This window comes from Lycium barbarum, chromosome 10 (genome assembly GCF_019175385.1).
Source record: "Lycium barbarum isolate Lr01 chromosome 10, ASM1917538v2, whole genome shotgun sequence".
Lineage (NCBI taxonomy): Eukaryota > Viridiplantae > Streptophyta > Magnoliopsida > Solanales > Solanaceae > Lycium > Lycium barbarum.
The window spans coordinates 9,484,193-9,628,371 of NC_083346.1; the positions used below are offsets into that span (position 1 = coordinate 9,484,193).

The following is a 144,179-nucleotide window of genomic DNA, read 5'->3' on the forward strand; positions in this document are numbered from 1 at the left end:
TGTCGTGTTTACATTGTTAGTGCACATAATATTCTTTACATTTGAATAGTATTTCATGCCGCACTTAATGTCTTTTTCTCATCATATTTCATCGAAGAAATTGAGGCGAAATAATATACTATGATCTATTCGATTTCTCCCAAGAATGACGACCTTGTCCCTTAGTTTCTGCCGACTACAACTAGCAGACAAAATCGCATAATAAATAGTTAATCGATGATTTCCATGCGTTAAACCAAAACCTTATTTATTTACATTCGACATTTGCTGAAACTAGCACGTATACAAGGCCAGCCCAACCATTGTTAGCCTTAGATATATTTTTCCTAAAAATGTCAGGTGAAGAAGGATGGATAATATCCACGGGCGAAGATGAGCAATCAACAAATCATCGGCCATCGTTCGATCGAAAAAATGGCTACGATCCTGAGACACGGATTTACCACTCAGTCCTCCAACTTAGTGAAAAACACAAAATGACTAGTGATTATTCTCATCTTGACACAGCTAAATTTGTGTTGTCACAATTTCCATCTCCTGCACAAGCAGAGTCACAAATTGCACTAATTGACTCTGCCACTAACCAAAAACTCACCTATGCTCAACTCCATAGGTCTATTTTCTCACTCGCCACGGGATTGTACCACGCGTTAGGTGTGCGAAAAGGCGATGTGGTTTTCATCCTTTCACCAAATTCACTTTTGTACCCAACTATAGGTCTAGCTGTGCTTTCAATAGGTGCAATTTTATCCCCGGCCAACCCTCTAAACATGGAATCCGAAATTTCTAAACAAGTACGTCTTTCAGGTGCAAAATTAGCCATTGCTGCACCCGAGGAGGTTCATAAATTAGTCCCCACGGGTGTGCCTACGCTTCTCACAACGCGCCACAAGAACGACAAAAATTCAGTTTCAGTAGAAGAGCTGATAGAAAATTGTGACCCTTTAGATCTACCTAAAGATAGGCCAATCTTTTCGGATACAGCAGCAATACTATACTCTTCAGGAACTACTGGTGTTAGCAAAGGCGTCGTGTTAACTCACTCGAATTTCTTAGCGATTATGAAGCTGCTCAAGTACTACGTGGATGCAACGTCGTCTCAAGACGACATTTTCCTCTGTTTCATACCGATGTTTCATGTATACGGTCTAGCCTTTTTTGGGCTGGGATTATTCTGTTCAGGTGTCACAACTGTGTTGATGCCAAAATTTGATTTCCAAGCTATGCTGGAAGCAATTCAGACACACAAGATTAATCACATTCCAGCAGTTCCACCTGTGATTCTTGGGCTAGTTAAGTATAACGAAGGTGGTTATGATTTATCGTCATTGCGAAAAGTTTCCTCAGGGGCTGCTCCGCTAAGCAAAGAGGTATTGTTGACTTGTATGAGCATATCTTTAGACAGTGAGGGAGAATAGACTTTTTATTACTTAATTATAGTATTATATATCAACACAACCCTTGACGTGTGATCCTGATCCTTTTACATAAGTCAAAGACGTGAAAACGGTTTTGCTTTTTGGAAGATGGTGAGAGTTGAACCCTGAAGTTTTTGCCTGTTCTGATACTATGTTGAATTGTGTGACTATCTCATCTAAAAGTGTAAGGTGTTAGAGAAAACATATTTTTTATCGCTTACTCCCTCCGTGAAAACCTATTTTCTATCACTTACTCCCTCCGTTTCAATTGAAGTGTCTTAATTTGAGTTTGTTTCAAAAAGAATGTCTCTTTCTACTTTTTGTAACACTCTAATTCGAGCATTCTCAATGGCGTATTTAAAATCACAAGATTCAAAGGATAGTTTGAATCTTGTCTCTTTCTATTTTTTGTAACTCTCTAATTTCAGCATTCTACATGGTTTATTTAAAACCACAAGATTCAAAAGTCTCCCTTATTTTCTTAAACCATGTGCCGAAACTAAAACACTTACGTTAAAATGGAAAAAATAATTATATTATGTCTCAACAGGTCGCTGATGTGTTTCGAGAGAAGTTCCCTTGGGTGGAGCTCAAGCAAGGCTATGGCTTAACCGAGACCACTGGTGCAGCAACATATTTTGTTACTAATGAAGAGGCAAAGGCCCGTCCATCCTCGGTGGGAGTGTTGTTTCCAGGCTTCTCTGCGAAGGTGGTTAATCATGAAACAGGGGAGGCATTGCCACCATTTAAAGGAGGGGAATTGTGGCTAAAAGGTCCAGGGTTGATGAAAGAGTATTTTGCGAATGAAGAAGCAACTGCTGCAACAATCACTAAAGATGGCTGGCTCAGAACTGGTGATCTTTGTTACTTTGATGACGAGGGGTATTTATACATTGTTGATCGAATAAAGGAACTCATCAAGCATAATGGTTATCAGGTACAGAAGCTTTTAAAATCGATTTTATAAATAATCAGTTATGTATTTGGATAAAAATCTAAAACTGATAATAAGTAGTCGGTATATTTGTTTAAAAACATCTCTATTAAAACAGCTAAAAGTACCAGTTTAAAGTATCTTTACACAGAAAAAGACCAATGATGGGAAAGGAACGATGGGATTTAGTGATTTCAGTTAATTTTACCTTATAAGTTGAAAAGTTATAAGTTGAGGGTGATCATCTTATGACTTTTTGCTGATTTTGGTTTGAAGGTATTTTTGGTGTTTACTAAACGCGTAGATAAAGCATAAAATGTTATTAACCTAATAAGCTTACCTAAATACCCTATCTTGTTTCACTTTCTATAGTTTATAGATAAAACTCTTCAAGTTGGGTTACATGCAAACATAGTTAGTGGTGAAGCTAAAAAATTTACTAAGCGTGTTCAACACTTAATATATACTTAGTATATTTTTTATAAACACGACATAATTTTCCAACGAAGGGTTCAACTAATCACACTTCACTGTATGCGGATACAGGTAGCTCCAGCAGAGCTTGAAGCAATACTATTGAGTCACCATCAAATACTTGATGCAGCAGTTGTCCCGTGCGTTTATCTCTGCTCCTCTCTCACTTATTTCATGTTTGTTACATGCAACTTTTGTATCTAACAAGATAATAATTTTATTATGCAGACTGGAAGACGAGGAAGCAGGACAAATACCACTGGCATATGTAGTAAGAGCAGCCGGTTCTGGTCTCACACAAGACCAAGTCATTCAATTTGTTTCTAGCCAGGTTAGTTGATATTGCTTACCAAGTCATTCAATTTGTTTCTAGCCAGGTTAGTTGATATTGCTTCTTTCTCCTTTAAAATCATTTGTCCTAATTCCAGGCCGGCCAAGTATTAAGATGTTACGTAAGCAGATTTGAATTATATGAGTTGGATTTGAAACTCTACACACAGCAACCCATTTAATTTATTGGATTTGAAATCTATTAGAGTATTTTGTACTCCCTCCGTCCTAATTTAAGTATCTTACTTTCCTTTTTGTTTTGTCTCAAAAAGAGTTTCTCTTTCTATATTTAGTAAGTTGACAAGTCCAACATTCTACATGGCAAGTTTGAGATCACAAGATTTAAAGGTCTTTAATTTAAAACTACAAGATTCAAAAGTCCCTCTTTGTTTCTTAAACTCCATGTTCAATCAAACTAAGACACTTAAATTAGGACGGAAGAGCAGTATTTATTTAGAGAATTTTCGAACACATATATAGGTTCTGAGCCATAACTACTCTGATGAAGTCATAACTTTGAAAATATATCCGCCCCTGGATGTAGCATGATCATTTGATTCAACTGAATCCAACTTTTTCAGCATTGAGCATAAATAGATGTAAAAAAAAAAAATCAACAAATAAATTGAATTTGAATTCAATATAAAGCTTTAAACGAAACTCATCTTGTTTAAATTTTTAATTGAACTTTTTCAACACGCTATGCAGGTAGCCCCGTACAAGAAAGTAAGAAGGGTAAATTTCATCAGTGCAATACCAAGATCAACTGCAGGGAAGATTTTGAGGAAGGAGTTGGTGCTTCAAAGCAAACTGTTAATTCTGTCAAAATTATAAGATGGCTCACTTCCTAATTTGTCCTTAGGAATACATATACTTGTTAGCATCAACAAAATGGACACACCGACAGTGTGGAAGATCTTTATGTTATTCGTGTAATTTTCCCCGTTGTAACAGAACATTCGCCATGTTTTAAAGGCCATATTATGAAACATCACTTATTGATCGAATAATAGTGGTGACCGAGTAGTGCAGTGTATATTAGTTAAACTCACAGCTCAAACTTGCATTCGTAAAACTACACCATCTTATTCGATTTAAACAACAAAAAAAGCAACTTTCACAGGAAAAAAGGGAAAGAAAAAGAGTAAGTCGAGACTGGTATTTCCATAATGAAAATGAAATGAAGTATAAAATTTACTTGCAATATTATTTCTTACAAGTATTATAAGGAGGTCCTACATAGAAGTGCATAGCACCATTACTTAGCAACTTTATATAGCATGATAAGAACAAATTATTTGAATCAAGAAGAATGAAGCCCTCGAGCACCAAGACAAGCAGTGATTAATATTTAAATTTCAATGGAGTCCACAAGTAGGGCAATAATGTGAGGTTTTAGAACTTTCTCGGGATGTGTGTATCCATCTTGATTGTGCTTATATGTGACATCAATTATGCGAGCAAGATTGAGAATTCGGGTTAAAATTTCGGCAGAGACGGGAGCCGGCCTAAGAATTCCTTCATTAACATCCTTCCACGCTGTCTCAGCCATTTCATGAAATTTAACCATTGCCTCTTCCGTTGATACACCATAATCTCTCATGTAGCATTCAATTCCTGTAGCAATTTGTCCCCTACTTTTCTCAACCTGGAAAGGCAGATAGGTTAGGGGTTAGTCTTTATATTGCTTCAATTGTCTTTGTAACATGTTGTTTGTTCAAATCTCATTTAATAATATAATTTTGTGATACAACTCATACCTCGTATGTGGCTATGTCATCAATAACTCGGCATAGTGTCACATTAGCTTCAAGAATTTTAGGATTCTTTGCCAACCACTCAAAGTCCTGCTCTGTAGCAGACTTCATGCCCAAATACGATGTTGTCGTGAGCAAGTAATAGGTGCTAGTTGCTAAAGCATTACTTAGGTATTCAGAAACAGGTGGCATATATCCTTCAATAAACCATTTTGCCTCGACATTATAGTTCCTCACTATTTCTTTCATCTGTGAACACCAAAAATATAAATTCAATTGTTAGAAAATTGTAACTTGATGGCTTCAAGTTTATGATCACTAAAATGCAAGGTGAAACAAAGTTAGAAATGGATTAAGGAAATAAGTAATTCGATAGTTAGGTAACTCAGACATACTCTTTCTTTTGCATGATAGACAACATGAGATCTTCCATCACCAGACAATTCCTTTTCGTAATCCTCATAAAGATCTAGAAGAGCTTTATAACTGATTTTCATGTAATCAGGGAGACGATCAATTTCGCTAATATCCCACCTATATAGTGACAAAGCAAATGTGAGTTAATTATGCATTTTAAAAGAGCATAAAATATAAGGAACAAGAGTTGTCTTATGTAGTTCATACCTTTGTATGGCATCTGTATATGTTTCAAGTTCTTTAACTATACCATAAGCGTCAAAGGTATCATCAACGATTGAAATCATAGCTATGGTCTTAGCAAGCATGACACGGGCTTGAGAATATTGAGGCTCAAAATATACTCCAACAGTCCAAAAATAACATTCAACTGCTCTATCTCTTGCATATGGAAGTGTTGTCACGAAATCCAAATCTTTCCACCACCTTGATACTTCAGCAAGTTCTTGTTTGTGCAACATCTGAAGCAAGTTGAAATCCAATTTGGCAAATCTAAGCAACACATCATTCTTCGATTTCTCCTTCTCATAGATTGATGAGATGAAGAATCGGGTCTCAACTCGAGGAATGCCTTTGTGCAAAGATTGCTCAAGGGCATGTTCCACTTGCTCTTTCAGAGGAGATTTCAAGTGTGGAGCTGCGGACTCAAGATGAGTAGTGGAAAATGTGAGTGCATCTTCTAAGATATCTTCACCATGAGTCCTCACATGTGAAGCTTCATACAAGCTCAATAATCCAAGGACATCACTAGCAAGAGACTCCTCGAATTTTCCATTTCCACCTTGGAATTTGCTGAAAATTTCTGGTATTTCAAGGAATAATAAACAAGATTAGGCTTCGATCAAACGGACAACAATTATAAAAACATCAAACCCGTACTTTATGAAGGACTTACTAGGAGAGATGTTATAACCGTGTTGCCTAAGTAACCGAAATTGAAGAGCAAAAGTGCATAAATCATTATATTCATCACCCTCAAAGCTTGTATTCTCACTGTAAATCTGTCCCAGGATCTCATCAATTTCTTTCTCAAAATGGTAGGCTATACCAAGACGTTCAATAGTGTCAATCAAATTCAATGTCTCAGCCGAATTTTGTCCAGTAGCTAACAACATACTCCTTGTTTGTTCCTTCAATGCTTCAATCTCTTGAGCATACTTTTGTGCAACCTATATATAATGTATCGGTTAAAACAAAAAAACAAAAAAAATAAGCAAACTCCAAATAAACATAAAGAAACTATATGTATAAAGATGATGAATATTTAGTTACCTCATTGTCAATGGAGAAAGAATGGAAACGATCACCCCATAGACTAGGAGAGAAATTGGCAACAGGGCGAACAATCTCTTCTTCATGGTTCACAACTGCAGTTGAGCCCATTGCTAATTAGAAATGAGGGTATTTTTTTTGTTCGTTAAAGGAAGAAAGAAACTCTCAAGTTGAGAAGTGATGAGTGTGATGACCTAAATGGAAGAGAAGGCATAAGTATATATAGTGGTGATAAACACAAACCAATTTTCTAATTTATCATTAAAGCATGTTGAATATTCAGAGCAGAGCCATCTTTTATGAAGTTTATTTTACTATTTTATTCCCCCTCATTTCAAATTCCGCTGCCTTAATTTACCCCCTGTTAAAATTATAAGTATTCTATTTCATTCAAAATTAATTTCAACCGATCACTGTAGTCTGGCCAGTTGCCGTACTTGACTATAGACAAGCTTAGAGTCACCAGGCAGCCATTTGATTTCTTTAATTAATTTACTCCTTATTGACGTCTTTCTTTCTGTTGGTCCATTTTTTTTCTTTTAACATTCTTACTTTCATTATTTATTTATTTAAAGATAATTGTGGGACAGCTAGCCTCAAAAGAATGTTACGACCAACGGTCCACAGAGGCGGATTGCTAGAGTTTTAGCTAAACGCTCGGCACAATTCAATTGCTTAATTTAGTAAAAAAATTGTATTTATTTTAAGAAATTCACTGAGTATGTATAAACAATTTTCTTTAATTCAGTATGCTGCTTCTTCTAAAATTTGTATTCAATAAATTCAAAATTTTGAATGCTTCTAACTGATCATGAGCATGTATGCATGTATGTATGGGATGAAGTGCTCTTTAATTTTATAAATAAATAATGTGATGGAGTCAAAAATTTATATAAAAGGATTTAAAAATAATAGAATGTCATATTTGATATATGTTCAAAAGATTAAAAACATGGAAAATCTGGGTATGTGGTTGAAAATCTTTACTCGAAAGAAACTGCATGTGGAATTTAGTTTTTAAGAAACATCATTAAAATGTGACCTTCTATATTTTAAAATATTTTGTTGGTACACTTTGCACCATCGATTGCTTTTCAAATATGGCGCTGGTATATCGTGGAACACTAACGAATAAATAAACATTACAAATTCACAAATTATGCATGACAAATTGACAATTGACTTCAAAAATAAAAGTTGATGCATGTTGATATAATATTGAACTAAAAAAACCCTTTCAGTAAAGGGAATTAGTTAAGACACAATTAAATAAATAATAGTACATTTTTAACAGTTTAAACCTTTAGATAATATAGCTGCTTATTTTAGATGATAATATTAATATTATTATATAAAAAATATGGTTAGCAATAATTCTTTAGTGGGTTATCTATAGATGTAAATATGTAATATAATAATGTGTGTGTGTATATATATATTATTTTAAAAGCATGATTTGACCATAATATCTTTTAACTATTGAACGACTTTTATACCTTTTTGATTTAATTCTACAATATTCTCTTTTTGGGTAATTTGGTAATAAAAAAATATCAAATTGCGTACTTAATAACGTTTCGGTTAACCAGCCGTGAATTTGATTCCGATGCAAATTATATATAGTAAGACTTCTATTAAGAAAACAAGAGTATTGTTAAGTTTACTACAATAATAAATTTAACAGAGGACTGCACATGGCTCCTGGAGAACTAAGAAATCCGGCCTTTCTATCGAATTTATCTAAGGTAAGGTTTGTTTAATTACTTGATTTTTTCTATTTTACCTTACTTTTATAATCAACTTAATTTTTTATAAATAAATAGCTAAATGTTCTTGAAAGTGAATGATATTGTTATAATGTAATTTTGTTTAATAACGATTTTCAACACTTTTGTATCTTTAAATGACACTAAATGAATATATGACCACTTAATCTCTAATTTTGAATTGTTTGTCATAACATGTTTTATATACGAGGAAAAGGGAAAAAGAATAAATACCGAAAACATCAATTTCAAATAAGTATTAACTAGATACAATCTTATACTATGTTGTAACTCATAAAATAAATATATATAATTACAAATATATTATCTAAATTTTCTTACTATAATTGAGATTGCTTGGAAATAACGTGCAACTGCACGTTTGTAGAGACTAGTATATATAAAAACGTGAATGTAGCAACTGTTTGAACTACATCAGTGTTGCTGTATGTTATGATTTATCTTTACCTTGCTTTAGTTTATTGCACCTATCCACAAGATGAGGACCGTGCCAGGTTTGCAACAGTTTTGAGGAAACAAACAATGGAAAACTCCATTTGAATAACTACTGAGCCTCGCTTGATTATTAAACCCGCACAAACTCGGGTTTCGCAAACTTCTTTCACTATTTGTAGTAATACAATATTAATCATGCATTTTAAATGTTAAATTACAAACAATTTCATTCCTTCTACTCAGAGGCGGAGCTAGAATTTGAGGTTTGTGAGTTCCGAATTCAAACCTGTAGTTTTTAGAAGTAGAAGAAGGATCAATGATCCTGATCACAATGCACACGAAGAAGAAGAGGTAAAAACCAGAAGATCAACTGAATTCTCATTATTGTGATGATGTATACATGTCTGTATATCTGGTGTATATATAGGTGTGTAAACCATGGAGCCTAATCATGTAACTAACTTATGAATTAATAACTAACTCATACTTTGATATTGATACTTAGGTCCCTGAACTCTATAACAGATTTCACACTAATCCTTCTAACTAACTTTAACTAACGGTTACTCCTCTAACTAACTTAACCACCATTAGGATCACTTGCCTCAACACTCCCCCTCAAGCTAGGGATTGAAAAAATGTTTTGAACTCCTAGCTCGGAACATAGATAGTGAAGCTGAAATTTGCATAGCCTTTTTGTTAGTAAATCTATAGGTTGTTCTTGAGTAGGAACATATTTAGTAGCCACCAATCCAAGTGTAATCTTTTCCCTTATGAAGTGGCAATCAATCTCGATATGCTTAGTTCTTTCATGATATACAGGATTTACAGCCAACTGTATTGCTGCTTTACTATCAGTGAATATTTCAACTGGTTTTTGAACTTTAATCCTTAGCTCCTCCATCAAGCCTAGTAACCAGATTATCTCAGTGACCACTGTAGCAAGGCTTTTACATTCTGATTCTGCTGAACTTCTTGAGACTGTAGATTGCTTTTTTGATTTCCATGATATAAGAGAATTCCCAAATTTTACCAAATATCCTGATACAGACTTCCTAGTATGTGGACAAGAAGCCTAGTCTGCATCACAGAAGGCAGAAATTGTGTTATCTTGAGTACTTGACAGTAGAACTCCTTGTCTTGGATGGCCTTTTATGTATCTCACTATTCTTAGAGCTGCCTCCATATGGGATTCTTTTGGTTGTTGAAGAAATTGACTTAATGTTTGTACTCCAAATGATATATCAGGCCTGGTCATGGTTAGATATAGCTACTTCCCTATTAGTCTCTGATAAGCTCCCTGATCAGCCAATGGATCATGTATAGTCTTGGTCTTTGAGTTGATTTCCTGAGATTCTGAATTTTCTTTGTTGACTAGATCATCATACTCCTTTGTAGTAAGCTTGATATTTGTATCAATAGGTGTTACTGCTGGTTTTGAACCACTTAGTCCAGTCTCAACAATAAGCTCAAGTGCATACTTCCTTTGATGCATGAGTATGCCACATTTTGATCTTGCAAACTCAATGCCTAAGAAATATTTGAGTTCACCCAGATCCTTCATCTTGAAGGATTGTTTCAGTTGATTCTTAGTTTCTTCAATAACTTGTAGGCTGCTTCCAGTTATGAGCATATCATCCACATATATAAGCACAAATACTGAGTTTGTTGCTGTTTTCCTGATGAATAAAGAATGATCATGCTCACTTTGCTTGAACTGATAACTTAATAGGGCCTCAGATAGCTTAGCATTCCATTGTCTAGGTGCCTGTTTCAACCCATACAGGGATTTAATGAGTCTACACACTGGATTCTTCTCCCCCTGGCTCTTAAATCCCTGAGGTAACTCCATATAGATCTCATCATTCAAATCACCCTGTAGAAATGCATTAAAGACATCCATTTGATGGATGTGCCATTTGTTTTGAGCTGCAATTGTCAAAACTGTCCTTACGGTCTTCATCTTTACTACAGGACTGAAGGTTTCTTGGTAATTTATACCCTCCTTTTGACTATATCCCTTAGCTACTAGCCTTGCCTTATACCTTTCAACTTCACCCGTGGACTTGTATTTTACTTTATAAATCCACTTACACCCTATGGGTGACTTTCCTGCAGGGAGGCTGACATATTCCCATGTATGATTGTCTTGTAATGCTGAGATTTCTACCTTCATGGCTTCTATCCATTTTGGATCAGTTGCTGCTTCTTTGTAGGTCTTTGGTTCTGTTATGTTTATCATCTTTGACAAGTAGGCTTGGTATTTAGGAGCTAGTTTGTCATATGACAGGTATTTGGCTAGAGCATAAGGTTCGTCATGTATATTTAGTGAGATAAAATCTTTCATCCACACAGGTGGTGTTTTGTTCCTTCTTGATGTTCTTGTATTTAGTTGAGTCTGTGCAGTAGGTATGGGATTTGGTTGTGTAGGAATATTACTTGGTATCTGTGGTGGTGGTTGTTGATTTACTTCAGATGTTTCAGCCTCTAGAGGTGCAAGTTGTTGTGTGCTTAGTTACTCCCCCTCATTTAGTACTGAACCTTGATCATTCATGTCAAATTGTCCACTGATAGCAGTGTTTCTGTGAGGAACTGGTGTCATGTCTGATTCATTTGTGCCATTGAACTTGAAAGGTGGAGTAGAAGTTTCCTGTTGCTTAAAAGGAAATATATTCTCCTTGAATATAACATCTCTGTTGACAAACAAAACATGACTAGTTAGATCATAGAGTATGTAGCCTTTTTGTGTTTCTGCATATCCAAGGTGGACTGCAGTTCTTGCTCTTGTATTGAGTTTATCAGAATCATGTACAACTTTTGCAAAGCATAAACAACCAAGTATTCTTAGGTATGCTAGAGATAGTTTTCTGTGATACAACTGCTCATATGGTGATTTGTCTTTAATGAAAAAACTTGGTAGCCTGTTTATAATGTATACTGCAGCTTTAACACAGAGTCCCCAAAATTTTATTGGAATATAAGCTTGGAATCTAATTGCTCTTGTTATTTCTAGTATATGTCTGTGTTTCCTCTCAACAATTCCATTTTGCTGAGGGGTGTAGGTACATGAAGTTTGATGAATTATACCTAGTTTTTTAAATAAGTCACTGCACAATGTGTTTACAAACTCAGTCCCATTGTCACTTCTTACAACTTTTACCATTTTGTTAAACTGAGTATTCACATAAGTAAGGAACTGTTGCAAGACTGTATAGACATCAGACTTTACTTTTAACAATAACATCCATGTAAATCTAGAATAGTCATCCACAACAGTAAGAAAGTATTTATTTCCTTCAAGAGTAGCAGTTTTGTAACGTCCCCACAAATCCATACGAATCAAGTCAAAACTACTAGAACTATGAGTGACACTAACAGGAAAAGGCAACCTAGTCTGTTTGCCACATGGACACACTGTGCATTTATTGACTGTCTTAGTAATATGATCTAGGCTAATAGGAAGTAGTTTTTTCAAGACTTTTATTGATACATGTCCAAATCTCCTATGCCAGACATCTACATCTATTTTGCAATTTTGATCAAGTATAACAGAAGCAGCATTTCTAGGATTGATGGCAGCTAAAATGACTTCTTTTTTGTCAGTGTTTTCTGAGAGTATGTATAAGCCTCCATCTTCTCTACCAATCATCTTCACGTTCCCATTGAAGAGATCCGAAAAAAATACATAAGTCCCGGAAAAATGAAGCTGAACATTTCAACTCTTTTGTTAGTTTTGAGACAGATAACAAATTGAATTTGAACTGAGGAATATAAAACACATCAGTGACTGTATTATTATTGAAGAGAGTACTTGATCCTATATGAGTAACCAAAGAAATGTCTCCATTTGGTAGGTATAACCTTTTAGGATTTCCAGTATTTGACACAGTTAGAGTGTCTAGTAACTTCAGGTCTGCTACCATATGATTGGTAGCACCTGTATCTACTATCCACTCTTGTTTCTGGTCCTGGACTGTCAATGCAGTACTCATCATACCTGTCATATTCACTGAGTGAATAGGATCAGCAGGTTTGTTTAGTAACTTCAATATGTGTTGGTATTGATCTTGAGTCAGTAGTGGACAAGACTCTTGCTGGTTCATCTGGCTTGTTGAGGTAGATGGCCCTGCTGCATATCCATATCCTTGACCCTCTGCACTCATGAAATGCATTTTTCCAGCTTGACTAGGCTTGCCACCACCAAGACAACTGTTAGTTTGTTCATTACCACAGTTGTAACTATCACCCTCAACCATCACATTGTGTGCAGAACTATTTCCATGATAAGAAGAGTTGTTTCCACCCTTTCTTTTGAACTGGAAATCTTTAGGATATCTATGTATCTTATAGAAATTTTCTTTAGTATGACCTTTGATCTTGCAAAAATCACAAAATAGTGAGTTATAGTTTTTCTTGAATTTCTGATTTCCTCCATTTCTAAAATATAATGCAGACTCAAACGACCCTTGTGGAACAGGATTTGACCCTAACCCCCCAGCATTAGCAACTACAGACTTTTGCCCCTCATCACTCATGATCATTAATTATGCCTGATTAACAGATGGCATAGGATTCATAAGCAGGATTTGGCTTCTAGCTGCCTTGTAGGTATCATTTAGTCCCATCAAGAACTAGAACAACTTCATTTTCTGTAGATGCACCACATATTCCCTTGATTTATCACAATTGCAAGATGGTGTAGGGACTAAAGATTCAAAATCTACCCACAGTTCTTTCATCCTAGAGTAGTAACTAGACACTAAACTTGTGCCTTGGGTAAGAGTGGCTATTTCTTTATGAATGTTGAAGGTTCTTGATCCATCTATCTTGTGTAATCTTTCAATCAGATCCTCCTATACTAGTTGAGCAATAGAAGCATACATGATACCCCCAAGTAATTCTTTTGATACAGAATTAATTACCCATGATAACACAATAGCATTAACCCTCTCCCACAGATTTTCTAAACCAGGAAACTTGTCTTTTGAATCTGTTCCATCAACTATTCCAAGTTTGTTTCTGCCCAACAGTACCAACCTCATTGATCTATACCAAGCAGAGAAATTTTCAGAACCACTAAGTTGGAAAGCAATCACCTGGATTCCACTAACATCAGAAGACTGCAGGAACAGTGGATGTGTATAATCAATTCCATTTTGATTTCCTGTTCTGTGAGAGTTGAAGCTATCAACATTTTCTTGTCTTTGATTGTTTTGTTGAGTACCACCATTAGTCACATTTGTAACTTCATCAATTGCCATCTTGAATTTTCAAGATTTCAAGCAGTAACAACAGTTATAACAACTTGTATATTTGCGGAAGATTTGAACAGAATGTTTTGATCGATCAAGCTGAATTACAGGCTTGATTGGTCTGATACCATGTAGTTTTTAGAAGTAGAAGAAGGATCAGTGATCCTGATCACAATGCACATGAAGAAGAAGAAGAAGATCAACTGAATTCTCATTATTGTGATGATGTATACAGGTCTGTATATCTGGTATATATAGGTGTGTAAACCATGGAGCCTAATCATGTAACTAACTTATGAATTAATAACTAACTCATACTTTGATATTGATACTTAGGTCCCTGAACTCTATAACAAATTTCACACTAATCCTTCTAACTAACTTTAACTAACGGTTACTCCTCTAACTAACTTAACCGCCATTGGGATCACTCGCCTCAACAAAACCCTTTAAGTTATTGGGTTCTAAACTACTAATTTATACATATTACAAAAATTTCTTAAGGCAAATATAAGGTTTGAACAAAATTTCTTAAGGCAAATATAAGATTTGAACAAAAGCTTGTGGGTTCGGCCGAACCCATCTACGACACTGCTGCTTCTACTCAAAGATATAAAATTGTTTTCTAAATAGCATTTGCTTATGAAAAATTAACTATCATGTTTTTTAAGCATAGGATTGTTTTTTCCCACTTTTTGTGAGAAAGTGCTAGAGCTAACAAGAAAAAATGGTTATATATGATAGAATAATTTTTATATGCATGCCACGAAAAAATAATATCGATAAAAATTTATCAAAACATTAGTTCATTAGTATTTTTTTCATAATCGCGCGAAGCGCGGGTAAATTTACTAGCCATTTGATCTAATTCCAGGCCGGCAAAGTATTAAGATGTCACATAAGCGGATTTGAATCATATATATGAGTTTTATTTGAAATTCTACAGCAACCCATTTAATTTATTGGATTTAAAATCTTTAAGAGATTTATTAGTACTCTCTCTGTTCTAATTTAAGTGTCTTATTTTTCTATTTGGTTTGTCCAAAAAAAGAGTGTTTCTATTTATATTTAGTAAGTTTTCCAATTCCAACATTCTACCTGGCAAGTTTAAGATTACAAGATTTAAAGGATTACACACATCTTTAATTTAAGACCACAAGATTCAAAAGTCTCTATTTGTTTCTTAAATTCCGTGTCCAGTCAAACTAAGACACTTAAATTTTTACGGGGGGAGCAATATTTATTTAGGGCCTGTTTGGAAAGCCACCAGGTAATTGGAATTGGGTATAATTACACAGTTCGGCCTGGTTGTTTGACCAAGTAATTACTTGGTTAGGTGGGAATAATTGAGAGGGTGTAATTACACTCTCCAATTCTCCGGGGTGGGGGGTGGGGGCGGGGGGGGGGGGGGGGGGGAGGGGGGCGCTGAGAATTGGGTGTAATTATAGGGTTCCTCTTTATTTTTTTAATATTAATTTCTTTTATTTTTTAATTCATTTTAATTTCTTTTTTATTTTAACTTTTTAATTATTTTTATTGTTTAAAATATATTTTTCTTTTTATATTATTTATCTTTCATTTCCTTTCTTCTCATTTCAAACCTTTACTTCTTGTGGTTCCATGTAATTGCTCGTATTTTTATTTTATTTTTATATTATTTTATTCTCTTAGCATAACTGTGTTATTATTCTAATTTTTAACACTACACCTCTTAATATTAGAAAGAATGAATCATTAACAAACTTGGCATATAATGAGAGATATTATTAAAGTATAATTTATTTGTGAACGAGGTTATAGACTTATATTGTTACATCCCGTAGTTTTGCATGTTGAGATTCGAGCTACCTTTCTGGAAGCATATGAGATTATACGCGTTTATCTTATGATTATGAGGGTTTAAGTTAATATAATAAGCTATGGAAGGATCGAAAGGGCAAGTGAACCAAGGAAATTAAGTTTGTTGAAACCTTAGAGAAAATGTGAAGGGCAATTTTGGCCCAACTTGGATGAAGAATATCTTTCAGTATTCGAGGATTTTTTAGTCAAAGCAAAAGCCTAAAGTGAAATTCACGAAGTCTAGTTTCCAACGCAACAAATCGCTCATCGATACAGTATCAGAGCAAGGAGATATGGACGTTACAAGCTGGGCTGGCAGGCCAGGAAAATGCTTTGCGCGAACGCGCCAGGAGGTGGCGCGAACGCGCAAAAGATATGACAGACAACCCAGCACCAACGCTGATACAATGTTCCATACGAAAATGAAGAAAAAGGACAAGAAACATAAAGGATAGATAATTTGACACAACTAAAGACCCAAATTAGCAACCAAAGTTCTTGAATTAACTTGACCTCTAATTTAGGAACTAAAGAGCACCAAACTCTTAGGATGACCAATAGGGATTTGATACCCTAATAACCAATCCTCTCACAAGATTCACAATCTATAGCTTAGCAAGCTCTTAACACTCAAAAGAGTTCACAATTTCAAAACATCAATATTCAACATAGACTAAGTCTTCCAAATGAAGTAGACTACTACTTATACTAAGGTTCAAAAGAAGACAACTACACTATTACACTTTTACCCTTAATGAAGTAAGGGCCTTGTTTGGGTGTCTTCTTTTGGGAACAAAACTTGAATTTGCAAATCTTCAAGTAATAGTCACATTGAAAGTATGACCATCTTCCAACCTCTTCTCCAAACCATCCTCCCATGCTATCATGAACACTTGCAATCCCCGGGAAGGTGTTAGAGTGTATTCAAGTATGTCCCTTCTCATGAACAATGCTTGCATAGCTTGAAGTTCCCTCGTTTGGCTCCTTGTAAAAGGTCTTGATGCCATTCGAGTTGTATCATTCTCCCCTTCTTGAAGAGAATTTGTCCTCAAATTTAAGGGAACAACATCTTGCACCACCATAGGAGAGAGATCACACACATTGAAGGTGTTATGAACTTGGTATTCGGGTGGAAGATCAATTTTGTATGCATTATCATTGAGTCGTTCAAGTACTTCAAATGGACCATCTCCTCTAGGCATCAACTTGGTCTTTCTTTTGTTGGGAAACCTCTCCTTTCGGAAATGTACCCAAACCCAATCACCCGGTTCAAGCACAACTCGTTTGTGGCCCTTGTTTGCTCTCTTGGCCGTTTCTTGATTCTTTTTCTCAAGGTGAAGCCTCACCTTCTCATGCAACTTCTTCATGGCCTCGGCTCGTTTGTTTCCATCTAAACTCAACACAACATCTTGAGATAAAGGGGTTAGATCTAAAGGGGTTAGGGGGTTAAAACCATAAACGACTTCAAAAGGTGACATGCCAATAGTGCTATGAATGACTCTATTGTAAGCAAATTCAACCAAAGGCAATTGATCTTCCCAAGATGTTAATTTTCCTTTAACCATGGCCCTAAGCATAGAACCCAAGGTCCTATTGACAACTTCGGTTTGGCCATCGGTTTGTGGGTGACAAGAGGTAGAAAACAACAATTTAGTACCAAGTCGTCCCCACAATTCTTTCCAAAAGTGGCTAAGGAATTTTGGATCCCTATCGCTCACAATGGTTTTGGGAATACCATGCAACTTTACCACATGTTCAACAAACAAAGAGGCAACATGAGGAGCATCATCAACTTTATGACAAGCAATGAAATGAGCCATTTTAGAAAATCGATCAACCACAACAAAGATGCTATCTTTACCCCTTTTGGTTCTAGGCAAACCCAACACAAAATCCATCGAAATATCAACCCAAGGTTGTTGAGGGGTGGGGAGAGGGGTATACAAACCATGGGGAAGGAGTCTAGACTTGGCGCCGCGACATTCAATGCATTGGCCACAAATCTTAGCCACATCCCTCCGCATATGAGGCCAATAAAATTGTTCCTCAAGAATCCCCAAAGTCTTATCAATCCCAAAATGTCCCATCAATCCCCCATTATGTGCCTCTCTCACAAATAACTCCCTCCAAGAGCTCATGGGCACACATAGTCGCTTGTTCTTGAACAAGAAACCATCAAACTTGGAATATGGAGTAGAAGACCTATCCCTAATCCACCTCTCCCTTTCCCATTCTTCGCAATCTAGAAAGATTTTGGCAAAGACGGGGTCCTCGGGATACAATGTCTTCAAGCTTTCAAAACCCATCAATTTGGAAGACAAGGTATTAATCAAAACATGTTTCCTTGATAGGGCATCCGCCACTACATTCTCCTTTCCCTTTTTGTATTGGATTACATAAGGGAAGGTTTCAAGGAATTCAACCCATTTGGCATGCCTTTTGTTCAACTTGCCTTGGGCCTTAAGATGCTTTAAGGACTCATGGTCGGTCCGAATTACAAACTCTTTAGGCCACAAGTAGTGTTGCCAATTTCCCAAAGCACGAATCAAGGCATACAACTCAAGATCATAGGTAGTGTAATTCAAAGTCGCTCCCTTGAGTGTTTCACTAAAATAGGCTATGGGCTTTTGGTCTTGCATTAAAACGGCTCCAATACCCACTTTGCTTGCATCACATTCAATCTCAAATATTTTGTCAAAGTCGGGTAATTGCAACAATGGTGCGGAGCTAAGCATTTGTTTCAAAGTTTCAAAGGCATTAGCTTGCTCCACACCCCAAGAAAAAGGTTTGTCCTTTCGGATTACCTCGGTCAAAGGAGCGGCTATGGTACTAAATCCTTTAACAAAACGCCTATAGAAACTAGCCAAGCCATGAAAGCTTCTTACATCTCCAATGGATTTTGGAGTGGGCCAATTTCTTATGGCTTCTACTTTGGATTCATCAACCTCAACCCCCCTTGAGCTCACGACAAATCCCAAGAAAACAACTTCATCCACACAAAAGGAACATTTATCAACATTGGCATAAAGTTGTTCTTGTCTAAGCACTTCAAACACACATTTCAAATGACTAACATGCTCATCCATGGTTTTGCTATACACCAAAATATCATCAAAATAAACAACCACGAATTTGCCAATAAAAGGTTTCATCACATGATTCATCAATCGCATGAAAGTACTAGGAGCGTTAGTGAGACCAAAAGGCATCACCAACCATTCATATAGACCAAACTTGGTCTTGAATGCAGTTTTCCACTCATCTCCGGGTTTCATCCGGATTTGATGATACCCACTCCTAAGATCTACCTTAGAGAATATGCATGAACCATTCAACTCATCAAGCATGTCATCAAGACGGGGTATGGGATGGCGATACTTTACCGTTATCTTGTTGATGGCCCGACAATCAACACACATGCGCCATGATCCATCTTTCTTTGGCACCAAGATCACGGGCACGGCACAAGGACTCATGCTTTCTCTCACAACTCCCTTTTCAAGGAGCTCATCCACTTGCCTTTGAAGCTCCTTAGTGTCATCCGAGTTAGCTCTATAAGCTGGCTTGTTTGGCAATTGAGACCCCGGAACAAAGTCAATTTGGTGTTCAATTCCCCTCAAGGGTGGTAACCCCTTTGGGAGTTCCGTTGGGAACACATCATCAAATTCCTGCAAAAGAGAAGAAATAGAGCTAGGAAAAGAATGGGTTAGTTCATTAGTGTGCAATGCATAGTCCCTATGCATGAGGAGAATCACCGGTTGACGCTCCCCCAATTCCTCCCCAATTTCCCCACAATTCGCCAAAAGCGACACCTTAGTTTTTCCTCTAAGCTCTCCTTTCTTTCCACTCAACTCTTGAGAACTACTCTCCTCTACTCGCTCGTCCCCCACATTCTTCTTTTGCAATGCACCATGTCCCTTCTCCTTTAACTCCCTCATTTTGTTATAGATCTCACCCAGTTGGGAGGGGGTCATGGGATTCAAGACATGTTTGGCATCATTGTGGCCAAGGGTGTATTGGTTAGTTCGCCCATTATGGTTGACGGACCTATCATATTGCCATGGTCTGCCAAGTAGAAGATGACACGCTTGCATGGGAACGACATCACACAACACCTCATCATGATACTTCCCAACCGCGAATTTGATGATAGCTCGTCTAGTCACCTTCAATTCACCACATTCATTGAGCCATTGAAGTTTGTAAGGGTTTTCATGGCGGGTGGTGGGAAGTTTCAAGAAATCAACAAGGGTGGTACTAGCAACATTGGCACAACTCCCACTATCAATGATCATGATGCTAGTGTTTTGGTTAATGATGCACTTGGAATGGAAGAGATTTTCCCGTTGACTTGGGTCATCCATTGCTTTACTTATCATGGTTCGTCGCACCACATATAGAGGTACAATAGGCTCATCATCACCTTCAACACCATCCCCTTCACTATCATGATGTTCATCCTCATGATTGCCCTCGTCATCCCCTTCCTCACATTCTTCCTCATCCTCACTATAAGTATCTTTCAAAATAAACGCTCTACGATTAGGGCACTCACTTGCTCTATGACCGAAGCCATGACATTTAAAGCATTGAATAGGAGTTTTCGTACCTCCTTCTTTTGGAGCAAACTTCGGAGGTTGCTTGTCAACTTGCTTCTCAACTTGAGAATTCTTCACAAATGGTTTCTTGGCTTCTTGCATGGGGCCCTTATTCTTTTGCCAATTGGAGGAGAAAGCTTCTCGTTCTTTGTTATGGTTCCATGAACTCACATAGCCCCTTGATTTATTGATTTTGTCCTCCTTGAGACCCTCCTCTATTTCAATAGCCGCTTGAAGGGTTTCTTCAATGCTCCCATAGTTGTGGAGTCTCATTTGGGAGACAATGTCACCATTTAACCCGGCTCGGAACCGAGTCATAGCATTTAACTCATCCTCGTCAAAGTCAATTCTCATCTTGACAATTTGAAACTCATCATAGTATTCTTCCACACTCTTTTTGTTTTGCCTTAAGGTATACACCTTCTTGAGTTGTTCTTGTTTGTAGCGCTCGGTGACATACTTACGCCGCATGGCCTCCTTCAATTCATCCCAAGTAGGTGTGGGCGGGAGTCCAATAATTCTTCTTGCTTTCACTTGAGTTTCCCACCATGTGGAGGCATACCCCTCGAAATGAGCAATGGCGTAAGAAGCCTTTTTCACCTCGGACATGTCATTCGTCAAGAAGATTCTATCACAATGCATCACCCAATCAAGAAATGTATCGGGATCACTACTTCCTTTGAAGGTTGGGAGAGTAACCTTGATGGAATTGAGACTCGTGTCTCGCCCTCCGCCATAACCGTGATTCCTATTAAAATCTCCATCGTCGTCATAACCTTGATGGTCACGACCTTGGTACCCTTCACGAGCTTGGTACCCTCTTGGCCTACCCATGTGAGGGTTAGGACCATGCCTTCCACCCCTTCCTCGATAACCTCCTTGTGCTTGCCCTCGTGGCCTCCAACCTTGGTCACCATAATGTTCGTGCTCAAGTATAGCTTCCTCTATCTCTTCCTCATTTGGTTGTTGGATGTTTGGACGGTTTTGGGGTGGCATTGGTGCATTTGGGTGGGGGTCATTTAGGGGTGGGTCATTTGGATGTGGGTCATTTGGAGCTTGATCTTGTTGGAGTGGGTTGTTCCGTTGGCCTATGGGAATGTTGTTTGGTGGGGTGAGAGTCGTGTTTTGAGGAGTGTTTTGGGGAGTGGGGTTATATAGATGATGGAAGGTGCCGGGTGACACTGTAGGTGAAGTGCTTCGAGTAGCTCCACTTGTGCCACCTTGGTATTGCACTTGAGGCGAATATGAGACCTCCCTACTACCTCCTTCAATTGCTTCCACCCTACTTCCCAAGTTTTCCATTCGACCACCCATACTATCCACTTTATCGTTCAAGGCTTGTAAGGCTCTCATTACATCAACTAGTGTGAGTTCCCCGGTGGGAACTCGAGTTTCATCCTCCGTAGCCATGGTACCTATTAAGACACTCAGCAAAGCAAGCAAACACGTTAGATTAGTAAAATCAACTCACAATCGCTCAAGTATGCGCACCTTTGATTGCCTCACAAATTGCTTCCGCCAAAGATTGTGTGCTTGTTAATGTTGACTAGTCACAAGGGTTCAAATTCTACTCGTGGTCGGAATAGATTCTTGTTAGACTAAGAAGGACGGACGACTCAATTCAATCTAACGGACTTGAACCAAGAAATTAACAACGAAGAAAAACGAAGAAACGCACGAAAGAATTGGCACGAAAGAAAGGCGGACACAAGAACTAGTAAACACAAGTAGGAACAACTACTAAATGGCTACTAGTTGAGAGACACAAGAAATTGGAATGCTAAAATTCGGAAAATAAATCGAATTTCGGCCCCGGGTAGGTGATAACTTGAAAACGTGGTCTCGAGGTCCCAAATGATCCAAGGTATCAATTTTTTTTTTCTTCCTACCAAAGGATTAGGGACACAAGATCATCAACTAAGGATCAAGAAATTTTGAGAATTGGAAGAGGGATTAAAATGAAATTTGGACTTGAAAAGGGTACGTGGAGTTTACGATTGGAGCTGGACAAAATACGGTCCGTATTGTGGTTTACGGTCCTTCGTGACCGTATTTAGTGATGACAAAAAAAACAGAATGTACCTTGCACTTTACGACCCACGAGAGACGGGTCGTATTGTGGTTTACGGACCGTATTTTGGGTTTACGGTCCGTATTTAGTGATGTCCAGATTCCAGTGGCCTACTATTTCAAGATCCAAGTTTACGACCCAATTTACGGTCCGTAAATTGATTTACGGTCCGTCTTTAATGATGTTGGCAATTTCCAGTGAGCTACTGTTTCAAGATCCAAGTTTACGACTTCAAATTACGGTCCGTAAATTGATTTACGGTCCGTAATTTGCAATATTCCCAGCTTCAGCGATTTTCGTGTTGAACTCGAACTTCTCGAATTTTGGACCAAATTTCTTGGATCTGATGACGTTCCTGGGCCCACTCAACCTAGTATTTTCTTCTTTTGGGGAAGAAAACACTTTTTCCAAATCTTGACTTGAAAACTTTGGATTAAATGCCCTTTTGGAGAGTCTTCTTCCCTATGAAGATTTGAAGATCTTCAAGAACACCAACTATTTCAAATTTTCAACTACCTTCAAATCAACTTGTTTTTCCTTCAAATTTCAGATTTAGACTCCCCAAGACTTGTAGAACAAAGCCCAATAAATTTCAAGTACCAATTTCACCCAAATCAACAAGACCCGTTTCAAGTTCTTCAAGTTCTTCAACTCAACAATGGTGAAAATCTCAAAACAACTTGAAATGACTTGAAACTTCGGATTTGAAACCCTAAAACTCTAAGGAACTTAAACCTAACACCAGATTCAACAAAAATCAACAAGAGAAAATTCGATTTTTTTTTTGTTTTTTGTTTTTTGTTTTTTTTTTTGAATTTCGGATTTTTTTTTTTTTTTTTTTTGTTGAATCTAAACCCAAGATTAGATTTGGTAGAACAAACCTAAACTAAGCTCTGATACCAATTGATACAATGTTCCATACGAAAATGAAGAAAAAGGACAAGAAACATAAAGGATAGATAATTTGACACAACTAAAGAACCAAATTAGCAACCAAAGTTCTTGAATTAACTTGACCTCTAATTTAGGAACTAAAGAGCACCAAACTCTTAGGATGACCAATAGGGATTTGATACCCTAATAACCAATCCTCTCACAAGATTCACAATCTATAGCTTAGCAAGCTCTCAACACTCAAAAGAGTTCACAATTTCAAAACATCAATATTCAACATAGACTAAGTCTTCCAAATGAAGTAGACTACTACTTATACTAAGGTTCAAAAGAAGACAACTACACTATTACACTTTTACCCTTAATGAAGTAAGGGCCTTGTTTGGGTGTCTTCTTTTGGGAACAAAACTTGAATTTGCAAATCTTCAAGTAATAGTCACATTGAAAGTATGACCATCTTCCAACCTCTTCTCCAAACCATCCTCCCATGCTATCATGAACACTTGCAATCCCCGGGAAGGTGTTAGAGTGTATTCAAGTATGTCCCTTCTCATGAACAATGCTTGCATAGCTTGAAGTTCCCTCACTTGGCTCCTTGTAAAAGGTCTTGATGCCATTCGAGTTGTATCATGCTGAGCAATTTTTAGGTCGGGGCAAGCCGAGCCTAAAATGTTATAAAAAGGGGCTACCCCCGTATTTTCTCTTCCAAACATCCTCCAAACCTCTCCAAACATCTGGAACCCTCCACCAATTTCCACACACCAAAATTTTAACGCAAATCGAGTATAATACCTAGATTCTGGTCCAGACAGCATATAGTTGCGATTATAAAATCGTATAGCGACGAGTTCTGGCTCAAATTCAAGGTGGAAAGTGAAGATATTGCAATACTAGAGGGAGTAAGGTATGGATCTCTCCTTATTAATATTAGTTTCGGTTTATTTACGGAGGTAAAACTGTTAAACAGTCTTATAATGAGTTGGTTAGTTGAAGAAATTGGAAAACATTGGGTGAGATGTTTTATGACGTATATTGGTGTTGATGATGTTGTTGTTGATATTGGTATGGTTGTTGAATTGTGATTTTGGGCTAGGCATATAAACATGGGAGATGCTGCCCGAATTTCGACAGACTTTAAATGGAATTAAATCCAAGACTTAGGATGAGTATATGACATTGAGCCTATCCATAGTATGAATGGTTTATATGTAGATTACGAGCTTGGAAGGATAAACGTTGAATCGCTAAGGAGACCAAAAGGTATGTTAAGGCTAGTCCCTTTCTTTCAGAAGGCATGATTCCTATGGTATGATTCCATATATGTTTCCATAACCTTCTTACTTCCAAAAGTTAGAAGTTCATGATTCTTAAAAGCTTCTTATGATACTAAAAATGAGATGTATTCTATGATGAACATGATGATGATGATGATGATTTTAATTCTAGAAATTCCAAAGCTTATGATTTTAATGCTATTATGAGATTATCGAGCTTACTTCATGATTTCCTTGATTTTATTCATTATTGTTGATCTCACCTTATGACAATTGTTCCTTCAAGTTGAAATCCAATTTGGCAAATCTAAGCAACACATCATTTTTCAGCATTGAGCATAAATAGCTGTAAAAAAAGTAAAAAAAAAAAAAATCAACAAATAAATTGAATTTGAATTCAATATAAAGCTTTAAACGAAACTCATCTTGTTTAAATTTTTAATTGAACTTTTTCAACACGCTATGCAGGTAGCCCCATACAAGAAAGTAAGAAGGGTAAATTTCATCAGTGCAATACCAAGATCAACTGCAGGGAAGATTTTGAGGAAGGAGTTGGTGCTTCAAAGCAAACTGTTAATTCTGTCAAAATTATAAGATGGCTCACTTCCTAATTTGTCCTTAGGAATACATATACTTGTTAGCATCAACAAAATGGACACACCGACAGTGTGGAAGATCTTTATGTTATTCGTGTAATTTTCCCCGCTGTAACAGAACATTCGCCATGTTTTAAAGGCCATATTATGAAACATCACTTATTGATCGAATAATAGTGGTGACCGAGTAGTGCAGTGTATATTAGTTAAACTCACAGCTCAAACTTGCATTCGTAAAACTACACCATCTTATTCGATTTAAACAACAAAAAAAGCAACTTTCACAGGAAAAAAGGGAAAGAAAAAGAGTAAGTCGAGACTGGTATTTCCATAATGAAAATGAAATGAAGTATAAAAATTACTTGCAATATTATTTCTTACAAGTATTATAAGGAGGTCCTACATAGAAGTGCATAGCACCATTACTTAGCAACTTTATATAGCATGATAAGAACAAATTATTTGAATCAAGAAGAATGAAGCCCTCGAGCACCAAGACAAGCAGTGATTAATATTTAAATTTCAATGGAGTCCACAAGTAGGGCAATAATGTGAGGTTTTAGAACTTTCTCGGGATGTGTGTATCCATCTTGATTGTGCTTATATGTGACATCAATGATGCGAGCAAGATTGAGAATTCGGGTTAAAATTTCGACAGAGACGGGAGCCGGCCTAAGAATTCCTTCATAAACATCCTTCCACGCTGTCTCAGCCATTTCATGAAATTTAACCATTGCCTCTTCCGTTGATACACCATAATCTCTCATGTAGCATTCAATTCCTGTAGCAATTTGTCCCCTACTTTTCTCAACCTGGAAAGGCAGATAGGTTAGGGGTTAGTCTTTATATTGCTTCAATTGTCTTTGTAACATGTTGTTTGTTCAAATCTCATTTAATAATATAATTTTGTGATACAACTCATACCTCGTATGTGGCTATGTCATCAATAACTCGGCATAGTGTCACATTAGCTTCAAGAATTTTAGGATTCTTTGCCAACCACTCAAAGTCCTGCTCTGTAGCAGACTTCAAGCCCAAATACGATGTTGTCGTGAGCAAGTAATAGGTGCTAGTTGCTAAAGCATTACTTAGGTATTCAGAAACAGGTGGCATATATCCTTCAATAAACCATTTTGCCTCGACATTATAGTTCCTCACTATTTCTTTCATCTGTGAACACCAAAAATATAAATTCAATTGTTAGAAAATTGTAACTTGATGGCTTCAAGTTTATGATCACTAAAATGCAAGGTGAAACAAAGTTAGAAATGGATTAAGGAAATAAGTAATTCGATAGTTAGGTAACTCAGACATACTCTTTCTTTTGCATGATAGACAACATGAGATCTTCCATCACCAGACAATTCCTTTTCGTAATCCTCATAAAGATCTAGAAGAGCTTTATAACTGATTTTCATGTAATCAGGGAGACGATCAATTTCGCTAATATCCCACCTATATAGTGACAAAGCAAATGTGAGTTAATTATGCATTTTAAAAGAGCATAAAATATAAGGAACAAGAGTTGTCTTATGTAGTTCATACCTTTGTATGGCATCTGTATATGTTTCAAGTTCTTTAACTATACCATAAGCGTCAAAGGTATCATCAACGATTGAAATCATAGCTATGGTCTTAGCAAGCATGACACGGGCTTGAGAATATTGAGGCTCAAAATATACTCCAACAGTCCAAAAATAACATTCAACTGCTCTATCTCTTGCATATGGAAGTGTTGTCACGAAATCCAAATCTTTCCACCACCTTGATACTTCAGCAAGTTCTTGTTTGTGCAACATCTGAAGCAAGTTGAAATCCAATTTGGCAAATCTAAGCAACACATCATTCTTCGATTTCTCCTTCTCATAGATTGATGAGATGAAGAATCGGGTCTCAACTCGAGGAATGCCTTTGTGCAAAGATTGCTCAAGGGCATGTTCCACTTGCTCTTTCAGAGGAGATTTCAAGTGTGGAGCTGCGGACTCAAGATGAGTAGTGGAAAATGTGAGTGCATCTTCTAAGATATCTTCACCATGAGTCCTCACATGTGAAGCTTCATACAAGCTCAATAATCCAAGGACATCACTAGCAAGAGACTCCTCGAATTTTCCATTTCCACCTTGGAATTTGCTGAAAATTTCTGGTATTTCAAGGAATAATAAACAAGATTAGGCTTCGATCAAACGGACAACAATTATAAAAACATCAAACCCGTACTTTATGAAGGACTTACTAGGAGAGATGTTATAACCGTGTTGCCTAAGTAACCGAAATTGAAGAGCAAAAGTGCATAAATCATTATATTCATCACCCTCAAAGCTTGTATTCTCACTGTAAATCTGTCCCAGGATCTCATCAATTTCTTTCTCAAAATGGTAGGCTATACCAAGACGTTCAATAGTGTCAATCAAATTCAATGTCTCAGCCGAATTTTGTCCAGTAGCTAACAACATACTCCTTGTTTGTTCCTTCAATGCTTCAATCTCTTGAGCATACTTTTGTGCAACCTATATATAATGTATCGGTTAAAACAAAAAAACAAAAAAAATAAGCAAACTCCAAATAAACATAAAGAAACTATATGTATAAAGATGATGAATATTTAGTTACCTCATTGTCAATGGAGAAAGAATGGAAACGATCACCCCATAGACTAGGAGAGAAATTGGCAACAGGGCGAACAATCTCTTCTTCATGGTTCACAACTGCAGTTGAGCCCATTGCTAATTAGAAATGAGGGTATTTTTTTTGTTCGTTAAAGGAAGAAAGAAACTCTCAAGTTGAGAAGTGATGAGTGTGATGACCTAAATGGAAGAGAAGGCATAAGTATATATAGTGGTGATAAACACAAACCAATTTTCTAATTTATCATTAAAGCATGTTGAATATTCAGAGCAGAGCCATCTTTTATGAAGTTTATTTTACTATTTTATTCCCCCTCATTTCAAATTCCGCTGCCTTAATTTACCCCCTGTTAAAATTATAAGTATTCTATTTCATTCAAAATTAATTTCAACCGATCACTGTAGTCTGGCCAGTTGCCGTACTTGACTATAGACAAGCTTAGAGTCACCAGGCAGCCATTTGATTTCTTTAATTAATTTACTCCTTATTGACGTCTTTCTTTCTGTTGGTCCATTTTTTTTCTTTTAACATTCTTACTTTCATTATTTATTTATTTAAAGATAATTGTGGGACAGCTAGCCTCAAAAGAATGTTACGACCAACGGTCCACAGAGGCGGATTGCTAGAGTTTTAGCTAAACGCTCGGCACAATTCAATTGCTTAATTTAGTAAAAAAATTGTATTTATTTTAAGAAATTCACTGAGTATGTATAAACAATTTTCTTTAATTCAGTATGCTGCTTCTTCTAAAATTTGTATTCAATAAATTCAAAATTTTGAATGCTTCTAACTGATCATGAGCATGTATGCATGTATGTATGGGATGAAGTGCTCTTTAATTTTATAAATAAATAATGTGATGGAGTCAAAAATTTATATAAAAGGATTTAAAAATAATAGAATGTCATATTTGATATATGTTCAAAAGATTAAAAACATGGAAAATCTGGGTATGTGGTTGAAAATCTTTACTCGAAAGAAACTGCATGTGGAATTTAGTTTTTAAGAAACATCATTAAAATGTGACCTTCTATATTTTAAAATATTTTGTTGGTACACTTTGCACCATCGATTGCTTTTCAAATATGGCGCTGGTATATCGTGGAACACTAACGAATAAATAAACATTACAAATTCACAAATTATGCATGACAAATTGACAATTGACTTCAAAAATAAAAGTTGATGCATGTTGATATAATATTGAACTAAAAAAACCCTTTCAGTAAAGGGAATTAGTTAAGACACAATTAAATAAATAATAGTACATTTTTAACAGTTTAAACCTTTAGATAATATAGCTGCTTATTTTAGATGATAATATTAATATTATTATATAAAAAATATGAATGCCGGTTGACCATAATATCCTTCAACTATTGAACGACTTTTACCTTTTTGATTTACTTCTACAATATTCTCTTTTTGGGTATTTTGGTAATAAAAAAATATCAAATTGCGTACTTAATAACGTTTCGGTTACCAGCCGTGAATTTGATTCCGATGCAAATTATATATAGTAAGACTTCTATTAAGAAAACAAGAGTATTGTTAAGTTTACTACAATAATAAATTTAACAAAGGACTGCACATGGCTCCTGGAGAACTAAGAAATCCGGCCTTTCTATCGAATTTATCTAAGGTAAGGTTTGTTTAATTACTTGATTTTTTCTATTTTACCTTACTTTTATAATCAACTTAATTTTTTATAAATAAATAGCTAAATGTTCTTGAAAGTGAATGATATTGTTATAACGTAATTTTGTTTAATAACGATTTTCAACACTTTTGTATCTTTAAATGACACTAAATGAATATATGACCACTTAATCTCTAATTTTGAATTGTTTGTCATAACATGTTTTATATACGAGGAAAAGGGAAAAAGAATAAATACCGAAAACATCAATTTCAAATAAGTATTAACTAGATACAATCTTATACTATGTTGTAACTCATAAAATAAATATATATAATTACAAATATATTATCTAAATTTTCTTACTATAATTGAGATTGCTTGGAAATAACGTGCAACTGCACGTTTATAGAGACTAATATATATAAAAACGTGAATGTAGCAACTGTTTGAACTACATAAGTGTTGCTCTATGTTATGATTTATCTTTACCTTGCTTTAGTTTATTGCACCTATCCACAAGATGAGGACCGTGACAGGTTTGCAATAGTTTTGAGGAAACAAACAATGGAAAACTCCATTTGAATAACTACTGAGCCTCGCTTGATTATTAAACCCGCACAAACTCGGGTTTCGCAAACTTCTTTCACTATTTGTAGTAATACAATATTAATCATGCATTTTAAATGTTAAATTACAAACAATTTCATTCCTTCTACTCAGAGGCGGTGCTAGAATTTGAGGTTTGTGAGTTCCGAATTCAAACCTGTAGTTTTTAGAAGTAGAAGAAGGATCAATGATCCTGATCACAATGCACACGAAGAAGAAGAGGTAAAAACCAGAAGATCAACTGAATTCTCATTATTGTGATGATGTATACATGTCTGTATATCTGGTGTATATATAGGTGTGTAAACCATGGAGCCTAATCATGTAACTAACTTATGAATTAATAACTAACTCATACTTTGATATTGATACTTAGGTCCCTGAACTCTATAACAGATTTCACACTAATCCTTCTAACTAACTTTAACTAACGGTTACTCCTGTAACTAACTTAACCACCATTATGATCACTTGCCTCAACACTCCCCCTCAAGCTAGGGACTGAAAAAATGTTTTGAACTCCTAGCTTGGAACATAGATAGTGATGCTGAAATTTGCATAGCCTTTCTGTTAGTAAATCTGTAGGTTGTTCTTGAGTAGGAACATATTTAGTAGCCACTAATCCAAGTGTAATCTTTTCCCTTACGAAGTGGCAATCAATCTCGATATGCTTAGTTCTTTCATGATATACAGGATTTGCAGCCAACTGTATTCCTGCTTTACTATCAGTGAATATTTCAACTGGTTTTTGAACTTTAATCCTTAGCTCCTCCATCAAGCCTAGTAACCAGATTATCTCAGTGACCACTGTAGCAAGGCTTCTATATTCTGATTCTGCTGAACTTCTTGAGACTGTAGATTGCTTTTTTGATTTCCATGATATAAGAGAATTCCCAAATTTTACCAAATATCCTGATACAGACTTCCTAGTATGTGGGCAAGAAGCTCAGTCTGCATCACAGAAGGCAGAAATTGTGTTATCTTGAGTACTTGACAGTAGAACTCCTTGTCTTGGCTGGCCTATTATGTATCTCACTATTCTTAGAGCTGCCTCCATATGGGATTCTTTTGGTTGTTGAAGAAATTGACTTAATGTTTGTACTCCAAATGATATATCAGGCCTGGTCATGGTCAGATATAGCTACTTCCCTATTATTCTCTGATAAGCTCCCTGATCAGCCAATGGATCATGTATAGTCTTGGTCTTTAAGTTGATTTCCTGAGATTCTGAATTTTCTTTGTTGACTAGATCATCATACTCCTTTGTAGTAATCTTGATATTTGTATCAATAGGTGTTACTGCTGGTTTTGAACCACTTAGTCCAGTCTCAGCAATAAGCTCAAGTGCGTATTTCCTTTGATGCATGAGTATGCCGCATTTTGATCTTGCAAACTCAATGCCTAAGAAATATTTGAGTTCACCCAGATCCTTCATCTTGAAGGATTGTTTCAGTTGATTCTTAGTTTCTTCAATAACTTGTAGGCTGCTTCCAGTTATGAGCATATCATCCACATATATAAGCACAAATACTGAGTCTGTTGCTGTTTTCCTGATGAATAAAGAATGACCATGCTCACTTTGCTTGAACTAATAACTTAATAGGGCCTTGGATAGCTTAGCATTCCATTGTCTAGGTGTCTGTTTCAACCCATACAGGGATTTAATGAGTCTACACACTGGATTCTTCTCCCCCTGGCTCTTAAATCCCTGAGGTAACTCCATATGGATCTCATCATTCAAATCACCCTGTAGAAATGCATTAAAGACATCCATTTGATGGATGTGCCATTTGTTTTGAGCTGCAATTCTCAAAATTGTCCTTACAGTCTTCATCTTTACTACAGGACTGAAGGTTTCTTGGTAATCTATACCCTCCTTTTGACTATATCCCTTAGCTACTAGCCTTGCCTTATACCTTTCAACTTCACCTGTGGACTTGTATTTTACTTTATAAATCCACTTACACCCTATAGGTGACTTTCCTGCAGGGAGGCTGACAATATCCCATGTATGATTGTATGGTAATGCTGAGATTTCAACCTTCATGGCTTCTATCCATTTTGGATCAGTTGCTGCTTCTTTGTAGGTCTTTGGTTTTGTTATGTTTGTCATCTTGGACAAGTAGGCTTGGTATTTAGGAGCTAGTTTGTCATATGACAAGTATTTGGCTAGAGCATAAGGTTCATCATGTATATTTAGTGAGATAAAATCTTTCATCCACACTGGTGGTGTTTTGTTCCTTCTTGATGTTCTTGTATTTAGTTGAGTCTGTGCAGTAGGTATGGGATTTAGTTATGCAGGAATATTACTTGGTATCTGTGGTGGTGGTGGTTGTTGATTTACTTCAGATGTTTCAGCCTCTAGAGGTGCAAGTTGTTGTGTGCTTAGTTGCTCCCCCTCATTTAGTACGGAACCTTGATTATTCATGTCAAATTGTCCACTGATAGCAGTGTTTCTATGAGGAACTGGTGCCATGTCTGATTCATTTGTGCCATTGAACTTGAAAGGTGGAGTAGGAGTTTCCTGTTACTTAAAAGGAAATATATTCTCCTTGAATAAACATCTCTGTTGACAAACAAAACATGACTAGTTAGATCATAGAGTATGTAGCCTTTTTGTGTTTCTACATATCCAAAGTGGACTGCAGTTCTTGCTCTTGTATTGAGTTTATCAGAATCATGTACAACTTTTGCAAAGCATAAACAACCAAGTATTCTTAGGTATGCTAGAGATGTTTTTCTGTGATGCAACTGCTCATATGGTGATTTGTCTTTAATGAAAAAACTTGGTAGCCTGTTTATAATGTATACTGCAGCTTTAACACAGAGTCCCCAAAATTTTATAGGAATATAAGCTTGGAATCTAATTGCTCTTGTTATTTCTAGTATATGTCTGTGTTTCCTCTTAGCAATTCCATTTTGCTGAGGGGTGTAGGTACATGAAGTTTGATGAATTATACCTAGTTTTTTAAATAAGTCACTGCACAATGTGTTTACAAACTCAGTCCCATTGTCACTTCTTACAACTTTTATCATTTTGTTAAACTGAGTATTCACATAAGTAAGGAACTGTTGCAAGACTTTATAGACATCAGACTTTACTTTTAACAAGAACACCCATGTAAATCTAGAATATTCATCCACAATAGTAAGAAAGTATTTATTTCCTTCAAGAGTAGCAGTTTTGTAATGTCCCCACAAATCCATATGAATCAAGTCAAAACTACTAGAACTATGAGTGACACTAACAGGAAAAGGAAACCTAGTCTGTTTGGCACATGGACACACTGTGCATTTATTGACTATCTTAGTAATATGATCTAGGCTAATAGGAAGTAGTTTTTTGAAGACTTTTATTGATACATGTCCAAATTTCCTATGCCAGACATCTACATCTATTTTGCAATTTTGATCAAGTATAACAGAAGCAGCATTTCTAGGATTGATAGCAGCTAAAATGACTTCTTTTTTGTCAGTATTTTCTGAGAGTATGTATAAGCCTCCATCTTCTCTACCAATCATATTCACCTTCCCATTGAAGAGATCCTGAAAAATACAAAAGTCTCGGAAAAATGAAGCTGAACATTTCAACTCTTTAGTTAGTTTTGAGACAGATAACAAATTGAATTTGAACTGAGGAATATAAAACACATCAGTGACTATATTATTATTATTAAAGAGAGTACTTCATCCTATATGAGTAACCAAAGAAATGTCTCCATTTGGTAGGTATAACCTTTTAGGATTTCCAGTATTTAACACAGTTAGAGTATCTAGTAACTTCAGGTCTGCTACCATATGATTGGTAGCACCTGTATCTACTATCCGCTCTTGTTTCTGGTCCTGGACTGTCAATGCAGTACTCATCATACTTGTCATATTCACTGAGTGAATAGGATCAGCAGGTTTGTTTAGTAACTTCAATATGTGTTGGTATTGATCTTGAGTCAGTAGTGGACAAGACTCTTGCTGGTTCATCTGGCTTGTTGAGGTAGATGGCCCTGCTGCATATCCATGTCCTTGACCCTCTGCACTCTTGAAATGCATTTTTCCAGCTTGACTAGGCTTGCCACCACCAAGACAACTGTTAGTTTGTTCATTACCACATTTGTAACTATCACCCTCAACCATCACATTGTGTGCAACACTATTTCCATGATAAGAAGAGTTGTTTCCACCCTTTCTTTTGAACTGGAAATCTTTAGGATATCCATGTATCTTATAGAAATTTTCTTTAGTATGACCTTTGATCTTGCAAAAATCACAAAATAGTGAGTTATAGTTTTTCTTGAATTTCTGATTTCCTCCATTTCTAAAATATAATGCAGACTCAAATGACCCTTTTGGACCAGGATTTGACCCTAACCCCCCAGGATTAGGAACTACAGACTTTTGCCCTTCATCACTCATGATCATTGAATATGCCTGATTAACAGATGGCATAGGATTCATAAGCAGGATTTGGCTTCTAGCTGCCTTGTAGGTATCATTTAGTCCCATCAAGAACTAGAACAACTTCATTTTCTGTAGATGCAACACATATTCCCTTGATTTATCACAATTGCAAGATGGTGTAGGGACTAAAGATTCAAACTCTACCCACAGTTCTTTCATCTTAGAGTAGTAACTAGACACTGAACTTGTGCCTTGGGTAAGAGTGGCTATTTCTTTATGAATGTTGAAGGTTCTTGATCCATCTATTGTTATATCCCGTGTTTTCGTACAATTGGAAAATTGGAAATAATTTCAATTTGTAAGAAATAAGTTCATATGTTGATTTGAATTTATATATGTGTGTTCTTCATGAAAAATATTGGTGTGGGAATACGGAATGAGGCCAAGGGCGAAAATGGGAATTTTGAAAATTAGTTTCGGGAATTACAAAATAAGAATTTTGACCAATTGGGCTTGGAAAAAAATTTAACTAAATTGAGGCCCAAAGCCAAGGGTGGCCGACCATATAGGGGGTCCAAGCCCATGGGAATTAATTTAATTCCCATGTGATTAATTGGCTTTTATAGTAGAAGATTCAAGAAAAATAAAGATAAAGAATAGAAGGAGAAAAATAAGAAAACAAGAGAGAGCAAGAAGAGAGGGGTTCGGCCAACCCTCCAAAATTTTACCCTAAAAAATATTATCCCAATAATTATTTTCTTGTGGTATTTATACTAATTCAAGGTCCCTCTACAACGTGGCGTAGTTATTTCGGAAGATAGACCGCCGGTTTCGTCGTTTTAACCACTTGGGCAAGTAAAGAAGATAGGAGGAAAAGGTAAGATTTGATTCTCTTTTATATGTTGTAAAGCCTTTGTTTATGTTGTAGTATGTAGAAATTAGTAGAAACTATGGAAATATGGAAGTTTACCAAGTGGGTATATATATATATGCATGTAGCCGTGTGTATATGTATGTGTATACCTATAGTGTGTTGAATTTTATGTTGTATTTTAGTTGTGGTTATGGTGGAATTCATATTGGAGATGAAAGTTGAATAAATTTGGTTGAAGTCGAAATATAGGTGTTTGGCCGTGTGGTATAGTGTTGGTAGGATGGCAATGAATTAAGTTTGTTCAGTATGTTAGTTGTGTTGTTGTGATCCCTGCCATGTAAATGAAAGTAAAATGATGTAAGTTTGCATTGAAACGGAATGTAGAAGCTTATGTCGTTTTAGTATGATTTTATGTCATTATGAAAATTAAGTTGCTAAGATACAAATTATGGTGATTGTTAATGAACTTGGAAGATGGAAACATGTTATGAATAAACATTCTAAAGATTAGAAGCTTCGGATGAAATGTGGCTTTGGTAGAAAGTTTGTATATTTGGTATATCTTATGAATATCTTATGGAAATGATATGAAATGCTCCCGAATTGTGTTGTAATGATCCTGATTAGTAATGAATACAAGAATGTCAATGTTGAATTGAAAATACGAAGTCGGAATGAAGGTTATGACATTATGTTGGAAGGATGCCTAGTTATGTTATATTGTGTTTTATGGTGATTGTTGTTGTTGGGTTGTTGTTGATTGTTTTGGCCGAGTTGAATTCTCGGGGGTGCTTTATGTATAGAGGAGGTGCTGCCGAAATTTCGGTAGACAAATATGAACTTAAGTTGAATTCGTAGAATCTATAACTCACAATTGGTAAATGTGACCATTTGCAGATTTTGGACGAAACGGGAAGTGAACTTGGAAAGGTGTAAAGAGCATAAAAGGTATGTAAAACTATCCCGATTCTTCTTTTGGCATGTCCTAGATGTACTAGGATCGTACTCACGCCTCGGAGGATATTCTGCTCATCGGAATTCGCGTATGAAATTGTCACTTTTTCATTCAATAGAATTGAACCCTTTAAGTATGCTTTGTTATAAAATTTATGCAAACTTCCCCAACTGATTAGAAAGCTATGGAATGTCCCCATAACCTTGGTAGGTGACCCCATAAACCTAAAATGCGTAATCCGAGCCCACCGCCTTGTTGTCCCGAGGTGGGCCCCCTATTTCCGATTTTACCCTTTTTGTGGTTATGACTTGTCTTCGAGCGTTTTTTTTAAAGAAATGTTTTAACTACTCTTTTAACTACTAAATAAAACTTGTTTTAAATAGTTCATTAAAAGTCTTGTAAACTGTTTTGGAACTTGGAGACGAACTTAGAAAGATTATGCTTCTGTAATCCATTATGACATTCGAAATACACTTATTATGATTCCGTCCGGTTCTATTGATTTGATTCGTCATTTGATATGCCTCATTGAGTCTCTGGAAAGATATAAGGTATTTTTACTGCATTTAGTTTCTCACTACTCCACTCGTGGATGCCTCAATGTTTCCCACACTGAGCCCGGGCCAGGATATGTTGTCAAGCGTAATTTCTCTCCATTGTTCGTCGTGCCTCGATGTGAGGGGGCAGGTATACATGTACATGGGTTGTGGAGTATGCTGTGCCATGTACACTATTATGATATGATCTGCTATGGCCATCTAATACGATATGTTATGTTACGGGGTTATATCCCTATTCTGATCCTTCTGTGTTGTGGCACCAGCGTCGGGAGGGTGGCCACGTTTTGTCTGTCGAGCCCTTGGCAGGGCCGGATATGATATGGCATATGTGTTCTGTACGCACGTTGTATGTTTTGAAAAATATGCATTTGATACTTTGGATTTGTCACTCACTTTTTCTGTACGTTCTGTACCGGTTATGATTTTTTTTCTGTGATTCAGTCTTTACATATTCAGTACATATTTCGTACTGACCCCCTTTCTTCGGGGGCTGTGTTTTCATGCCGCGCAGGTACAGACGACAGGTTTGCTGATCCGCCTGCTTAGGATCTTATTCTGCTATTTTGGAGCGCTCTTTTTATCCAGAGCCTATATTTTGGTACAGTCTTCTGCTATTGTATATATGTATATCATTCAGGGGTACGACGGGGCCCTGTCCCGTCTTATGATTCTGTTTTGTTCAGTAGAGGTCTGTAGACATGCATATGGGTTCTGTACATGTTTTTGGGATTGTTATGATCTGTGATGGCCTTATTGGCTTCCACGTGCTACATCTGTGCATATGCGATATCTAGTAGCGCCAATCTACTTTTATATTGATATATTCTGTTAATATGCTGGTTTGGGCTATTGGGTACGTTTGGGTGTCCAGCACGGACACTAGTCACGGCCTACGGGGTTGGGTCGTGACAAAAGTGGTATCAGAGCGGTCCGTCCTCGGAGTGTCTACAAGCCGTGTCTAGTAGAGTCTTGTTTATCGGTGTGTTGTGCACCACACCTATAAACAGGAGGCTACAGGGCATTTAGGATACTACCCTTCTTTCTGTCTTAGATCGTGCGATAGAGCTGTGTTATCAGGATGACTCCTCCCTAACGAATTATTATATTTGCAGTTATGCCTCCAAAAAAGGCGACAGCGGCCCAAAAGGCCAAGTCAGCGGCCGTGGGAGAGACTAGCCGGGCCCAGAGGACTACCAGGGCCCATGCACATATTGCTCCTGATATTTTTCCCCCGGCAGAGGGCTCTTCTACACCGCCACACTTAAAGGAGATTGGAGCAGCAGCAGCTGCAGATCGGGGGGCGGCTCCACCGCCAGCTCCCGGGATTCCAGTACCTGAGCCTCCAGCTCCACGGCCAGGGACTGAGGATCAGGCTATGAGAGAGGCGGTCCAGCTATTGACCAGACTTGTGGCGGGACAGGTTCAGGGGCACAGATTGAGAGGCGATCGGGCAGATAGACGTGATTGTTCGAGAGCTCGTGAGTTCTTGACTTTTGGCCCTCCAGAGTTCTTCGGGACAAAGCCCGTTGAGGATCCCGAGCAGTTTATCAGGAAGATGCGGCGCACTTTACATTTGATTAAGGCTTCCGCGACAGAGTCAGTCGAGTTGGCTTCGTACCGGTTGTATGATGTAACGGCTAATTGGTACGAGTCTTGGGAGCTATCCAGAGGCGACGGTGCTCCCCCAGCAGTTTGGGATGATTTTTCTGAGGCTTTTCTTAGCCATTTTCTGCCTCCGGAGTTACGGCGGGCCAGGGCTGACAAATTTTTATTGCTGAGACAGAGAGGCCGCAGTGTCCGAGATTACAGCCTGGAGTTTGACTCATTGGCCCGATATGCACCCGCTGTGGTAGCTACTATGGCAGATAGGATGCACAGTTATATTATGGGGCTGGACCGGTATTTGGTCGACAGTTGTTTGGTATTGGCCGCTCAGCCCAGTATGGACATTGCCCGTATTCAAGCACACGCCCAGGGCATGGAGGACCGGCAAGGGGGCATCAGCCCGACAGGAGCCAGGATCGGAGACAGCCCAAGAGAGCCAGATCAGCCGGGTATTCTGGAGATTTTCGGGGCAAACAGCCTCAGCAGCCGCAGCAGCCTAGCAGACATTCGTCCCAGCCGGCACAGAGCACACCTCCAGAGTTTACAGGCCGGAGTTTCGACAGCCCAGGGTATTCAGGAGCAGGTCAGAGCTCCAGGGCTTCAGGTTCGCGGACAGATAGGGGTTCTGGTCAGATGAGGCCACCTAGGCCTCAGTGTTCTTATTGTGGCAGATATCATACTGGAGAGTGTTACAGAGCCACCGATGTATGCTTTTCTTGTGGCCGTCAAGGCCATTCTGTGAGAGATTTCCCGTATAAGGGTAGTTCGGGTGGTGCAGCGCAGCCTACCGGATCAGCCGCTGGGTCGTCATCTTCGTCAGTGGCTATGCGCCCTACAGGGCCGGCTACATCAGCACCAGCAAGTCGCGGCAGGGGCCGTGGTGGAGCTTCTGGTACTAGCGGTCCTTCGAACCGCATTTATGCCTTGGCCAGCCGTCAGGACCAGGAGGCATCGCCCAATGTCGTTACAGGTACATTATTGGTTTTCTCTCGGTCTGTGTATGCATTGATTGATCCCGGTTTGACTTTGTCATATATTTCGCCTCTTGTTGCTAGTAAAATTGGTATAACGCCCGAACCTATAGAGCCATTTGAGGTAGCCACACCGATTGGGGACTTTATTGTAGCGAAACAGGTATATAAAGACTGTTCTGTGATTGTGTGTGGTCGAGACACTAAGGCAGATCTGGTGGAGCTAGATACGATCGAATTTGATGTTATTAAGGGTATGGACTGGCTAGCTTCCTGGGTCGTCATCTTCGTCAGTGGCTATGCGCCCTACAGGGCCGGGTACATCAGCACCAGCAGGTCGCGGCAGGGGCCGTGGTGGAGCTTCTGGTACTAGCGGTCCTTCGAACCGCATTTATGCCTTGGCCAGCCGTCAGGACCAGGAGGCATCGCCCAATGTCGTTACAGGTACATTATTGGTTTTCTCTCGGTCTGTGTATGCATTGATTGATCCCGGTTCGACTTTGTCATATATTTCGCCTCTTGTTGCTAGTAAAATTGGTATAACGTCCGAACCTATAGAGCCATTTGAGGTAGCCACACCGATTGGGGACTTTATTGTAGCGAAACAGGTATATAAAGACTGTTCTGTGATTGTGTGTGGTCGAGACACTAAGGCAGATCTGGTGGAGCTAGATACGATCGAGTTTGATGTTATTAAGGGTATGGACTGGCTAGCTTCCTGTTATGCTAATGTTGACTGCCAAAATAAGGTAGTTCATTTCCAGTTTCCTGGGGAGCCAGTTATAGAGTGGGCAGGTAATACTGCATCACCGAAAGGTAAGTTTATTTCATACCTTAAGGCGAAGAAGATGATCAGAAAAGGTTACATTTATCATCTGGTTCGGGTACAAGACTTGAAAGCAGAAACGCCGACTCTTCAGTCAGTTCCAGTGGTTAATGAATTTCCAGATGTATTTCCAGACGAGCTTCCAGGTCTTCCTCCGGAGCGAGAAATATATTTTACCATTGATTTGCTGCCAGACACTCAGCCTATATCTATTCCCCCGTACAGAATGGCACCTGCAGAATTAAAAGAATTGAAAGAGCAGCTGAAGGATCTGTTAGAAAAAGGCTTCATCAGACCCAGTAATTCGCCTTGGGGAGCCCCGGTATTATTTGTACGGAAGAAAGATGGGTCGCTGCGTATGTGTATTAATTATCGGCAGCTGAATAAGGTAACCATAAAGAATAAACACCCCCTCCCCAGAATTGATGATTTGTTTGATCAGTTGCAGGGCGCTAAATGTTTTTCGAAGATAGATCTTCGATCAGGCTATCACCAGGTACGGGTACGAGAGGCTGATATTCCTAAGACAGCATTCCGGACCCGGTACGGGCATTATGAATTCAGAGTTATGTCTTTTGGGCTGACTAATGCTCCAGCGGTATTCATGGATTTGATGAACCGGGTATTCAGGCCGTTCTTGGATATGTTCGTGATTGTATTTATCGATGATATCCAAGTTTATTCTCGGTCAGAGGAGGAACACGCAGATCATCTGAGAGCGGTACTTGGAGTACTTCGGCATCAGAAATTATATGCAAAATTTTCTAAATGTGAATTCTGGCTGGCTTCAGTGGCATTCTTGGGACATATTATTGCAGCTGATGGTGTCCGGGTAGACACACAGAAGATTGAGGCCGTGAAGAATTGTCCTAGGCCTACGACGCCCACGGAGGTACGTAGTTTTCTGGGATTAGCAGGTTATTACAAAAAATTTGTGGAAAAGTTTGCTTCGATTTCAGCGCCTTTGACAAGGCTAACTCAGAAGGGAGCCAAGTTCCAGTGGACTGATGCTTGTGAACGAAGCTTCCAGTTGCTGAAAGAGAAGTTGACCACAGCTCCAGTTCTGACTCTTCCAGAGGGACCAGACGGGTACGTTATTTATTGTGATGCTTCTGGTGTGGGGTTAGGCTGTGTATTGATGCAGCACGGCAGAGTTATAGCTTATGCTTCCCGGCAGCTCAAAAAGCATGAAAGGAATTATCCTACACACGATCTGGAATTAGCAGCGGTAATCCATGCTCTGAAGATATGGAGACACTATTTATATGGCGTTCATGTTGATATTTATACAGATCATTAGAGTCTCCAGTTTATTTTTAAACAGAAAGAGCTTAATTTGCGGCAGCGGCGGTGGCTGGAGCTACTAAAAGACTATGATATGGATATTCTGTACCATCCGGGCAAGGCTAATGTTGTTGCAGATGCGCTCAACCGGAAATCTATGGACAGTTTAGCAGATTTACAGCCAGACAGGAAAGCGATAGTACGTGATATTCATCAGCTGGCTAATCTTGGAGTTCGTCTGGCCGATTCTGGAGGTACGCGGATTTCTGTCCGAGGGGTTTCTGAATCATCTATTAAGGAAGATATTAAGCGGCACCAGTATGAAGATCCTGTTTTAGCTCGGTACAGAGACACGGCTCATGAAAAGGAAAAAACTCCGTTCGAGTTTACACCAGACGGAACATTACTATACAGAGGCAGGTTGTGTGTACCTGATATTGCAGGGCTACGGCAGCAGGTTATGAGCGAAGCACACTATGCTCGCTATTATGTTCATCCTGGGTCTACGAAGATGTACCATGATCTCAGATGCCTATACTGGTGGGATGGCATGAAACGGGATATCGCAGAGTTCGTCGCCCAGTGTCCAAATTTTCAGCAGGTCAAAATTGAGCATCAGAAGCCAGGTGGACTGTTGCAGGAAATGGAAATTCCGACATGGAAGTGGGAGATAATTAACATGGACTTCATTACAAGTTTTCCTCGCACTCCACGGAAGTATGATTCCATCTGGGTTATTGTTGATAGGTTGACAAAATCAGCCCATTTTCTCCCCGCCAGAACTACTTATTCCGCCGAGGATTATGCCAGGCTTTATATTAAAGAAATAGTGAAGCTTCATGGAGTTCCTATATCTATTATCACGGACAGAGGCGCCCAGTTTACGACGAACTTCTGGAGATCTTTTCAGGAGGGATTAGGGACTCAGGCGAGTCTGAGCACAGCATTTCATCCTCAGAGCGACGGACAGGCCGAGCGCACTATACAGACACTGGAAGATATGTTACGGGCCTGTGTTATTGATTTAAAAGGTAGCTGGGATAATCACTTGCCATTAATTGAATTTGCTTATAATAACAGTTACCATTCCAGCATCCAGATGGCTCCGTACGAGGCTTTGTATGGCAGGAAATGCAGGTCACCTATCGGTTGGTTTGATATTGGCGAGACAGATTTAATCGGCCCAGATATGATCCAGCAGGTCGTTGATAAGGTGAAACTTATCCGAGAGCGACTATTAGCAGCCTAGAGTCGTCAGAAGTCATATGCAGATAAACGGCGTCGACCTTTGGAATTCCAGGTTGGTGAATGGGTATTCCTGAAGGTGTCGCCTATGAAAGGCGTGATGCGATTCGGTAAAAAGGGTAAGCTTAGTTCGCGCTACATTGGGCCTTATCAGATTATTCGAAGAATTGGGAATGTCGCCTATAAACTAGACCTGCCATCTGATTTGGAAGTGGTACATCCGGTATTTCATGTATCCATGCTCCGGAAATGTATTGGTGATCCCTCCAGAATATTTCCTGCAGATGATATTCAGGTGACGAAGCAGTTATCTTACGAGGAGCAGCCGGTAGCCATTTTGGACCGCCAGGTAAGGAGATTACGGAATAAAGATGTAGCTTCCGTTAAGGTGCTGTGGCGGAACAATAACAGGGATGAGATGACCTGGGAAGCTGAAGAGGAAATGAAGAAGAAATATCCTCAGTTGTTCGCTATCCTTCCAGGTAATTTAAAAGCTTTACTTAGTTATATTCATTAATGAATGTGTATTATGTGTGTTGACCATAAATAGAAACTCCCCCGAAGTACTTACAGACCCTATAAGCCTAATCTAACATTCGAGGACGAATGTTCTAAAGGGGGAAGGATGTTATATCTCGTGTTTTCGTACAATTGAAAAATTGGAAATAATTTCAATTTGTAAGAAATAAGTTCATATGTTGATTTGAATTTATATATGTGTGTTCTTCATGAAAAATATTGGTGTGGGAATACGGAATGAGGCCAAGGGCAAAAATGAGAATTTTGAAAATTAGTTTCGGCAATTACAAAATAAGAATTTTGACCAATTGGGCTTGGAAAAAAAATTAACTAACTTGAGGCCCAAAGCCAAGGGTGGCCGGCCATATAGGGGGTCCAAGCCCATGGGAATTAATTAAATTCCCATGTGATTAATTGGCTTATATAGTAGAAGATTCAAGAAAAATAAAGAGAAAGAATAGAAGGAGAAAAATAAGAAAACAAGAGAGAGCAAGAAGAGAGGGGTTCGGCCAACCCTCCAAAATTTTACCCTAAAAAATATTGTCCCAATAATTATTTTCTTGTGGTATTTATACTAATTCAAGGTCCCTCTACAACGTGGCGTAGTTATTTCGGAAGATAGACCGCCGATTTCGTCATTTTAACCACTTGGGCAAGTAAAGAAGATAGGAGGAAAAGGTAAGATTTGATTCCCTTTTATATGTTGTAAAGCCTTTGTTTATGTTGTAGTATGTAGAAATTAGTAGAAACTATGGAAATATGGAAGTTTACCAAGTGGGTATATATATATGCATGTAGCCGTGTGTATATGTATGTGTATACCTATAGTGTGTTGAATTTTATGTTGTATTTTAGTTGTGGTTATGGTGGAATTCATATTGGAGATGAAAGTTGAATAAATTTGGTTGAAGTTGAAATATAGGTGTTTGGCCGTGTGGTATGGTGTTGGTAGGATGGCAATGAATTAAGTTTGTTCAGTATGTTAGTTGTGTTGTTGTGATCCCTGCCATGTAAATGAAAGTAAAATGATGTAAGTTTGCATTGAAACGGAATGTAGAAGCTTATGTCGTTTTAGTATGATTTTATGTCATTATGAAAATTAAGTTGCTAAGGTACAAATTATGGTGATTGTTAATGAACTTGGAAGATGGAAACATGTTATGAATAAACATTCTAAAGATTAGAAGCTTCGGATGAAATGTGGTTTGGTAGAAAGTTTGTATATTTGGTATATCCTATGAATATCTTATGGAAATGATATGAAATGCTCCCGAATTGTGTTGTAATGATCCTGATTAGTAATGAATACAAGAATGTCAATGTTGAATTGAAAATACGAAGTCGGAATGAAGGTTATGACATTATGTTGGAAGGATGCCTAGTTATGTTATATTGTGTTTTATGGTGATTGTTGTTTTTGGGTTGTTGTTGATTGTTTTGGCCGAGTTGAATTCTCGGGGGTGCTTTATGTATAGGGGAGGTGCTGCCGAAATTTCGGTAGACAAATATGAACTTAAGTTGAATTCGTAGAATCTATAACTCACAATTGGTAAATGTGACCATTTGCAGATTTTGGACGAAACGGGAAGTGAACTTGGAAAGGTGTAAAGAGCATAAAAGGTATGTAAAGCTATCCCGATTCTTCTTTTGGCATGTCCTAGATGTACTAGGATCGTACTCACGCCTCGGAGGATATTCTGCTCATCGGAATTCGCGTATGAAATTGTCACTTTTTCATTCAATAGAATTGAACCCTTTAAGTATGCTTTGTTGAAAAATTTATGCAAACTTCCCCAACTGATTAGAAAGCTATGGAATGTCCCCAGAACCTTGGTAGGTGACCCCATAAGCCTAAAATGCGTAATTTGAGCCCACCGCCTTGTTGTCCCGAGGTGGGCCCCCTATTTCCGATTTTACCCTTTTTGTGGTTATGACTTGTCTTCGAGCGTTTTTTTAAAGAAATGTTTTAACTACTCTTTTAACTACTAAATAAAACTTGTTTTAAATAGTTCATTAAAAGTCTTGTAAACTGTTTTGGAACTTGGAGACGAACTTAGAAAGATTATGCTTCTGTAATCCATTATGACATTCGAAATACACTTATTATGATTTCGTCTGGTTCTATTGATTTGATCCGTCATTTGATATGCCTCATTGAGTCTCTGGAAAGATATAACGTATTTTTACTGCATTTAGTTTCTCACTACTCTACTCGTGGATGCCTCAATGTTTCCCACACTGAGCCCGGGCCAGGATATGTTGTCAAGCGTAATTCCTCTGCATTGTTCGCCGTGCCTCGATGTGAGGGGGCAGGTATACATGTACATGGGTTGTGGAGTATGCTGTGCCATGTACACTATTATGATATGATCTATTATGGCCATCTGATACGATATGTTATGTTACGGGGTTATATCTTTATTCTAATCCTTCTGTGTTGTGGCACCAGCGTCGGGAGGGTGGCCACGTTTTGTCTGTCGAGCCCTTGGCAGGGGCCGGATATGATATGGCATATGTTTTCTGTACGCACACTGTATGTTTTGAAAAATATGCATTTGATACTTTGGATTTGTCACTCACTTTTTATGTACGTTCTGTACCGGTTATGATTTTATTTCTGTGATTCAGGCTTTACATATTCAGTACATATTTCGTACTAACCCCCTTTCTTCGGGGGCTGCGTTTTCATGCCGCGCAGGTACAGACGACAGGTTTGCTGATCCGCCCGCTTAGGATCTTATTCTGCTATTTTGGAGCGCTCTTTTTATCCAGAGCCTATATTTTGGTACAGTCTTCTGCTATTGTATATATGTATATCATTCAGGGGTACGACGGGGCCCTGTCCCGTCTTATGATTCTGTTTTGTTCAGTAGAGGTCTGTAGACATGCATATGGGTTCTGTACATGTTTTTGGGATTGTTATGATCTGTGATGGCCTTATCGGCTTCCACGTGCTACATCTGTGCATATGCGATATCTAGTAGTGCCAATCTACTTTTATATTGATATATTCTGTTAATATGCTGGTTTGGGCTATTGGGTACGTTTGGGTGTCCAGCACGGACACTAGTCACGGCCTACGGGGTTGGGTCGTGACATCTATCTTGTGGAATCTTTCAATCAGATCCTCCCATACTAGTTGAGCACTAGAAGCATACATGATACCCCCAAGTAATTCTTTTGATACAGAATTAATTACCCATGATAACACAATAGCATTAACCATCTCCCACAGATTTTCTAAACCAGGAAACTTGTCTTTTGAATCTGTTCCATCAACTATTCCAAGTTTGTTTCTTCCCAACAGTACCAACCTCATTCATCTATACCAAGCAGAAAAATTTTCAGAACCACTAAGTTGGAAAGAAATCACCTAGATTCCACTAACATCAGAAGACTGCAGGAACAGTGGATGTGTATAATCAATTCCATTTTGATTTCCTGTTCTGTGAGAGTTGAAGCTATCAACATTTTCTTGTCTTTGATTGTTGTTGTGAGTACCACCATTAGTCACATTTGTAACTTCATCAATTGCCATCTTGAATTTTCAAGATTTCAAGCAGTAACAACAGTTATAACAACTTGTATATTTGCGGAAGATTTGAACAAAATGTTTTGATCGATCAAGCTGAATTACAGGCTTGATTTCTCTGATACAATGTAGTTTTTAGAAGTAGAAGAAGGATCAATGATACTGATCACAATGCACATGAAGAAGAAGAAGAAGAAGAAGAAGAAGAAGAAGAAGAAGAAGAAGAAGAAGAAGAAGAAGAAGAAGATCAACTGAATTCTCATTATTGTGATGATGTATACAGGTATGTATATCTGGTATATATAGGTGTGTAAATCATGGAGCCTAATCATGTAACTAACTTATGAATTAATAACTAACTCATACTTTGATATTGATACTTAGGTCCCTGAACTCTATAACAAATTTCACACTAATCCTTCTAACTAACTTTAACTAACGGTTACTCCTCTAACTAACTTAACCGCCATTGGGATCACTCGCCTCAACAAAACCCTTTAAGTTATTGGGTTCTAAACTACTAATTTATACATATTACATAAATTTCTTAAGGCAAATATAAGGTTTGAACAAAATTTCTTAAGGCAAATATAAGGTTTAAACAAAAGCTTGTGGGTTTGGCCGAACCCATCTACGACGCTGCTGCTTCTACTCAAAGATATAAAATTGTTTTCTAAATAGCATTTGCTTATGAAAAATTAACTATCATGCTTTTTAAGCATAGGATTGTTTTTTCCCACTTTTTGTGAGAAAGTGCTAGAGCTAACAAGAAAAAATGGTTATATATGATAGAATAATTTTTATATGCATGCCACGAAAAAATAATATCGATTAAAATTTATCAAAACTTTAGTTCATTAGTAATTGTTTCATAATCGCGCGAAGCGCAGGTAAATTAACTAGCCATTTGTTCTAATTCCAGGTCGGCAAAGTATTAAGATGTCACATAAGCGGATTTGAATCATATATATGAGTTTGATTTGAAATTCTACAGCAACCCATTTAATTTATTGGATTTGAAATCTTTTAGAGATTTATTAGTACTCTCTCTGTTCTAATTTAAGTGTCTTATTTTTCTATTTGGTTTGTCCAAAAAAAGAGTGTTTCTTTTTATATTTAGTAAGTTTTCCAATTCCAACATTCTACATAGCAAGTTTACACACATCTTTAATTTAAGACCACAAGATTCTAAAGTCTCTATTTGTTTCTTAAATTCCATGTCCAGTCAAACTAAGAAACTTAAATTTTTACGGAGGGAGAAATATTTATTTAGGGCCTGTTTGGAAAGCCACCAGGTAATTGGAGTTGGGTAATTACACAGTTCGGCCTGGTTGTTTGACCAAGTAATTACTTGGTTAGGTGGGAATAATTGAGAGAGTGTAATTACACTCTCTAATTCTCCGGGGGGTGGGGGTTGGGGGCGCTGAGAATTGGGTGTAATTATAGGGTTCCTTTTTATTTTTTTAATATTAATTTCTTTTATTTTTTAATTCATTTTAATTTCTTTTTTATTTTAACTTTTTAATTATTTTTATTGTTTAAAATATATTTTTCTTTTTATATTATTTATCTTTCATTTCCTTTCTTCTCATTTCAAACCTTTACTTCTTGTGATTCCATGTAATTGCTCGTATTTTTTTTATATTATTTTATTCTCTTAGCATAACTGTGTTATTATTCTAATTTTTAACACTACACCTCTTAATATTAGAAAGAATGAATCATTAGCAAACTTGGCATATAATGAGAGATATTATTAAGGTAGAATTTATTTGTGAACGAGGTTATACACTTATATTGTTACATCCCGTAGTTTTGCATGTTGAGATTCGAGCTACCTTTCAGGAGGCATATGAGATTATACGCGCTTATCTTATGATTATGAGGGTTTAACTTAATATAATAAGCTATGGAAGGATCGAAAGGGCAAGTGAACCAAGGAAATTAAGTTGTTGAAACCTTAGAGAAAATGTGAAGGGCAATTTTGGCCCAACTTGGATGAAGAATATCTTTCAGTATTCGAGGAGTTTTGAGGCAAAGCAAAAGCCTAAAGTGAAGTTCACGAAGTCTAGTTTCCAACGCAACAAATCGATCATCGATACGGTATCAGAGCAAGGAGATATGAACGTTACAAGCTGGGCTGGCAGGCCAGGAAAATGCTTTGCGCGAACGCGCCAGGAGGTGGTGCGAATGCGCAAAAGATATGACAGACAACCCAGCACCAACGCGCTGAGAAATTTTTAGGTCGGTGCAAGTCGAGCCTAAAATGTTATAAAAAGGGGCTACCCCCTTATTTTCTCTTCCAAACATCCTCCAAACATCCGGAACCCTCCACCAATTTCCACACACCAAAATTTTAACGCAAATCTAGTATAATCCCTGGATTCTGGTCCAGACAACATATAGTTGCGATTATAAAATCGTATAGCGACGAGTTCTGGCTCAAATTCAAGGTGGAAAGTGAAGATATTGCAATACTAGAGGGAGTAAGGTATGGATCTCTCCTTATTAATACTAGTTTCGGTTTATTTACGGAGGTAAAACTGTTAAATAGTCTTATAATGAGTTGGTTAGTTGAAGAAATTGGAAAGCATTGGGTGAGATGTTTTATGACGTATATTGGTGTTGGTGATGTTGTTGTTTATATTGGTATGGTTGTTGAATTGTGATTTTGGGCTAGGCATATAAACATGGGAGATGCTGCCCGAATTTCGACAGACTTTAAATGGAATTAAATCCAAGACTTAGGATGAGTATATGACATTGAGCCTATCCATAGTATGAATGGTTTATATGTAGATTTACGAGCTTGGAAGGATAAACGTTGAATCGCTAAGGAGACCAAAAGGTATGTTAAGGCTAGTCCCTTTCTTTCAGAAGGCATGATTCCTATGGTATGATTCCATATTTGTTTCCACAACCTTCTTACTTCCAAAAGTTAGAAGTTCATGATTCTTAAAAGCTTCTTATGATACTAAAAATGAGATGTATTCTATGATGAACATGATGATGATGATTTTAATTCTAGAAATTCCAAAGCTTATGATTTTAATGCTATTATGAGATTATCGAGCTTACTTCATGATTTCCTTGATTTTATTCATTATTGTTGATCTCACCTTATGATAATTGTTCCTTCAAGTTGAAATCCAATTTGGCAAATCTAAGCAACACATCATTTTTCAGCTTTGAGCATAAATAGCTGTAAAAAATTTTAAAAAAATATCAACAAATAAATTGAATTTGAATTCAATATAAAGCTTTAAACGAAACCCATCTTGTTTAAAATTTTAATTGAACTTTTTCGACACGCTATGCAGGTAGCCCCATACAAGAAAGTAAGAAGGGTAAATCTCATCAGTGCAATACCAAGATTAACTGCAGGTAAGATTTTGAGGAAGGAGTTGGTGCTTCAAAGCAAACTGTTAATTCTGTCAAAATTATAAGATGGTTCACTTCCTAATTTGTCCTTAGGAATACATATACTTGTTAGAATCAACAAAATGGACACACCGACAGTGTGGAAGATCTTTATGTTATTCGTGTAATTTTCCCCGCTGTAACAGAACATTCGCCATGTTTTAAAGGCCATATTATGAAACATCACTTATTGATCGAATAATAGTGGTGACCGAGTAGTGCAGTGTATATTAGTTAAACTCACAGCTCAAACTTGCATTCGTAAAACTACACCATCTTATTCGATTTAAACAACAAAAAAAGCAACTTTCACAGGAAAAAAGGGAAAGAAAAAGAGTAAGTCCAGATTGGTATTTCCATAATGAAAATGAAATGAAGTATAAAAATTACTTGCAATATTATTTCTTACAAGTATTATAAGGAGGTCCTACATAGAAGTGCATTGCACCATTACTTAGCAACTTTATATAGCATGATAAGAACAAATTATTTGAATCAAGAAGAATGAAGCCCTCGAGCACCAAGACAAGCAGTGATTAATATTTAAATTTCAATGGAGTCCACAAGTAGGGCAATAATGTGAGGTTTTAGAACTTTCTCGGGATGTGTGTATCCATCTTGATTGTGCTTATATGTGACATCAATGATGCGAGAAAGATTGAGAATTCGGGTTAAAATTTCGGCAGAGACGGGAGCCGGCCTAAGAATTCCTTCATTAACATCCTTCCACGCTGTCTCAGCCATTTCATGAAATTTAACCATTGCCTCTTCCGTTGATACACCATAATCTCTCATGTAGCATTCAATTCCTGTAGCAATTTGTCCCCTACTTTTCTCAACCTGGAAAGGCAGATAGGTTAGGGGTTAGTCTTTATATTGCTTCAATTGTCTTTGTAACATGTTGTTTGTTCAAATCTCATTTAATAATATAATTTTGTGATACAACTCATACCTCGTATGTGGCTATGTCATCAATAACTCGGCATAGTGTCACATTAGCTTCAAGAATTTTAGGATTCTTTGCCAACCACTCAAAGTCCTGCTCTGTAGCAGACTTCATGCCCAAATACGATGTTGTCGTGAGCAAGTAATAGGTGCTAGTTGCTAAAGCATTACTTAGGTATTCAGAAACAGGTGGCATATATCCTTCAATAAACCATTTTGCCTCGACATTATAGTTCCTCACTATTTCTTTCATCTGTGAACACCAAAAATATAAATTCAATTGTTAGAAAATTGTAACTTGATGGCTTCAAGTTTATGATCACTAAAATGCAAGGTGAAACAAAGTTAGAAATGGATTAAGGAAATAAGTAATTTGATAGTTAGGTAACTCAGACATACTCTTTCTTTTGCATGATAGACAACATGAGATCTTCCATCACCAGATAATTCCTTTTCGTAATCCTCATAAAGATCTAGAAGAGCTTTATAACTGATTTTCATGTAATCAGGGAGACGATCAATTTCGCTAATATCCCACCTATATAGTGACAAAGCAAATGTGAGTTAATTATGCATTTTAAAAGAGCATAAATTATAAGGAACAAGAGTTGTCTTATGTAGTTCATACCTTTGTATGGCATCTGTATATGTTTCAAGTTCTTTAACTATACCATAAGCGTCAAAGGTATCATCAACGATTGAAATCATAGCTATGGTCTTAGCAAGCATGACACGGGCTTGAGAATATTGAGGCTCAAAATATACTCCAACAGTCCAAAAATAACATTCAACTGCTCTATCTCTTGCATATGGAAGTGTTGTCACGAAATCCAAATCTTTCCACCACCTTGATACTTCAGCAAGTTCTTGTTTGTGCAACATCTGAAGCAAGTTGAAATCCAATTTGGCAAATCTAACTAACACATCATTCTTCGATTTCTCCTTCTCATAGATTGATGAGATGAAGAATTGGGTCTCAACTCGAGGAATGCCTTTGTGCAAAGATTGCTCAAGGGCATGTTCCACTTGCTCTTTCAGAGGAGATTTCAACTGTGGAGCTGCGGACTCAAGATGAGTAGTGGAAAATGTGAGTGCATCTTCTAAGATATCTTCACCATGAGTCCTCACATGTGAAGCTTCATACAAGCTCAATAATCCAAGGACATCACTAGCAAGAGACTCCTCGAATTTTCCATTTCCACCTTGGAATTTGCTGAAAATTTCTGGTATTTCAAGGAATAATAAACAAGATTAGGCTTCGGTCAAACGGACAACAATTATAAAAACATCAAACTCGTACTTTATGAAGGACTTACTAGGAGAGATGTTATAACCGTGTTGCCTAAGTAATCGAAATTGAAGAGCAAAAGTGCATAAATCATTATATTCATCACCCTCAAAGCTTGTATTCTCACTGTAAATCTGTCCCAGGATCTCATCAATTTCTTTCTCAAAATGGTAGGCTATACCAAGACGTTCAATAGTGTCAATCAAATTCAATGTCTCAGCCAAATTTTGTCCAGTAGCTAACAACATACTCCTTGTTTGTTCCTTCAATGCTTCAATCTCTTGAGCATACTTTTGTGCAACCTATATATAATGTATCGGTTAAAACAAAAAAAAACAAAAAAAATAAGCAAACTCCAAATAAACATAAAGAAACTATATGTATAAAGATGATGAATATTTAGTTACCTCATTGTCAATGGAGAAAGAATGGAAACGATCACCCCATAGACTAGGAGAGAAATTGGCAACAGGGCGAACAATCTCTTCTTCATGGTTCACAACTGCAGTTGAGCCCATTGCTAATTAGAAATGAGGGTATTTTTTTGGTTCGTTAAAGGAAGAAAGAAACTCTCAAGTTGAGAAGTGATGAGTGTGATGACATAAATGGAAGAGAAGGCATAAGTATATATAGTGGTGATAAACACAAACCAATTTTCTAATTTATCATTAAAGCATGTTGAATATTCAGAGCAGAGCCATCTTTTATGAAGTTTATTTTACTATTTTATTCCCCCTCATTTCAAATTCCGCTGCCTTAATTTACCCCCTGTTAAAATTATAAGTATTCTATTTCATTCAAAATTAATTTCAACCGATCACTGTAGTCTGGCCAGTTGCCGTACTTGACTATCGACAAGCTTAGAGTCACCAGGCAGCCATTTGATTTCTTTAATTAATTTACTCCTTATTGACGTCTTTCTTTCTGTTGGTCCATTTTTCTCTTTGAACATTCTTACTTTCATTATTTATTTATTACTACTATTAAGCACCGGTCGGTGCTCCTTTTTGTCGTCCGTTGCGGACACCTCCCCCCATAAAAAATAAAAAATAAAAATTTGGGCCCCATATTAAACAGGTTCATAAAAAAACAAAATTGAAAAAAAAAATTGTGGGTCACATATTAAACACCATTCAGTATTTAAAAAAAATAAAGTGGAACCCACCACATCCAAACTCACGGGAAAAAAAAAATGGACCCCATATTAAAAAAATCAAGCAATATTAAAAAAAAAAGTGAATCACATATTTAAAAAACAAAAAATGTTTTTTAAAAAATGTGGGCCCATATTAAACACCATGCGTATTCGTAGCAAATACTAATATAATAAAGTTTTAAATACGGAGCACAAACTACAATGTTATATTAATCGTGTTTTGAACATAGTATCCCATATTGACAAAATCAAGCAATATATATATATAAAAAAAAAAGTGCAGACTTTCTATTCTTAGCAAACACTTATATAATAAAGTTTTAGATACGGAGCACAAATTACAATGTTATATCAATCGTGTTTTGAAGATAGTATATATAAAAAAAATTGGGACCCATATTAAATAGACCCATAAAAAAATTGTGGGCCCCATATATATTAAACAACAACTAATATTTAAAAAATGTGAGCCCCATATTAAACACCATCCAGTATTTAAAAAAAAAATGGAACCCACTACATCCAAACTCACGGGAAAAAAAAAGTGAACCCCATATTAACAAAATCAAGTAATATTAAAAAAAAAAAGTGAATCCCATATTAAAAAAACAAAGAATATTTTAAAAAAAATTGTGGGCCCCATATTAAACACCGTGCGTATTCGTAGCAAACACTAATATAATAAAGTTTTAAATACGTAGCACAAACTATAATGTTATATTAATCGTGTTTTGAACATAGTATCTCATATTGACAAAATCAAGCAATATATAAAAAAAATGAATCCCAAATTGTGGGCCCCATATTAAACACCATCCAGTATTAAAAAAAAAAAGTGGAACCCACCACATCCAAACTCACAAGAAAAAAAAGTGGACCCCATATTAATAAAATCAAGTAATATTGAAAAAAAAAGTGAATTCCATATTTAAAAAACAAACAATGCTAAAAAGAAATGTGGGCCCCATATTAAACACCATGCGTATTCGTAGCAAACACTAATATAATAAAGTTTTAAATACGGAGCACAAACTACAACGTTATATTAATCGTGTTTTGAACATAGTATCTCATATTGACAAAACCAAGTAATATATAAAAAAAAAATGAATCCCATATTAAAAAAATAAACAATGTCAAAAAAAAAATGTGCAGACTTTGTATTCTTAGCAAATACTAATATAATAAAGGTTTAGATACGGAGCACAAATTACAATGTTATATCAATCGTGTTTTGAACATAATATATATAAAAAAAAAAATTGAGCCTCATATTAAACAGGCCCATTAAAAAAAAATTGTAAAAAAAAATTGTGGGTCCCATATATATTAAACAACAACTAATATTTTAAAAAATGTGGATCCCATATTAAACACCATCCAATATTAAAAAAAAAAAAGTGGAACCCACCACATCCAAACTCAAAGAAAAAAAAAAGTGAACCCCATATTAACAAAATCAAGCGATATTAAAAAAAAAAAAAAAGGAATTGTGGGCCCCATATTAAACACCGTGTGTATTCGTAGCAAACACTAATATAATAAGTTTTAAATACGGAGCACAAACTACAATGTTATATTAATCGTGTTTTGAACATAGTATCCCATATTGACAAAATCAAGAAATATATAAAAAAAAAATGAATCCCAAATTGTGGGCCCCATATTAAGCACCATCCATTATTTAAAAAAAAAGGTGGAACCCATCACATCCAAACTCACGGGAAAAAAAGTGGACCCCATATTAAAAAAATCAAGTAATATTGAAAAAAAAAAGTGAATCCCATATTTAAAAAACAAACAATGTTAAAAAAAATGTGGGCCCAATATTAAACACCATGCGTATTCGTAGAAAACACTAATATAATAAAGTTTTAAATACGGAGCACAAACTACAATGTTATATTAATCGTGTTTTGAACATAGTATCCCATATTGACAAAATCAAGTAATATATAAAAAAAAATGAATCCCATATTAAAAAAATAAACAATGTCAAAAAAAAAATGCAGACTTTGTATTCTTAGCAAACACTAATATAATAAAGGTTTAGATACGGAGCACAAATTACAATGTTATATCAATCGTGTTTTGAACATAGTATATATAAAAAAAAAATTGAGCCCCATATTAAACAGGCCCATTAAAAAAAATTGTAAAAAAAATTGTGGGCCCCATATATATTAAACAACAACTAATATTAAAAAAAATGTGGGTCCCATATTAAACATCATCCAGTATTAAAAAAAAAAGTGGAACCCACCACATCCAAACTCACAGGAAAAAAAAAGTGAACCCCATATTAACAAAATCAAGCGATATTAAAAAAAAAAAAGAATTGTGGGCCCCATATTAAACACCGTGCGTATTCGTAGCAAATACTAATATAATAAGTTTTAAATACGGAGCACAAACTACAATGTCATATTAATCGTGTTTTGAACATAGTATCCCATATTGACAAAATCAAGCAATATATATATAAAAAAAAAAATGAATCCCAAATTGTGAGCCCCATATAAAACACCATCCAGTATTAAAAAAAAAAAAAGTGGAACCCACCACATCCAAACTCACAGGAAAAAAAAGTGGACCCCATATTAACAAAATCAAGCAATTTTGAAAAAAAAGAAAAGTGAATCCCATATTTAAAAAATAAACAATGTTAAAAAAAATGTGGGCCCCATATTAAACAGCATGCGTATTCGTAGCAAACACTAATATTATAATGTTTTAAATACGGAGCACAAATCCCATATTGACAAAATCAAGTTGTTATGTTCACTAAAATAAATATACTTAAAATATTTATATTTTAAAATAAGATAGAATTTAATGCAAAAGACAACATGACAAGTAAAATGAGTTAAACCAAGAATATTTATCAAAAATTAAAAAATAGTATTTCTTCGTTTAAATAGAAAATCAATTTCTACTTTGTTTCGTTTTAAACATGTAAAATTAATTTAATAATTTGAATTAGAATTATCCAAATCAAAATTTGATAAAAAATAATAAGTATTTTACACCTTTAAATTAATCGAATGAAAATTGAAAGTATGCTTAAATATTGCTATTGTTTTATCTCAAAGAGAGGAAAATAGTTTCCTTTTAAACAAGTCTTCTCTTTTAAAAACTATTAATAAATTTGCCGATTTTGTATTCATGACAAACATTAATATAATATAATTTTAGATACGGAGCACAAATTACAATTTTATATTAATCATATTTTAAACATAATATATACTATATACTATATATATATATCACTATTCAAAGACAACTACATACACATAGATGCACTATAATCTAAAGTGTTGGGCCCGTGCGCATAGGCCGTCTAGTTTAAAGATAATTGTGGGACAGCTAGCCTCAAAAGAATGTTACGACCAACGGTCCACAGAGGCGGATTGCTAGAGTTTTAGCTAAACGCTCGGCACAATTCAATTGCTTAATTTAGTAAAAAAATTATATTTATTTTAAGAAATTCACTGAGTATGTATAAACAATTTTTTTTTAATTCAGTAAGCTGCTTCTTTTAAAATTTGTATTCAATAAATTCAAAATTTTGAATGCTTCTAACTGATCATGAGCATGTATGCATGTATGTATGGGATGAAGTGCTCTTTAATTTTATAAATAAATAATGTGATGGAGTCAAAAATTTATATAAAAGGATTTAAAAATAAAAGAATGTCATATTTGATATATGTTCAAAAGATTAAAAACATGGAAAATCTGGGTATGTGGTTGAAAATCTTTACTCGAAAGAAACTGCATGTGGAATTTAGTTTTTAAGAAACATCATTAAAATGTGACCTTCTATATTTTAAAATATTTTGTTGGTACACTTTGCACCATCGATTGCTTTTCAAATTTGGCGCTGGTATATCGTGGAACACTAACGAATAAATAAACATTACAAATTCACAAATTATGCATGACAAATTGACAATTGACTTCAAAAATAAAAGTTGATGCATGTTGATATAATATTAAACTAAAAAAAACCCTTTCAGTAAAGGGAATTAGTTAAGACACAATTAAATAAATAATAGTACATTTTTAACAGTTTAAACCTTTAGATAATATAGCTGCTTATTTTAGATGATAATATTAATATTATTATATAAAAAATATGGTTAGCAATAATTCTTTAGTGGGTTATCTATAGATGTAAATATGTAAAATAATATATATATATATATATATATATATCATTTTAAAAGCATGAATATAAATGTTGGTTGACCATAATATCCTTCAACTATTAAACGACTTTTATACCTTTTTTATTTAATTCTACAATATTCTCTTTTTGGGTAAACGAAGTTAGTTTTCACTGTATATGCTTTTTCTTTGGAAATCATTTGAGCTAAAAAATATAATTGAAAGTCTACAAAAATTTATAGTCATTTCTTATCTTCAGGACCTCTAATGAATGATTTCAGAAGTATCATTTTTTTTTACTTAAATTGTCTCTTCTATATTTTTCAATCGTGAGAAATCAGTAATCTTGGTATATCTATCTTTCAAAGATTGATTCCGCCGATAGAATGAAAAACGTTACTTGCTTTTTTTCCTCTATCGCTCGACTTTCCAAAGTATTCAAGCTAGTTCATTCTAGATTTATGAAAATGCCTTCATATTAATCTTTCGTTTAGTAATTGCACAAACCTATATTGTTTGGTGTAAACTATTTAATATTCAAAATTTATGGATGTGACTAATAATTAGGGTTCGATATTTCGAAAGCAATTGCAAGCATTCAAGTTTAGACCGGAAAATGTTACACAAATTACCTCAAATTCTTTTACTATATTATATTACACATACAAATCCTGTTTCGCCTTGGGAAAGTGCGTAAATGTTATCAATATGACATTCACTTCGTAAAAAGGCTATTTATCTCAGAGAGGTTTGAAGAATATTTTGGGAAAACGTCAACGACTGTTAGTTTATTTGGCAAAAAAAAAAAAGTACGTTATAAAGAATTAATTAATCAGTTGGACATTTGAGAGACAAAAACTAGTTAATTTGATTAATTTGAAGAGTCATTTCATTTTCACTTTCTTTGTTTCGATTAAATTTTGATGAACTAAAATTTCTCATGAACAATACAAAACTTGCAAAACGGTCTTTACAAAGTAATTAATTCTAGATATGAATGTTTTAACATATATAAAGAATCGGCTAACAAAGTAAGGATTACTAAAGTAAAAAAGCGCACTTTCGAAAACTATCTTTAGGCGATCTCATATTGTGATGCATTCTTGATCTCCATTTGCTAGTCCTATTTCGTTTCAGGATATGCATCTTTTAAAAAAATAAAAAATCAGATTCAATATTTCTCATTCATTTTTTCTTCTTCCACTCACAAACAGCCCTGGTTCACTTCCACCCACTACAATCATTTTTTGAAAAGAAATCTTATGAAAGTATAATACTCTATTCGGAGTGAAATAAGCATGTCGAATTAAATGATTGTGCTCCGATTTCTGCTATTATCTGTTATTTCCTGTGCTTGGTTATCCTGTGTCATCTGCTCTGATTTCTGCTATTATCGGTTATTTTCTGTGCTTTGATTATCCTGTATTATCTGTGTCGCTTGCATTATTTCATTTTCATATCGCTTTAAATCTCTTATCCGAATCTCTTAACCTTATCTAACCTTATCTGACTTCTTTTTATGCTTTTATTGAGCTGGGGGTCTTTCGGAAACAGCCGTCCTACCTTGGTAGGAGTCAGGTCTGCGTACACTCTACCCTCCCCAAACCCTACGATGTGAGATTTCACTGGGTTGTTGTTGTTGTTGTGTTTCATTCTGGACTTCATCAATACTTTAACATGGAAACTACAAAAATACCAACATAAACAGCAAGATATACAATATTATAAATGTTTATCACTCTCTTCACGATGATAGAAAAGCAGAACCACACGAAAATATACTAAATTATTGCTGTCATGAGAGTTTATTATGAATGTTAAAGCTATGTATATCTGAACCCGGTTAGTCACCCTCGCCAATGGATTTATTCTTCTCTTCTGCAAGTAAGTAGATGGTACACTGAACTAATTTAGCTAAATAACAAAATGAAAAATAAAAATACATCAATATTAGGCGGGGTAGGGACAGAGGCGGATCCACCCTTTAGGGTGGGGGTGGCATGGCACCCTCTCGATTAATAAATTTTTTATATACTTATGTTGTAATTTGCTTAAATTAGGTTAAATATTTGATCTTGCCACCCCCAATCGTAAATTAGACAAAGGTGTCACGGCTGGCTGACACACGTTTGAATCTATCTTGAACATTTTTCGACTCCTATTTTTCTTTGCGTTGTTTACTTCCTTTGTACCAGTAATTCCCTTTTCGGCCCTCCCAATTTTCTATTTATCTTTTTATTATTTATATTGTCTTTCCTCTTTTCTATTATTTTATCTGTGATCTCTAACGAGAACACACAGATAGAAACTTCAAAATCCCTTAAATTAAGCATTTATCTTAATCTCAAATATGTCAGTATTTAAATCGAAAAACTTGAGTCTCAATTGGAATTTTGGATTGAGATCAAAATTCAATTTTTTTTTTTATAATTTCTTTTATTTATTACTCCCTCTGTCCATGTTTATTTGTCTAGATTTGACTTGGGACACTCTTAATAAACAATAAATAACATGAGAAATGAATTGGAGTACTTAATAATAAAATGAGAAATGAATTGGAGTACGTATAATTTCAATTTAAATCACTTTTACTACTTAAATTGTGATGGAAATTTCGTAATCACTGCTTAGAAAAAACATGAAATTTATGATAGAACTTGTAGTTTATCTAATTCTACATTTACTTATGGGGTGTATTTACCTATTGAAGAGTTTTTCTATTATTTTTCTTATTTTGATTGGTGTAATTCTCTTATTGAAGATGTTATTTTACTTGTGCAAATTCATTTTTTTAAATATACATAAGACATGCAAGTCCCTGGTGAAAATGTTGATTTTACTTCTGTTGTTAATGGGTGTTAATGAGTGTGATTCCTTGTTTAAGATGCTAATTATGTTCGTTTCTTGATTTTTGAGATGTAATTTTCATATTTTCAAATAAAAAAAAAACTATTAATTTGACCCGAATAAATTAAAAAGAGATGGACCCGACTCAAATATACGTTTCTAACAAGATGTACATTGAAGAAAATTGTGGCACCCACCACCTTCAAATTCTAGATCCGCCTCTGGGTAGGGAGGAGCGGGTGAAACAGAAGAAATTGCTACACAAGGCAAGATGATGCTTGGGTAAAATTTTTATGAGATAAGACCACACCCTACCCTACCTCGCTCCATTTATCTACATAAAGAGCAGGTATTAAATCATCTTCAAAGTAATTAAGATGGACTGAAACCAAAATCGCCTGTTCATCAAGACATTTGTTCAAGATTCTGCTTTCTATCAATGTCGTAATACCATCCTGAATCGTCTTCTTCTCAATGTCTATATGGTTCTGGAATTATAGCATAACCACTAATGAAACGTGCTAAATTCCAAAATAACGAAATAAAAAAGTAACAGACAAGACAATAAGCAGCAAACTCTGCGTAGTAGTGAAGGAGAATTTCCATGTTGCTAGGCTCAAACGGACATAATGTGTCATTGGCAGATGAATAATGGATCCTATTTGTATTAAATTAATCAAATGAATTTAGTCTATATTAAATTATTCAATGTGACTATTCCCATTTTCCTTATTGTTTTACAGAAACGCAGAGAAAATTAATTAATGTAAGTTTGTTTCATGTATTGGTTATGAATAATTTATTAAATTGTTTTGTAACTTTTCACATTCTTATTTAATGCGACTATTCACATTCTATGCTGATTTCTTTACAGCAACGAAGAGAATTAATTAGGGCCTGTTTGGAAAGCCAACTGGTAATTGGAATCGGTGTAATTACTAGGGTAGTAATTACACAGCCTAGTAATTACACAGTAGTGTAATTACAACAATCTATTTTTTTGTCATAACGTAATCACAGTGTAATTACAAGCCTGTTGTTTGGTTGCACAAGTGTAATTACATAGTTAGTTTAATTTAAAAATAAAATTTAATTACAAAACAATTTAAAATTAATATTTAAAAAATATTTGCCTTTATAAATGATATTAAATTAGTTATTTAATAGCACATTGTTTCTTGAAAATATATTAATTAATAATCATATATTTGTAACTAATATTGTAAAAAATAATTGATATATATTTTTCAAATTAATAATATTTAATTTTAATTAATTAAGAAACTTAAAAGAAGACCTTTTTTGTGAGAATGTCATGGTGGATGTTTGACAAAAAAAAAAAAAATTTATAAATATAATGCCATAACATTATTCAAATGTTTGACACAAAAAATCCATCAAATGTAAATGAAAAATAAACAACGTGCAATGTGAAAGCAAATAACTTAAAATTGAAAATATAACCTAAATTCAAAATCCAAAAGAAAAAGTTTAACATAATACTCTTATGTCAAATTCCAACGTAACTTAAGTAAATAATTCAAAAGAAAGGGAAAATATAAGTCTATAACCTCATTCACAACCACTACTAAAAAAACAGTGTTTAGTGACGGACGTATTCCGTCACTAATCAGCATATATCTGTTGCTAAACATGTGTTGCGACGGATTAGCGACGGAATGTCGTCTGTTGCGATTTTGCGCGTTGCTAACCTATTAGCGACGGAAAAATGAAATCCGTAGCAAAATTAGCGACAGAGTAGCGACGTATGAAATCCGTTCCACATTATAGCAACGGATTATTTTGTTGCTATTGTTATGAATTCCGTGACTAATTTCATATTTCATTTCGTCGTTTTAGTAAATTAGCGACGCAAACCATTGTCGCTAATCCGTCGCAAAATATTTGAATTATTTGTGCCTGCATTTAGTGACAATACAATGTTTGTCGCAGTCTGTAGCCTACTGTTTTCCTCTAGCAACGACCAAAATCTGTCGCAAATATGTCACAAATATTTTTCTTCCTATTTTTTTTTAATTTTAAATACACCTGTTGAAACATACTAAATACAAAGTAATAAATACCCTTAAAAATAACTGACATTCACATAAAATAATATTTATAAAAAAGATTCAAAATAGATAGCGAAATCCTAATCGTTAAGTCCAAAACACCGACAACACCAAGCTGTCAACTACCAAAAGAACCCACACATCCATCAAGTATTGTTAGTGCATAATTTTGTTCTTTCCAACAAAAAGCAGATAACTTTGTGCTTGAGATCCAAGACCATATATTCTTCTCTTCCTTGTTCCCCCAGCAGCTTCGTAATATGCTTCACATTGATCAATATCAGACTGAGATCAACATCATTGCCCTTGGCATCCTGCAAAAATTAAAAGAGCTTTAGCCATCCGATATCTTATCACGGTTACAGCTTAAGCCATATAATCCTGAGAAAGAACTACTCTCAATCAATAATGTTTCATTACTTATCAACATCAAAACAGACTTGAAACCAAAACTTTAGATTATAAAGAAACTAAAACAAGCCCCACAAAATGCATCTATCACAAGTTAATTGGCTGCTAGCAGTAAGCTAATACCATATACCACAAGTTAATTGGCTGCTAGCACTAAGCTAATACCATATACCACAAGTTTACACCTTCTGCTCATGTTTTCCTTTCTGTTTTACTGATAAGTTTAATCAATTGCATTAATAACACTTAGATGGTTGAAAAATGTATACAATACACTATGCTTGTGTTGTTCAACCACATCCATTTTAACAAAATATTCCAACTATCTACACGTCATAGCTAGAACCCTTTACACCAAAACTATAAGTAACATGGAGAAAAGTATCCAAATGCTGAAGTATAAGAAAGGTATGATCTGCTCATAGGATTATAGGATTAATGCTTCCAAGCAAACTTGAATAACTTAGCTTGCTAGTGTTTTTTGCGTCCTTTAGTATGCAATCAGGGGGTTGCCCCTGCATAAAAATTTAAATTGTATTCAATGGGAGAAATTACTAGCTTAAAACACTAATACAGGCAGAACTTAAAAAAGAAGAAGGCAAAAGGAACCAAAGCACATGCATGTATCTGAAGAATTAGTTGGCCATACAACAATCCATAAAGAAACACAATGCAAATCACATGAGAGATGTGAACAAAGATTTAATAATTGCAAGGGAAGTGTAACTGCAATTATAGTGCCAATGGGCATGAAGTAAGTAGAATTATTCTACATTCACATCACATGTATTATTTTATAGCACAACAGTTCCAACACCAAGATATGTAGGAGCTTAATTCATCAGATTCAATGGCCAAATCACAAATACAACAGCAGCCCATAAAATGTAGCAGCACATGTCGTTCACTATTAGGCCAAAATGCTATGGCAAAAACCAAGCAACCATTTAATCTCAATTCATTACCGATCATAGAAGCCAACTGTAGGTAATGACCAAGCAGCAAAACAACAAAATGTAAAGGCAGGAGTCATTAAAATTCAGAACTGCACAACCATTACACCTTAGTTCTCAAAATAGAAACCAAGTGCAGCAATATGTTCTCAGTGCAACAACACTCAAAATTATCTCAAGGTTGTCCCAACAATGAATTTAAAAGTGCCACAACAGCCATTAAGACAGTACACCTTGACAAGGAGATGTAATAACATAGCACCCTTGATCCTAACAGTGTTTTATACAACAGAATGTGGCAACTACTGCCTGCCCATTTAACACTGATAAGGCTCCAATTGCAGTAACGGTTAACCAAAAATATGCAGTAATAGCTTACCTGAAGTTCAGCAGCCAAATGATCCAAAATGCAGCAGTTTCTTACCAACAAACCCAACTCCAAATGTGGCTCGAAAAACCAACAGCAGGCAGCAGTCACTCCATTTCAAGTTTAGCAGCAAATTAGGGATTTCGATAAGCCCCCAAGTTATGCAAAACGTAACTTCTTAGAATAATGGTTTTACATATACAAAGACTCAATCGAAGTAGCCAATTTACATTGCAATTTTCCTACTAAAACGTATTTCTTATTCCAAGCAAATCATTCTTATAGACAAATTAATAAACAGTAATTGAAAACCATGAAACGACATTGGTAATTCATAGATTGTATTCAGCCATCTTTATCGGCATTCAAGTTCAGAGGAAACGAACACGATCAACACCTATATATTAGAAAGTTAAGAATAAACCTGCTCATTTGTCAACGTCAAGAATATACTTTTCTGCATGGGATAACACTTCTCAATAATTTGAAGATCTTGTGATCCTCCAAAGGAACTACTGGAGATATGGTGAGATATGGTTTATCACTACAGAGATGGAGAAAAGTTCTATCACGTAACTTCTTAGAATAATGGTTTTACATATACAAAGACTCAATCGAAGTAGCCAATTTACATTGCAATTTTCCTACTAAAACGTATTTCTTATTCCAAGCAAATCATTCTTATAGACAAGTTAATAAACAGTAATTGAAAACCATGAAACAACATTAGTAATTCATAGATTGTATTCAGCCATCTTTATCGGCATTCAAGTTCAAAGGAAACGAACACGATCAACACCTATAGACATGTATTCTAAGGCATAATGCATACCTTTATTAATACCTTTAACAGAGATTCTAAACTCCGAAGAATCTATATTTCTATCATGCCATATTCAATAAGTCAGTAATTAAGTCCTAAAACATAGTACTCAAGCATCGCGCCACAACACAAACCAATATTATGTGTTCTCTATAAAGATCAAAGGAGAAGTTAAAAATCTGACCTTTTCAGACTTAAAGAAAGCGGTGATATCTTATCACTTTTCAGTTATGAAATCCACCTTAGCATCGTGAACTTAAGAAAAATACTGACAAACAGAAAAATAACTCGAGCCACAATGAGTCTGCATTTAAAACTCGTCATTATTCAATTGTTCGATGGAGGAACCATGGAGACAAAAAGAACTAGTAAAAGGAAAAAGCTGCAAAATTTACGAGTCTCTAACCAAATTAAGCTTGGACTTGTTGACATATTTCCTTAATGTTTCAGCTCCATCTGACATGTGATTCATCTTTTTGAAATTTGGCAAAGGCGGAGAGATGGACTGGAATTCCAAAGTTTAACTCAATCACGAAACATTTCACCTTAAAAAAAAAGAGTAAAATCAGAAACTTTTTAGTTATTCAGAAAGTTATAAAAAGGAAGAAGAAGAACATGCAGAATCTTCTCATGCTTTAAAAGAAAGAAAAAGTGGAAAGGAATTAACTTATAATTTACAAAAGAAAGCAACAAGTGACCCACACTGGGCTCCAATTAACACAAAACTAATCCAATAAGATAACAAACATAAGCAAGTCAGATATTTCCAAATTCAATTCACCAAAATACAAACCTGAACGAAGTTTCCGAGGAACAGAATCATGATCAACTCCATTACACTCATCAAAAAACTACAAAATTTAAATGGGTTATGAATAAACAAACCAAACACCATATCCAATATTTTCCAATTATAGATATACACTAATTGAGTTAAAATTTCCAACCTTTTTGGGAAACTTAAACCGCTTTCGAACAGAAACATTGGGATTCATCTCATCAATGTTGTTCATACTAGATTATACTTCACTAGCAACACTCAAGTTCGCTTCCTTTTCTTCGCAGTTATGACATTTTCATTTCCTCCTTTGCAATCTAAGCGTTCAAAGCAAAACCCAGTAATATTATTATAGAATTTGGAGAAAACAGAACTTACAAGAAAATGAAAAAACAAAATTTGCCCCCTATTCTTCAATTTCTTTGCAATTATGACATTTTCTCCATTACAATCAAAACCCAGTAATATCATCAGAGAATTTAGAGAAAACAGAACTTACAAGAAACTCAAAACAAAAAGAAGGATAAATAACTATAACAAATAACTAAAAATGTAGAAAAGGAGGAATACAAGATGACACGCGTTACTCAACCTTGCAAACACCAAAATTAATCCACACATATATGGATGAATAAGAATAAGAATATTTTGCAGAAACAGACAAGAAAAACATTAATGAGGTTTTGTTATTTAGTAACCGTTAAATTTAATACGAAGAAGACGAAACAACGAGTTAAAACAAACAAAAAAAAATCATATTCATCAAATTCACTTTCACCCTTATAGCATTACCAATTCCACCAAAACAAAAAATCTCCCGTCTTTTTTCTTGTCCATTTCTGGGGAAAAAAAAGTATCTCCACCAACATTAAATTGAAAAAAAAAAAAAAACTTCCCAGGCCTAAAATTTTTACAACAACCACAAGTGGGTACTATTTCTGATAGACCATCGGCTGAAAAGAAATGTAAATGACACAAGAAAGGGTCCAATATTTTTCTATTCTACAAAAAAAACTAGCAAGTGAAATAGAGCAACTACTAACTTCTATAGTCAAAAGATAACCAAATCATGGTACATATTCGATATAGGAACATATTCACATCCATCTAGCAAGTGAAATAGAGCAACTACTAACTTCTATAGTCATGATTTTCAGAGAACACATAATTTAATCTAAATTCTATAACACATCAGGACACGAAATACATACAAAAAATAAGACATGAAAAGCAAACATGAATAAGTATCTAATCTCGATGTTAAAAAAATCAGTTAATTGAAACCCTTAAGTCATCAACCACAATCGCAACCTCCAACTTCGGGAAGCGATAAAATGAAAATCAAATTCGAGAATCACATAAAAGTCCACAATACATAAATTCCTACGGATACAATTAACAAAAGAAAAACCTAAAATTTTAGCAAATCAACCTCAAATACTCTACCTGATGAATTAAATAGAAGTCGATTTTGAGAAACAACAACAACAGGTGGTTAAATCAACAAAGGAGTGAACCCCAAACCTTAAATCAAAAGAGAGAGAAAGGGAAAAGGCCGTGGACGGCGACGACGATGGCAAATTGGCAATGTAGACGGCGCTCTCTCTCTGTCTCTCTCTATCTATCTGTGTTGTGTTGGGTGTGTTTGAAGTGAGAGGAAATAAATGAGTGCCCTAGCATATATCTTTTTTTTAATATTTAACGACGGATTAGCGACGGATTTTATATTCCGTCGCTAAATAATATATTGACTTCTTTTAATAATTAATATTGCAACGAATTTTTCCGTTGCTATGAATATATATTTTTTGGAGAAAAATTGAAAGGTCTGGTGATGGATTTTCCGTTGCTGAATCCGTCACTACATAAAATTAAAATTTGTCGCGCCTCTTCTGTTGCTAAATCTGTAGTGAAATTTAAGGCGCCAAAATTTCGCGCTAATAATTAGTGACGAAATTCAGTTTTCGTTGCTAGTCCGTCGCTATATAATGAGATAAAATTTTAGTTGCTTTTCTTGCGACAAAATGAGCATTCCGTAGCTAGTCCGTCGTTAATTAGCAACAGAATATGGTCTGTCGCTAATATTCCGTCACTAAACGCTGATTTTTTAGTAGTGAACGAAATTCTAATTTAATAATGTCACTCATTATATGCCAAGTTTGTTAATGACTCGTTCTTTCCAATATTAAGAGGTGTAGTTTAAAAAATTAGAATAATATATGCTAAATGAATAAAATAAAAAAATAAAAAAAATACGAGCAATTTCATGGAACCACAAGAAGTAAAGGTTGGGAATGAGAAGAAAGGAAATGAAAAATAACTAATATAAAAATAAAAATACATTTTAAAAAATAAAAATAATTAAAATGTAAAAATAAAAAAGAAATAAAAATAATAGAAATAAAAAATAAATTAAAACTCAAAAGAAATTAAAATAAACAAAAAAGAAACAAACTAAAAAGTAACCATGTAATTACAGGATGTAATTACACCCAATTCTCAACCACCCCCTTACCCCCCCCCCCCCTTTGAGAATTGGAGAGTGTAATTACACCCTCTCAATTACACTCAATTCCCACCTAACTGCGTAATTACTTGGTCAAGCAAACAGGTCAAACTATGAAATTACACTCAATTCCAATTACCTGGGTGACTTTCCAAACAGACCCTTAATGTAAGCTTGGTTCATGTATTGGTTATGAACAATTCAATAGATAGCTTGATGTAACTTTTCAAGTTCTTCCATATTCTGTTTATTGCATTGAAGAGATGATATGTGTAGTGGTTTATGAAGGGTTAATTTATCAATATCTTTAGGGGTATTATTACTAAAGTAACAGTTATTTATAATAAAATGTTTTAGCTTTTTGATAATTGCAGTTGAAGGGATAATATGATTTTTAAGGGCATAAAAGTCAATTAATATTTAAAAGGCATTTTCGTAATTCAACTTTTAAATCATGGGCTTCTCACTTTTAGAATAGTATGATGATCACACTTTAAAATGGTATCAAAGTAAGCAGATGTCCTGAATATTGTCTCAACGCATCATATATATATATATATATATATATATATATATATATATATATATATATATATATATATATATATATATATTTAAATATCACATACTTGACCTGTGGAAAAAAAATAGCCTAAGCGTATTGAAATCATAATTAAATAAATAATAGTTAGTAATATTTTCGCTCTGACAATTTAAATTCTTAATGAGATGTTTTTTTATAGCAAATTTTTATTTATATAATAAAAGTTCTTCTTAATGAGATGATCATAGATTTCAACGCTATTTGGGGTTAGATATATATACTATGACAACCATAAAGAAAGTTCCACAAATGAGTTTAAGAATCTGATAGAACCCAATAGCTTTGGTACGCTATGTATTTGTATTAAAAATATTCATTTCATTAATATGAATAAATAATATTTTCAGAGATTAGTAAACTCAAAACAATTGTGGTATAGAACGCATAAACTTATATTTTTCAATCCGCCTCAGTATTCTCCGTTCATCTCTAAGCAAATAATTTAACTTAGAAATTAGAATGATTGGTGATTTTGATGTTTCCATTGCAGGACAAAATAAAATGGCATATACTAAATTTTTGAGTAACAGGCTTTTATTTTTAAATCATGTGTTTGCTTTTGTCTTTTTTCTTCGAAGCCGGCATATCATAAGCCACGCGATATTTAACTATTTTTTTTTTTTTTTTTTGTGAATTTTATGTGAATTGAGAAATTAAAAACAACTGGGAGGCTGTAAATATTACAATTTAATTATCTCCCTCTCCTATTAAAACCAGGTTTACATTTTTATTCCAATTTATACAAACTAGAAAACAAAAATAAAAGGAAAGAGAGCAAAGACAGGACAGACATGATTACTTTTTCTTTTCCTACTCGGTATCGGGTACCGCTTTGGGCCCGCAACACTTAGTTCTCTCAAATTTATATAATGATCTAGTCTTGTGATACGGTGATATACAACTAATTACCTCATATGTGGCTATGTCATCAATAACTCGACATAATGTAACATTAGCTTCAAGAATTTGAGGATTCTTCTCCAACCACTCAAAATCTTTCTTGGTTGCAGACTTCACGCCCAAATATGATGTTGTAGTGAGCAAGTAATAAGTGCTAGTTGCTAGTGCATTGTTGAGGTACTCAGAAACAGGTGGCAAATATTCTTCAATAAACCATTTTGCTTCAACATTGTAATTCCTCACAATTTCTTTCATCTATGAACACAAGAATATAAATTCAATTGTTAGAACATTGTGAATTATTGATTTCTTTCGAGTTTATGATCACTCAAAGACGAGGTACAATATAAGGCAAATGGATTAAGGAAAAGAGTAATTAGATATTTAGGTTGATCATTCGGACATACCCTGTGTTTTGCATAGTAGACAAGATGAGATCTTCCATCTTCGGACAGTTTCTTCTCATAATCGTCATAAAGGTCTAAGAGAGCTTTATAACTGATTTTCATGTAATCAGGAAGCCGATCAATTTCACTAATATTCCACCTACATGGTAACAAAAAAGATAATGTAAGTGTGTGCATTCAAAAAGAAAGAGTATAGATTTTGAGAAGGGGCTTCTCTTTCATCTTTTCACACCATTCACTTTCAAAGATGATCCAACATATTAGTTTTCTTTGTAGAGCTAACTTCTTGTTTAAAATTAATGAATTTACATAGTTCATACCTTTGTATGGCATCTGTGTATGTGTCAAGTTCTTTGACTATGCCATAAGCATCAAAGGTGTCATCCACATTTGAAATTATCGCTATAGTCTTAGCGAGCATGACTCGAGCTTGAGAATATTGAGGCTCAAAATATACTCCTACTGTCCAAAAGTAGCATTCCACTGCTCTGTCTCTAGCATATGGAAGTGTTGTTACGAAATCCAAATCTTTCCACCACCTTGATACTTCAGCAAGTTCTTGTTTGTGGAACATCTGAAGCAGTTAAAATCCAATTTGGCAAATCGAAGCAACACATCATTCTTTGATTCCCCCTTCTCGTAGATTGATGAGATGAAGAATCGGGTCTCAACTTGAGGAATGCCTTTGTGCAAAGATTGCTCAAGGGCATGTTCCACTTGCTCCCTAAGTGGAGATTTCAATTGTGGAGCTGCAGACTCAAGCTGAATAGTGGAGAAAGCAAGTGCATCTTCTAAGATATCTTCACCATGAGTCCTTACATGTGACGCTTCATACATGCTCAATAATCCTAATTCATCACTAGCAAGAGACTCCTTGAATTTTCCATTTCCATCTTGGAATTTGCTGAAAATTTCTGGTATTTCAAGTAATAATAAACAAGATTATATTAGGCTTCTTTCAAACAGACATTAATTATAACATCAAACTAGTACTTTATGATGGACTTACTAGGAGAGATGTTGTAACCGTGTTGCCTGAGTAATCGAAATTGAAGTGCAAAAGTGGATAAATCATTATATTCATCACCCTCAAAAATTGTATTTTTCTTGTAAATCTGATCCAAAATCTCATCAATTTCTTTCCCAAAGTGGTAGGCTATGCCAAGACGTTCGATAATGTCAATCAAACTCAATGTCTCAGCCAAATTCCGTCCAGCAGCTAACAACACACTCCTTGTTTCTTCCTTCAATGCTTCAATCTCATGAGAATACTTTTGTGCAACCTATGTAATTAGCAAGGTTTATGTTATTTAATAAACATAAAGAAGAAATTAACCATGCTTGCAACTATATATATAAAAAGAAAAGATCATGAATATTGGTTATTACTTACCTGATTGTCAATGGAGAAAGAATGAAAATGATCACCCCATAAACTTGGAGAGAAGTTGGCGACGGGGCGAACAGTCTCTTCTTCATGGTTCACAGCTGCAGCAGAGGCCATTGCTAGTGAACTTGCTTTTAGTATTTGCAGCCACAAAATATACGAGTGATTGTTTTATGCTAAGGGAGAAATTAATAAGCTGTCAAGAAGAAAGTAGATGAGTATGATGACTTAAATGGAAGAGAAGGGACAAGTATTCATAGTGGTGAAAGACACATAGCCAATTTTTCTATTTTATCATAATGCTTTAAGAGCACGTTGAATGTATAGCCATCTTTTTTGAAGTTTATTATAGTAAGTGAGTTCTCCGTCGTTTCGAAGTTCTGCAGTCATTGCTTTTAGCCAGTTTTGGAAAAGATTAAAATACATACAGTGAAAGTCAACAAAAAAAAAAGATTACCCTATCGACGTTATTTAAGTACTAGTATGTTAGCAGGTTGTTTGACTTGTTTTTTAAATTATCAATTTTCACTTATTATGTGTGCTTTATCTTTCAAATTGTTTGATAGTCGATTACACTGTATAGGTATAAAAGTTAAAAAGAAAGTATGGATCACGATATAATTTTTTCTTGAAAGTTATAACTTTTACATTTCATTCCAGCAAACTAGTCTAATAATGGGTACTCCGTCCGTCTCAAATTATTTATCATTTTTTTTGTCTTATACGCCTCTTAAGAAATATAAATTAGGAAGGATCTTTTAATAACTTCACACGTATTTATCTCTAAGTTATAATCATTAATCTCTCTCCATAAAATTTGATAATGTCCTATCTGTTATACCTTGAAACTATATATAGCAATTAGACTGAAATTTAATTTGAAAAAGATATATAAAGTTAAAATGCTAAATATATAACGACAAAGACAAAAAAAAATGAATCACGTTGATGTGATATTAAAATCATAGTATTTAACTAAATTTCTAGGATCACTGTAATTAGTCAGTTGCCTGCCTTGACTGCATACTAGCTAGGCAGCAACGCAACAACTAGCAGCCAGTTTTAATATATCTTTTCTTTGTTTTTCCCCTCAGTTCTAATATTTGTCTCAGCACACACAAATTTCAACTATTAATTAATGCAGAGTCTACTTTGATTGACAAGTAAGATTAAGTACATTTCTTAAGGTCAGGTTAGAGAGTTTTATTATACGTTAATGGAGATCAAAATTGTTGATTGGATTGAATCATCCTAAGAAATAAGAACGAATGTTTTGTCGAAATGTAAACTTCTGAAAATGCTACGAGGCTTCGCAATTTCTCAACATCGTAATAGTTTTAAATAAAAAGTTGTGCCTTGCTATAATATATACAAACTAATTGAAGTATAAAACCTTTTTATTCAGAGTGACGACTAAATGAGTCGTCACAAATAGTAAGGATTTTTGTTGCAACTTGAAAAGGTTGCCAGGAGTCGTCACAAAAAAAAAAAAAAAAAAAAAAAAAAAAAAAAAATACAATATCGCAATTACCTAGTAGGGATCTAGTAGCTTAGTTGGTTGACTACCTGAACTTTCACCTTGTTGGTGAGAACTCGAATCCCCACATTGTAATCCCCTTCCCCATTTCCCCTTCCCCTACCCCCTATGTAATAAAAATATTTTTTTTTAAAAAAAAAAGTTGCAGCAACACTAAGGTTGCTACTATGAGATTTCTTGTAAGTATTTTAATAACAATAAAAGATAAGATAATGCTTCAGATGAGAAAAAAGGGTTCATGAAACCCTATGAAACTTGGCCATCGATCTAAGTAGATTTCCACCATTACCTTGATGCAACATATAGCAAACTGGCGTCCTTATGATCCTAAGAGAAATATTGAGACCGAATGTGACCGGACCTGTTTGTCCGGTCACGTCGGTGTGTCGGTAAAAATCCTAAGTCGGTAGGAACTCTATTCTAATACAATTGTAATAGTTAATTATTTATGCTGAATTTGAAATTATGATAAAATAGAATTTTAGTTCTTTTATAATAGGGTTACCTTATTAGACGACTAAGGCAAGGAAGACCTTACTTGTATATAAGGAGGTATGAATGAAAGACATAAAGAATTCTACCATTATTCTTGTATTTCTAAATTCTCGTTCCTGATCGATATTAACAACACATCCAACCACACAAAAATATCTTTTAATGTGCAATCAAATAAAAATTCTGGAGAATTCTTAAATCCCTCCAATTATTTCACATAAATTAGAGTGAATGAAGACAATGGATTGTTGAAGAGAGTTAACCAGATGAAAATTTAAGTATAAAATTTCTACAATGGGATAAGTATCTATAGAGAGCGAAAAAATTTCTAACATACCTTTAATTTTCATCAATAGATTTATTTTTTAAAAACTGGATAACACCTTTCACAAAGTATTAATAAGAGGTAAATCTAAATTTTTAGTCACTCTAAATAAATATTAGTAATTGCTCCATATGAGTCAAGAATTTAAGGAATTCAAAAGCAAAACCTTTTATAGTAAAAAAGCCGGTGAAAGCACGTGTTGTGGACTTGAACTACACTTAGCATGAAGATTTTAGCATGAAGATTCAATCAGAAGGACTATAATAAACTTGTTCATTCTTGAATTAGGACCTTCTAGTCCGATCTTTATATATATATATATATATATATATATATATATATATATATATATATATATTTGTCGAGTTGATAAACGGGGCTGCACTAAAATGAGTGGCCAAATATTATCTGAAGAAAACTTGTGTTTTTGTTGGATCTACAGTAGCCTAAATCCATCGTGCCCGTGTTGTGATTGCCTTACGAGACGCCTCAACTACATTTAATGCACCATAGATATAGACATGGCTACCTTCTTGATAGTAACTCGTTCCTACAGCGTTACCGATGAATGTCATGTCTTAGTCATGGGCGGAGCTAGGGTATATTGTAAGGGTCCGAACACCCTTAGTCAAAAAATCATACTATATATACAAGTTTTTTTAAAAATATTATATATATATATAGTAGATGTTGAATCTCCTTAGCTTATTTGTATGTTTATTTCTTTGTATTTTGAATACTCTTAATGAAAATACTGGCTCCGCCTTAGCTTGTCGATTTGAACCTCACTAAGAATGAAGAAATCAAATCGGAAGGACCTTACTGAACTTGAGGACAGAACTCGGACCCTCTACTCCAATTTTCAAATTAACACACACATTTTAAGCTTCACCACTCTCCTTCGAGAAAATTTGGCTCTGTATGCATACATGCTCTTCCCTGTGCATCTATCTACCAACCATGGTACTTTTATCAATTCTGCTTTTTTGCAATGTTCTTGGAATTTCCTCAATTATGTCCATGTCGAACTCTTTGTTTTTTCTTTTTTTTTTTTTGGTCGGAGCAATTAGCAGATTCTTTTTAACAGTCAATTTAAGATGTGCAATAAAAAGTGAAATAATAAATTTCAAAAAGAAGTTGTACTATTATTTCATACATAGATTCTAAGGGGGTCCTACATATGAAGTGCACTGCACCATTACAAAAAGCGGCTCTTTAGAAACTTTAAACAACATGATTAAAATAATAAACAATTTTATTGTTTCAATTAAGGGGAATGAAGTCCACCGGCTCCATTTACACGACCAACAATTGTAGTTTAAATTTCAATGGACTCCACAAGCAGCGCAATAATGTGAGGTTTTAGGACTTTCTCAGGATGAGTGTATCGTCTTGATTGTTTTTATATGTAACGTCAATAATACGTGAAGATTCAAAATACGGGTTAAAATCTCCTTAGAGACAGGAGTTGGCCTCAGAATTCCTTCATTAACATCCTTCCATGCTGTCTCAGCCATTTCATGAAATTTAGCCATTGCCTCTTCCGTTGATACACCATAATCTCTCATGTAGCACTCAATTCCTGTTGCAATTTGTCCCCTACTTTTCTCAACCTGGAAATGCAGATAAATTATTAGCTTCTATATTGCTTCAGTTTTCATCGAAGCACTTTGTTTGTAATGATATAATTCTGTGAGATACAACGCATACCTCATATGTGGCTATGTCATCAATAACCCGGCATAATGTCACATTAGCTTCAAGAATTTGAGGATTCTTTGACAACCATTCGAAATCCTGCTCCGTGGCAAACTTCATGCCCAAATAAGATGTTGTAGTGAGCAAGTAGTAAGTGCTAGTTGCTAGAGCATTGCTCAGGTATTCAGAAACAGGTGGCATATATCCTTCAATAAACCATTTGGCTTCGACATTATAGTTCCTCACTATTTCTTTCATCTGAGAACACCAAAAAAGAAGAGTTAGAAAATAGTAATTTGATTGCTTCAAGTTTATGAGCAGTACAAAGACGCAAGGTAAAACAAAGTGAGAAAGGGATTAAGGAAAAAAAAAAGTAATTAGACAGTTAGATCGCTCAGACATACCCTTTCTTTTGCATGATAGACAACATGAGATCTTCCATCGCTAGACAATTCCTTTTCATAATCCTCGTACAGATCTAGAAGAGCTTTATAACTGATTTTCATGTAATCAGGAAGCCGATCAATTTCGTTGTTATCCCATCTGCAGGGTGAAAACGCTAAGGTAAATTTATGCATTTAAAAAGACAACATAAATAGCATGAGCAAAAGTTGGTTATAATTATTTCATGGCATTCACTTTCAAGCAATATGTAATTAGGTGAATTTATGAAGTTCAGACCTTTGTATGGCATCTGTGTATGTGTCAAGTTCTTTAACTACACCATAAGCATCAAAGGTGTCATCTACAATTTAAATCATTGCTATGGTCTTAGCGAGCATGGCGCGAGCTTGAGAATATTGAGGCTCAAAGTATACTCCTACTGTCCAAAAGTAGCATTCCACTGCTCTATCTCTAGCATATGGAAGTGTTGTCACGAAATCTAAATCTTTCCACCATCTGTAGCATGACAAATTAACATCAGTACTTGAGAAATGAACCAAAATGGTTTTATCATTTTCCTCTCAAAAGTATAACCACACCTTGATACTTCAGCAAGTTCTTGTTTGTGCAACATTTGGAGCAAGTTGAAATCCAATTTTGCAAATCGAAGTAACACATCGTTCCTTGATTCCTCCTTCTCGTAGATTGATGAGATGAAGAATCGGGTCTCAACTCGAGGAATGCCCTTGTGCAAAGATTGCTCAAGGGCGTGTGTCACTTGCTCCCTAAGTGGAGATTCCAAATGTGGAGTTGCAGACTCAAGATGAGTAGTGGAGAAAGCGAGTGCATCTTCTAAGATATCTTCACCATGAGTCCTTACATGTGAAGCTTCATACAAGCTAAATAATCCTAAGACATCACTGGCAAGCGACTCCTTGAATTTTCCATTAGCATCTTGAAATTTGCTGAAAATTTCTGTTTTTTCAAGGAAGAACATAATCAAGATTAGTTAGCCTAATTCTTGCAAATGGATCATAATTATAACAAGTATAGACTTGATTTTAACATGGACTTACTAGGAGAGATGTTGTAACCATGTTGCCTGAGCAATCGAAATTGAAGTGCAAAAATGCACAAATCATTATAGTCATCACCCTCAAAGTTACTATTTTTGTTGTAAATTTGTTCCAACATGTCATCAATTTGTTTCTCAAAGTGGTATGCTATGCCAAGGCGTTCAATAATGTCAATCAAATTCAATGTCTCGGCCAATTTCCGTCCAGTAGCTAACAACATACTCCCAGTTTCTTCCTTCAATGCTTCACTCTCTTGAGCATACTTTTGTGCAACCTATAAACGTGCCCAAAAAAAAATATATATATTACATTGTTCTGTATATAAACACAATGTAAACTTAAGTAATTATGTATGTAATAAGAAACTATATATAAAGAAGAAAAGAATGAAGAATAGGTATATTAATTACCTGATTGTCGATGGAGAAAGAATGGAAACGATCACCCCATAGACTAGGAGAGAAGTTGGCGACGGGGCGAACAACCTCTTCTTCTTGTTCATGCTTCACAATATGATTGACAACTTCTGAGGCCATTGCTAATTAAATTACTTTAGTATTTGTTGCCAAAAAATATAAGAGATTTCTTGTTCTTAATTCTCTAGGGAAGAAAGAAACTGAGAATTAAGTCTGATGACACAAATGGAAGAGAAACGATAAGTATTTATAATAGTAAGAGCTAGCTGAGCTTGTTGACTCTAAGCCAAGGGCAAAGCCATCTTTTTTGCCTTCTCTTTTGATGTCTCTTTCTTTTGTATATTAAATCACGTTTAATTAGCTGATCAAACATAATATATTTTAACTCAAATAATGTCTATATGTGGAGCCATAACATGAAGTAGTCACTCAGTTGCTATACTTGACTGCATACCCTACCTAATCAGCCAGCCAGTAGATTTTTTAATTCTTTTAAAGGCCAAAGGTGCAAATATACCCCTAAACTTTGCGAGCAGATTTATCTCCCGTTATAAAAGTATACCCCTATCGTTATGAAATGGTGCATATATACCCTTTTTCTAACTGATTTTATTTAGGGCAAAGGTGCAAATATACCTTTCAACTTTGTGATTTAGAGTAAATATACCCCCCGTTATAAAAGTGGTGGATATATACCCTTATCATTACAAAATTGTGCAAATATACCCCTACCGTTACAAAATAGTACAAATATACCCTTTTTTCTAACGGAATTTTTTTTAAAAATCATTTATTTTTATTATTGAATAAAAAAAAATACCACGGGGATTTAAACAAAAGTCTACCCATTTTTTAGTAGACATATTTCTCTAAGGCCGCACAGTAATTTTTTTTCGTGGTGGAGCGGATCTAATTTGTTTAAAAAAATATCTATGTGTCTTTAAAAAAGATAAGTCTACCTAATTTTTTAAACGAACCAGACCCGGCCCACCAGGAAAAAAAATTATCATGTGGCTCTAGAGAAATATATCTACTCAAAAAAAATGGGTAGACTTTTTTTAAAGCCCCGTGACATTTTTTTTTAATTCTAAAATAAGATAAATGATTTTAAAAAAAAAAAAACCAGAAAAAGGGTATATTTGCACCATTTTGTGACGGTAGGGGTATATATCCATCACTTTTATAACGGGGGGTAAATCTGCTCCAAATCGCAAAGTTCAGGAATATATTTGCACCTTTTCCCTTTTTTAAATGTTTATCCTTACTTCTCTATTGGCGTCTGTGGGTGGTGTATGTTGATCCAAGTTTCCACGCTGAGAAAAATGTTACTCCCTCTGTCCTTTGTCACCTTTCTATATTTAGAAGTAATTTAACTTTATGAGATGATTTACAGTCGCACATTTATATAAGACATATTTTGAACCACACATTTCAAAAGTCTTTCTTTTTTTCTTAAACTCCATGCAAAGTCAAATGGTTCCACATAAATTATAACGGAGGGGGCACTTACTTTCATTTTTTTAAGATAACTAGTTTCTCGACACGTGCGCTGCACCTGTATGTTAAATCATATAGAATATGATTTGGCAAAATAATATCAATATAAATTTATAATTAAATAATTAAATAGTACAATATGATTGACAACTTCTGAGGCCATTGCTAATTAAATTACTTTAGTATTTGTTGCCAAAAAATATAAGAGATTTCTTGTTCTTAATTCTCTAGGGAAGAAAGAAACTGAGAATTAAGTCTGATGACACAAATGGAAGAGAAACAATAAGTATTTATAATAGTAAGAGCTAGCTGAGCTTGTTGACTCTAAGCCAAGGGCAAAGCCATCTTTTTTGCCTTCTCTTTTGATGTCTCTTTCTTTTGTATATTAAATCACGTTTAATTAGCTGATCAAACATAATATATTTTAACTCAAATAATGTCTATATGAGGAGCCATAACATGAAGTAGTCACTCAGTTACCATACTTGACTGCATACCCTACCTAGTCAGCCAGCCAGTAGATTTTTTAATTTTTTAAAGGGCAAAGGTGTAAATATGCCCCTGAACTTTGCGATTTAGAGCAGATTTATCTCCCGTTATAAAAGTGGTGGATATATACCTCTACCGTTATGAAATGGTGCAAATATACCCTTTTTCTATCTGATTTTATTTAGGGCAAAGGTGCAAATATACCTCTCAACTTTGTGATTTAGAGAAAATATACCCCTACCGTTACAAAATAGTACAAATATACCCTTTTTTCTGACGGAATTTTTTTTTAAAATCATTTATTTTTATTATTGAATAAAAAAAAATACCACAGGGATTTAAACAAAATTCTACCCATTTTTTTAGTAGACATATTTCTCTAAAGCCGCACGGTAATTTTTTTTCATGGTGGAGCGGGTCTGATTTGTTTAAAAAAATATCTCCGTGTCTTTAAAATAGATAAGTCTACCCATTTTTTTAAGTGAACCAGACCCGGCCCACCAGGAAAAAAAATTACCATGTGGCTCTAGAGAAATATATCTAGTCAACAAAAAAAAGGGTAGACTTTTTTCAAAGCCCCGTAACATTTTTTTTAATTCTAAAATAAGATAAATGATTTAAAAAAATCCGTCAGGGTATATTTGCACCATTTTGTAACGGTAGGGGTATATATCCACCACTTTAATAACGGGGGTACATCTGCTCCAAATTGCAAAGTTCAGGGATATATTTGCACCTCTTCCCTTTTATTTAAAAACACCATTTATCTTATAAAAATTCTGGAGAATTCTTAGATCTATCCAATTATTTCACATAAATTAGAGTGAATGAAGACAATGGATTGGTTAAGAGAGTTAACCAGATCAAAATTTAAGTATAAAATTTCTACAATGGGATAAGTATCTATAGAGAGCGAAAAAATTTCTAATATACCTTTAATTTTCATCAATAGATTTATTTTTTAAAAACTGGATAACACCTTTCACAAAGTATTAATAAGAGGTAAATCTAAATTTTTAGTTACGCTAAATAAATATTAGTAATTCCTCCATATGAGTCAAGAATTTAAGGAATTCAAAAGCAAACCCTTTTATAGTACAACTGGTGAAAGCACGTGTTGTGGACTTGAACTACACTTAGCATGAAGATTCAATCAGGACTATAATAAACTTGTTCAGTCTTGAATTAGGACCTTCTACTCCGATCTTTATATATATATATATATATATTTGTCGAGTTGATAAACGGGGCTGCACTAAAATGAGTGACCAAATATTCTCTGAAGAAAACTTGTGTTTTTGTTGGATGTACAGTAGCCTAAATCCATCGTGCCCGTGTTGTGATTGTCTTACGAGACGCCTCAACTACATTTAATGCACCATAGACATGGCTACCTTCTTGATAGTAACTCGTTCCTACAGCGTTACCGATGAATGTCATGTCTTAGTCATGGGCGGAGCTAGGGTATATTGTAAGGATCCGAACACCCTTAGTCGAAAAATCATACTATATATACAAGTGTTTAAAAAAAAAAAAAAAAAAAAAAAAATATATATATATATATATATATATATATATATATATAGTAGATGTTGAATCTCCTTAGCTTATTTGTATGTTTACTTCTTTGTATCACTACAACACAGAGCACATATAGCTACGAAATATATTGTAGCTAAATATGAAAAATTTTGTGGCTAAACACGTTAGCTATAATTTTTATTCCCGTAGCATTCGTAGCTAGAAGTAACGTAGCTAAAAGTTAGCTACAAACTTTACATGGTCCGTAGCTTAGGGCTAATACTTATTGCTACGAATTTTTTTGTTGTTGTAGTTGTGATAGTAAAAAATTCTTGCCACGAAATACATACTTGTAGCAAATAGTTTTACTCTTTTGTCACGACATATAAAATCTATAGTAATCTTTATATTGTAGCCACATTATATCTTTTGTGGCGAAAGACTTAATTTGTTTGCTATGAAAATTCAAACTTTGTGGCTATTTTATATTTTAGCTACGAGTTCTAAATTCATAGCTATGAATTGAAGTATTTGCCACAAACTTTTTTGTGCATAGCTGAGAATCCATTCTTTTGCCACAAATAAATAAAATTATAGCTATTTTTTTATTTTTCTAAGAAAGGTGAAAATGTATAACCATATTTTTGACAATTATATATCGGTTTAGTCATGATTACAGAAACTCCATTGCTACAAATTGAAGTGTACGCCATAAACATCGTTAACTCAAGAATTTCTATAACGTAGTGAAAAATAAAATAAAAATTAGATTCCAAAATAGGCTTCAAGTTACACTAATTGCGTAGTTAAGTTTCAAAATATTCACAATACATATTTTTTATATGACAACAATTACAATAGTAGTATCTTGCTTGAGATACAAAGCCGCATAGTTTTTGCTTTATCTTCCGCCATTGTCTCCAATTGTGCCATAGTTTGATCAATATCGGTCACTTATCATTGTTGCTCTAATATTCAACAAATTTGCCTGTCAATTTCAACAAAGTAAATTAATACCAAAAAACAAAAATAATTTTAACATGTATATAACTTTAATAGGTGCATACGATCATATACTCCAAGCAATTCAATATTTTGCACAAAAAGCCTTTTTTAACAAAGTTTTAATCAAGGAACAAGATATGCAACACTATATTATCCTTCATGGAGGAATTATAGATCCATAACAAGAAAACCTACCAAACAAATATTAACATTTACAACACTAATAAGCATTTGATTTTAACTACACTATAAGTGTTGAATAATTTCTGAAACATAAATATTTATACGACACAATCATAGACTAACTTAGCTTCTGTTAGTGATATGTATAACAAAAAAAAAAAACAATTTTGTCCACAGCATCCAAAAAGCAAAATCCAAACTTACCTTGTTGTCGACTTCACAGAACTTCTGTAGAAACTATACAATCTTGACTTGTTCCATTCATTCACCAAGAGAGAATATATATAGGATACAATTTTGAACCCTAGTGAAACAAGGAAACTAAGATCCTAGTGAAACAAGGAAACTAACTAATATATGGTAATTAGTGAAACAAGGAAACTAACTAATATATGGTAATTAGTGAAACAAGGAAACTAACTAATATATAGTAATTATCTCCCTACAAATATGCTACCAAATAATATCAAATAATATAAAGATATTATACCGCAATCCCCCCCCCCCCCCCCCCAAGTTGGAGCATGGGAATAAAAAATGCCCAACTTGGAAAGCAAGAAGTCAAACTGAGTTTTGCCGAGAGCTTTGGTAAAAATGTCTGCCAATTGTGAAGATGTTGAAACGTGTGACGGAGAAATCAAACCTTCATTAATTGCATCACGAACAAAGTGACAATCTACCTCAATGTGCTTTGTTCGTTCATGGAAAACCGGATTTTTTGCGATGTGCAAAGCGGACTGACTATCACAAAACAATTTGATCGCCTTGGGATGTTGTATACCTAAACTCAACAACAGACCTCTCAGCCACTTCAACTCACAAGTGGCCGCAGCCATGGACCTATATTCAGCCTCTACAGAAGATCTAGAAACTGTGTGCTGCTTCTTTGTCTTCCAAGAGATGGGAGATTGACCTAGAATGTAACACCTCGTAGCTTCGGGCGAAAGTTTGACTCATAAGATGATAATACAATGGAACCAATATGAGGGTTATAGTAAGTGTTTTGAAAACCAATTAAGTCATAAGAAATGTCTTTGGGCAAAGAAAAGTTGGAAGTCACTCTACGGGGCATGTTTGCAAGTGAGTTTATAGAAGGACTTACTTCCAACGATCATAACCTCTTTATTAATTGAGAATTTGGGAAAACTTCCTTGATGAAAGTTGTAGACATTTGAAATATATTTCCAACGGTATATTATAGGGATCAAACGGACATCTGTGCAAAGCGTTATGCCCATTTTACTGAAGCCTGTTCGCTGGAAATTTCACCTGAGTTACGGTCACTGTTACAGGCCGTAACACACCAAAAAATTCCAGAACCTCACTGGAAATTTTCACCAAGTTACGGTCCGTCCTTCGTGTTACGGGACCGTAACATGGGGCGTATCTTAGTCCGTAAGTACGTTTCGGGTCACCTGACTTCGGGAGGCCATAACCCTATCATAAATTGGGAATTTGGGAAAACTCAAAGAACGAAAGTTGTATATAATTTAAATACCTTTCCAACCATAGGTCGTGGGCCCACAGGTGACATCGGGATATGGAGATATGGATGTTTTGAGACAGAAAGGTCCCAACCCGATTTCAAGTTGGGTCAAACCCATTTCCCCTTGGTATTTAAGGGAAATGTTAACCCTAGCAGCCCCATTTCCTCCATATTTTCAGATTTTAGAGAGGAGAATTAGAGAGAGAAAATAGAGAATCAACCAAGTTGAAGGCCCCGAATCCCGAGGCTCGTAAAGGATAAAGTGTAGTACAAGTTGTTGTCGTCATTCTAAGCTAAAACTCGAACTTGGGGATGTTGATTTAGTGGCGACTACTCATAAAAGGTAATGTTTCTACTCCCTAATCATTTATAGTTGTGAATTGATGAATGCTTGGGAGAATAATAATTGGGTTTGATGAAGAGAATTATATGAACTATGCTAGAGTTGTTGGATTGTTGACTTGGGATTGTTGTATTCATATGGGTGATGAAGAATGATGTTAATTACATCTAATTGAGATTGTAGAATTAGCTAGAAGTAATAGAATGGGGATTTGGTGAAGAAAACCCCATTAATGAGGGTTGTGGAGCTTCATGCCCACCAAGTGTTTGATAAAATGCTTAGATGACCAAAGCATGAATATTATTGTTAATATAGAATCCCTTTGAATTGTATTGATATAGATCAAAGTTGAAAGGGGTGACGAACATTGTATTACGCTCAACGGCTGGAATTAAGGTATGTGAGGCTAACTATCTACGTTAGGGAATGGTCATAATTCTCCCTACGCCTCATTCTTCATACTTGTCAGCAATTTGACTAAGAATATAGTTAGCTCTAGTTTCATGATATGATATAGAATTGTTATCTTCTAGGATTGCAGTTACAGAATTCGTTCATGGTTGTCACTTTGAACATCATGAACTCAGCACGTAATCCTTATAGACTTATGCATTATTATCACATGAGTCTCAGTCAGTGTATAACCAGTTATTTGCAAGAGACCTATAATCAGAAACAGTTATCATGCTATCAGCTATAGCCGGTCTCAGTTTTGTAAATTGTTAATGTTGAACACCTGTACCTGTATTTTTGGGCCCTAGGCCACAATTTATGCATACGTATTGCTTGGGCCAGAGGCCACAGTTTTTGTGCACATTATTTGGGCCCTAGCCCACAGTTACATTTACAGTTTTACAGGTGATTCTTCATCCAGAACAGGGAGTACTTCAGCTTCTTGCTTTCCTGTTTAGTTCAGTTTCAGTTTCAGTTTCAGTTACAGTATTTTATTGCTTCAGTTGCTTTACATACCAATACAATTCCAATGTACTGATGTCCCTTTCTATTGCTTGGGGGCCTGCATCTCGCGATGCAGGTAACGACGTATAGGTTGACGATCCAACTACTTAGGAGTGTTCGTATCAGCTACTGCGGTGAGCCCCAGTTTCCTTCGGGGCAATATCAGTCATGCAGTTCTCACAGCTTTCTAGACAATTACCTATTTGTATTCATTAAAGGCTTCATAGACACAGTTCAGACAGTCACATATTTATTGTGTTAGCCTTGTTGGTAGTTGTTCAGTTGTTTTGGTTTAAGCCATGTTGGCTAAGTTCAAATATTTCAGCTTGTCTAAGTATTTCCGCATTATGATTTCAGTCAGACCTTTAGTATATCAGCATGTGTTTAGTTATTTCCACATTCAGTTATGTTTTGATATCACATGTTGATTCAGCCAGCCAGTTGGTTCGCTCGGTCACATGCAGTCAGGCACCGGGTGTCGTGTTACGTCCAAGCCCAGGTTCGGGGCGTGACATAGAAATACTAGCCAACCTGTCAACGAACGATGAGTAAGCGGACAAGCCACCCAATCAGAATTACACCATCCCTGCAAAGTCAACTCATTGTCGGCATGTAACAAAATACCCTGTCCTGGTGTGCCTTTCAAATAACGGACTACTCGTAAGGCCGCTTCCCAATGTTCAATCCGGGGTTCTTGCATGAATTGAGACAATGTATGAACAGAATATGCCAAGTCCGGTCGAGTGACCCCCAAATAAATCAAACGCCCGACTAATCTACGGTAGACCTTCGGATCCGACAACAAATCTCCATTTGCAAGGCCAAGTTTATGATTTTGCTCAATAGGGAACCCACTTGGCTTTGCACCTAACAATCCTGCTTCAGAGATAATATCGAGAGTATACTTGCATTGACACAAAAACAACCCTGATGAACTACGAGCTACTTCAATACCCAAAAAATATTTGAGAGACCCAAGGTCTTTCATTTTGAAACAATCACTCAAATAGGCTTTGAAAGTTGCAAGTGCAGCGGAAGCATTCCCAGAAATAATAAGATCATCAACATAAACCAAGATATTAATCTGAATATTCCCTCTAGTAAATGTAAAAAGGGAATAATCAGAATAAGATTGAAGGAAACTGTACCCTTTCAAAGCAGTCACTAATTTTGCAAACCAACATCTAGGGGCCTGTTTCAACCCATACAGCGATTTGCGCAAACGACACACCAACGTAGGATCTGGACTTTCAAACCCGGGAGGGAGCTTCATATACACCTCCTCATCAAGGTCACCATGTAAAAAGGCATTATGAACATCCATTTGGTGAAGTTCCCAATTTTTGGATGCTGCAATGGCTAGAAAGGCTCGAACAGTAATCATCTTGGCGACCGGAGCAAAAGTTTCATTGTAATCAATCCCCGCTTGTTGATGATTTCCCAACACAACCAAGCGCGACTTGAGCCGTTCCACATCTCCATTTGACAAAAACTTGGTCTTGTACACCCACTGATTACCAAGTGCTTTCTTACCTGGAGGAAGATGTTCCAAAGTCCATGTACCATTGTCTTCCAATGCACGTATCTCTTCTTTCATTGAATGTCTCCAACCTTCGTGTTTCATGGCTTCTTTGAAGGTCTTAGGATCCTTACCCGAAATAATAGCTGCAAGAAACTTACGATAATTTACAGAAAAATTGTCACAATTAATATAGTGTGCCAAAGGATAGGGAGTACCTGAGGATTGATTGTTAACAGGAGTTGTAGGGGACGGACTATAGCAAAAACTGAGTGTGTCACATAATCACGAAGCACAACAGAGAGAAATTTCTCCCGAAAACCACGCCCCAAGCCACCTTCCACATTCGTGACTGGGGTATGGTGTTGCTGCCCCCCCCCCCCTCGCTGCCAACGGGCGCTGGGTTCCCAGCGGGCTGTGCAGTGGTTGTTGGCAGCCGCTCAGCCTCGCTGCCAGCTGGCGCTGGGTTCCCAGCGGGCTGGACAGTGGCCGCTGGCTGCAGCTCGGTCTGGCTGCCAGTAGGCGCTGGTTGGCCAGTGGTTTGCGGCTGCTGCTCGGCAGCCTCTGAACTATCAACTTCACCCCCTAATTCATCCCCGTACACTATAAAATCACGATCAATTTCAGCACCCTCATCAAAAAAACTAGACGAAATATTAACATCTTCCGGACAAGCAAAAGGAAACACATCCTCCACAAACTTTACATCACGAGAGACAAAAAATTCCTTCATATCAAGATCAAATAACCGCCACCCCTTCTTACCAAATGGATATCCCACAAACAAACACTTTCTGCTCTGACTAGCAAATTTGTCACCCTGAGTTTTTTTATTATGAGCAAAGCACAAACACCCAAAAGTACGAATAGCATCAAAAGAAGGAGGTTTATTGAATAAAATTTCAAAATGTGTTTTATTTTCCAATTTGGATGTGGGGGTACGATTTATGAGATGAGATGCAGCAAGAACACATTCACCCCAGAAAAAAATAGGCAAATTGGCCTGAAATCTGAGAGCCCTCGCAACATTCAACACATGTTTATGCTTCCTCTCTACCCTCCCATTCTGTTGCGGAGTACCCACACAAGAGGTTTGAAATAAAATACCAGTGGCGGAAAAATAATCGATCAAACAATTAAATTCTGTACCATTATCACTTTGTACAACTTTAATTGTTTGATTAAATTGTCGATCAACCATAGCAACAAAAGCCATAAACATCGGAAACACTTCTGTTTTGTCAACCAACAAGTAAATCCAAACAGCTCGGGAAAAATCATCAACAATTGTTAAAAAATAACGAGCTCCACACGACGAAACATGGCGATATGGGCCTCACAAATCACAATGTATTTTCTCAAATATTCTAGATGCATTATTATCACTTAAAGGAAATTTGTCTCTAGGATGCTTAGCACGTAAACACACTTCACAATCCTTTGCTAAACTACTCTTATCACTACTGACATGAGGAAGCAACTTAACTACTCTCTCGGAAGGATGCCCCAATCGTCGATGCCACAATTCCAATGTGGACGTTGCCACGACAGTAGACACATGTTGCACCACGTCCGGTTTGCTAAAATAGTATAGTCCGTCCCTCCTAACTCCCGTTCCAATCAGCTCCTTCAGTGGGTCATGAATAGCACACATATAAGAATTAAAAGAGACAATAGTATGTAAATTATCAGTAAGTTGGGGGACGGAGAGTAAGTTGCAACGTAAATAAGGCACATAAAGGACATGATGTAAGGTGATTTTATCTGACAGTCGAACAGAACCTTCCAAAGAAGCAAGCACCTTTTCACCATTAGGCAAACCAATAGGACAATCAACAGTATGGACATCAAACAATCAAGATTTCTCACCGATAACATGATGAGTAGTACCAGTGTCAATAATCCAAGAAAAAACATCAAACTTACCATTCAAGCGATTTTCGGGAATTGTAGCATTACCAAAAAATCCCGTAATAGCCTTCCATTGATCGGAAGTAAAGTGCTGACCGACGGCAGCGTTATCTGATGCGCCCTTGAAACGAGTAGGCGTGATATAGTCCCCGGGTCGGTCTTGAGGACCGAGAAAATAGGGAGAATTAGACTCAATTTTGGGTGGTGGTGGAGGAGGTACGGCGTCACCGGCCATGGAAATTTACGATGAAGAGAAGAAAAAAAACGTGTGGCCTGATACCATGTAGAAACTATACAATCTTGACTTGTTCCATTCATTCACCAAGAGAGAATATATATATGATACAATTTTGAACCCTAGTGAAACAAGGAAACTAAGATCCTAGTGAAACAAGGAAACTAACTAATATATGGTAATTATCTCCCTACAAATATGCTACCAAATAATATCAAATAATATAAAGATATTATACCGCAATAACTTCACTCTCGATATAAATGGAACAACCATTGCTCACCTTAAATCGATCAGAACCAATCTACATAAATATATATATATATATATATATATATATATATATATATATAGTTTCAATGTCTAGGTTATAGCAACTTAAAGAAAAAAGTAAAAATACTTGTGAATAACAAATGGAGAGGAAAGAAAATTAATGCTTGAACAACCGCAAATTTGATATTAATTAACGAAGCAAAGGGGATACGGGTGAGGGCCGAGGGGTGTGGCGGCTGGGAATGAAAATAGTCGTAAGGGCTTAAGGTTTTGGGGATATACCTGACCGCTTTGTCAATTTTCATCCTATTCTTGTTTTATATTTTCTTTTTAAGTTATTGTATACAAACACTATAAATGTAGTAATGATTATAGTTAAAAAAATTGTCTATAAAAAGGGCTAATTATACTAAACACTCCATGTAATATAATTTAGTTCAAATATAGCCCTTGTATTTTAAAATAAACTACTTTAGATGACTCCCTATATCACGGAAATTCTACACTTACACCCCTTATGAGATTTATCCAAAACTAAGTATAATAAATATAATTATTCAAAGACTAATAAGAATTATAAATAAAAAGTTTTTTATGTAATTTTGAGATATTTTGTAGTGGAAGAATTAAATAAATAAACTAAAATAAAGATGAGAAATTCCTATATAATAAATATTATAATTAAAATAAATGAAACTAAGCTACATGTTCAAAGTGTAGGAAAGTTATTACTATTAGTAGAATATCTTATTAAATAATCAGTGTTCTTTTCTTATTTATAAGTTTCGAAAGATACATGTTTCGGAATATATATGTGTATTATTTTAATCACATGCTAGAATAAAGATATTAAAAAGAAGCTATCTTCTCTATTAAATTCATGGAAAAAATACATAAATACTTCTTATTTGTAAATTTTAATTTAATTTTTAATAATTATATTCAAATATTTAGTTTAGGATATACCTCATGGGGAGTGTAAGTGTAGTATTTATATAATATAAGGGGTCAAAAAATGTTTGATTTAGAATAGAAGGAATGAATCCAAAATCGAATCATATTATAGGAGGGTTTAATGTAGTTAACCCAAAAAAGAATTGTAAAGATATAAGTTACAATAAATAGAATAGAACAAATTAACTCGTTTCATGAAAAGTGACATTCTAAAATATATCTTTCAAGTATTAGATAATCTAATATATAATAGAAAATAAAAAATAATTAAAATATCAACAAAGATTAAATTAGCTAATTTAGCGGTGATTATAATTACATAATTATTTAAACTAATTAATATTTAAATTGACATGTAATATTTTTTATATGGTATTGTTTGTTGGGTCATATGCTCCTATATTAATTATATTAAATTATTAATTTTAATATTTTATTAGATTTATCATAATGATCAAGTTATTGAAATTGATATGCTTTCTTTGAGCCGAGAGTCTATCGGAAACAGGCTCGGTATTTACCAAGGTAGAGGTAAGGTCTGCGTACACTCTATCATCCTCAAACCCCATATTTAGAACTACGATTGTAAGTTGTTGTTGTTGTATCAATTTATTAAAATTATAATAGACGATAATATCGATAACCTGTTTTGCATATTTAAATTGAATATAATTAGATACAAGCACATAATTGTGTAAATGTGATATAATAAGATATTAAAATTTAATTAAATAAATTTAAATGGTTACTTAAATTATGTTGAATCTTACGAGTAATACTCTATTTGAATACTCTTAACGAAAATACTGGCTCCGCCTTAGCTTGTCGATTTGAACCTCACTAAAAATGAAGAAATCAAATCGGAAGGACCTTACTGAACTTGAGGACAGAACTCGGACCTTCTACTCCAATTTTCAAATTAACACAAACATTTTAAGCTTCACCACTCTCCTTCGAGAAAATTTGGCTCTGTATGCATACATGCTCTTCCCTGTGCATCTATCTACCAACCATGGTACTTTTATCCATTCTGCTTTTTTGCAATGTTCTTGGAATTTCCTCAATTATATCCATGTCGAACTCTTTGGCTTTTTTTTGGGGGGGGGGGGGGGGGGGGGGGTCGGAGAAATTAGCAGATTCTTTTTAACAGTCAATTTAAGATGTGCAATAAAAAGTGAAATAATAAATTTCAAAAAGAAGTTGTACTATTATTTCATACATATATTCTAAGGGGGTCCTACATATGAAGTGCACTGCACCATTACAAAAGGCGGCTCTTTAGAAACTTTAAACAACATGATTAAAATAATAAACAATTTTATTGTTTCAGTTAAGGAGAATGAAGTCCACCGGCTCCATTTAAGCGACCAACAATTGTAGTTTAAATTTCAATGGAGTCCACAAGCAGCGCAATAATGTGAGGTTTTAGAACTTTCTCAGGATGAGTGTATCCGTCTTGATTGTTTTTATATGTAACGTCAATAATACGTGCAAGATTCAGAATACGGGTTAAAATCTCCGTACAGACAGGAGTTGGCCTCAGAATTCCTTCATTAACATCCTTCCATGCTGTCTCAGCCATTTCATGAAATTTAGCCATTGCCTCTTCCGTTGATACACCATAATCTCTCATGTAGCACTCAATTCCTGTTGCAATTTGTCCCCTACTTTTCTCAACCTAGAAATGCAGATAAATTATTAGCTTCTATATTGCTTCAGTTTTCATCGAAGCACTTTGTTTGTAATGATATAATTCTGTGAGATACAACGCATACCTCGTATGTGGCTATGTCATCAATAACTCGGCATAATGTCACATTAGCTTCAAGAATTTGAGGATTCTTTGACAACCATTTAAAATCCTGCTCCGTGGCAAACTTCATGCCCAAATAAGATGTTGTAGTGAGCAAGTAATAAGTGCTAGTTGCTAGAGCATTGCTCAAGTATTCAGAAACGGGTGGCATATATCCTTCAATAAATCATTTGGCTTCAACATTATAGTTCCTCACTATTTCTTTCATCTGAGAACACCAAAAAAGAAGAGTTAGAAAATAGTAATTTGATTGCTTCAAGTTTATGAGCAGTACAAAGACGCAAGGTAAAACAAAGTGAGAAATGGATTAAGGAAAAAAAAAAGTAATTAGACAGTTAGATCGCTCAGACATACCCTTTCTTTTGCATGATAGACAACATGAGATCTTCCATTGCTAGACAATTCCTTTTCATAATCCTCGTACAGATCTAGAAGAGCTTTATAACTTATTTTCATGTAATTAGGGAGCCGATCAATTTCGTTGATATCCCATCTGCAGGGTGAAAACGCTAGGGTAAATTTATGCATTTAAAAAGACAACATAAATAGCATGAGCAAAAGCTGGTTATAATTATTTCGTGGCATTCACTTTCAAGCAATATGTAATTAGGTGAATTTATGAAGTTCAGACCTTTGTATGGCATCTGTGTATGTGTCAAGTTCTTTAACTACACCATAAGCATCAAAGGTGTCATCTACAATTGAAATCATTGCTATGGTCTTAGCGAGCATGACGCGAGCTTGAGAATATTGAGGCTCAAAGTATACGCCTACTGTCCAAAAGTAGCATTCCACTGCTCTATCTCTAGCATATGGAAGTGTTGTCACGAAATCTAAATCTTCCACCACCTGCAGCATGACAAATTAACATCAGTACTTGAGAAATGAACCAAAATGGTTTTATCATTTTTCTCTCAAAAGTATAACCACATCTTGATACTTCAGCAAGTTCTTGTTTGTGCAACATTTGGAGCAAGTTGAAATCCAATTTTGCAAATCGAAGTAACACATCGTTCCTTGATTCCTCCTTCTCGTAGATTGATGAGATAAAGAATCGGGTCTCAACTCGAGGAATGCCCTTGTGCAAAGATTGCTCAAGGGCGTGTGTCACTTGCTCCCTAAGTGGAGATTCCAAATGTGGAGTTGCAGACTCAAGATGAGTAGTGGAGAAAGCGAGTGCATCTTCTAAGATATCTTCACCATGAGTCCTTACATGTGAAGCTTCATACAAGCTAAATAATCCTAAGACATCACTGGCAAGCGACTCCTTGAATTTTCCATTAGCATCTTGAAATTTGCTGAAAATTTCTGTTTTTTCAAGGAAGAACATAATCAAGATTAGTTAGCCTAATTCTTGCAAATGGATCATAATTATAACAAGTATAGACTTGATTTTAACATGGACTTACTAGGAGAGATGTTGTAACCATGTTGCCTGAGCAATTGAAATTGAAGTGCAAAAATGCACAAATCATTATAGTCATCACCCTCAAAGTTACTATTTTTGTTGTAAATTTGTTCCAACATGTCATCAATTTGTTTCTCAAAGTGGTATGCTATGCCAAGGCGTTCAATAATGTCAATCAAATTCAATGTCTCGGCCAATTTCCGTCCAGTAGCTAACAACATACTCCCAGTTTCTTCCTTCAATGCTTCACTCTCTTGAGCATACTTTTGTGCAACCTATAAACGTGCCCAAAAAAATATATATTTATTACATTGTTCTATATATAAACACAATGTAAACTTAAGTAATTATGTATGTAATAAGAAACTATATATAAAGAAGAAAAGAATGAAGAATAGGTATATTAATTACCTGATTGTCGATGGGGAAAGAATGGAAACGATCACCCCATAGACTAGGAGAGAAGTTGGCGACGGGGCGAACAACCTCTTCTTCTTGTTCATGCTTCACAATATGATTGACAACTTCTGAGGCCATTGCTAATTAAATTACTTTAGTATTTGTTGCCAAAAAATATAAGAGATTTCTTGTTCTTAATTCTCTAGGGAAGAAAGAAACTGAGAATTAAGTCTGATGACACAAATGGAAGAGAAACGATAAGTATTTATAATAGTAAGAGCTAGCTGAGCTTGTTGACTCTAAGCCAAGGGCAAAGCCATCTTTTTTGCCTTCTCTTTTGATGTCTCTTTCTTTTGTATATTAAATCACGTTTAATTAGCTGATCAAACATAATATATTCGGAAAAGGCTCAAATATGTCATCGAACTATCAGAAATGATTCATTTATGCCACTCGTTGAAAGTTTGGCTCAAATATGCCACTGACGTTACCTTTTTGGCTCATCCATGCCATTATTCACTAACGGTGGTTTTAAAATACCAGATATGCCACGTGGCAAAAATTTATTGGTCCACGTCACTTAAATGAAAACCAGCCAAAATAAATCCTAATTAAACCAACGGAAAAGGCTCAAATATGCCATCGAACTATCAGAAATGGCTCATTTATGTCACTCGTTGAAAGTTTGGCTCAAATATGCCACTGCCGTTACCTTTTTGGCTCATCCATGCCATTATTCACTAACGGTGGTTTTAAAATACCAGATATGCCACGTGACAAAAATTTATTGGTCCACGTCACTTAAATGAAAACCAGCCAAAATAAATCCTAATTAAACCAACCCGACCAGTTGACCCGACCCACCCATCTTATACCTATTTCTTTACCCCCTCTTTCATTATGTTATAACGATTAACCCTAATCAAACCCTAATCGTTATAACATAATGAAAGAGGGGCAAAGAAATAGGTATAAGATGGGTGGGTCGGGTCAACGGGTCGGGTTGGTTTAATAAGGATTTATTTTGGCTGGTTTTCATTTAAGTGACGTGGACCAATAAATTTTTGCCACGTGGCATATCTGGTATTTTAAAACCACCGTTAGTGAATAATGGCATGTATGAGCCAAAAAGGTAACGGCAGTGGCATATTTGAGCCAAACTTTCAACGAGTGGCATAAATGAGCCATTTCTGATAGTTCGATGGCATATTTGAGCCTTTTCCGTTGATTTAATTAGGATTTATTTTGGCTGGTTTTCATTTAAGTGACGTGGACCAATAAATTTTTGCCACGTGGCATATCTGGTATTTTAAAACCACCGTTAGTGAATAATGGCATGGATGAGCCAAAAAGGTAACGGCAGTGGCATATTTGAGCCAAACTTTCAACGACTGGCATAAATGATCCATTTCTGATAGTTCGATGGCATATTTGAGTCTTTTCCGTAATATATTTTAACTCAAATAATGTCTATATGTGGAGCCATAACATGAAGTAGTCACTCAGTTGCTATACTTGACTGCATACCCTACCTAATCAGCCAGCCAATAGATTTTTTAATTTTTTAAAGGGCAAAGGTGCAAATATGCCCCTAAACTTTGCGATTTGGAGCAGATTTATCTCCTGTTATAAAAGTATACCCCTACCGTTATGAAATGGTGCAAATATACCCTTTTTCTAACTGATTTTATTTAGGGAAAAGGTGCAAATATACCCCTCAACTTTGTGATTTAGAGCAAATATACCCCCGTTATAAAAGTGGTGGATATATACCCTTGTCGTTACAAAATTGTGCAAATATACCCCTACCGTTACAAAATAGTACAAATATACCCTTTTTTTTGGCGGAATTTTTTTAAAAAATCATTTATTTTTATTATTGAATAAAAAAAAAATACCACGGGGATTTAAACAAAAGTCTACCCATTTTTTTAGTAGACATATTTCTCTAAAGCCGCACGGTAATTTTTTTTCGTGGTGGAGCGGATCTAATTTGTTTAAAAAAATATCTCTGTGTCTTTAAAAAAGATAAGTCTACCTATTTTTTTAAACGAACCAGACCCGACCCACCAGGAAAAAAAATTACCATGTAGCTCTAGAGAAATATATCTACTCAAAAAAAATGGGTAGACTTTTTTTAAAGCCCCGTGACATTTTTTTTTAATTCTAAAATAAGATAAATGATTTTTAAAAAAAAAAGCCAGAAAAAGGGTATATTTGCACCATTTTGTGACGGTAGGGGTATATATCCACCACTTTTATAACGGGGGGTAAATCTGCTCTAAATCGCAAAGTTCAGGGATATATTTGCACATTTTCCCTTTTTTAAATGTTAATCCTTACTTCTCTATTGGCGTCTGTGGGTGGTGTATGTTGATCCAAGTTTCCACGCTGAGAAAAATGTTACTCCCTCTGTCCTTTGTCACCTTTCTATATTTAGAAGTAATTTAACTTTATGAGATGATTTACAGTCGCACATTTATATAAGACATATTTTGAACCACACATTTCAAAAGTCTTTCTTTTTTTCTTAAACCTCATGCAAAGTCAAATGGTGCCACAAAAATTATAACGGAGGGGGGTACTTACTTTCATTTTTTTAAGATAACTAGTTTTTCGACACGTGCGCTGCACGTGTATGTTAAATCATATAGAATATGATTTGGCAAAATAATATCAATATAAATTTATAATTAAATAATGTTTAGTTTCTTAAGCAAACAATAATGTCATTTCCTTCAAACAATTAAGCTACGAAGAAACACTAACTTTGATTTTGAAAGTAACAAATTTAAAAGCTACACAAGCTTTGTAGGTCATGTCTTGTAATGCAATTGTATTATCATAACTCATAAGTAAACTATTACTATGTGTGGGAAAAAATATACATTATCTATTTTGGAGATCTATTGTGTTTTGAATTATTGGACGGATTAGCACCTCGTTGATAGGAATAGTCGATATTCAAAAATTTCCTAATTAGAGAAGAGAAAGGATTTTCATTTAATTTCAGTTCATATGAGACTAACATCACAAAAAAAGCTAATGATTGGTTTACTATCTTTCATTTTTTCAAGAATATCACTGTCATTTGCAGAATCTCCCAATAAAGTAATAATTGAGTGACCAATCTACATTTTAAGATTACACTTGCATAAATTACATTAACTTATCTATATAGTAAATCAAATGAATATTTTAATGAAAATTTGTACGTACTATTAACTTGCGTTTCATTTGTAACTATTTTCTCTCTGTCCTTCTTCAACAAATGGATTCCTATTAAAAAATAATAAGTATCAAGTATTAAGTATGAAAATAATTTATGAATTCCTATTTAAAAAAATCCAAATATAGTATCGTCCTATTATTTTATGAATCTTCCAAAAATACAAAACAACTTATAAATCTTTGGGTGGGAATGTCATTAATGATTGATTTACAATGGTCAGTAAAATCCATTTCAACTTAATTTTGTGAACTTATAGCACGATCTAATCAACTATTAATATAATAGCTCTTATTTGGTTTAAAGAAGTCCGCTCACTTGCTTGAATAAATGTTAAAGATTTAACCATTAGGTGATGTCATTAACAAAAGCAATGGAATCCGAAAAACCAGAGTTGCAACATGTGTTACATATTTGAACAATGAAAATAATGAAGCAACTCTTCGGGAAACTTCGCAGCCTTTTAGATTTTGTTTTTCAAATTAATCATTACGACAATTCATTTAAGTAATAAAGCACCTCTTCAGAATCTTTGTGCCTATTAAATGTTTTTTTAAATAATTATTAATTAGGGGTATTTAAGTAATTTAACTTTCAAGTTAGGGAGTTCATGTTTTTAATATAATATAGATAGATTGGTGGACATTCCAAAAAGAATGTTAGGACCAAGGAAAATATTTATTCACTCATTGTTTGCACTAAATAAATTTATTTATATGTCTTGCATAAAATTGTTATGACATAACCATAGTGTTAGTATATATTTTTGCTTTGATTTGAAACTTTTAAGATTAAAGATTTAGTGTAACGACCAAGTACGAATAAGCAATTTATTCGTAATCTTCTGTTAGGCATTGTCATACTAGTCCGTCCAAGAACATGCATGCGTGCATGGAATGAATTAATCTTTTATTCTATTACTTTATTCTTAAAACCTTTTGTCATTTTTGCAGCATAAAGTCCAACTTTTAATGCGAGTATACTTTGATGGACCAAAAGGTTAATGTAATTATTAAGGTCAGTTTAGAGTTTCCTATGTTTGTTTGTGACCAGAAGCCAACATTGGATTGAATGGTCTAAAAGTTAATCTCAACAGTTCCTTCAAATAAAATTTAGTTAGGTCAAATATGTAGACTTCCGAAAATGCTACGCAATTTCTCACACCTTGCTCATTTTAAAAAAGATAATATAATACTAACTTAAGTATACAACTTATAGTGATATAGTAATATAAAATTGGTTTACCAAATTGTGGTACTGTGGTACTTTTCGAGGTTTATTATACTTGCCAGCACGCGTCTTTCACAGAGGCGGATCCACCCTTTAGGGTGGGGGTGGCATGGCACCCTCTCGATTAATAAATTTTTTATATACTTATGTTATAATTTGCTTAAATTAGATTAAATATTTGATTTTGTCACCCCCAATCGTAAATTAGACAAAGGTGTCACGGCTGGCTGACACAAGTTTGAATCTATCTTTGAACATTTTTCGACTCCTATTTTTCTTTGCGCTGTTTACTTCCTTTGTACCAGTAATTCCCTTTTCGGCCCTCCCAATTTTCTATTTATCTTTTTATTATTTATATTGTCTTTCCTCTTTCTATTATTTTATCTGTGATCTCTAACGAGAACACACATATAGAAACTTCAAAATCCCTTAAATTAAGCATTTATCTTAATCTCAAATATGTGAGTATTTAAATCGAAAAACTTGAGTCTCAATTGGAATTTTGGATTGAGATCAAAATTCAATTTTTTTTTTATAATTTCTTTTATTTATTACTCCCTCCGTCCATGTTTATTTGTCTAGATTTGACTTGGGACACTCTTAATAAACAATAAATAACATGAGAAATGAATTGGAGTACTTAATAATAAAATGAGAAATGAATTGGAGTACGTATAATTTCAATTTAAATCACTTTTACTACTTAAATTGTGATGGAAATTTCGTAATCACTGCTTAGAAAAAACATGAAATTTATGATAGAACTTGTAGTTTATCTAATTCTACATTTACTTATGGGGTGTATTTACCTATTGAAGAGTTTTTCTATTATTTTTCTTATTTTGATTGGTGTAATTCTCTTATTGAAGATGTTATTTTACTTGTGCAAATTCATTTTTTTAAATATACATAAGACATGCAAGTCCCTGGTGAAAATGTTGATTTTACTTCTGTTGTTAATGGGTGTTAATGAGTGTGATTCCTTGTTTAAGATGCTAATTATGTTCGTTTCTTGATTTTTGAGATGTAATTTTCATATTTTCAAATAAAAAAAAACCTATTAATTTGACCCGAATAAATTAAAAAGAGATGGACCCGACTCAAATATACGTTTCTAACAAGATGTACTTTGAAGAAAATCGTGGCACCCACCACCTTCAAATTCTAGATCCGCCTCTGGTCTTTCATACACACATTTACCACTTAAACAATGGTTAAGTGTGATGTTTTCACTTTAATTTTTCACTATTAAGGTCAAAAAGAATTATTTTGTGCAAACATCGGATGTTGTATTGCCAATTAGAAACTATGACGTTCAAATACAATCTATTAGCTACAATGAAATATTGCCATTACAAAATGCAAGTGTCACAACATAAAAAGAAAGCCAGTAAAAAAGAATGATATGGTTTTTCAACAAAAATTCCGAAGTTGCACTTCCTCTTACAAACAGCATACAAGAACACCAAAATGCTGGTAAACTTTTCTTTTGCAAGATGCATAAGAAAAGGAAAAAACTAAGGTTGCAAATATGCAACTTCCTTCAAATACTTATCCAGTAATCCACTTCCAACCGCCCGAGCCCTGTTTCTGGACAGATGAAGCACGCTCCATGTCACGTTCCAATTCAGATTTCTCCCTTCGTAGAGCTTGAACTTCCTCCTCTATAGACTTCATAGACTCTAGCATCTTCTGTAGCTCTCCTATTTGTGCCTGAAGATGCCATGAAAAGGTCACAAACAAAACCACAGCCACATTTAAATATTTGTCGGCTTGAAACGAGCAGAACAACTAAACCACAAATTGATCATATTGCTCTAATATAGGTAGGCCGAAGAAGTATTGGTGAGAGGTAATTAGAATGGACATGGCGCAATTGCAGCTTACCGAGGACATGACCTTAGATAGGAGGTTGTGGAGGACACGGATTAGGGTAGAAGATTAGTAGGTAGTAGAGCGTTGTCTTGCTTTTCCTTACTTACTAGTAGCCACAGTATTTCTCCTGTAGTTTCTTGTCCTTCGATTTCTGTTATTATTTATTGTCTCTTATTCTTCACTTAGCATACTGTTTCGGTGTAGCCTTTTTCCTATTTGACCTGATTAATATTGTTTTATCCTGAGCCAAGGGTCTATCAAAAACAGCCTCTCGACCTCCCAAGATAGACGTAAGGTCTCCGTACACTCTACCCTCCCCAAATCCCACTTGTGGAATTACACTAGGTATGTTGTTGTTGCTCTAATATAGGATGCACGGTGGTGATACTAAACATTATGATTAAATATTTTCTATTTTCATAGTCCTGATTAAATTTAACAATCAGAGTTGGTTAAATATCTAACAGAGACCAAAAGTGCTCACCTTTTGACAAAATTAAAGGACCAAAACTACTGAAGTGATACTTAAGGGACTATTTTGAACCTACTACCAAAGATAAGGGACCATCTTTTTCATTTTCTCGTGAGTTCACAAATAGTTGACCCGACAGTTTTAAACTGCGACATAATTGACTGATTGCTCTAATATAGGATGGGATGGAAGAATTAGAACTTAAGTTAAAAAAAAAAAAAAAAAAAAAAAAAAAAAAAGTATCAGAAGTATAACCTCCAGTTTAGCACATCTTGATCTCTCAGATATAAGTTGACCTTGAACTGACTGAAGCTCCTGTAATGAAGCGATGAAACGTTAATAATTGACAATTAGTTAATCATCAATTTGTATCGAGCATTTACTCGAATGAGAGTACCTTAGACAAGTCAGCATGAGTGGCATTGACATCATCAAGATTAGTCCTGAGATTAGCATTTTCTGCTCTGACATCTGCAATTGATGACTCCAACACCTTTTTTTGTTCTCCAAGTGCACTAATTTCTACCGAAAGATTATGCTGGGCGCTATCAACATGGACTTCCTTAAAATTGGAATCTTCTCTCTCGGGCAAGTCTAACTTCTCTGGTTTAGTTAAGGCATATGCAGCTCTGACAGAAGCTGCTGCTGCTTCGGCTGCCGGTGATTGAAGTATCTTAGGATGTAATACATCCCTTGGTTTAGGCCTCATAACATATACCTATACAATATCAAACACAGTAATTTAAGAAAGAAGGCCTCATAGCTCTCGACTAATTCATCGGGTACCTATTTACTAATGCTTAGACGGATAGAAAGAATCACCTTTTTTTTTAATGGGGATTTGAAACATTTGCACCCACTTTATTGACCACTATACCTTTGAGTGCTAAATTGAATTATAAATTACATTAGTGATTGCGGAAGAAATTATTGAAGTAATGGTTGAAAAGTTGGTTTGATAGAGAAAGCACATCAAAGTTTTAAATTTTAAATAGTTTAATAAATTTTAATGGTCAAGGATGAAGACCTTAATCAATTTATAAGGACAAGTAGATGACCGCTACAAAGAGAATTTGATTCTCTCATTCACATAGCCTTTCCCCATTAAGATACTAGCTAAAACCAATAAATTATAGGAGATTGTTAAATGAAAACGCATGCCCGAAATTAAATTTATTAACCAAAAAGCTCCGTGGAAGAGCAAATGCAAACAATGGTAGCTTTCAATTTTCTATTACCAATGTTCAAAGCTTGGCTTATACGCTTTCAGCAGCTATCCCTCAACCGCGAGCCAATAGCAATATAAAATCAAATGCACAATCCAGTCTGCGTACATCCTACCCTCCCCAGACCCCACTTTGTGGGATTACACTGGGTATGTTGTTGTTTTTAATCCAGTCTATTTATAATGTTATATCCCATGTTATAATAGTGTAATCCTGTCCTACTCTCAGGTCCTTCTACTCCCTCCGTCCGTCCCAATTTATGTGACTCTCTTTTTTCTTAGTCAGTCCCAAAAAAGAACGACATCTTTTCATATTATTATTTATGTAGGTATTATAAGTTGACGAAAAGAAAGCAGTCTATGAAAGATTATATTTTTCCGCTCATGCATGTATTATGTTCATAAATCATGTAAGATTGGTTCGCTCGGTCTATGTTAAGGCACCGAGTGCCAGTCTGTCCCACCAAGGTTTTGGGGCGTGACACCAATCGTCGGCGGGATTGTAACAATTTAACTTCAAATATCCCATTTAAGCCTTAATGAAATGATTTATAGCCACCACAATTTCTATAGCTTATTTTAGACCTTAAGTTTCAAAGTCTTCTTAAACTCCATGCCCAGTCAAACAAGTTCACATAAATTGGGATGGAGGGAGTAGTTTATTTCCAACATGTATACAGCACTTCTTACCAACAATCAACAATACCTTTACCTTTATCAAAAAAAAAAAAAAACAATCAACAATACCTAGAGAACCAATATTCTAAAACTGATTAACCTTTTCCAGCATTCTAACAGTTACTACTAAAATTATATACGTCCAACTCAGAAGAAATAATAAACCCACTCAACCGTTTCGTCTTAATAACATCTCCTCTCAGACTAGATCTAATGAAAATATGACGGATGGATTATTTTCCTGCTTTCCTGGTCAAGTAGTAATAGCTTATCTGAGAAAACGAATTGGATTTGGATCTTATCAACATATAGAGAGAATCAATAGAGGTAGACAAGATCCAATGCCTCTGTAATCTATTTATCTCCCCACAAGAAAGTTTAGGGTTGTCGTAGAAAAGCGAAAATAGGATTTAGAAGATACCTCGTTATTGTACTTCCCGTTGTAGCCACCAAAAGCAACCAAGAATTTCTCACCATCAAGTGATGCTGAAGAAACACTCAGTCCCTGTTTCAAATGTCATATCAGAAAGAATTGCAAAACAAACCTAAAGATCAATAAAGTAAAAGAAATACACAACCTCAAAAAAGTTTGAGTACTGGGAAATAGTATTGTCATAGGCTAGACTTGGGTGTGGGTGTCGGATACGGGTACAGATCTAGAGGTCGGGTAGGTCATGATCTAAATTTTAAGATTCGTGGGTACGGATCCAAGTACGGATACGGGTGCAGGCATTCGGCAAACAAAAACTCAAAATTCTAAAAACAAAGTTATAAAGCCTAAATTATGGGATATTATGTGGAAAACTTGAGGAGAAAATATTGATCAAGAGGAGAATCTCGGAAGTAGATATAAGGAAAAGGAGTGGTATAGAAATTTCTATATACAAGTTATTCCATTTTCTTCAATTGCACCACAGCTTTTGTTTTGATTACATAAATCATTGAATTTGTCCAGAATTTCTCCCTCGATTTTGGTCAAAGTACCCAAAATTGATTGACCAGATCAGGTACGGATCCCACACCCATGTCATGTCGACACGGGTGCGGCAACGAAAGTAAAGAGTCCAAGCAACATAGGTCATGGGCAATGGCTACTACATAAACATACTTAACAGTGTTTTAAGATAATGGACTGCGCCAAGGGCAAGATATTCTTCCTAAAAATACAGGATATCAAATTTCCGGAAGAAAGATTGTAGGCGGAAGGTAACCTCACTCGCGAGTGGATCTCTCCCCTTTACAGTTGCTAATACAGACACTACAAGCTTCGACATATTTAACACGAGAGTTTCTGGCACACCTGCAAAAAGAATACAAAGAGTTGTGAATCATGAACAAGAATGCACAGCGGGTGCAGGCTGCTTAAATGTATCACTTACCGCTTCTGTTATCTCCACCACCAACAATATACCAGTTGTCACCTAGAGTGACACCAGCATGACCAGCTCTTGGACTAACCAGATCCCCCTGAAGTTGTGGTTGAGACCATTCCATCTGCCAATGAAAAAAGAATTTTCTAAGTTTTACAATCCAACTGACTATAATTATTAAATACTCCCTCCGTCCCAATTTATGTGATATAGTTTGACTCGGCACGGAGTTTAAGAAATAAAGGAAGACTTTTGAATCTTGTGGTCTAAAACAAATCAAAGACATTTGTGTGGTTATAGATCATCTCGTTAAGCGTAAAAGGTAAAGGTTAAAGTTAAATTGTTGCAAAATAAGGAAATGTATCATTCTTTTTGGGACAGACTAAAAAGGAAAATGTATCACATAAATTGAGACAGAGGGAGTAATACTTTTTCTAGTTAATTACAGTCCAATGCCTTTCAGTGATCTAATTTACAAAATAGCCAGCAAATGTATAGGTTTTGTATATCGAGTGTTCATATACATAAAATATGCATATTGTATACATAAAAATACATAGAATATACATAATCAGTGTATATGTTCTGTTTATTTTGGCTAGCGCCCGTAATTAATTTCGTCCAACATGCCAAAAATGAAAAAAGCCCCTTTTTCTTTAAAGATCATTCACAGAGCAAAATGGCTGCATTGCAGATACTAGACATTATTATCATCACAACTCCATCTGATCTAAAATGTGATGTCAAACAATTGTTATAAGTAGTATGCCTTTAAATAAAATCTCCAAACAGGTAATTATACCGTTTCCAAGTCAAGGACATGAAGATCGTTGAAAAAAATTGAATGAGAACATCCACCCAGAATCAGAAGGTAGCGGTCGGCATGGAGTGCAGCTGTATGATCGAACCTGGGAGCTGGGGATGTCTGCCTATCAAAGCACAATGAATTAATGCAAAATGCATAATTAGTGAAGAATAAATTTGGTCAGACACTTACGTGGTCTCAACATTACTCCAACTCATTGTCTCTAGATCAAGAACACTAACATCATTTAGCAGACGCCTATGCCGGTCTTCTCCACCGAACATTATGAGTTTAGATCCAAAAAGGGTAACCGATTGCCCACCTCGAGCTACCTAAAAGACCCAATAGACAAGAAACAACCTTAGAGCTCTCAGTAGAATAAACTAAACACTAACAGGCATTAAAGTTCAAGATTTGCCCGACAAAGAAGGCTATGAATGGGAAAGAGTGAAAGCTAAGAGAAGGATGGTTAATTACCGGAAGTTTTCCAAAGGTCTCTATAACACCACATTCATATGATTGAAGATCAATGAACCGAACTGCAAAAGATACATTGAGAAGATTTAAAGCTAAGACGAATAAGCATCGGTTACCAGCTTTTAAAGGCTCCGAAGGATTACAAACCTGTTACTGTGTCAGAAACATCCTTTGAGTGACCAGCAAGAAATAGAAGCTTATTTTCCCACATAATCTGCCAACAAAATCAAGAGCAGCGCCAAAATAGAAGACAAATCATCACATCAGAGGATTATTTGCTAGAACGAGTGAAATGACAAAGAAATTAGCAGGTGAAACATAATAATATTAGGTCAATTCTCACCATATTGTGGCCAGAGGTAGCTGGAAGAACTCCAGAATTCAACTTTATAGTGGACCATGTCAAACTTTTCAGATCAAAGACCTGTGGAAGTGGAATTAATTGAAGAAAGAAAAGAATATCATTGTACGTGAAATAAAAAACTGATCACCTGTCCTGCACAAACCTAGGAACCGTTTAACAAGAAAAAGTGATCACAAGAATGACCAAATACCTGAATGTCAGACAGGTATCGTCCATTACGACTTCCACCAATGATATATAATTTTCCATCAACTGTGGCAGCTGCATGCTACGGTGCAATAAAAAAGTCACATAAGTAGTAATATCCAAGATATAATCAGCGATGGTAAAAATGGCATATTGTGATAAAGAAAAAGAATCAGAATAGGTTATTATAAAATATAGAAGTAGGGGAACCTTGTAGCGCGCAGCTGGTCTCGGACCAGAGACAGACAAAGGAACCCATTGATCATAGGTTAAATCCAAATACCAATTTTGACCATCAGATCCCATAGCAGCTTAATTTTGAGCTCAAACAGCCTTGGCTGTTTGGAAAGCACCAGAGGAATCAGTACATAACATTAGACATTATGCATTATGAAATGGAAATATAGCACCAGAATTTGATGATACTCCGAAGTAAAGAAGATTGAATCATCCAGTTCCTGCTAGAAACATTTCGGGGTAAGGGGTCGGTCATAACTTCAGATATGGAGCATGCCGAGAAGTGCTTTAATCAGGAGCAGAGCCAACACTTTGGGGGAGCAGCGTATAGGAAATCCCGCTAACCAGTTACCCATCATCTTTTTAATGAAAAATGCTTACTAAATTATTTTTGAGAATGGTAAGATTTTATAAACAGAAGCACGAAGATTATGCCATCTTACATGCAAATCAGTTCCTTTACATCAGTGTAGCAGACTGAGAAAATCCATATCCTGTCTGCCGTTTTAACAGCTTCCATCGAATACTCAAAATTAAAAGGCAAGCTTTTTATTTTAAGACTGGCACCAAATACATGAAAATGCAATGTAAAAACAAGAAACTGAAAATTAAATGCATGGAAGACTCGATGAAATGATAATTTTCATCAATGGCTTACATTGTAAAAACAAAAATCAGGTGCATACATGGGTTAATCAAAATATGATATTCACCTATGCAATAATAGTACACATAGAAAAACATCACCGTCCATTTCTCATACAAGAATTAGTTTAAGATAAATTGAAATAGGTGAGATCTTAAAAGTTGTCCAACTTAATGCTATACAAATGAGCCCAATTCCTGGAACTATTAACCAAAAAAATAATGCTGAAACCAATCAAGAGACTGCTTTTAGCAAGATCTAAACAAAACAAGGGAATCAATTACATAACCTAGTGTGGGTTACCTCTCCTGTGTGGTTTGCGAGCTATTGCACAGGAGCTGGGTTTACCCTGTGCGCACCCGAAGGGTAGCGGCTGCGGGTTCCCATGTCATAAAAAAAAATTACATGAACTTAGCAACATAAATTTTATAGCAGACAATTTAGCTAAGCTCAGCTTCATCAGTCTTGCTAAAAAAACAGAACCGACAAATGTTTCTTTTTTTTTTTCTTTTTGTTTTTTGAAACTGAAAGAACCGACAAATGTTTCTTAGCTAACTGAGCAATCCCATCATAAATATTTATACTCTAAAACCTATATATGTGTGTGTGAATCTCAACTAACAATAACATACAAGCAGATCATTACTTGTCAAGATTCTCAGTTATCCAGTAAATTCTACAACTCAATAATCTCTCATTTTGCTTATTTCTATCATAATTGCATTGATAAAGAGACGTTACCAAGAATGTTACTTCTTCAAAAAACAAAAAAAGGGGTTATCAAGAATGCTGATTTGCACATTAACCCATTTGAGCTAATCGTTAGACTGATCAGAATTATATGAATACAGCAACTTGCACATATAAATCTCACTGCTGTCAGTCACAATATGACATAATTGGACACAAATATGCATCGGAAAAGATTTAAACAAACAAATGTTTCTTAGCTTCCCATCATAAATCCCAATCCTATGATAGGTCTTTATACTCTAAAACCTATATATGTGTGTGAATCTCAACTAACAATTACATACAAGCAGATCACTACTTCACAACCTTCTTGGTATCCTCTAAAATCTACAAATCACTAATCTCTACTTCGCTTATTTTCTATCATAAATTGCATTGACAAAGATCTAGCAAGAATGCTACTTTTTAAGGAAAAGAAAAGAAAAGGTCATCATCGTTAATGGGATCTGCATACAAACCTAGTTGAGAAAATGATCAGACTGATCCAATTATATGAATTCAGAAACTTTCACATACAAATTACACTGCTTTCGATGGCAATTAATCCCATCATAGGCCTTTATTACTCCAAAACCTATAAGTATGTGTGAATCTCAACTAACAATTACTACAAGCAGATCACTACTTCACAAGCTTCTCAGTTATCCTGCAAACGGTACAATTCAGTAATCTCTCACTTTGCTTATTTCTTACTCCCTCCGTCCCAATTTATACGATACTCTTTCCTTTTAAGTCAGTCCCGAAAAGAATGACACATTTCTATATTTAGTAACAATTCAACTTTAAACTTCTCACATCACAAGTTTCAAAAGTCTTCATGCTTATTTCCTACTCCCTCCATCCCAATTTATACGATACTTTCCTTTTAAGTCAGTCCCGAAAAAAATGACACATTTCTATATTTAGTAACAATTCAACTTTAAACTTCTCATATTACAAGTTTCAAAAGTCTTCATTTTTATAGCCACACCAGTATTTGTAACTTGTTTTAGACCACAAGTTTCAAAAGTCTTCATGCTTATTTCCTACTCCCTCCGCCCCAATTTATATTATACTATTTCCTTTTTAGTCAGTCTTGAAAAGAATGACACATTTCTATATTTAGTAACAATTCAACTTTAAACTTCTCATATTACAAGTTTCAAAAGTCTTCATTTTTATAGCCACACCAGTATTTGTAACTTGTTTTAGATCACAAGTTTCAAAAGTCTTCATGCTTATTTCCTACTCCCTCCGTCCCAATTTATATTATACTATTTCCTTTTTAGTCAGTACCTAAAAGAATGACACATTTCTATATTTAGTAACAATTCAACTTTAAACTTCTCATTTTACAAGTTTCAAAAGTCTTCATTTTGATAGCCACGCCGGTATTTGTAACTTATTTTAGACCACGAGTTTCAAAATTCTTCATTTTTTTCTTAAATCTCGTGCCCGAACAAACACCTTAGACATAAATTGGAGTCTCATAAATTGCATTGGTAAATATAAAATGTTGCCAAAAATGCTACATTTTCAAAAAATCATCAACAATTTTTCACATATAAATCACATGAACAATTGAACATAATTTAATACAAATCTACAAAGAAATGATTTAATTAAACAAGCAAAATGAAAACTTACAGCAAATGGGTATTCGGATCTGTAACTGAACCGAGATCGGACGGCTGGAAATCGTCCGATCTCAAAGTAACGGAAAATAGCTAATAAGGTTGTCGGTGTATACTCGTCCTATATGAGATCTTGAGAAATGTCTCAATTTTCTCTTTTATTTGGTTATTTAAATTAAATATAAAAACTTAGTAAAAAGGAATTTTAATTAATAAAATAAATCTAACTTGTTTTTTTTTCACATAAAATAAAATATTAGAACTTAGAAATACTTATAGTTCTGGTCTAGCCTTATATTGAAAATAAATCGCTCACTAATTACTATTTCTTCCATCCTAATTTGTTTGCAAATTGATTAGTTTAAGGTCAAACAGCTTTATCTTTGTCTTTGACTTAATTTTAAATTCAGATTTTTCAAATATTTTATAATAAAATTTAAATATTTAAAAACTACTTAAATCCTGCATAATTAATGATTCACAATATATGAAAAGCATTGAAAAAAATCATAATAAAAAAAAGATGTTTGACCCCCAAATTAGTCAACCTTCAAACAAATCAAATAAATTGGGACAGAGGGAGTGAAGAAGTAAGTAAACAACCCCAAATTGTGTTCTAGCCATGTGTTAGTTTGTCCGAGCTTCAAAAAATTATTTATTAAACAATTATTCTAAAAACTACGTTTGAAAAATGATAAGTAGTTTTTATTTAATCAATTTATTTTAAAAGTATTTTTTCTATATTTGATAAATAAATTGTATTGCGTCTGTTTTTTCAAAAAAGTAACTTAGACTTAGATGTATATAATTGTAATTTATAATTAGATGTATCATACACGTGTGTCATTCTAAAAAAGTAATTTTTAGTGTCATATAAGTAGGTAATTGTAATAATTCATAATTAGAATTTAGATGCGTGGTCTCTAATTGTAATTCATAATTACATTAGACTTAGATGTATATAATTGTAATTTATAATTAGATGTATCATACATGTGTGTCATTCTAATTCATAATTAGATGAAATATATACGTCGGTAATTGTAATTCATAATTAGATGTGCCATATATCACATATACGTGTCTAAATCTAAAATTAGATGAAACATATATAGGTAGTTGTAATTCATAATTATGAATTAGATATATGATACATGTGTTTTATTACCAATAACAACATATTCAGTATAATTCCACAAATGTGTCTGAGAGGATGGTGTGCACGTAGCCTTACTCTACCTTGTGAAGGAGGTTGTTTCCAATGGACCCTCGGCAAGTAAAGCATATCAACACCAAGCACAATAAAGAAAGGAGAAGAGAACATTAGCAACAACAAATAATGCGGTAACGAAGTAAACAAAACAATATGTAATAATAAAATCGAAGAATAAAATAATACGTAGGAGAATAATAATAATAATACTAATAAGAAAAACTATACAACACTCAACTACCTACTAATCTTCTACCATAATTCTCGACCTTCATATCCTCCTATCTAGGGTCATGTCCTCGGTAAGCTGCAAGTGTGTTGTGTCTTGTCTAATCACATCTCCTCAATACTTTTTCAGCCTACCTCTACCTCTTCTCATACCCACCATAGCCAACCTTTTCACACATCCTCATTAGCAGCATCTGTGTATCTTCTTTTTACATGCCCGAACTATTTCATCCTTGCCTTCATCATCTTATCCACCAGAGAAGTCACATGTATAGTTTTAGTATATACATACTATATCATTTCTGGTAAATTAATAAGTACTTTTTTTAAATTGGAGATGATGAAAATATTTTTAGAGGGAGAAAATAGTGAGAGATTAAAGTTCACGTGATTGTTTAGTCAAATGGTAGATTTTTTTTGGTCAAAACTCTCTCTTATCTTTAGGGGCAAGTCTAACTTTGTCTTTCATAAATAACTCTAAGCACTGGTCGTCCTTTAAGTTTGCAAAAATTTGAGCACATATCGTCCCTCAAATATCTGAGTACTATTCGTCCTTTAAGTTTGCAAAACTTGAGCACATAGTTTTAACTAACATAATCACCCACAACACAATTAAAACTAACTTTAAATTCACTTTATTTTATTTTCTTATTTTTTCACCCGATGACCACGACTAGTGCCTTGGAGATGGGAGAGAAATTGAAGGATATGGGGGCCTGGGATACTAGTGGGGATGCGACCAGTACGTGGGATAGGACGGCTAGTTGCATTAGGGTTGTAGCAAGGGAAGTGTTGGGGGTCTCGTCAGGTGGCAGTTGTCGGCATCGAGGGGACTGGTGGTGGAATGGAGAAGTGCAAGGGAAAGTGGAAGCAAAGAAGGTGGCGTATGCGAAGTTGATAGAAAGCAAGGATGAGGTGGAGAAGTGGACGAATAAGGAACTTTATAAGATAGCGAGGAAGGAGGCGAAGTTGGCGGTTTCGACGGCAAAAACGGCAGCTTTTGAATGTCTTTACGCTGGACTAGAAGAGAAAGGCGGGGATCAGAAATTGTTCAGGCTAGCCAAGGCGAGAGAGAGAAGGGCACGCGATGTGGATCAAGTGAAGTGCATCAAGGACGAGCATGGAAAAGTATTGGTAGAAGAGACTCTCATTAGACGGAGATGGCAGTCATACTTCCACAAACTCTTGAATAAAGGATGGGACAGAGACATTGTGTTGGGAGATTTGGAACATACAGGGAGGCGTCACGATTTTGGGTATTGCAGGAGTATTAAGGTTGAGGAGGTTAAGAGTGTTGTTCGTAGGATGCGCAGGGGAAGAGCGACCGGACCGGACGAGATTCCTAGGGAATTTTGGAAGAGCGCGAGCTCAGTAGGTTTGGAGTGGCTGACTAGGTTGTTTAATGTCATCTTTAAGACGGCAAGGATGCCCGAAGAATGGAGGTCGAGCGTAATGATCCCTCTATACAAGAACAAGGGGGATATCCAGAGTTGCAACAACTATACAGGTATCAAGTTGCTAAGCCATACTATGAAAGTGTGGGAAAGGGTGGTGGAGATGAGGGTGAGGAGAGGCGTGTCTATTTCAGAGAACCAGTTCGGATTCATGCCTGGACGCTCAACTACAGAAGCCATCCATCTTATGAGGAGACTGGTGGAGCGGTATAGGGAGAGGAAGAGGGATTTACACATGGTATTCATCAACCTAGAAAATGCTTACGCCAAAGTTCCAAGAGAGATCTTATGGAGATGTTTGGAGGCTAAAAGTGTACCTGTGGCGTACACTAGAGTGATCAAGGACATGTATAAGGGAGCCAAAACCAGGGTAAGGACAGTAGGAGGGGACTCAGAGCACTTCCCAGTTGGGATGGGGTTGCATCAAGGATCAGCTCTTAGTCCGTTTTTATTTGTCTTGGTAATGGATGGATTGACGCGACAAATTCAAGGTGAGGTGCCATGGTGTATGCTTTTCGCGGATGACATAGTCCTGATCGACGAGACTCGTAGTGGAGTTAACGCTAAGCTGGAGGGTTGGAGACATACCTTGGAGTCTAAAGGGTTTAAGCTGAGTAGGACCAAGACAGAGTACATGGAGTGCAAGTTCAGTGAAGCACCTCAGGAGGTTGGCGTGGAAGTTAGGCTTGGTGCCCAGGCCATCCAGAAGAAAAGTAGTTTCAAGTATCTTGGATCTATCATGCAAGGCAACGGAGAGATTGACGAGGATGTCACACATCGTATTAGGGCAGGGTGGATGAAATGGAGGCTCGCTTCCAGAGTGCTATGTGACAAGAAGGTGCCACCGCAAGTTAAGGGCAAGTTCTACAAAGTGGTGGTTAGACCGACTATGTTATATGGGGCGGAGTGCTGGCCAGTTAGGATCTCTCATGTTCAAAAGATGAAAGTTGCCGAGATGAGAATGTTGAGATGGATGTGTGGGCACACCAGGAGTGACAGGATTAGGAATGAGGCTATTCGGGACAAGGTGGGAGTGGCCTCGGTGGAAGACAAGATGCGGGAAGCGAAACTGAGATGGTTTGGGCATGTTAAGAGGAGAGGTACGGATGCCCCAGTGCGGAGGTGTGAGAGGTTGGCCATGGATGGTTTCAGAAGAGGTAGGGGTAGGCCGAAGAAATATTGGGGAGAGGTGATTAGACAGGACATGACGCAGTTACAGCTTAGCGAGGACATGACCTTAGATAGGAGGGTTTGGAGGACCCACATTAGGGTAGAAGGCTAGTAGATAGTCTCGTTATCCTTCATTATTAATAGGCACATTATCGCAGTAGAATTTCCTGTGCTCTGATTTCTGGTATTATCTGTTATTTCCTGTACTTTGATTATTCTATTCTATCTTATCTGTGTCGCTTTCGTTATTTGCATTTCCATATCGCTTTGAATTTCTTAGCATATCTGACCTCTTTTTATGATTTTCATTGAGCCGAGGGTCTTTCGGAAACAGCCGTCCTACCTTGGTAGGAGTAAGGTCTGCGTACACTCTACCCTCCCCAGACCCCACGTTGTGCGATTTCACTGGGTTGTTGTTGTTGTTGTTGTTGTTATTTTTCACCCGATGTCCGTATCTGTATTGGAGCCCGATTAGATTCACTTACTTACACGTGAAATTATTTTTTAAAAAAATCCTACTTTTTTTTTCTCCCACAAAAATAATCCTACTTTGTTTCACCCTTAATTAGTCAATTCTCATCTTCCTTCCAGTCCGATATCCACATTACAGACTGATTTTCACTTACTTACACGTGAAATCATGCTCTTCTTTTTTAACTTGGAAGATAAAAATAAATTAATTGGGGGTGAAACTGAGCAGGGTTATTTTTATGGGGGAAAAAGAACAGGATTTTTATATAAAAAAAAAAAACTAAAAATCATGTGTAAGTAAATGAATTTAGTCAATCTACAATGTGAATATTGCACACCAGAGTGTAACACCAAAAAAAGTGAATTTAACATTAGTCTTAACTGTGTTGTGAGTGATTTATATTAGTTAAGACCGTATATGCTCAAATTTTGCAAACTTAAAAGACGAATAGTGCACAAGATATAGTTGAGGGATGATATATGCTCAAGGTTTGCAAATTTAAGGGACAAATAGTATTCAGAGTTAAGAAGGAAAAATTTAAATTTACCCTTAAAGATAAGGGACAATTTTGGCCAAAAACTCCAAATGGTATATTGGATATTAAAAGTCATTCCTCTTGATTGGGCTTGTTCATCGGTCTATTTGGTTCGAGTTTAGCACATTTCAGATTATGATTTTGGTTTTCGGATTTCGCAACATGTAATCCGAATCCGATCCAAATACGTTCTGATTGGATCAAAATTTTTAAGTTCGGTTTCGGATAAATCGGTTTGGATAACTCGGATTTTCGGGCTTATAAGTTGAATTGCTTCTTCTTCTCCTTCTTACAAAATGAACAATCAAATAAAATATTTATACCAAATTGCCTTAATATATAGTTCCTCATTGCTATCACAATAATATAATAAATTACTCATACAAACAATAAAATCATTGCCAAGGATGCAACAAAAGCAGTACTAGTCGAACCAGTCTAATTTAGTAAGATCATCTCATACATAGAATATATACTGACAATGAAAACAAAAAGGAGATCTAAAAAGTATTCATCTGTAAAATTAACAAATCCAAACATGTTGAACTTAGTAATTTTTTGAATATAGGGGTTGATATGTAATGAGTAGGGTATATTTGACTTAAGTAGTGCACTAATATATTAATGGATAGTGGGGTAGCCTAAACATAAGGTATAATAAATTCGATTTTCGGATATCCAAAAATCCGAAGTTCCAAATCCGAGATCCGATTCAAAATCCAACATTTTTAAAAATTAAATCTGAAACCCAATCCAGAATCCAAAAGTCTCAAAATATGAGTCTAAATGTTCAGATTTCGGTTCGGATTTCGGGTTTATCCAAACTATGCACACCCCTACTCTTGATACATATTTTCTTGAGATAATTGATCAGATGGGCCAATCCTTTTGGAAAACAGAACCTATTAATATAGCCAATCCTTTGAGATAATTAATCGGATGGGCCAATCCTTTTGGATAACAAAACCTGTTAACATAACCAATGTGGCCCAACCTTAGTAAGTCTTGATTATACAATAATTTGTACATGATGTCGCTTTTAGACATAATATTTAGAAAATAATCAGTTTTTATAATGTATTTAAAGTTTGAAAACTTCAAATTTTCTAGCATAAATTTAGGCTTCGCTCGTTTCCAACTTCAGACTTTAATTTTTGGTTAAAGTTGAAAATCTAAAGTTTGAAATTAGAACTTCAAACTTTCGAGTCTGAAAATAAGATTGCCTAGTTCCCATCTTCAGACTTTCAGATTGTATTTGATATACCCCTTCTTTCCTTTTTACCAGTCATGTGCTTTGAGCAACCGCTATCCATGTACCAACTTTGACCGCCTCCGTCTGTTTCAGTCTTATCCTGCTCATTTTTTTCATTTGCATCTGACTTGGCCATTGAGAGCAAAGATTGACTTGTATTCATCGTGAGCTTGCTTTTGAAGAGGATCCTCTTTGTTGCAGCGGCTGAGCTTTATGCTAGTGCTTCTGAACCTTTTGAACATCCTTTGGAACCTTTGAGTGTAATATTCCATGTCAGATTCATCATCACTTGATGTACACCTTCTATAATCCATTTTGTTTTCCCCTGGGGTTATTGTAACCATGTGTCCTTCCTCTGAGTTTGGTGGAGCAGTCATTTGAAAGACTTCTTCTAGGTGTCAACCTTTTAGAAAGCACCTGCTCTGATACCAATTGATGTAAGCTATGTGTCTACCAAACCAAAGTATGATGGGACCTAGTTGTCTATCAGTTCCCTTATGCAGTACAGTAAGTAAAGAACACCGAATGTTACCGTGGAAAACTCCTTGCTTAAGGAATTAAAAACCATGACCTACCACGTAGGATTCCAACTTCATATTACAACCTTTTGCAATCTAGGAATTAAACCCTTAATCCATCACCCTTACAATAACCCTATTGTAAGCTACATGCAATGACTAACTCTAGCCACACACACAACTAAGTTTGACTACCCCTAGCCAAACCCAAACTAATACACTCTGACTACTCACTAGCCAAGGGTACCACTCAATAGATTGAATAGGTAAACTGCCTACACACTACTACTAAGAATTCAAAGATACCTACAAACAACTTCTTTAAAGAAGAGTAGGTTTACAAGTTAAGGAACATAAAACAAAGCTCAAGACAAACTAAGAGACGTTGACATTTTCAGTGTTGGGATCTGGTCCTTCAATTTATAATCAGCTTTGCTCTTTGAGCACTTGGAGAATCTCGTGTTGGCTGCACTTTTAAAATGATTTCTAGGTTTTCCAAGTGATACCCAATATATTGGACCAAGATGTATTTAATTTTTTATTTTTTTTTTTGGATTACTATGTTTGGAGTTTGGTTAACACATCAATCCAACATAAAGTTGTTGAAATATTTTTTTTGGAGAAGTTTTTGTCAACTTACAGAGACAAAATAGAAAAAATGAACATTTCAAAATGTGTTTAGCCAAAGGGGGGTCATTTGCACTTTTGTCACTATTTTGTGATGGTCTTTAATTTTTTGTCCCTCAAATGGAATTTATGCCTATTGGGGCATAAGTTTTTTAAGAAATCCGATACAACTTGTGCAGAATTCTTTAAAGAACTTATTCCCCAAGTTCCATTTAGGGGACAAAAATTAAAGACCAACCCATTTGAAGGGAAACCCGTGCAATTAAATGAAGTAGGAGGAAGGAGTAAAATTTGGATTTGGGCCTTCCACAAATGTATAACTATGATCATGTAATTTGGCCCAAGTTTGATGTCAATCCCGCTAGTTAGTTTAGGTTAAAGACTTAACTTTTATGCTTATACTCATAGCGTAAAAGAATCTTCACACTCTCAGTTCACTCTATGACAACTATAAAGCACTCTAACAAAAAGGGTCATGATTGACCGTGTAATGGTGTCGTTTTATCATTAAAAAGTCATCGTGCATACGTTAGTGGTATATATATTTATGTTGAGTCATCGGCAATAGTCGGTTCTAACATTACGAATAAAGACACAAGTTTAATAGTGATGGAGCCCAGATTTTCCCAAAGAGAATTCTAAATAGAAAAAAATTATGAAGAAGCTAAGGGAATTCGACATCTAATATATATATATATATACATACAAAATAATTTTGTCCCTATATATATACACACATATATATACAATGTAATTTTCTGGTGAGAAGTTCATGTGAGTCTCCCTTCGTCCCATAGCCTAGCCTATGGTCGAGATGTGGGAATATACAAGTATATAATATGGAAAGTACTTTATATATACACGAAATGTGTAAATATTATGGGAATATATTATTAGGTCTTACAGGTAACTTCTTGAAAAGTAAGGTAACATGTTATGACAACACCACGTTGAGCCTCTATATATTTTATAATCAGTACGTACATGTGATCTGCTGATAATATGTTTTGCATGTCCCCAAAATAAGGCTTCTTATATTGCAGATGGCAATGAGGTCAAATATGGCTTTTGCATTTAAAGATTTATCTTTTGCTTTTTACATAGTAGTCTCAAGCCTTCCAATTTTTTTACTATCTTTGCTTTGCCAAATAGAGAAGAAAAGTAAGGGGGTTTTGAGCCAAAAACAGTCCAAATAAGAGTGACAAAAGGCAGTCTTAAGGCTCCGGAATGTGTACAAACGTTAAAGCTAAAAATTAACTTCCTCTAGGGACCGTTACACTAAATTACTGCTGAACAAAACATGGTAATTAAGCTAAAAACAACAGAGTGAAATCTTTCCTCCACATGAATGAGATAATTTCAGACAATTATTTTTAGTAATCACGACAAATAATTTGAGGCGGCGGGAGTTTGGCGTATATCAAACCTACATATCCTATTCTAAGTTAGGTATCCCGTTAAGTTTTTGACTTACTTAAGATTAAAGTCCCTTTTTCTTTTTCCATAAACGTAGGGAATCAGGAAAGACGATGGGAAAATGTGATGGTGGAAATCAAACTCACATTTATAGCCTGTTTGGCCAAATTTATTTTTCTCCAAAAGTGCTTATTTTTTTTAATAAGTGTTTATTTTAAAAAAGTGAGGTGTTTGACCTAAGTACTTTTAGGGAGTAGCATAAGCAATTTTTCAGAAGATAAGTATTGCTTATACTACTTCTACTTAGGTCAAACAACACTTTTTAAAAGCTTGATCAAACACTAATTGCTGCTTAAAAGTGTTTTTAAAAATTAATTGACCAAACATAAGTTGTTTTTTAGTTTTTCATCAAAACTACTTTTTTTTGAAAAGCGCTTCTGAAAAAAACACTTTTAAAAATAAGCTGATTTTATCACTTTGGCTAAACATGCTATTACTGTATAGAAGTCTTCTACTTTATTTATAAGCTTTGAGAAGTTTATATTTTTGGATGAAAGTAGTCCACAATGTAATTTTTGTTAAATAAATGATATCGGTCAACTCTATTATATATCAGTAAAGTACACAAATCAACTATTTATTACAATCAATTCCATTGCGTTATCCACTTAACTTGATTAATTGTATTATCAGAATCGACAGGGTTGATGTGAAGAATCTTTTGAGTGTCATGAAATAAAATTAAAAGTACACGACAACAAAAGATATAGCCAAAGAAGCTGGGGGAGAGATATTTTATTGCTCTTTCAATTATTGTACAAATGAACTGAATTGACTTTCTATTTATAGAGGAAAAAAGCAGGTTTTTCAGAAGCTGCCTGCTTGAGCTACTCGCAAGCTGCTGCTTGATTGCAAGCCTGAGGAAGCTGCTGCAAGGCTTTTCAGGGAGTTACTTGCAACCTGCCTGCATGAGCTACCTGCAAGCTCCCTGCTTAATTGCAAGTTTATCCAGAAAATCGTGTATTTGAATGGACATCCATAATACGGTCTATTTATAACACCACCCCTTGAATGTTCATTAGTAGATAATGTGTCTCGTTAAAACCTTACTAGGAAAAACCTAGTGGGAAAAAAATCCTAGTGAAGGAAAAAGAGTACACGTATCTATTAATACGCGTTGCTAGCTGCCTCATTAAAAACCTTATCAGGAAAATCCAAATGGGACAAAACCTGGGTTAAGGGAAAAAGAGTACAGCGCATATTTTGCTCCTGCAGATTATAGCATCACATAATTCTTGAAGATGATGTACTCTCATCTTGTATACCAACTTTATCATATCTTGAGGTTGGCAGAGCATTTGTGATCAGATCAGTCAAGTGATCATTTGATGACCTAGCTGATCATCTGCATCATCATTCCTTAGATAGAGTTGCATAATCGCCATATAATATTGTTGCATTCACGCCAAGTACATTCTTGAATTGCTTTATAAATTGTCGTTATCTCTTTTTGATTTGACTGTCATGCAAGGTAACATGGTATGATAGCAATCCTTTATGAAAATAGATAACATATTTGGATCAACTCTCTTACGCCGATCAGATGAATTCCTTCAATATCTCCACGTAGGAGTGAAACTATATCATGTCCATAGTCATAGTAAGATATTTAAATGCATCAATTGCACAAAGATATGGAACTTCATGACCAATATAATTTTTTCATTTCAACTTCTTTTAACAGATAATCTACTACTTTTGAAAACTCTTAAAGAGCTCCAATAATATTCAAGTCATCAACTTGCACAATAATCTGAAAGGTTCTAATTATCAAAAGAGACAAGGGTAAAGATGATTATCTTTGTTCCCTTCGTTTCATTAAGATGATTAAATCACATTCACCTTATCTGATTTAATCCATATAAGGATTATGAACAAGTTCCCCAAGAACTTGTAATATCTAGACTATAGGTCCAATATAGTTTAAGCTTACCAAGATGTGTGACATCACTTGGAAGACGTCAGCATGCTTTTAGAGACGTAGAATTCAGACCCTCACAATTTTATACAATATTGCGGCCCATATTGTATCAAAGATATCATCGACGAGATATCATTTTGTATCGGTTCGCAATTCGGCATAACTTACTGATATCTCATCACTTCATTATTTTTAGGTACCTGAACCTCCCATAAGGTTTCATGAAGTGTTATGTCGTAGGCTCTTCAAGATCACATCGCCTCCTTATCATGATCCTTTAAATCATTTGCTCCTTACCCTTTTCAAGGGTTGTTACGTTTGCAACCGACTAGTCTATTATGTTCCATGCATGTTGTAGACACTGTCCTTCAGGGACATTAGGAGCATTTTGCAGATGAAATATGAAATAGTTGGGTCAGCAAATGCTTCAAGCATTTGACTTGAATTATCTGAGGATCATACTGATGATAATTCACAACATATTTCTTAGCTGCATATTCTCTCCCCCTTATGTTAGAAAAACTAACACATATCCCCATTTTCTTTGGAAAATCCAGCTGTGTACATCATGGTATATCCATTAATCATATATCACACATCAAAGGCTATAAGATGGAAATATCTAGTTCCTGACCATGAACCAATTATGAGGGGAGAATTTATCATAATTTACTGGTCTGAAGCATACAAGTGCCGTTGTATGCAATATCTCATATCTCAGACCAATATTTCAAGCTCTGTTCTCATAAGCAATAGTTTAGCTATATTATGGAGGAATCCAATATCAAACCACCTTAGATATAAATCAGTATTATTAAGATGAATTGTCTTGATTACATATTCTGAAAATTGTGCTTCCAACACAATTATTTTGAGCAAGCAACTTTATAAATGTCAAACTGCCAGTTGAAAATAAACGTATATGTGACCGTCTCATAGATGCATCTACTCAAGACATCACATCGTAGGTGAAGGGGCCCATATTCACCTTTTATATTTTTCAGAATTTAGGGGATTCAATCCCAACATTGTGCTTCCAACTCAATTATTTTGAGCAAGCAACTTTGTAAATGTTAAACTGCCAGTTGAAAATAAACGTATATATGACCGTCTCATAGATGCATCTACTCAAGACATCACATCGTAGGTGAAAGGGCCCACATTCACCTTTTATATTTTTCAGAATTTAGGGATTCAATCCCAATATTAGTTGGTGTAATCAACTTATCATGAGAACAAGCAGCACAAACAAATTCTTGAAGAATCTTCTAGTTCTTCAATATATTTCGAATACTCAATTAGCACATTAGATTTAAATCAGGACAATTAAAATGGTCTTGTCAACTGATAAAATTATCTGTACCCGTAAACTTTAAGTTTACTATGACAAGTGCTATTTATTTTAGTAAACTAGAAGTTTACTATTGCATGAGATTTTATGTCATAAACTTTTGATTTATTGTGACATGTGATCCATCATACTCGGCTAACATATCACGTACATATTTCTTACCCGTAGTAACTTGAGGATATTCTATCTTCCAATCATTTGTAGTCTCAATATGATAACCATTTTTATTGCTAGTAAACTTCAGGTTTACTACAATTTATATTCCGATCATAACAATTACAATCTAGGATGAATGGTGCTATCATATGTAACCTCTTCGATAGACTTCAATTTCAGATATCTACTACTGCAGGAGTAGATTTCAAGAGTACTGCTTCTGGAGTAGAATTCATAGTCTTATTACTTTGGGAGCAAGTTGCAAGTTTTACTACTTCGGGAGTAAAATGCAAAGTATTTACTACATCAAGAGTAAATTTCAAAGCCTTACTATTTTAGGAGTAAAGCATAAAATATTTAGAATATTTCTTTTTACATATTCTACCTCTTCTAGAGGTCGGCCGTGATATCTTCACAACCTAGTGCACGTTAGTATTGATAAGCTTTATTATTATCACATTCACTTAAGGGATGTTGACACCCAATTTTGTCCCGCCTCTCCCCCGAAATACCTATTTATACCTCTGGTATTTTGAGAAATTAAAAAAATATGCATTTAAATTTTACTATAATTATTAGTCTTTTATTAACACCCACGTTTTATTATTCCACTGCAGTTATTATCATTATTATTATTATTATTATTATTATTATTATTATTATTATTCTTAAATTATCATTTATTACTAATTGTCATTAATTATTATTTCTTGTTATTTCCACTATCATTATCATTATCATTATTATTATTATTATTATTATTATTAATTAATAATCATTATTATCAGCGTTATTTTGTTATCAATTATTAATCATCATTATCATCGTTATTTTATTAGTAATTATTATCATTGTTTTATCAATAATTGTTATTTATTATTATTATTATCATCATTATTATTTCTTATTATTATTATTATCATTATTATCTTATTATTACCGCTATTATTGTTATTATTATTAATTAACATTTTTTGTCACTATCAATAATTGTTATTTATTATTATTATTTTATTATTAATTGTTATCATCTTTATTGTGATTATTAATTATTATCATTTTTAATTATCAATATTTGTTACTTACTATTATTATTATATCTATTATTATTTTTTATCACCATTATCATCAACATTATCATTATTACCATTATCATTATTGTTATTAGCAGTATTACTACCGCTATTTATTTGCTGCTATTATTTAGTATTATTCAAACTTGCATTTCTCAACGTTTCTACCAACTTCCGCATACGCATCGCATTTACTTCGCACATTTTTATGATAGCATTTGTTATTAAATATCATTGCACGGTCATTTGCGACATCATATAATTTTTACCCGGGTCTTTTACAATTACACATTTTCGTACTAGGTGATATTCTGGTACCCTTGGTACATCGTTAATCAAAATGGGTCTTTTATTCAAATTTAGAGGCCAAACTATTTCTTGCACTCAATCCGTATTTTGACTTACCGGACCCCAAATCAAAGTCCGATTAATTCCCAATATTTTGGACTAGACCATATTTTTTACCTCAATTTTTTAGATCAGTCCATGTTTAATTTAATAGCCCATTCTTTTAAATGCGCAGTCTAAAATTTGACCCGGTCCACAAATAGACCGGGTCCAATTCATTCCTCAGCGAAATAAGGGAAACCCTTTTAGGGTTTCCCTTCACATTTTCCTTCCGCCGCCCTCTTCATTTCCTCTCCCCTTCTCCTTCATTTTCCTCCAAACCCTAGCCGCCCCTCTCTTTTTCTTTCGCCTCACGCCGCTCCCACTTCCCCCTTTCCCACCTTCTTCTCCGCTTCCCACTCACCCCTGTCTCCCACTTGTCTCTCCCCCCCCCCCCCGCTCCTCCTTCCTTTTTTTAGTATAAGAACAACGAACGGAGGGAGGAAGAAAAACCGGAAACCCCCCTACAAAAATAAGTTTTTGTCACTTGAAACCTTTCTGAGAGGAAGGAAAAACTTAAAGATTTCCTCGCTACAACACGAACAGAAAACGGACCACAATCTTCTGAAAAAGAAACGAAATTTCTCGTGGTCAAAAACCCCTTGGAAAAAATCAGAAATCAAAAAAAAAAAAAAAGGGGGACACAAACAGAGTGGAATCGAGGAGGGGATCGAAAAAAAAAAAAAAAAAAAAGGGAAAAGAACCATCGGAAAAAAATCAGATCGGAAAAGGGGAGGATTTTTTTGTGGAGATTCAAAAACCCCAAAAAGAACAGTAGCAAAATCACCTAAGCAATATTAGTTCGTTGGTTTTATTTCTGAACATCGAGTCGAAATCCAGTCATTTTGTCTTCGTTTGCATTGGTCGTGTTTTGAATCTGAACCTTGCAAATTCCGATTCAGCAAGTTTCGAGGTATATCGGAGATTCGAACCCCCATTTCGCTGCACCTAGAAAAGGTCAGTGTGATCCCTAGCTTCTATCCTTTAAATTTCGTCTTAATTTATGTTTTGTACACTGTTAGTACGTTATTAATGTATATTTAATGCCTGTCTGGATTACTGTTTGAATTAGAGCATCTTATAGTTATATAGGATGAGAATTGTTTAGTTGGATAATAAAGATTATTGTGTTTGTCCCAGTTTAGTTAGCTTAATTCTCGTTTTTTTTTTATTAAGCACCGGGTGTCCGAGGCTCTTTGAGCCCCGACTAATCCCTTAATTCTCGTTTTTTTTAGCTTGATTAACGCGTCATGAACTTAGTCGTTCCAGATTCGAAATCAAGACATATGTTGATCCTTGTTTAAACCTGTATAAAAGCGATACATTTCTGTCCTGGTTACATGTTTATCAGGAGTCCATCATAGTGAGAAACCATAATGAACTGGCTCTGTTGTCTATATTCCTTTCTTCCCCATTTCTTTTTTTGACTGAATGATCCAAACCATCAGTTCTTATTTACTAAAAAATGTTTTTTTTAAATCCAAATGTTTCTTCCCTCGGTTGTCATATTGAGGAATTAACTACCTACAATTTAGTGGTACATTCAGTCAAAACATCCTGCCTAATATTTAAGACTCTGGTTGTTTTGTTTCCTGTCATATTATGCCTTCCCTTTCTTCTATGATATTTTCCTCTGTTGCTAGGCAGTTAGTTCAACCCTGCTCACTGTTAAATGTGAATCCAGTCTACAAATCTGTTTGTCTTGTCTTTTGTGTGTGTTGTCTCTTTTGAGTGTTTATCGCAGTATTTCAGAATGATATCTTAAGTGCGTTAACAAATTGGGAAAATTGCTGCTGCTTGAGTATTCTTTGCCATCGTAGATAAGGCATTATCAAATATTCTTCTTAAGTCTAAATATAGGCTCGATTGGGATTAGTATATTGAGTTGTAATAGGGCTCTCTTAGCTTTGTTTTGCTATCTGATTCCACTGTCTCTGTTCTTTGTCAAAACTGCCTAAGAACTAAGCAACTTTTTCAAAGGAATCTTATTTCATTTGGTCACTGCTTCTGCTGTGAACTGTGATAAGCATGGATTTTATGTTTGTTTTCTTTTTTTATTTCAACTGATATCTGTCAATCGAGACATGTCTAAAAATAAAATCTCGCATATTGAGAAATTGACCTGATTCATAAAGTGTTTCATTTGGGTTTTGATTCTATTCTAGTCAGTATTGCTTTCTTTACACAATGTTGAGTTCGTGGCAGACTTTAGTCATAGGTTATCTGATTAGAAGGAGGTTTGGTTGCAGGGGTGGTATGAATATGAATAGATCGACTTTGTTTATGTGCTTAAGTTCCTAAATGGATCAGTCTAGCTATGTAGTCTATTCCCTGGAATTGGAGTGCCTCTGATGTGATATTTTAATGAATACTGCCTGTTTGCTATCAACTGATTCGAACTTGGTATAGAATACAGCTTGACTTATAAGGGATAATAGTTTGGTATGAATGCTTATAAGCCTGTAATATGTGATATGCTTCCTGTTTAATATTAGTAATGCTTATTGAGGTTAGTTCTCATGATAAAAAATGGTCTCTGTTTGATTTGGCATTATTATGAAACTGCCTGTTTGTCTGCGGCATTGCATCTCCCTTTCGATATCTTGTTGATCATAAACACCAGACCTTATCAGTATCCTGTTTTATTCCTCAAATTTTGCATTGCTTTGAGAGATAAGAATATAGTATGATAATTGAATTTGAGTGTTGACTGGTTTGTATTGTTTCTTTTAAATGCTCTATGTCCAATTATAGAATGATATACTCAGGTATACCTGAAGTATACAGCCTCATGGTGCCCTCCGGGTATAATGGGACTCGTATATTCAAGGTATACCGAAGTATGAGGTGCACTTTTTTTTAAAACACTTCAAAACGCGAACTGAAATCTGCGCGAATATGTCTACATGGTGTTTATTCCGGCATACATAGTATGTATACAAGATGTTGATTCACTTGCTTGAAGCTTATATTATATATGGCCTTATATATTGATTATACACTAATCTTTTCTTTCGTTTCATGCATAATCATCGTATACGAGTCTGAGGGACTCGTTTTCCTCCGCATTTGGTTGGGCTAAAAGCCTAACACCACTCAGCTCTCAAGTCATTTTCCATCAGGCCCAATTCCAACAGCCGTAGCAGCAGCCCAGTGATAAAAGGATCTGCTGGGCCGAAGCCCAGCAGTAGCCAACAGCGAACAACAATCTCAAAAATGGGCCGAGCCCATTTAAATTATATATTCATCTATTTATATTTGTGTATTTAATTTATATTGTATGACTAACTCTTTTTTTTTTGTGTGTGTTATTTTCTTAATTTAGATGAACTTTAGATGAATTAGTGGACTAGTCTTAGTTACGGGTAGTTAACTTAAGAAAGAACTAACAATTAATTTCATAAATTATCCTCTTCTCTTCATGCTTTTATTTGAAATAATCAATTTGCAAAAAATGACATGACCATACATTAAAGGATTCACATATTATTATCTTGAGAATTTTGAAACATCACTAACATGCAAATAGGAATTAAAGAAATTTTTTTTTGAACTTCTAAAAAACGCAAAATCAATCAATACATCATCGTTTAGTTTGTTTTCAAATAATTGTTAAGGCATTACGCAAACCCGCGTTTCCTTTTGCTTATACATTTCATGCGAGTTTTTTTTATTTTAATTAGCATCAGTATTCAAAATCATATCAACATTCATAAATTTATTTCAAATGGCATTTGAAATTTCCTTTTACGCTAACCATTATGTTTTTCACAAATCTCATTCTAAATAGCATTTTTAAAGCCTTATCAACTTTTATAAATTCTATTGCTAATAACATTTAAATTTTTTTTTTAATACAAATTATTATATTCTTTCCTATAGGTTTTATTAGCATTTTATTTTAAGAGCCTTAGCAACATTTATAAGCTTTTATTTCAAACGGCATTCTAAAATCCCCTCTTATGCGAATTACTAGTCCCATTTTTTAACAACATTATTATTTGAAGTCCCTTTTTTATAAGATGACATAAATTGTCATATTTTACAAGTCTCATCTGCACAAGCTATTTTCTTAAAATTTAAACACTATATCCAACATTGATTAATTAATCTAAGTTTAGTCGGATAACCGTGAGTTAACGAATTCTAAAGGATGCCTAACTCCTTCCCTTTAGGATGAATAGAACCCTTACCTAGAATCACACTGGTTAAGCAGACCATTAACAGAGGTTTAGTTTTGACTTTACCTTAGTTAATAATTTGGTGTCCTAATTCACCATTAAACTAATTAGGTGGCGACTCCTTAAAACAGAACAATATAGGAATCACCAATATGTTGTACTCCGCTTCAACTCCCGGGTTAAAATGGGGTATAACAAGGGAATGGATCAATATTTATAGCTTTTATCAAAAGTTCTCATTCTTCAGGAATGGAACACAATCATCTGAACTTACCTTAAGCATATCAAATCATGATAGCTTAGATCCTCTTTTAAGATATTGATACTTCAGGAGCAAATCGAGGCATACATATGATGTAGAGAATTCTCCATCATCAGTTGTAATCACAACAAGCCTACGTAAATGTTACCACTCCAAGTAATTATTGGCATATTAGCCACAACAAGGTATAGAAAATATTGTCACTTCTAGTGACTTTCATTTAGCCATTAAGGAGTATGAAATTAACATCATAATCCTTATTAACATTATTGTTCTTCAGGAAAAAATTTGAGGCATAAATAATCCGAAACCAATTAGGTTCCCGTGGACGTGATAAATCCAAAGACTATAGAAGCCATTGGGAAGCTTATGTAGAACACTTGCAGGAAAAAAAGGCACTTTATGGGTCCAATGAATCCATTTTTGCTATGTTAAAGGATAAGTAGTGTGGGAGATCAAAGCAATTCAAACTTCTTGAGTGATCCAAAAGATACTCAAAGTTAAGTGAATTTTTGACCATGCAAGATATACAAAGAATGTTATGAGTACGATGCCTATTTATTCAACCTAGAAGTTTTATGACCTTATCAGATGTCACTCAAATGTTTTTTGGGGGAGATTACTGTGTAATACTGATTGAATATTCCATGAGATTATTTTATCTCACTTTTTAAATGGAATAGTATAGAAGGTGGGATAGTAAAAATGGTAGGGTAAAATAATTTCGAGACCAATTAATACTCATTATCAAACGCATATCCCGGGATTATTATCTGTATCCCACCAATGAAAAGCCATTTGATGATCCGTTTCATTTAAGTTCATAGCATTTGTTAGTATATGCATTGTATTGAGGAATAAGATAACAATATGATCTAATTAATGTGTTCAAACAAATTAGATCATAATTTGATATGATTAATACTCTTTAATATTGTTCGCGCATCGCGCGGGTACTAATACTAGTTGGATATAATATATGGAAGATGAAGAAAGTCTTCAGCGTTATACGAGCTAATTCGGCTAAAAAGTAGGAAGAAATCGTTTTGAAATATTATTTGAATGAATTTTTAGTCCAAGTAGACACCCTTGATAGAAGGATGCCATTATGGAATTAATTAGGGGGAAGTATTCTATTGATTTTAGAGAAAATAATATTTTTTTTCTTAGCATGATTTTAGGGGCTGAATACAAATTTGGCTTCATAAGGCCATTATTTTAGGACTACTTTTTCTAAAATGGAAGCTTACACAATTACTAGTAAATAAGTATTAAATTATATAATCTGCAACCATCTTTTAATTTACAGAATAGAGAATATATACCCTATAAATGAGTAAAGAAGAAAATTTGTAAATATGGAATCTTCGTATAAATGAGGTAATTAAATGGATAAGTTATAATTTTCCTTCATTTAAGTAGTTAGTTCCTATAAATTCTCCCTTTCTATCTATCAATAAGGAAACATTATCATCAAACACTAGAAATACTCCACCAAACAGACGTTATAAATACTCTAATTTATTTTCTTTTGAAGATTTTTTTCACTTTCCCTTTGAATTTAGCCTTCCTTCAAACATAGACAGTGTCAATATAACATATATTGACATAATATACTCTGTACTATATATATATATATATATATGCATATATTGCATCGATATACTATTTAAGTTAAGTTAAGCATATAAATCCATCGATATACTATATATTTTATGCAATGCATTAATATAAAAATACTTCTGATGAAAATTTCGAAACATATGTATATTATATATACATATATGTGCATCAATATAATATTTCCTCTATATAGATATTTTAGGAATGTAAAAAGTTGTATTTGTGTCATTAAAAAGTTAAAATTTTAAATAAATTGTATTTAAGTAATTTTTAGAAAATAGTTGTAATCTTTTTAATTATCATTTTTAAAAGTTGTATTTATGTGACTTTTCCTTGCTAAAAACGTTTTGGGTGAAAAAGATGCCAATTTTATGTAGGACTTGTATCATTGTGTCAATTCCCCTATTTTTTTTTTTTGGGGGGGAATTCTACATGGGGTAGATAACATTAGGCCTTATTTATATTTAGTAGCTATACTTTAAATTAATTATATTCCATAACTAAAAGGTGTATATCAATTACTGTACATAACTAAAACATTTAAACACGGTTAAAATTAAAAACCAATTGCAACATAAGGATTGTATTCATATTTTTCCCCTGATCAACCCATTTCTCTCTCATTGTCTCTCAATCTCTTCCGATTTTTTCTCCATTATATCTATACACGATCCTCCACCGATTCCATTACCTAAATTCTTGCTGCACATTTCTATGTAAGTTATTTAGAAGTTTTTGTGTTTATTTTGTTAAATATATTCTTCCAATTTTTTTATTTTACGCCATTGTTAGGGTTTCCGCAATTGTTAGGGTTCTACTGCATTGTGCTTTGATTTTTTGGTGTAATGGCGGACAAAAGCACTCCATGCAGAGTTACTAGAGGTATACCCAATTATCTACACCATTATGATGATGGTCCATCTTTTAATTTGTGTATCACTCAAAATGATGAAGAAATTGCAGGCTTTGTTGCTAGAATGGATGCTGAGAGTAGTATTAAGAGGCGCCATGACCCGGTAAGTATGGAAACAATGGGAAATGAAGGTTCAAAATCTGCCAAACGAAAAGATGTCGTTGATTCATCAATATCTGAAGCATCCCTACTAAGTATTGAAAAGCGGAGAAAAGTTATCGATGTTTCTTCAGTTAGCAAGGGAAAGAATGTTGTTGAAGATGTTCCTTCAAAAGCAGGGGAGGTGCTGTTATTTCATATTTATGAATACAATGTTTAATTGTTATTAGTTTTTAATTTTGATACACTTTGTGATTGCACATTTTAGTGTTGAATACAATATATATTGTGTATATATTCTATATTTAATTTGTATATCAGTCTACTTGTGAATACATTTTTGTAGAATTGAATACAATTTGATTTTTGTCTTGGTAAGTATTGAATACAATTTGTAGAATTGAATACATTGTAGAATTGAATACTATGTATACACAAAATGCAATGTATACATAACTACTGTTCATTAGATACATTGTTTCTTTGGATACAATTACAATGAATTTGTATTTTGTTGACTGTAGTATAGTTAAATAGATACATTATTTTTCTTTCTAGTTAAATTGTTGCATGTAGTGTATTTAAATTTGTCATTGCTGCATACTGAGTTTTTGACTGTTGTTGAACTGAATAATGCAGAGTAGGTTTTTTCTGAAAGATCCTCCTACTCATTCGGTGCACATGAGTTGTTACACCAATGTTGAAGTATTTAAAGATCTCAAGGACAAACTAACTAATAAGCAATACAAAATATTTGGGGGAACTTGCTTTGGTGTATTCACCCAAATGCAACACTGTGATGTTCAAGCACAAATGTTGAGGTGTTGCATGGAGAGAAAACTTATTGGAAGTACTCCTGATGCTTTTTTTATTGATATAAATGGTAATGAATTGCGGTTTTCTATTAGAGGATTTGCAATAATAACTGGTTTGAAGTGTGTTGGTGATGAAGATGCTTTTAAAGTTAACCGCAAGGGTAGAAACAGGATTTTGGAGACATATTTCGATGGTTCTAAGAAAATGCCTTCAAAGGCAGATTTGATTAAATGCTTCACAGATAAAAATTGGGGCCTCAATGATGCTGATGCCGTTAAGATTGCTGTCCTCTATTTCATTCATACCTATATTTTGTCCAATGAGAAGAATGTAGTAAAAATACCAAGGCTACACTTTGATTTGGTAGAGTCTGAAAGATACGTGGATTACCCAGGGTAAGAAGGCATTCAATGAGTTGATTAAAAGTATGACTCACAAGATGACTTCTAAGAAAAAGTTTTATAGGCTCCATGGAATGCCACTTGTTATGCAAGTTTGGCTTTATGAGTGTTGTTCATTCGTTGACGCCATCTTGCAGTCAAGACGGGCAACAACATTCCCATAATGCTGAATTGGACGACCATTGAAAGTCAACCAAGCTTTAAGGAACTGATGGACGGCATGTTTAAAGAAGATAACACCCTGGTAAAATGCTGTACTCAACATTGTTATATAAGTTCCCTTCATGTATTTAAATTTTTACTGTTTCTTTATTTTATATTTGACAAATGTATTATATTTTCTTGTTATAATCATAAATGTGGAACTACTGTTTTTGACATTTATTTTGATACAATGCAGTCAAAGACACAGTGTATCAACTTTATACTTCACTGTAGTCTATGTTGCATTTTTTTGATGTATTCATAAATATGCAATACAATTCTTGGATACAATGTCATTTTGACTACAGTATATACTTGATACACTGTTTCTGATATTATTTTGATACAATGTAGTCAAAGACACAGTGTATCAACTTTATATTTCACTGTAGTCTATGCTGTTTTTCTTGTTGTATTCATAAATCTGTAGTACAATTCTTGTATACACTGGCATTTTGACTGTAGCATATATACTGTACACTATATACTTGACATTATTGTATACTTGACAAATTCTAAAAACTACTTATATTTTGTATTTTGATACAAGTTCTGACAGTATTAAAATGGTGATTAGGAAATGCGTATTTTTGCCAACATAGTCCCGACTGTCAATGAGCTTGTTTGTCTTCAATTGCCCCCACTTGTCAATAGTGTACCAGAAAGTACTACAGCCCCCGTCCTTGATGATGATGATTTTGCTTCTACACCACCCCATAACGACACATATCAAAAGGTAGTTGTTCAATCAGAATCTCCACCGCCTAAAAAACGTAGGGAGATGTCTTTTGGGACTTTGTCATCAAAGAAAGCAGACCTGCAACTCGATCCAATTCCCAACATTGCTCCCCGTAGGAAGACGCCTATTGTGCAAACAAGAAATTCGGCTTCTCCAATGGGGAATGAACAACTGCATGTAAATACCCCATCTGTCCAGTTCCCGACATCTACCAAACAAGACGAGTTGTGTCTTATGAGGCAAGAAATTGATGAATTTAAGAAGTCGGTGAGTGTATTTTATAGCTTTTAGTTGAAGGATGAGTTCAAGGAGTTGATGTGTCTCTCCTCTATTTGATTTTCTTTAATATTTTTAGGTGAACAATGAGTTCAATGATTTGCAAAAATTGATCAGTGCCAACTTGACAACGATTCTTCAAGCTATTGAAGCAATTAAAGGGAATAAGGATTCTGAAAAGGTAAAATATAAACAAATTGAATATTTTCAATTGAATTAATCTTTACATATATGATCTTTTTTTTCTTTAAGGGTGCTGCCAGAGAATCTACAATTCAGCAACATGATAATGGAATACACAATAAATCACCGATACAAAACGGGAGTTATACGGCTCATTTTCCAACCGAAGTATCTGTTGAGTTGCATGTATCAGTCTACTTCTGTATCCAAAATACTTGACTGTATCTTTTTCTGTATCAAAAATACTTGACTATATCCAAAATACTTGATGTATCCAAACATGTAAGCATGTTTTCAATTATATTCAGACTTTCATTTTTATGATACAGTTAAGTTATTGCATTCATATTTTAACAGACTGTATTCATAAACATAACATTGTACTTATGTCTAAACTTATGTTTAAACTTATCTTTATACTTCCATTTTTATGATACAGTTAAGTGACTGTATTCATATTTAACAGACTGTATTCATAAATATAACACCTTATATTTGACTGAAACAGTTTAAACGACTGTATTCATATCTCAGTCCAGTATACAAATACTTGAAAGTCTTATATACACATATGAGCAGGTTGTGTAATACTTGTTCATTACTAAATTTATTGATTTTTTCCTTTCCATTTTAGGGCCTAGTGGGAGATGTTGGTGTGAACGAGGTTAATTCTAGTAGTGATACATTAAGGGATTCAACACAGGAAATTCAGGGAACAGGTGTCATTTTGGGAGATTATGTCGAACCAAAGGTACTACATTTAATAGTTTATTCAACTCTTCGTTGAAATTTTGTTATATGACAAATACATTTCAGATTACGATTAAAGTTTGTTATCTCTTTGTTTATAGCCGTTTGGATCACAAATCCCTATCAAGACAGCTGATGTTATCGTTGTTACTCTTGCTGCCATACCTATCAACGAAAGAAGCAACATGTTAGTTCATGATAACATTGTGCAAGGTGTATCTTGTTCTTCATTTTGTGCCGGTTCAGATCATTCTAATCAAGTGACGCCGCACAATGTCGTTGTTAAGTTTGAGGGTATTCATGTTGGTAAGGAACACGAACATGTGCCTCAGTATGAGCTGGCTGATGAATTCCTTCCAACACAGAATACTATAACAAGAATTGTCATGACTTTGCGTAAAGAGAGGCGTCCTGGCCCTTTGCAAATGTCTCCTTACATGACAAATTTTGGGTCAGCTTCAGGGAAGCATTATGACGTATTTTTTTATTTTTTACATTGTATTCCACACTGCTTGTAGTTAATGTGATTAAAGATTGTATTCAACTCTCTTCGTGTTCAAACAGGTAGTTCAGTTAAGTTGACAGAGATATTTGACAAAAAACACCCATTCGATAATAATTGCATCACGGGGCGACATGATGCCAAGCTGTTCGGTGAATTCTCAAAATGGGTAAAGGAGGGACTGCTTGTTAGGCATGATAGCAGGTAAGTTAGTTGATCTATTGTATGTACTTGTTGTATAGACATAGTTTCAATAATTTTTTGATATATATTTTGTGTGTATTTTATAGAAAGAACAAAGAGGACCACTACAAAAAGGGTAAGGCAAAACTGCCAACATCCATGGACTGTGGTATTAAGAAAATCAGCGACAAAAATTGGTTCTACCTTTTATCAACGGAGGGTCAGATGTGGAATGATGAGGTGTGATTTACCTTCTTTTTTCACAAACATTATATTGCTTTGTGATTTAAATATTAAATGTTTTTGTTCGTTTTTATTGCAGCATCTTGATGTCATGTTTTACTACTTCCGGAAAAAAAGTCAAATATGATACAAATAGCACATAAAAGTTTACCACTGTAGACTGTGTTTTCAATACCAAAATTGATACTATTCACAAAGGCTATCTTGACCCGGATTGTGCCATAAGTGTTGGGAAACAAGAAGATGTTTTATGTGAATACGTTAAAGGCCACCGGTTGCACTGCACTGTCCTATGGCATTTGGTTGACTGTGTATTCATCCCAGTCAACATTAAAGAAAAAAACCATTGGCTGTTGGCAGTCCTTTCATTCCTTGACAGACGTCTATATATATATGACTCGTACCGAGCGGCTGGTCATGATGCAACTGTTAGATCTGAAATAGACAAACTCGCCAATCTATTGCCCTTGTATTTACATTTAACAGACTTCTACCAATCCAAGCAGGGAGTCGAATGGATTTATCACCCTGCGTACAAAGACAAAGCACCGGCTGACAAATTTTACGTCGTGTTTGTTGACAATTTGCCACAACAGAGGCCTGGAAGCATGTATGTCAATTTTTGGATTTTTAAAACTGACATATATGAGGATAATACATCATTTAAATACAGTTGTTGTTTCTTTCTTTCGTGCAGGGATTGTGGAATGTATGTTGCTGCATATGCGGAGTATTTGAGTCAGGGAGAAGGTATTCCACATGGAGACCTTGATGCAGAATTACTTCGTACGAGATATGGTGCTCTTTTGTGGGATTACGCTAAAAGGAAGATGGAAGAAAATGCCGAAAGCGATAATGAGGCACCTTCGAAGCCAGTTAGACCAAAGATAGATTTTGATCAAGTCGAAAAAATCATAGTTAATTAGTTTGTTGTAGTGTGGTTCCAAATCAGATTATGATGTTTTTAGGGAAAATATTATCTTTATGTTTTTGTATTTTGCTGTCAAAATGGCAGTTGTTAGTATGAATTCACAATATACAGTTTATTTTTTTGATGAATACAATTAAGTGTTCTTACATTGTTGAGTTAATCATTATGGGATGTCATTATTTTACATTTGTCAATTTAATCATTGGCCATATGCTGTATATAGAGATGTTAAAATAATATATTCAAAGATAATACAGAGATGTATTTAGAATTGTTACGGATGGAATTAGTTTCTGACTTGTAAAACAGATATATCTGTTGAATACATAATATACAGTTATAAAATTTAATGAATACAAAACAGTTTTTTTACATTGTTGAGTTATTCACTTATGAGATGCCATCATTTACAGTTTTGTCAACATTTGGCCATGTTGTATCCAGCTATTTGAATGTATACAGAATTAATTTTTTTCAACATGAATACATAGCTGTATTCAGAAATATAACATTAATGTATACATAATTTAAACATAATTGTATATCAGCCAGCAATGCATACAGTTATTCTCTATCTCTGATTACTTGTCTCTAAATTCTGAATTTGATGAACTGAACATGATGCAATTGGTTTTTGATTTTGGAAACAGATACATACATATAATACAAAGTATACCGGTCACGTATACATCCAATATAATACAGCGGAAATATTGCAAATTATTCATAGGGAGTTCCTTTATTTTCAATCATCCAATATCAACAAAAAAGAACATAATCATTCATCAAAAACCAGCTAATAAGATCAGCAAATGTCATGACGCTTTAAAGTCGACGTGGTTCAATACAGTAACCAGAAAAACAGAACAAATTACTAAGCAAACAACAACTACTTTCTTTTAGGCTCATTCCTGCAAGAGCGCCTATTGTGTCCTGCATGTCCACATCTACTGCACGAGTTTGTACGTGTATTTCAAAACCATTCAGATAAAGACTTATCACGCTTCTTTTTTGGCCTTCCAGGTGGTCTCTTGTACCTCGGTGGCAACACTACTTCTTCTGAAATGTATACAGGCACATTCCACTCACTCTGATCCAGTAACGGATAAATTAGGACATCATAAGTCTTCATCACAGTTTCTGGTTTGTACAACTTTGAGCAGTAGCTGTCGACAGTGAGATTTTTCATCTTAAGAACAGCCCAAGCATGGGGGCAGGGAATCTCATCGACTTGGAACATTTTGCAACTGCAAGTTTTCTTTTCAATACAAACAATGAAACTCCTCCCTTCATCAATTACGGTGTGTAAGTATTCTGTTGATGGAATTACCTATGCAACAATATACAAACAGATTCACATCAAGTTTTTATTACAAACATAATAAGCCATATCAATATATAATTTTTTTGTAAGAAATATACTTATGTATAAGAATCGTAAAGATGATATAAGCAATGAAAAAATACGTATATAGATGCATGAAAACAAACCTTCATGCGAGTAGATTTATTCTCATTAATGGTCAGCAATTCTTGAAATTTTTTCCCAAGCGTCGTGAATGTATACGAACCATTTTGTCGGTTTGTGAAATTCCATCGTCCATACATCAACCTAACTTCCTCCAGAAAATCATATATTGGTAATTCTCTAGCAGATACGGGTGCTGCATTAATGGACTCAGCAATATTTGATGTTAATGTCCATGCTCGATTAACTGGACAATAAAGTCTAGACCAATTTGCCCTTCCCACTGAATCCAAGTACTCCTTCACCCGAATATCCTCTTTCTCAACTTTTCCCATTAGCATATCAAAGTCATTCTGTGTGTATGCTTTTGCCATTTTATAGTATACACCACTCACCACTTCATGACTCTTCCTATAGTTATTATATACATTTTTCCAAAGATGCCATATGCATGCTAAATGCGGAATAGTAGGATAAATTCTAGAAACAGCCTTGAAGATGCTTTCATGTCTATCAGATACAATACACATGTTATCCCTTACCCCATATGCTTCCTTGAACTGTTGAAAGAACCATGACCAAGAATTATCGTTCTCAGAATCGATCACGCCATATGCTAGAGGCAGTATATTACCTACAAATTCAATTGAGCAAAGCAAAAGGTTACTGATTTTTACTCCACTGTATTCATTGTATGCAAAAAATAGTACATTTGTATACGAATTACCTGCACCATCCAAAGTGCTCGCTGAAACAAAGGTGCCATTGTATTCTTGTTTTAGGTGGCTCCCGTCTACAACCACTATTGGTCGACAATAATCGAACCCTTTTATAAAGGCATACAATGCTACAAATAGATATAAGAACTCAGTTTCAGGCGATTTTTTCATTCTTATATGAGAACCTGGATACGTTTTATCCAAGATGTATACATATCCAGGTAACTTCTTGTAAGAATCTGCTGGCTCTCCCCTCAACTCGATCATAGCCTTTTCTTTAGCACGATAAGCCTTCATGTAATTCACATCCACGCCAATTTCATTTTTCATATCATCTACTATATCTTTTGGCGTATACTTCCTCTTGTGATTTGTTAACTTTGGTTTAATAATGCCTGCTATAAAATCACTACTTGCTTGAATACAAGAACACACCTTATCCTTCAATGGACATGTATGTTTGTCCACAAACTCTCTAACTTTGAACATTGTAGATTTGTTAATGCTTGAAGATTTCATTTTCCACTCACATTGTTATGATATACATACAATGGTGTAGCTGCAAATCCACAATTGTATACTTATACATTCAGTTTCCGACACATATCAAATCATTAGGCAAAAAACTGAATACAATTTCATATACCAATTTAAACTAGATAGTCAGATATATGTAAGAAATATCAACTAGTTAAATACACATCACTTAATGAAAAAATACACAATTTTATTGTTATATACAAATAAATAATAAACAGTTTAACAAGCATACCTTATAGAATTTGATCTCTCTGTACAGAACTGAAACCTATTGTCAATTGCATATTTTTTCATCATAGCCTTCAAAGTATCCTTGTCATTGTATACCTGATTTACCATGATCTCCTTGTGATTATGATTTGAAATGATCAAATCATCATACACAACTATTTACTAACTAGAAGTTGACGTTGCCAGTTCTATCGCATCATCTGTATTCATAACTTGTTATTGACGACTGTATTCCAATTGCATTATGTCACCTTCAACTACACTTTCACTAGACACATTATATTCAATCAACTTATCAGTTGTGGTAATACACAAAGGATAACTCCCAAACTGCCTACTATCTTTCTTCAGTTCAACATACACCCTGACACTCATGTCATTGTGTATTTCAAGCGGCATAGAATCACCTTCGATCATGTATTTGATATTAATTGTTTTGTTACTTGTATCTATTGCTACCTGTTTCGCTATTACATCAACTACATTATCGTACGAGGCATAATCTTTGAAAACTATTGCATCGATTGTGTAATTCACAAAACGATTCTCATCGTTCCAAATACCGGAATGTCGAATTACTGCCGGTATGGTAGACATTTTTTTTTAATTCAGTAGTGCTAATGATTATCAACAACTTCAATGTAAAACTACTCGTTGTATCATGAACATCAAGTGAACTATTATTTACCTTCGAATTTCAGAATAAGTCCAACAAATTCTGTATAGAACAACTCTAAAAAAACCTGTAGAAACTCAGACGAACAACAACAGATTCGATTGCGACAATCTAAATTAAAATCGCAATTGATTTTTGAGATTGTTTTCTAAACGTAATCTATATGTTTGAATTGAATTTATTGTTAGGAGGTGAAGCTCTGTTTTTCCGTTTTTGAATACTATTTTTTGAATTTGAATTTGAGTAATTGTAAACGAAAAGAATCGTCTGATATTTTGGAAGCCAGGTCATTGAGAGTGATTCTAGGAAGATTTTTACTTAGTTTGCCTTGTTTAGGAGATTTCATCCCACGATTTTAGTAAAATTTAATGATTGTATTCATGAATACAGTGACACTTAATAACGAATACAACATGAAACAAGCGCTTACTTTAGCTATATGTTTGCCACGAAAAGTAAATAGCTAAACTGTAGCTATGCGGAAAAAAAAACCCCAAATAGTAGTCATTTATGAAATTTTCCCTTTTTTTTTGTGTCAACATTTATCCTTTTTTGGTGTCAACATTTATCCTTTGAAGATAATTGATCAGATGGGCCAATCTTTTAGGAAAACCGAACCTGTTAACATAGCCTAGGTGGCCCAACCATTAGTAAGTCTTGATTATACAGTACAAACAATGATTTGTACATGTTGCCGTTTCTAGACAATAAAATTAGGGGCGGGCGTTGAGTTCTCCAGTTCGATTTTATCAAACTTTGATTTGGCTATTTCAGTTTCGATTTTTTAAGGTGGACACCGAACACCGAACTAAACTAATTCGGTTCGGTTCTTTCGGTTTCGGTTTTTTAAAGTTTGGTTCGGTTCAGTTTCGGTTTTTTCGATATGATATTAGAAGCGATTCCATTTACACTAATTCATATTCTCAAAAGCAACAAAACATAAAACTAACAAATTAAAATCAAAATCAAACAAACAGGATACACAAGAACAGAAAACCATAACCATAATATAAGATTACTAGGTGTTATATACATACAGTAAGAATAATTAAGAAAACACTTAAAGGACATACATTAATCCTAAAAACACATCCTAGTCACCTTTCTTTGTTAAGGATATTTGATTTTCTCAACTGAAGTGGAAAATTAGGGATACAAAAGCAAAAGAGAGCTTATTACAATTGAGTTTTTTTTGGGCTTAAACTTAATGGGTCTGGACTATCTTAGTTTTTTTGAGTAATGTATAAATTTCGGTTCTTCGGTTCGGTTTCATCAAACTTCGATTCGGCTATTTCCGTTTCGGTTTTTTGAAGGTGAACACCAAACACCGAACCAAACTAGTTCGGTTCGGTTCTTTCGGTTTCGGTTTCTTGAAGTTCGGTTAGATTCGGTCCGGACCGATTTTTCGATTTTCGGTATTTATGCCCAGCCCTAAATAAAATATTATTTAGAAACTAGTCAGTTTTTATAATGTGTTTAAAGTCTAACCAAATGGAGAAAACTTCAAACTTCTTGCTTGCACTTCTATTCCTCCTCTTCTTTCTTCTTTTTCTCTACAACAGAGACAACAAGAATATGATATGGGCTCCTTTCATAGTTATATTCCGAAAATTGACAAGAAGAATTATAATTTTGGTTCTTTTTATAGCTTTATGCTAAAAAGAAAATTTGGATTTTTGGAATGAAAAAAGATACGTAAATTTGATCCTGAATCCCGGGAAGTTAGAAATATGATATTTAAAGTTTGAAATTTAAAGTTTGAAAACTTTGAATTTTCGAGTCTAAAGTTAGCCTTAGCTAGTTTCCAACTTCATAGTTCATACTTTAATTTCTAGTTGAAATTGAAAACTTAAAAGTTTGAAACTAGAACTTCAACCCCTTAAGTCTGACGTTACGCTTGGCTAGTTCCCAACTTCAGACTTTTGGATTGAGGTTAATACTAAAGTTTGGACTTTGAACTTTTAGACTTTGGCTTGGCCAGTGTCCATCTTCAGACCTTTGAGCAGAAGTTTTTAAACTTCAGCCTGAAGATCTGAAGTTGTGAACTAACCAAGTCTAACTTCAGAAGGTCCAAAGTTTGAACTGTCGTTAGACCAATTCCTCACTTCAAACCCCAAGGAGTGAAGTTTAAACTTTAGACTTGAGATTTCAAGTTTGATTCTGAAAAGGCTAAAATTTAAAGAATTTGTAGGTTTTAGCTATATCTTAAATACCAGTCCTCTAAACGGCTATTTATGCACTTGTCCCTTTATTACGAGACATGATCCTAGTACAAGTTAATAATGAGGATTTTTTCATATGAAAAGTAATGTATGAATATGCCAAAAAGAATAAACCGGCATAACATTGATATTTCTACAAGTATGATGTTGATCATCACTCAATCAGAATCTGAAAACTTCATAACATTGGTATCTTTGTAGGTCATTTTATTTGTGTTTTATTACAAGAGATATTTATTTCTGTTGATACGTGAGCTCGGACAAACCAACTAGGAAATCAAGTTTTATATGTTGGCCTAACTTCTAAAATTGCAAATCCTAGCAAAATATTATCAAATCAAAACTTTAGCATCTAACAAGAACGTGATATGGCTAGAAGCACTAAGAGAAAAGCTTGCTTTACTTTCTAGTGCTTTAATGTCCACCTACTGCACTTAGATTTCATTAAGTTGACCAATAAATCCACCTCCAAATTAGCACTCACGAGTTCACCAAAATTCTTGTTAGAAAAAAAAAATATTTTAATTAAACCACCCTCAATTAATAATTTGTTTCGAGTAAATAGGAGAAAATTTGAAAAAATAAAAGTTAATTTCTTCTTGATAATGTAAGTGAACACTTATTTTCAAGCAAAATAAAAAGACTAAGTGAACACTTATTTTGACGGAGGGAGTAATTAATGAACTTAACTTATATACATTGTTAATGGAAATAACTTAATACACTATTATGTTATTTAATTTTAACCTATTTTTTTTCTAATTTTAACCTATTTTATTTTAAAAAAATTACAAATGTCATATTTTAAGAAGCCTAATTTGCATATATCTTTAAATGACATGATAATATCAGAATGAGAGGAAGCAAATGTATGTGCCTATGTGGAAAGAAATCAATGGCAAAGCGCAAGTGAAGCGCATTGGATCTTATCTTCAAGAAATCAATGGCGAAACGCAATTTACTTTGTTTATTTTACGTATCCTAGTTACTATTTGAAGTTGAAGGAGTTTTTCCTTAATCACAATTTTTCAAATATTTTTATGTAATTTCTGTATATGTATTATTTTTATTTCAATTTTTTTAAAGATTTTAGATTCAAATTCACATCAAGAATTATATTGTTAGACTCTCGTACTCCGAATTAGGTCACATAAATTGAAACAGAGAGAGTAATAAAGTTTAAATTCTCTCTATATATATACACACACATATTAGATGTATATTTTGTTATCAAATTAGGTTATGATAAGGTAATTACTCATAAATTTTTATAATAAATATATAACTAACTTGCTGTCACAAGATTAATAATGCAAAAAAAAAAAAAAAAAACCTATTAGTACAAGCTAGAAATAGGATTTGAAGAGCACAAGAATTGAATTTTTGTGGTGAGATGCTATAATTTTGAGTTGCAAAGTGAACGGCAGGCGTGCTATACATCGTCTGGCCACTAAAAGCAAAACAACAAAAGCTAGAGTGACAGTTGTCTTTAGATGCGTACATTTTAAGAAAAGGTGTCAAAACCTCCATTTCTCCCACTCCCACTAAATACTAGTAATGCCTAGCCAGAGACACCATGCATAGGCACGAAACGGAATTTAAGAGTAGGTGAGTGCCTTAGTGGGTATGGCTACTTATGGTCTTCATTGGCTTTTAGGGCATTCCCTAAGATCCTATATGTATGTAGTGACCGGGGAGATAGAATTTTCACTAAAGAAATACATCATTCGTTATATATATATAAAAAAAGATTAATCTTATATATATAGTGATTCAGGCAAAGGCTTTTGAACAAACCCCCTTCCGACCCTTTATGTCTCTGCCTTGATGCTAAGAGTTGAACTCATGGTCTCAAGCGGATTCTGATTTGAATTTTACGGATTTGAAAGTCTATTACATCTTAAAATCTAATTTAATATATCAGAGTAAACTACAACTATTGAGTTCGAATGAATCCATAGCTCCTTCACCGGATGTGCCTCGTCCCATAGGACCAAACTTAGACAGGTACATCTTTGCTTGTCAATCAATCATTTTAGAAACTTCTTATCTTTCCTTTTAATATTGGACCATGGCAGCATGATTAACTATCCTAATTAACTTAACTTTAGTTGTATTTAGCCCCAAAAAAACATGTACAATTAATAAGTTAGACTAAACTTGAATATATGTAGGAGCTAGCAACAATCTAATTTTGCTATGAACAATTATGTATTGTTGTATGTCAATATAAATATTGATGGGATTTGTATTTGCAAACAGTTCAAATCTAATTACTTCATTCAAAGATTTATGTTTACAACGATTCTTCACTTCGTGATGACGTTGAAAGACATTAGCACGTTTCCAATAGGTTCATTAATTTAACAGTGAAGATCTAATCTTAACCATATACAATCATCACCTGATGATACTTACTCATGCCAAAAAATTAATGTGTTCGACTTTTAAATTCTTATTACTCCCTTTGTATCAATTTGTTTGTCTAGTTTTAACTTAGAATTATAAGTTCGGAATTTAATATTTATTGAAAGTTTAGTAATTGTCCAAAATGTAAAGAAATGATGGCATAATTTCTTATACCCACCACATAAGAGAACCTTGATTGCAAGATCTTTAAGTTTAATTAAAAACCTTTAATATAAGATCAATATATCCATCATTAGTATAAGATAGAGTGACACGTTCCTAACAGATTAGATAAAGACGGTCGCATGATCTATGCCTATGGTAGTCACTAAAATTTGGAGTCAAATGAGAACAATGACATATTAGGAATATTGCGTCTGAATGCGATTGGCCCCACAATCCTTTGTTGGTTTTTTAATATTAGGATCTAAGTTAGAATACAAATGGTAAAAACTTTATCATACTATCCATTAATTTTAACTTTTGATAATACGTTGCTTATCTTTTCTATTATATCATCAATTAATGCTTGATGAGATTTGTTAATGTAAAAAAAATATATATATATATATATATATATATATATATATATATATATATATATATATTATTTGATCGTCTTTATACATGTTGTAGCATGTAACTTTAATTTTCTTACTTTCAAACT

General features: G+C 34.8%; 6 protein-coding genes, 1 long non-coding RNA gene and 3 pseudogenes across 10 annotated transcripts; 1 reads left to right on the forward strand and 9 right to left on the reverse strand.

Annotated features, from left to right (window-relative positions):
- The first annotated feature begins 269 nt into the window (after positions 1 to 269).
- LOC132614885 (probable CoA ligase CCL5) lies at positions 270 to 25,486 on the forward strand. 2 transcript variants are annotated; one of them, XM_060329441.1, is made up of 5 exons: positions 270 to 1,370; positions 1,969 to 2,355; positions 2,899 to 2,966; positions 3,055 to 3,157; positions 25,221 to 25,486. In XM_060329441.1, exons 1-5 carry the CDS (start codon positions 333 to 335, stop codon positions 25,344 to 25,346), a joined length of 1,722 nt encoding a protein of 573 aa, XP_060185424.1. In that variant the 5' UTR covers positions 270 to 332; the 3' UTR covers positions 25,347 to 25,486. The 2 variants fall into 2 exon arrangements, with proteins under 2 accessions (XP_060185424.1, XP_060185423.1); XM_060329440.1 differs by lacking the exon at positions 25,221 to 25,486 and adding an exon at positions 3,865 to 4,129.
- On the reverse strand, positions 4,366 to 6,803 carry LOC132615708 (vetispiradiene synthase 3-like). The gene is made up of 6 exons (XM_060330313.1): positions 6,603 to 6,803; positions 6,226 to 6,499; positions 5,538 to 6,132; positions 5,309 to 5,447; positions 4,917 to 5,162; positions 4,366 to 4,804 (listed from the first exon to the last, which is right to left on the reverse strand). The coding sequence occupies exons 1-6, from the start codon at positions 6,711 to 6,713 to the stop codon at positions 4,508 to 4,510; spliced, it is 1,662 nt and encodes a 553-aa protein (XP_060186296.1). The 5' UTR covers positions 6,714 to 6,803; the 3' UTR covers positions 4,366 to 4,507.
- Positions 25,487 to 25,642: 156 nt separating the features above from the next.
- Positions 25,643 to 28,162, reverse strand: LOC132615770 (vetispiradiene synthase 3-like). Its single transcript, XM_060330362.1, has 6 exons — positions 27,959 to 28,162; positions 27,582 to 27,855; positions 26,894 to 27,488; positions 26,665 to 26,803; positions 26,273 to 26,518; positions 25,643 to 26,160 (listed from the first exon to the last, which is right to left on the reverse strand). The coding sequence occupies exons 1-6, from the start codon at positions 28,067 to 28,069 to the stop codon at positions 25,864 to 25,866; spliced, it is 1,662 nt and encodes a 553-aa protein (XP_060186345.1). The 5' UTR covers positions 28,070 to 28,162; the 3' UTR covers positions 25,643 to 25,863.
- A 22,568-nt stretch (positions 28,163 to 50,730) lies between these two features.
- On the reverse strand, positions 50,731 to 53,248 carry LOC132615734 (vetispiradiene synthase 2-like). Its single transcript, XM_060330344.1, has 6 exons — positions 53,048 to 53,248; positions 52,669 to 52,942; positions 51,981 to 52,575; positions 51,752 to 51,890; positions 51,360 to 51,605; positions 50,731 to 51,247 (listed from the first exon to the last, which is right to left on the reverse strand). The coding sequence occupies exons 1-6, from the start codon at positions 53,156 to 53,158 to the stop codon at positions 50,951 to 50,953; spliced, it is 1,662 nt and encodes a 553-aa protein (XP_060186327.1). The 5' UTR covers positions 53,159 to 53,248; the 3' UTR covers positions 50,731 to 50,950.
- Positions 53,249 to 62,879: 9,631 nt separating this feature from the next.
- LOC132615689 (uncharacterized) lies at positions 62,880 to 67,858 on the reverse strand. Of its 2 annotated transcripts, XR_009572797.1 has the most exons (6): positions 67,745 to 67,858; positions 66,390 to 66,537; positions 66,236 to 66,293; positions 65,849 to 65,987; positions 64,632 to 65,746; positions 62,880 to 63,814 (listed from the first exon to the last, which is right to left on the reverse strand). It is a non-coding gene; the product is annotated as an uncharacterized LOC132615689 (long non-coding RNA). The 2 variants fall into 2 exon arrangements; XR_009572796.1 differs by having other exon boundaries at positions 62,880 to 63,202; positions 66,390 to 67,852.
- Positions 67,859 to 69,617: 1,759 nt separating this feature from the next.
- LOC132615688 (5-epi-aristolochene synthase 3-like) lies at positions 69,618 to 72,286 on the reverse strand (annotated as a pseudogene).
- Positions 72,287 to 75,280: 2,994 nt separating this feature from the next.
- Positions 75,281 to 78,424, reverse strand: LOC132615956 (vetispiradiene synthase 3-like; annotated as a pseudogene).
- A 13,120-nt stretch (positions 78,425 to 91,544) lies between these two features.
- Positions 91,545 to 94,086, reverse strand: LOC132616061 (vetispiradiene synthase 3-like; annotated as a pseudogene).
- A 5,630-nt stretch (positions 94,087 to 99,716) lies between these two features.
- On the reverse strand, positions 99,717 to 109,331 carry LOC132612619 (acyl-CoA-binding domain-containing protein 4). Of its 2 annotated transcripts, none has more exons than XM_060326714.1 (14): positions 109,122 to 109,331; positions 106,070 to 106,317; positions 105,864 to 105,941; positions 105,653 to 105,733; positions 105,457 to 105,523; positions 105,310 to 105,371; positions 105,025 to 105,164; positions 104,830 to 104,956; positions 104,037 to 104,151; positions 103,869 to 103,957; positions 103,079 to 103,162; positions 101,152 to 101,472; positions 101,010 to 101,069; positions 99,717 to 100,120 (listed from the first exon to the last, which is right to left on the reverse strand). In XM_060326714.1, the coding sequence occupies exons 2-14, from the start codon at positions 106,163 to 106,165 to the stop codon at positions 99,959 to 99,961; spliced, it is 1,482 nt and encodes a 493-aa protein (XP_060182697.1). In that variant the 5' UTR covers positions 106,166 to 106,317; positions 109,122 to 109,331; the 3' UTR covers positions 99,717 to 99,958. The 2 variants fall into 2 exon arrangements, with proteins under 2 accessions (XP_060182697.1, XP_060182696.1); XM_060326713.1 differs by having other exon boundaries at positions 106,070 to 106,197; positions 109,122 to 109,329.
- Positions 109,332 to 136,220: 26,889 nt separating this feature from the next.
- Positions 136,221 to 137,953, reverse strand: LOC132612698 (uncharacterized). The gene is made up of 3 exons (XM_060326805.1): positions 137,443 to 137,953; positions 136,739 to 137,349; positions 136,221 to 136,577 (listed from the first exon to the last, which is right to left on the reverse strand). Exons 1-3 carry the CDS (start codon positions 137,951 to 137,953, stop codon positions 136,221 to 136,223), a joined length of 1,479 nt encoding a protein of 492 aa, XP_060182788.1.
- Positions 137,954 to 144,179: the final 6,226 nt, after the last annotated feature.

Bases quoted from the DNA above. Each gene is read 5' to 3' on its own strand.
- LOC132614885 (XM_060329441.1), top strand. From the start codon at position 333: ATGTCAGGTGAAGAAGGATGGATAATATCCACGGGCGAAGATGAGCAA. The intron at 1,371-1,968 runs GTATTGTTGACT...ATGTCTCAACAG, and splicing joins CTGCTCCGCTAAGCAAAGAG to GTCGCTGATGTGTTTCGAGA. The intron at 2,356-2,898 runs GTACAGAAGCTT...ATGCGGATACAG, and splicing joins TCAAGCATAATGGTTATCAG to GTAGCTCCAGCAGAGCTTGA.
- LOC132615708 (XM_060330313.1), bottom strand. From the start codon at position 6,713: ATGGGCTCAACTGCAGTTGTGAACCATGAAGAAGAGATTGTTCGCCCT. The intron at 6,133-6,225 runs GTAAGTCCTTCA...TTGAAATACCAG, and splicing joins CGGTTATAACATCTCTCCTA to AAATTTTCAGCAAATTCCAA. The intron at 5,163-5,308 runs GTATGTCTGAGT...TGGTGTTCACAG, and splicing joins TCTATCATGCAAAAGAAAGA to ATGAAAGAAATAGTGAGGAA.
- LOC132615770 (XM_060330362.1), bottom strand. From the start codon at position 28,069: ATGGGCTCAACTGCAGTTGTGAACCATGAAGAAGAGATTGTTCGCCCT. The intron at 27,856-27,958 runs GTAACTAAATAT...CATTATATATAG, and splicing joins CTTTCTCCATTGACAATGAG to GTTGCACAAAAGTATGCTCA. The intron at 26,161-26,272 runs GTATGAGTTGTA...CTGCCTTTCCAG, and splicing joins ATGACATAGCCACATACGAG to GTTGAGAAAAGTAGGGGACA.
- LOC132615734 (XM_060330344.1), bottom strand. From the start codon at position 53,158: ATGGGCTCAACTGCAGTTGTGAACCATGAAGAAGAGATTGTTCGCCCT. The intron at 51,606-51,751 runs GTATGTCTGAGT...TGGTGTTCACAG, and splicing joins TCTATCATGCAAAAGAAAGA to ATGAAAGAAATAGTGAGGAA. The intron at 51,248-51,359 runs GTATGAGTTGTA...CTGCCTTTCCAG, and splicing joins ATGACATAGCCACATACGAG to GTTGAGAAAAGTAGGGGACA.
- LOC132612619 (XM_060326714.1), bottom strand. From the start codon at position 106,165: ATGGGATCTGATGGTCAAAATTGGTATTTGGATTTAACCTATGATCAA. The intron at 103,163-103,868 runs GTTACCTTCCGC...CATTTGAAACAG, and splicing joins GAGATCCACTCGCGAGTGAG to GGACTGAGTGTTTCTTCAGC. The intron at 101,070-101,151 runs GTACTCTCATTC...GCTTCATTACAG, and splicing joins CTCATGCTGACTTGTCTAAG to GAGCTTCAGTCAGTTCAAGG.
- LOC132612698 (XM_060326805.1), bottom strand. From the start codon at position 137,953: ATGAAATCTTCAAGCATTAACAAATCTACAATGTTCAAAGTTAGAGAG. The intron at 137,350-137,442 runs GTAATTCGTATA...TTGAATTTGTAG, and splicing joins GAGCACTTTGGATGGTGCAG to GTAATATACTGCCTCTAGCA. The intron at 136,578-136,738 runs GTTTGTTTTCAT...ATTGTTGCATAG, and splicing joins ATAAATCTACTCGCATGAAG to GTAATTCCATCAACAGAATA.